The 144,179-nt window shown below is 44.6% G+C and overlaps 3 protein-coding genes and 1 pseudogene across 4 annotated transcripts; 2 read left to right on the forward strand and 2 right to left on the reverse strand.

The window, feature by feature from the left end:
* The first annotated feature begins 20,709 nt into the window (after positions 1–20,709).
* On the forward strand, positions 20,710–23,415 carry CXCR3 (C-X-C motif chemokine receptor 3). Its single transcript, XM_003917864.5, has 2 exons — positions 20,710–20,906; positions 21,871–23,415. Exons 1-2 carry the CDS (start codon positions 20,895–20,897, stop codon positions 22,963–22,965), a joined length of 1,107 nt encoding a protein of 368 aa, XP_003917913.1. The 5' UTR covers positions 20,710–20,894; the 3' UTR covers positions 22,966–23,415.
* Positions 23,416–25,362: 1,947 nt separating this feature from the next.
* On the reverse strand, positions 25,363–45,377 carry GCNA (germ cell nuclear acidic peptidase; the record flags this gene model as incomplete). Its single annotated transcript, XM_031660591.1, has 9 exons — positions 25,363–26,093; positions 26,399–26,603; positions 28,085–28,223; positions 29,788–29,932; positions 33,641–33,716; positions 34,727–35,758; positions 41,588–41,676; positions 44,856–44,889; positions 45,275–45,377. Coding segments are annotated over 9 exons (1,944 nt in total), but the record flags the coding sequence as incomplete, so codon positions are not given.
* Positions 45,378–61,690: 16,313 nt separating this feature from the next.
* On the reverse strand, positions 61,691–103,959 carry OGT (O-linked N-acetylglucosamine (GlcNAc) transferase). 2 transcript variants are annotated; one of them, XM_003917862.4, is made up of 22 exons: positions 103,690–103,959; positions 100,712–100,892; positions 98,998–99,241; positions 92,491–92,559; positions 89,107–89,223; positions 82,692–82,771; positions 81,924–82,119; positions 81,221–81,361; positions 80,530–80,630; positions 80,207–80,360; positions 80,016–80,117; positions 79,640–79,819; positions 77,884–78,042; positions 77,649–77,738; positions 75,470–75,595; positions 74,352–74,522; positions 74,123–74,239; positions 73,868–74,038; positions 72,628–72,780; positions 69,552–69,804; positions 69,189–69,312; positions 61,691–63,989 (listed from the first exon to the last, which is right to left on the reverse strand). In XM_003917862.4, the coding sequence occupies exons 1-22, from the start codon at positions 103,724–103,726 to the stop codon at positions 63,815–63,817; spliced, it is 3,141 nt and encodes a 1,046-aa protein (XP_003917911.1). In that variant the 5' UTR covers positions 103,727–103,959; the 3' UTR covers positions 61,691–63,814. The 2 variants fall into 2 exon arrangements, with proteins under 2 accessions (XP_003917911.1, XP_003917912.1); XM_003917863.5 differs by having other exon boundaries at positions 63,197–63,989; positions 100,712–100,862; positions 103,690–103,947.
* Positions 103,960–106,860: 2,901 nt separating this feature from the next.
* On the forward strand, positions 106,861–107,671 carry LOC108583676 (annotated as a pseudogene).
* Positions 107,672–144,179: the final 36,508 nt, after the last annotated feature.

Genomic DNA, 144,179 nt, shown 5'->3' on the forward strand with positions numbered 1-144,179 from the left:
TGAAAGAACCAGAGGTTGGCCGGGCGAGGTGGCTCATGCCAGTAATCCCAGCACTTTGGGAGCCAAGGCAGGCAGATCACCTGAGGTTGGGAGTTTGAGACCAGCCTGGCCAACATGGCGAAACCCTATTTCTACTAAAAATACAAAAAATTAGTCTGGCATGGTAGTGCATGCTCGAAATCCCAGCTACTCGGAAGGCTGAGGCACGAGAATTGCTTGAACCTGGGAGGCAGAGGTTGCAGTGAGTCAAGATCATACCATTGCACTCCAGTCTGGGCAACAAGCATAAAACTCTGTCTCAAAGAAAAAGAAGAAGAAGAACCAGAGGTTATACTCAAATAAGAGGATTTCCAAGTTTAAAATCTTGAAAACGAAACAATGATTGACTGAAGAAGAAGGCATCCTAAGTGTGATTAAATGTGTGGGAGGCTGAATGAGAGTCAAGATGGAGATGACTGAAATTGAAAGGAATAGTCACAGGGTCTCATTTAATCCTCATCATATATGTAGGCCATAGAGATGAAAAAAACTGAGGTACTGAGAAGTTAAGTAACCAGTCCAAAGTCACGCAGCTGGGAAATGGAGGAGGTGAGCTTTGACCAGATCTGTAACTCTCAGGTCGAGTTGATCGTGTCATGAAAGGAAGATGGTGCTTTGCTCTCACTGAAGATAAGATCTGGGAAGGGGGTAAAAAAAGATGACATGGAGAGGGGAGGACAATGTCCTGCTGACGAAGGCAGGTCAAGGCAGAATTAAGCTTGAAGTTAGTTTAAAGACTGGGAAAGGAATAGGGAGGATTTAATCTGTATGAACAAGTTCCTAACTTAGGAACTTAATTTTTTTCATCTCTTTTTCTGGGCCACATTTAACTAACTTCGTTCTTTGGAGGTTATCAGTGTGCAGCACTTTCACTTCGTCTCGCAGTATCTGCACAACAGTCTCTGAGGGTAGCTATTATTATTTTGCTCATTTTACTGAGGAACAAACAGCCTTAAAGACTGTGATCTGTCCATGATCACACAGGAAGTGACAGATACAGGCATGCAGTCCAGATATCGTGTTCTTTGGTTGATCCATCTGAGTGAAAGCAGGACTTACTGCCTGTGCCACCCCTCTGGTGTTGAAGTCATCTCTAACTCCAGTCCCTTCAGCTTGATGTAACTGAGACCAGAAGGAGGTGATCTGGGAGAATGAGGAGCAGAGCCCCAGGGCCTGAAACCAGGTCCTTGGAGAGAATCATTGAGAATCTTACAAGATGGTGGGAATATAGAGCTACCAGGCATAGCCTGTACCTTCAAAGCATTCTTTAAGTGGAAGAGAAAGAATTTTTTAAAAATTTACAATCCAGAAGGCTGAGGTAGGAGGATCGCAGGAGCCTGGAAGACAGAGGTTGCAATGAGCCAAGATGGTGCCATTGCACTCCAACTTAGGCGACAGAGCAAGACCGTGTCTCAAAAAAAAAAAAATTAAAATCCAATATCCAAATTTCTATTCTATGCTGGTGCACACTGTCCTGTGGGAGCCCAAAAAGAAGCAGTCACTACTGCATTGGATGTTTGAGGCCAACTTCTGAAAGGAAGAGATTCCCAATGGATAAGGCAACTGAGTTAGGACAGAGCACATGGGAACAACATGCACAGAGGCATGGAGAGGAGCCTGTTGACCCATTTGGTGAACAAACTTGACAGTATGCTTAGTAAGTGGGACTCTTGTTAAAGAGCCAGGCCACTGGGGCCTTGTGTGTCAGGCTCAGGGCATCGACCTATATACACAGGGCCATGGGGAAGAGCACTGTTGAGTTTTGAACAGGGAAATGATATGATTAGATTTGTATTCTGAGCAATCTTTCCATATCAAAGCAGACTGGGCACAGAGGAATCAGGTAAGAGGGGCTGTCGCGGTGGGCCAGTTGAGAGATGCCAGCTTGAGCCTCGGGAGGAAGGGCAGAGAGGAGGGAACCTATTTAAGAACATAGGTTTCTGAGCACTTGTGCTGGTAGGGCTGCTGAATCATCGCAGATGCATCTGTTGCCTAAATACTACCCAAATGCTCTCCAAAAATGCTGCACCAATTTACATAGGAAATGTTCTTTAGAGCATCCCAGCTATTTTTCATTCTCTCTCAGTCTTCCCATAATGCTATTGCATATCAACTGCCCTGTGAAGGAGAATCATATTCTCTGATGATAAAGAAAATCAAAAGCTTCATGTTAAACTTGTGATTCCCCGTGTAGCACACATGGCTCGTCCCTGCTTTCTCTTCTACTATGCCCAGGCTCCTCAGTACATTGAAAGGTGTATCTTTCTTTATTGTTAGTCATCCCAGACTATAAATCTAGGTATACAAGAAACATGGCCTCTCTTTATGTTTTTCTATATCAATCTAATTTCAATTCTGCACTCCATCTTGGCAGAGTCTGGGAAATTCACCCTGAGTCATCTTCACAGTTCCTGCTTCCCTGATGTCAAGAAGAGGTCTGGGGACTTTCACAGTATCAGACATCTAGGAGCAGAGGGGTAGAGGGTCTTGTTGTCTGTAAGTTTCTGCTAAGCCATTCATTCTGCCCTGTTCATTGCTGCTTTTGTGGCTGAGGAAATCCACCAGGCAGCTGGGAGGCCTGCAGTTTCTGGTGCATCTCTCTGCACACACCAGGGGACCACTCCTCTTTGGGGAATTACCACCTCCTAATAGTGTTACTAGGAAGCAGGGCCCAGGGACCCACAGCTCTCTCTCTCCTCCCTCTTTTCCTTCTACTCAGGCTGTATACCTCTCCTGAGGCAATAAAGCACATAGGCTTCATTTTGATAAAGTGTGGGGAAAAAGCGGGAAACACAAGGAGGGAAGATACAGGCTTCAGCCTATGGCACCTAAAGGGATAAACTGATTTTCTACTAAAAATACAAAAAAAAAAGTAGCCAGGTGTGGTGGCACGTGCCTGTAGTCCCAGTTACTTGGGAGGCTGAGGCAGGAGAATCGCTTGAAGCCAGGAGGCAGAGGTTGCAGTGAGCCCAAATCGCACCACTGCACTCCAGTTTGGGTGACGGAGCGAGACTCTGTCTCGAGAAAAAAAGAAAAATAAAATAAAATAAAATGTCAACATACAATCTAACGTTAAAATACTTAGGCCAGGCACAGTGGCTCATGCATGTAGTCCCAGCGCTTTGGGAGGCCAAGGTGGGAGGATCGAGACCAGCCTAGTCAACATAGTGAAACCCGGTCTCCACAAAAAGAAAAACCCAAGCTTAAAATACTTATAAGTGGGAGTGTAGCCCAGCATCACGGATTCACAGGAAATCTTCCAGGGGACTTTGCCACTTTTCCTCTTAGAATGACGACCCTTTTCTTCCTAGGCCTGTGTGGTAGGCAGAATAATTCCCCAACTACCAAAGATATCCACATCCACATCCTAACCCAGAACCTGTGTGTGTGTGAGATTACATGTCAAAGAGGAATGAAGGTTGCAGATAAAATTAAGGTTGCCAGTCAGCACACTTGTGACAGGGATATTCTCTTGGATTATCCAGGTAGGCCCAGTGTAATCTCAGTGCCCTATAAGTAGAGGAGGGAGGCAGAATGAACGAACCAGAGAGATGGCCGTGTGAGAAGGACTTGGCCTGATGTTACCAGGTTTTAAGATGGGGAAAGGGATCATGGGCCAAGGCATCCAGAAGTTGGAAAAGGCAAGGAAATAGATTCTTCCCTAGAGCCTCTAGAAGAAACACCAAGCCTGCCAACACGTTGATTTTAGTCCAGTGAGATGCATCTCAGGCTCTTTTTTTTTTTTTTTTTTTTTTTTGAGACAGTTTCGCTCTTGTCACCCAGGCTAGAGTGCAATGGCAGGATCTTGGCTCACTGCAACCTCCGCCTCCTGGGTACAAGCAATTCTCCTGCCTCAGCCTTCCCAGTAACTGGAACTACAGGTGCGTGCCACCACACCTGGTTAATTTTTTATTTGTATTTTTAGTGGAGACGGGGTTTCACCATGTTGGCCAGGCTGGTCTCGAACTCCTGATCTCAGGTGATCCGCCCACCTCAGCCTCCCAAAGTGCTAGCATTACAGGCATGAGCCACCACACCCAGTCCACATCTCAGACATCTGACTTCTAGAACTATAAGATAATAAATTTGTGTTGTTTGAAGCCACTAAATTTGTCATAATTTTTTACAGCAGCAGTAGGAAATGAATACAAGCTACAAAAGGAAATTCATGGTTTTTAATTTCTTCTTATGATTTTCAGTGTAACTGTTTCCATTATGGGGCTTGAAGGTAGCCCTGAGCATGGCTGGTATCCTGTTTTCTCCCACACCTTAGGGTGGTGGAGGATGGGGTTAGGACACATGGTCTGCCTCTGGCCCTGGCCTCGTGGGCTCATAGAAACCCACGTCTCCCCTTTCCCTCTAAGCCATGTAAAAGCCAAGTCTTGACTAGAGATGAGTGTTGACAGCTGCTGAATCTACAAATAGGTCCTCCTTCCAGGCCTGTGGTAAGATTGCGCATCCCAGGGAACCTCTTTAGAATTGGATGTGGACATGTGGCTTGCCTTTGCCAATGAAGCTTTAAGACACAGTGTACAATCTATCTCATTCCCATCCCCCTGCTGCAGTGAGCAGAAGCGAGTGTGCCAAGATGGGGCCACTGTCAGCGCCTGGGTCCCTGGGTGACAACAGTGAGCCAAGCCTTCGCTAACCTGTGCTGTACATTTAATGTGAATAAAAAACAAAGTTCTGTTTGATTAACGCTCTGAGGTTTGGTACTTTTTGTTTTACAGCATAGCCTAGTCTGGCTTGGCCTGACAAATCTGGGTCTTTTTTTTTTTTTTTTTTTTTTTAAGAGCCAGGGTCTCAGTCTGTCACCCAGGCTGGAGTTCAGTGGCATAATCATGGCTCACTACAGCTTCGAATTCCTGGGCTCAAGTGATTCTCCTGCCTCAGCCTCTGGAGTAGCTGAGACTACAAGCGCACACCACCACACCTGGCTGATTTAATTTTTTTTTTTCTTATAGAGACGGGCTCCCACTATGTTGCCCTGGCTGGTCTCGAACTCTTGGGCTCAAGCGATCCTCCCACCTCAGCCTCTCAAGTACCTGGGACTACAGGCGTGTGCCACCACACCAGGCTCTGGGTCTTACCAGATTCTCTGTCTCCTAGTCAGCCTCTTCACTCATGTGGCCACGAGAGGCAGTGCCTGAGCTTTCCTCATTTCAGGCACAAACATGTGCAACACAGACTCTGGCCCCGGCCTCACAATAAAAAGTGAGAAAAAAAAAGAATCTGCCTGATTTCTCTCCCCAGGGAGCTGGGAGGCTGAGGGAGCTAGGCCCTGCATAGGACCCAGTAGAGAAAGGAAGGAGCATTCCTTTTTGGAAGTGCCAACCTCAAAAGGGTGGAAGTAAATCCTTCGTGAGGCCTCATACCAGTTAGCTTGAACCTCACATGTACATTTAATACTTTGACACCAAAAGCACTGGCCCATCCTAAAGGTCAACTTCTCTTGCAGGGAGTCAGAGGAGAGATACTGCAGTCCCTCGCCTCCAGCCTCGGCGGTCATGACAGGGTTGTCCCAATCCCCCAGGGGCAGAAGGGAGTAGATGCCGCTGACCACTGGGCTCAAACCAGGGGCTTCCCTTTTTAAAAAAAACAGAAACAGAAACTAACAAACAACAACAATGAAGAACATCTCTTTCTTCTTCCAGGCAACTCCTGGCAGCTCTTGCTGGTCCCCTACGTCTCCGCCGCCCCTGGCCCTGTAGTCTCCATGTAGGGGCCAAGGCTGTGGAACATCAGTGGCTCCAGGCACCCTTTTTCTCTTGTGCTTTTCACTGCCCCTCATGCTTGCTGAGACTTTCTCCCCAGAACAGCCAGTGCTCTTGGTCTTTCACATTCATTATTATCTCATTGAGAAGGTCAAGAGGGTTAATTATTGATGACAATGTTATGAAACTTGTTACTACTCTTAAAGATAATATTCATTAACAGCTGTTTTGAAATTCTCATTGCCTCAGCACTATTGTCTAGTGGCTTTCCACTCTTGATGTGCATTACAATTACCTAGAGAGCTCTTGAAAACTACCCAGAGCCAGACACTCTTCCCGGCCTAATTAAACGAGAAGCACTGCGTCCTCATTGCTCTCTATCAGGCATAATTACCTCTCCATGTCTTTGTGCGCTGTGGGTCCTAGTCCTTGACACACAAAAAGAATCAGCAGCAGCACTTGGTCGATATCCAGCCCCATCCCTCCCATCCTGAGGAGGTCTGGCAAGTGTAGCATTCTTTGAAATTTCTGAGAAATTGTTTCCTCCTGTACTCTATTCCCATCTCCACCCCATTCTTTCTAAAAGCCCATTTCCTCAAGTCAACATTTCTCAGAATATATTCTGTAGAGAGTGCAGGGGAGCTGGGAAAAACACAGTAGTTAGTGACAGTAGTTAGTGGCTGATAATGGCTCCCAAAGATAAGTCTGGTACTAACCCCTGAAACCTGTGAATGCTGCTTTATTTAGGGAAAAGGGTCTTTACAGATGTAATGAAGTTAAATACTTGGCCATGAGGAGACTATCCTGGATTATCTGGATGGGACTTAAATGGCCTCACAAGTGTATCCTTATAAAGGAGAGACAAAGAGAGAGCAGACACCCGGAAGAGGGAGCGCCCCCATGAAGATGAAGGCAGAACCTGGAGTGATGCTCTCACAAACCCAGGAATGACAGCCAGCAGCTGCCAGATGCTACAAGAGGTGAAGAATAGATTCTCCCCTAGAGCTTCTGAAGGGAACATGGCCCTGCTGGCACCTTGATTTTGGACTTTCAGCCTTCAGAACTTTGAGATAATAAATTTCTGTTATTTTAAGCCACCCAGTTTGGGGTGATTTGTTACGGTAGCCTCAGGAAGCTAATACAGTGACCAAATGAGTTTGGTGACTCTGTCTATAGCAGAATGTCCTGAAAACTTTCCTATGCTAATGGGCATTGTTTTTCAAATACAGGCCCCAGACAAGTGCTCCATAGAACACACCCTGCGATAGGTCACACCTTAGCCAGCCGCCACGAACCAAGCTCTCAGCACCGCAGATTGTATGTGTGCAAGACTTTTATGCATGAGACTATTTATTCATTTTCTAACTCATTCCAATAAAGAATTATTTATTGAATATTTATTTATTTATTTTGAGGCAATCTCACTCTGTTGCCTAGGCTGGGGTGCAGTGGTGCCATCACGGCTCTTTGCAACCTCTGCCTCCCAGGCTCAGGTGATCCTCCCGCTTCAGCTTCCTGAGTAGCTGGGACTATAGGTTCACATCAACACATCTGGCTAATTTTTTGTATTTTTTGTAGAGATGAAGTTTTGTTACCGGAAAGGGGTCCCGATCCAGACCCCAAAAGAGGGTTCTTGGATCTTGTGCAAGAAAGAATTCAAGGTGAGTCCATAGAGTAGAGTGAAAGCACATTAGGAAAATAAAGGAATAAAAGAACGGCTACTCCATAAGCAGAGCAGCCCCAAGGGCTGCTGGTTGCCCATTTTATTTTTATTTATTTTATTTTTTAATTTTAATTTTTTATTTTTTTTGAGACGGAGTCTCCCTCTGTCCCCCAGACTGGAGTGCAGAGGCGCAATCTCGGCTCACTGTGACCTCTGCCTCCTGGGTTCAAGCGATTCTCTTGCCTCAACCTCCCAAGTGGCTGGGATTACAGGTAGCCACCACCATGCCCAGGTAATTTTTGTATTTTTAGTAGAGACAGGGTTTCGCCATGTTGGCCAGGCTGGTCTTGAACTCCTGACCTCAGGTGATCCGCCCTCTTCAGCCTCCCAAAGTGCTGGGATTATAGGTGTGAGCCTCCGAGCCTGGCCCTATTTCTTGATGATATGTTAAACAAGTGGTGTGGATTATTCCTGCCTCTCCATTTTAGACCTTATAGGGGAACTTCCTGACATTGCCATGGCATTTGTAAACTGTCACTGGTGGGAGAGTAACAGTGAGGACAACCAGAGGTCACTCTTGTCGCCATCTTAGTATTGGTGGATTTTAGTCAGCTTCTTTACTGCAACCTGTTGTATCAGCAACGTCTTTATGACCTGTATCTTATGCTGACCTCTTATCCTCTGACTAAGAATGCCTTAACCTCCTGGGAATGCAGCCCAGCAGGTCTTAGCCTTATCTTACCCAGCCCCTGTTCAAGTTGGAGTTGTCTGGTTTAAATACCTCTGACAGTTTCACCATGTCATCTAGGCTGGTCTCAAACTCCTGACCTCAAGTGATCTGCCCGCCTCGGCCTCCCAAAGTGCGGGGATTACAGGCATGAGCGCCTGCACCCAGCCTATTTATTGAATATTTAAATAAATAAAAATGTATTTGTTGAATGAGCACCTACTATGCATCAGAAATGATTCAAGGCCCTGGTGATATAGTGATTTATAAAACCCAAATTATATCTCTTGTGAAAAGTATATTCTAGTGAAATAATCAATCAATAAACAAATAAGCAAATAAGTAGCAGGTCGTGATGAATGCTATAAAGAATATAAAATGGGCCAGGCACAGTGGCTCACACCTATAATCCCAGCACTTTGGGAGGCCGAGATGGGTGGATCACCTGAGGTCAAGAGTTTGAGACCAGCCTGGCCAACATGGTGAAACCTCGTCTCTACTAAAAATACAAAAAAAAAAAAAAAAAATAGCTGGGCGTGGTGGTGTGCACCTGTAGTCCCAGCTACTTGGGAGGCTGAGGCAGGAGAATCGCTTGAACCCAGGAGGCAGAGGTTGCAGCGAGCCGAGATTGCACCACTGCACTCCAGCCTAGGTGACAGAGTGAGACTCTGTCTCAAGGGGAAAAAAAAAAAAAAAATAAATTAAATAATATATATATATATACACACACACACACACACACACACACACATATACACGTATATATAATGGGCCAAAAGGATAGAGAGGGATGCAGGGTGTATTTTACAGTGGGTGATCAGAGAAGGCAAGGCATTTCACCAGGTTATTTACCCAAATTAATCTCATGTAATGCTCTCAACAACCATTTCATTATTATCATATAAAGTAGGTGTCATCTCTACTTTGTACACAAGGAAACTGAGGCTCAGAGAAGTGAAGTGATTTGTCCAAATCACACAGCTATGAATTGGTCGATATGGGATTGGGATTGAGACCTAGGCGGGTCTGACACCAAACAAAGCCCATTTACTACTACCATGCTACACGGTTCCTGTACCCAATTGAACTCCCATTGGAATTCACTAGAGCCTGCCTTGTCCTTTCTACGACAGTTGTTCACTGATTCCCAGTGGAGTTTGGGAAATCATTGACTAATGATTCTGAGGGTAAGAAATCTGGAGGCAGGGGATCAGATGGCAAAGGACACTTCTAGTCAGAGACTTGCCCTGCAGAATCGCTTCAACTTAGTTCTATATTTGGAAGGCAGTCATAGGGTACCGAAACTTCCTGCTTCCTCCCCTGGGTCTCCTCATCTTTCCTTTGTGTCCTGCCCCGTCACCTGGGGCCCTCAGGCAGAGCCACAGAGTCCAGTTAAAGATACTTTTTATGCCTTTGTGGCTCTGAGCTGTATCTCTGAGTCCTGGATGGTGGGTGGGACTCGGGCAGACAGACCAGCCAAGCAGTGGAAGCTTGGAGCAGGTCTACAACAGCATGCGGCCCAGTTCGGCTGGAATATAGAATGCACAAGACAGAGTGGAGAATCGGGCTGGCCTGGAGGCTGGGGCCAGATCATAGAAGGCCTTAATGGCCAGGCCAGGAGAACAGCCTCCATTCTCTGGGCTGGTGTTTGCCAAAGCGTGTCCTGCAGACCATTCGTGTTTGGGGATAGTGATAGCAGTGACAGGAGGTAGTCTTTTGTGAGAAGGTGAAGGTTCCTTCTTAAATAAGTTGAGGTTCAGTGAAAGTGAACAGATTCCTTTTGTGCATGGTTTCTCTGACCTGGCATGACGGCCAGAGGGCAAGCCAATGGGTCACGGTGAGTGCCATCCTCACAGTGAACATGGATGGAGCCCCGCTAGAGGCAGACTGGCCTGGGGATGGCCAGTCAATCCTGTGGATTCGGCTCTTTATCGCCTCCTCTCTCTGCTCTCGGCCACCCTGCTACTTCCACTTCAACTAACACCCTCCTGCCCTCTAACGGGTCTCCCTGAACCTACCTGCCCCCATACCATCTCCCCTCTTCCAGACTCACCTTCCCTGCCGGCACCACAGCCATCCTCTTCGACCATCCCATTAGCCTGTGCCTCTTCAGATGAAAGCGCTTCTCTAGCTATTTTATAAGCTATGGTAATGGCTAAATACTTTCCAGTTATGTGAAAGACCACTACTCACTAGCAAATATGCTAAAAGTTCATCTGAGTCTCAAGGAGGGTTTGTCCTAAGCCATCCTTGAAAAAAAATTGACTTTTTATTTTTATTTATTTACGTATTTATTTTGAGACGGAGTTTTACTCTTGCTGCCCAGGCTGGAGTGCAATGGCACGATCTTGGCTCACTGCAACCTCCACCTCCCGGGTTCAAGCAATTCTCCTGCCTCAGCCTCCTGAGTAGCTGGGATTGCAGGCGCGTGCCACCATGCCTGGCTAATTGTGTATTTTTAGTACAGATGGGGTTTCTCCATGTTGATCAGACTGGTCTCGAACTCCCAACCTCAGGTGATCCACCCGCCTTGCCCTCCCAAAGTTCTGGGATTACAGCCGTGAGCCACCACACCCAGCCTTAACTTTTCAAAAATATCGTTTGCTTTTTTTTTTTTTTTTTTTTTTTTTAGAACTAGACAGAGCTTTACTGCACTGTTAGTTTCCTTGGTAACCACCTCTAGTTTCTGACCCCTAGACCTGCTGTCCTCGGTAACTGCAGAGTGTCTGAGGCACTCCCACACTCCCTGGCTCCAGGAAGACGCCCTGCCGTGGTTCTCACCCCAGCCCCTGCGCTGTCTCAGTGCTCCACTCCAGAGCCCATCACCAGGTCCCGGACTGGGTGTCCTCAGCCCCTTAATTCATATCATGGTCTTTTCAAATCCAGTTGGAGGCAGGAAGGGTATTCACAAAATAAAACGTGTTCCCAGAGACAGAAGGGTGGGCTGGTTAGGAGTGTGGACTTTGAAGCCAGACGGCTTGGTTTGAAAGCCAGGCTTTGTCACTTACTAGCCGTTTGATCTTGGGCAAGTGACTTAGCCTCTTTGAGTCTGTTTTATCATCCTTAAAAGAGAAATAAAAATAGAACCTGTTTCAAAGAGTTTTCACAAGAATACATATATGTAAAAGTGCTTTTTTTTTTTTTTTTTGAGACTGAGTCTCGCTCTATCGCCCAGGCTGGAGTGCAGTGGTGCGATCTCGGCTCACTGCAAGCTCTGCCTCCCAGGTTCACGCCATTCTCCTGCCTCAGCCTCCCGAGTAGCTGGGACTACAGGCATCCACCACCACGCCCAGCTAATTTTTTTTGTATTTTTAATAGAGACAGGGTTTCACAGTGTTAGCCAGGATGGTCTCGATCTCCTGACCTTGTGATCCGCTCCCATTGGCCTCCCAAAGTGCTGGGATTACAGGCGTGAGCCACCACGCCTGGCTGTAAAAGTACTTTAAGCACCACCTGGCACTTGGGGAGCGTTCCTGGTCAATATTATTGTTGTGGCCATCCATCTGTCCACCCATCTTCAGATGTTTTGGCTTAGTCAGCAGTTAGTCTGGGATTTTGTGAGTGAGGAATTCGTGGGTGCCACAAGCGAGAGCATGTTTTTAATTTGGTGTCTCCTCAAGCTTCTTCTTTTTTTTTTTTTTTTTTTTTTTTTTTTGAGACGGAGTCTCGCTCTGTCACCCAGGCTGGAGTGCAGTGGCCGGAATTTAGCTCACTGCAAGCTCCGCCTCCCTGGTTTACGCCATTCTCCTGCCTCAGCCTCCCGAGTAGCTGGGACTACAGGTGCCCGCCACCTCGCCCGGCTAGTTTTTTGCATTTTTTTTAGTAGAGACGGGGTTTCACCAGGTTAGCCAGGATGGTCTCAATCTCCTGACCTCGTGATCCGCCCATCTTGGCCTCCCAAAGTGCTGGGATTACAGGCTTGAGCCACCCGCCCGGCCAATTTTTTGCATTTTTAGTAGAGACGGGGTTTCAACATGTTGGTCAAGCTCATCTCAAACTCCTGACCTCAAATGATCCACCCGCCTCGGCCTCCCAAAGTACTGGGAGCACCCAGGCATGAGCCACTACACCCAGCCCTAGACTGACTCTTAGTCCAGAAGGCAGAGAGGTAAAATAACCTGTCTGAGGTCACACAGCTAGTAAATGGCAGAACCAGGACCAGGAACCCAATCCAGACAGCTTGCTCCAGGGTCCATGTGCTTACCCACTCTGCTGCCCTGCCTTGCGTGGGACTAGCCAGGATCTGGCCAGACTGCCACTGATGCCTATGCCTGTACAGATGGCTGACTGCCTAGTTGGAGAAATATGGGCTCCACTCTAAGAGGAGGCAGGGCCTGGGCTGCGGCACCTCGGCACAGGGCATGCGGACAAAGTCCCCAAGGCCAACACCACACCCTCTTGGGATTGTAGAAAACGAGTTTTGGCTTGTTGAGGAATTTTCCAGAAGGCCCGAGAGTCCAAGCAGGTAAAGTTCGGCCCAGAGTCAGGCCCGCAATTAAGAGGCCTCGTGCAGGTCCTGGGAGGGCAGCTTCAAGCATTATTGGGTGTCTCAGAAGGTATGGACCCCGGGAAGAACGTTACTCGGCAGCTTTGCTCAGTGAAGTGTCTGGGTTGGGCACCATGGTTTCCAGGGTGTGCCTTTCCCTGTTCCTGGAAGCCCAGCAGCAGCCAAGAGCCCCAGGCCATGCCCAGTCCAGACTACCTGCTCCTCAGGAAGGGGCCCTAGCCAGCTGTGCAGGCCCTCTTCAGTCTGGGAAAAAGAACTTCAGGCTCTCAGCTGATGACACCTTCTGAATAACACAACCCAAATCCCTTCTATTCAGCCAGTCTGAGCCAAGGATGGGGTCACCCCCGGAGCCTCTGGCATGGCCTGTATTCCTTGAGGGGCCCTGAGTGGCTTGGAGAAGCGGGCTGCTGATGCCTTGCAGCTGGAGGGCAGGCAGGCTTCCCTCCCTGGTTCAAAAGGCTGCAGGGGAAGTCAGGAGGAACTTGGTTGAGACGTTGGAGGTAGCCAGACAGTGGGAAAAGGGAAGAAGTCCAGGACTCTAGAAGCACAAAGTGAGGCCACAAGCAGGAAAGGTGGGAACCAAGTGAATGAGGGAGTGGTGCTTTCCTGGGACTGGGATGAGGCCAGAGGCCACTGCCAGAAAAGATGTGTTCCCAGGCAGGCTTGACCCCACCTTCTTCTCAAACGGCCTCTAAGCTGATTCAGGGAATAATAGCATCCGATATCAAACCCATCCTGCCTGAGATTCTTTTGGTACTTTTTTTTTTTTTTGAGACGGAGTCTTACTCTGTCACCCGTGCAATGGTGCAATCTTGGCTCACTGCAACTGCCGCCTCCCGGGTTCAAATGGTTCTCCCGCCTCAGCCTCCCAAGTAGCTGGGACTACAGGCGCGTGCCACCATGCCCGGCTAATTTTTGTATTTTTAGTAGAGACGGGCTTTCACTATGTTGGCCAAGCTGGTCTCAAACTCCTGACCTTGTGATCCGCCCGCCTCGGCCTCCCAAAGTGCTGGATTACAGGCGTGAGCCACCGTGCCCGGCCTTTTATTTTGATGTAACATAAAACTTATAGGTTGGTGCAAAAGTAATTGCAGTCTTTGCAATTAAATGTGGTTTTTGCAATACTTTTAATTGCAAAAACTGCAATTACTTTTGCACCAACCTAATACAAACAAGTTGCAAGAATAGTACAAAGATTTCCTTTATGCACTTCCTCCGTATCACCAGTTGTTAGCATGTCACCCCATTTGCTTTATCCTTTGTGCATTCTCTCTTGCTCTGCATATTTGGTTTCCAAGTCACACAAAAGTAAATTGCAGACATCATGACCATTAACTTCTAAATACCTCAATGTGTATTTCCTACAAACAAGGACATTCTCTTACATTATCCAAATTAGCAAAATAACAGGAATATAAGGTTTTTGTCTAATCTCCAGGCCATATTCAAATTTTACCAATTGTCCCAATCTTTTAGCTTAATTTTATTCTTTTATTATTATTATTATTTTGAGACAGGGTCTTGCTCTGTCACCCAGGCTGGAGTGCAGTTGTGTGATCTCGGCTCACTGCAGCCCCAACTTCCCGGGCTCAGGTGATCCTCCCACCTCAGCCTCCCGAGCAGCTGGGACCACAGGTGTGCACCACCATGCCCAGCTAATCTTCGTATTTTTTTTTTGTAGAGACGGGGTTTCACTGTGTTGCCCAGGCTGGTCTCAAACTCCTGTGCTCAAGCCATCTGCTGACCTTGGCATCCCAAAGCATTGGGATTACAGGCATGAGCCACAACGCCCAGCTTATTCTCCTTTTTTTTTTTTTTTTTTTTTTTTTTTTTGAGACAGAGTCTTGCTCTGTTGCCCAGGCTGGAGTGCAGTGGCGTGATCTCAGCTCACTGCAACCTCCGCCTCCCAGGTCAAAGTGATTCTCCTGCCTCAGCCTCCTGAGTAGCTGGGATTACAGGCGCCTGCCACAAGCCTGACTAATTTTTGTATTTTTAGTAGAGACAGGGTTTCACCATATTGACCAGGCTGGTCTTGAACTTCTGACCTTGTGATCTGCCCACCTCAGATTCCCAAAGTTCTGGGATTACAGATGTGAGCCACCGTGCCCGGCCTTATTCTCCTTTTTGATGACTGTGTAATCACACAGCTAATACATGAATGCAGTCTCTGAATAAAACAATACAGACAAGGCCAAAGTAGTTCCTCTTTGAAGGACACTCTCGCTCCCAGCCCCTCTGACCTTACACAGCGTCCCTGTAGAGTGTAATGGGGGAGGGTGAGGAGCCTGTGCCACTAACTAGCTATGTGACTTGAACTTTCTGTGTTTCTGTCATCTGTGAAATGAGGATGATGATGATAGTAACGGTTGCATAGTTACTACATAGTTGTGGGTATTAAATGAATTCATCCCAGTAAAACCCTGAGAACAGCGCCTAGCACATAGGTAATCAATCAATGTCCATCCGGTGAGGTGGCTCACGCCTATAGTCCCAACACTTTGGGAGGCTGAGGCGGGCGGATGGCTTGAGTACAGGAGTTGGAGACCAACCTGGGCAACATAGCGAGGCGACCCCTGTCTCTACAAAAAGTTTAAAAATAATAATAATACGTTGGGCGTGGTGGCACATGCCGACAGTCCCAGCTACTCAGGAGGCTGAGGCAGGAGGATCGCTTGAGCCAAGGGAGTCGAAGCTCCAGTGAACTATGATCGCACTCCTCACTGGGCAACAGAGTGCGACCTTGTCTCTAAAAAACAGAAAACAAAAACAAGCAAAAAAAAAAAAAAAAAGAACTAAAAAAAGCCCCAAAACAAATAAATGTCCTCAGTTCTTATGACCCTGGTTGACCCCATCCTGTGGGGAAACCCAAGGAAATACAAGAAGCAAATTATGTCAACACTCCCCTCTATGGCTCCAGCCCAGCCAAGTGGGTGTCCACTCTCACCAGACAAGATGCCTGATTAGGGCTGTGTGATGACGAAGGTGTGGCTCCTGATGAGTCCTTGAGCAGCAGGATGTTTGGAGGGCTGGCAGCCCTCCTGGCTGACTAGGCTTGGACAGATCACTTCACCTCTCTGAACCTCCATTCTGCAAAATGGGCGCAGTAGCCTCTCCCTCACTGGATGGCTGAACGGTTTAAAGGAGATCGTGTGTATGAAAGTAAAGCCTTGCAGAATGGAAGTCGTTTTATTTAATAGTTCCCAGGGAACTGCCAGAGACAGGATGACAGGAAGGTCATTGTGCTCGGTGGTGGGGCTTGGGTCCTGAGCTGCTTTCCAGCCCCCTCTACCCTGCTGCCCTCACAAGAATGTTCCGTTCTAACCAGTCTGACCGCCCCTGGTGTGAGGAGCTCTTCCTTACTTCCTTGTCTTGGCACCTGGTGTTCCCCCAGCCTGAGAACAGCCTCGTCTCCCTTTGCCACATGACAAACAGCAGCAACATCCTCCAAGACCAAGCTCAAACTTCATCTCCCCTGTGAGGCCTTCTCCAGTCCCCCAAAAAGCAGTGTCCCCACACGTCTGGGAACTCACCCTCATGGGTTGGGGCTGTCTGTCCCACCTCCTGGGCTCCCAAGGCCCCAGCCCATGGCCCCCAGCACTTAAAATGGACTTGCCTCCCAGGAGGGGTTAGATAGAGCTGCAGGACGTGGGCAGAGGAAGAGGCAGGCCCCAGGCCCCAGGTCTCCCTGTGACTTCAGCTATCTTTCAAGGGAAATTCAGGACCAGGAGAAGGAAGCCCAGGGTCCCAGCACTGTCTGGAGCAGATACACGCCCCTGCCCAGGGCTCGGACTCTTCTTAATTTCACGTAAGAGAGTCTCAGCCCCAGCCTGGGCCACACGGGAACCTCAGGCCTGACTGAGCCTGCTCCCCTAACAGCCTGGGGCCCGCGGCCGAGTCCAGGAGCTTTTGGAGTAGTGCTCCAAGAGGCATTCAGAGGAGCTGTGAGAGAGGTTGTGAAGCAGCTGACTCTGACAGAGAGGAGGAGGAAATGGCCCTTTTCCCGGGCTGGCCGGCGTGGCAGACAGCAGTAGGGGCCCTCCTTCCTGTGAGGCACTGGGCCCAGGCCTCAACCTTTGAGCCTCTCATCTCCTCAAACCACAGCCCAGAGGTGTGAAAAAAAGAAAAAAACAGGGGGAGGGGTGGCAGAGAAGAGCCAGGTGCACATTTCACACCTTGACCACAGGTGGGGCCCGAAGCAGCTTCACTCTGACTAACTTCCTCCTCAGGCTTCCCTGTCAGCTGCTCTGGAGGGCGGAGGCAGGAGGCTCACCGGCCAGAACTCTGATTGCAGGCCCTTGGCCAGGCGGCTCTCCCCTAAGCTGGGCCTGGTTCTGTCCTGGTCTGGGAGCTGTTTGGGACCAGAAAGAACCAAATTAGACAGCTGGTCAAGGGTTTGGCTCGGCCCCGTAACGCAGGAACCTTCTAAGGCATCTTAGCTGTACATGACGGCAGAAGCCCACCACAGACTTGCAATTGGGAGGTTGGGAGGGGTCGGTTTGAAAAGTTCCTAGAGCAGGAGGAGACTGCTGCTCACTGGGCACCTACCCTGCCCCAGACACTTTCTACACATATCGTTTGCAGTCCCCAGAGCAACCCTATCAAATGTATACTATCCTTAGACCCATTTTTCAGATGAGGAAACCAAGGTACAGAGATGGAATCATTTGCCTGAGATTACACAGCTGGGCAGCCAGAGGATTCGGCTAGGACTGGCAAACCCACCGTCCCCCTCCACCCCCAGTTAAGGCAGGAGGTGGCCTCTCTGGAAAACCAGCCCTCCGGCCAAGTCCACGCCTGTATGCCCCACAAGTGCCACCCTCTATCCCTGGCTCCCTTGATATGAAAGGCTCCTGGTCGCTCCGGGTTTGTAGCCAACATCTCTCTCACTCAACATTCTCGATTGCACTCCTACTAAGCTCTGGGCCCTGTGCTAGAAGCCTACAGCCCTGGTTATTCCAGATCATCTTTTCAACAACCCTGCTGAGGAAACTGGCTCAACTCAGCTATGTAATTTGTCCAAAGTCACACAGGTTGAACAGGGTGGAGTCAGGGCTGGAACTCAGACAAGTTTAGCATTCTTCCCACAACATCATGGCCTCACCAGGAACAGCTCAGCCCCATAGCCCAGCTTGGGCTATCAGGACACGGCCCTGATATCAGGGTGTCCAAGCTCAGAAAGGAAAGCTCTCTGCCCCTTTCCAAAGCTCTTGCCCTACTTTCTCTCATGTATCCTTGCCAGAAACCTGGGAAGGACATGCGACAAACAAGTGAGGAGACTGGAAGGACACCAGGGAGGACACCAGGGTTACCTTTTTTTCTTTTCTTTGAGACGGAGTCTCACTCTGTCACCCAGGCTGGAGTACAGTAGCACGATCTCAGCTCACTGCAGTCTCTGCCTCCTGAGTTCAAGCAATTCTCCTGCCTCAGCCTCCCGAGTAGCTAGGATTACGGGCATACGCCATCACGCCCAGCTAATTTTTGTATTTTTAGTAGAGACGGAGTTTCTCCACGTTGGTCAGGCTGGTCTCAAACTCCCGACCTCAGGTGATCCACCCGCCTTGGCCTCCCAAAGTGCTGGGATTACAGGCATGAGCCACCATGCCTGGCCTGGATTTTTATCTTTCACATGGACCAGTAACATTTCAACATCTATTTAGAGCAGGGCTGCCCAACCCACAGGCCGTGGACCAGTATACCAGTATACCAGTCTGTGGCCTGTTAGGAACCAGGCTGGACAGCAGGAGGTAAGCTGCAGGGCAAGGGAGCATTACCGCCTGAGCTCTGCCTCCTGTCAGATCAGCAGAGCACAAATCCTGTTGTGAACTGCGCATGGCAGGGATCTAGGTTGTGCACTGCTTATGAGAATCTAATGCCTGATGATCTGAGGTGGAACAGTTTCGTCCCAAAACCATCCCTACTCCAGTTCATGGAAAAATTGTCTTCCATGAAACTGGTCCCTGGTGCCAAAAAGGTTGGGGACTGCTGATTTAGAGGACCCACATTGGGTTGTCAACTTCTGCCATCACAAGATATTTCCAAAACTATCATCTATTTTCCCCATCATTTCACAAAGAAAAGGCCCTTTTGATACCAAAAAAAAGGGGACAAATAACATGATTGCTGAATACAAGACAGGCCTTTAAATGGAACAGATGTGGCTTTCCGTGGTCAATTTTCTCATTTGCAGAAGCCTAGGGAACTCAAACCTCTTCACAGGTCAGCACTGGGAAACTGTGGTCCCAGCTCCCATCCCTTTTCCACCCCCATAGGTAGCTACTGGCCGAGTCCTGCTCATCCTAACTGGCCTGGTTTCTGGAATCCTTCCTGTTTGCTCCACTGGCACTGCTCCTGACCTCTGCCAGGCCCTCAGTTCCCTCTGGCCTGAACCTGCAGGTGACAAGCTGTTTTAGAGCAAGGAGAGTCACATCTGTCCACAGGAGGGGAAGGACCTTGATGCCTTGCAAGTATGCATCATGTGAGTAGGTGTAAATTGAATTCCAGGCCCTAGCCTGGAGGCTTTGGTGGTGCAGTCTGGCTGAAAACTGGCCCCAAGACCATGGGCTAGCATTTGCTTTTCTCTCTCTCTCTCTCTCTCTCTCTCTCTCTCTCTCTCTCTCTCTTCTCTCGTCTTTCTCTCCCTCCACCCCTGCTTTCCAACTGGGGGAGAGATAGAAAGAGGAAACTGCTTGGGAGAAGCAAGTTACAGGTAGCCTTGCCCACTGATAATGAGAAGAGGGCAACAGGGAGGGGAGAAGAGGGTGAAGGGGAGCACTGAGGGCAGGTGGGGAGAGGAACTGGTCACCACTCTCCGCCATAAAGTGACTGATGTGCTGTACCAAGGCTGCCTTACAGCTTTTCCTTAAGGTCAAGAGGTTCCTATGGCCTCCTCCCCAACCCCATCCTTCTTGCCCCAGAAGCAACTGCTTTTATGAACTTGTGGTATCTCCCATCCCTGTTTTAAACGTTGAGAACAAAGAGTGTTACCCAAAACAACATGGTATTGATTTTGCAGTGGTTTTTAGAGTTTATGTAAGTGGCATCAAACTACACATGGCATTCTGTAATTTGCCTCTTCTACCATGTGATCGTTGGCTTTTCTAGATGCATCCATGTTAAAATGTGTAGCTTTATTTCATTTGTTTTTAACTGCATGAACATATCATAGCTTATTCACTTAAAAGAAACTGAAGACAGTGTCATGAGTAGGAAAAGGAGAATCAGACAGCCGTGGGATCAATCCTCACGCCCACCTTTAATTGCTGTGTCTGGGAAAGGCCTGTGCCCTTTCTGAATCATCCATGCAGATAACCCCGCACTTCACAAGTGAGTTGTGTGGTTGGAATAAGGCAGTGTCAGAGAAAGCACCTAAAGCAATGTCTAGCACATAGCAAGTTCATTACTGGTAGTTCCCTTTCCTTTTCCCCATTGATTAGCAGGGAGGGGCGATGGTAAAGAGCTAGATTTAGGGTAATGACTTTTTAAAAAATATTTTAATTCCTTTTTAAGAGACAGGGTCTCACTCTGTCACCAGGCTGGAGTGCAGTGGTACAATTGTAGCTCAAGGCAGCCTTGAACTCCGGGGCTCAAGCAATCCTCCTGTCTCAGGCTCCCAAGTAGTTAGGACTACAGGCACATGCCACCATGCCTGGCTGGCTTCTTTTAGTTTTGGTAGAGATGGAGCCTCGCTATGTTGCCCAGGCTGGTCTCAAACTCTTGGCCTTAAGTGATCCTCTTGCCTCAGCCTCCCCGGTAGCTGGGATTACAGGAATGAGCCACTGCACCTGACTGAAATTTTTAAGAAGGTGGATCTCCTCTACAGACTTATTTCTCTACCCAGTCTTTACAATCATGCAAAGATCAACTCAAGATCAGAACAGATGAGTTCCAATCTATGGAGCACTGACCCTACCAGTGCAGGCAGCAGGGCTGCCCTTCACTTCTCAGTTGCACTGGTTCTTCTTCGGACCTCTCTTCTCAAAGGACCTGCCCCCAGCCAGTCATCCTCTGCCCAGCTTTTCTGGTCCCAAGCTTGTGGCCAGCTCCTCCAGAAAGGCTTCACCCAGCCACGGAAACTCTGCGGCCTAAGGTTTAGGGAGGTCTGGTAGAGGTAACTCCCTGGAAGAGGCTGCTGCTGAGAACTGCCTGAAACTCTCACTTCCTCTGTGACTGCAGGTTTCCAACCACAAGCACCAAAGCAGAGGGGCAGGCAGCACACCACCCAGCAGCCAGAGCACCAGCCCAGCCATGGTCCTTGAGGTAAGTGTTGCTGCCCAGCAAGGCCAGGACAGAGTTCGAAGTGGAGAACCCGGGGCACTAGGGGAATACCACGGCTCGCCCACAGCCCAGGGTCACCACAGGGTTGGGTGAGTAGCTGGAGGCTGCATGGGTTGTGGCAGAAACAGCACTGGGGAATTGGGAACCCAGCTTGGCCACTGACCCTGGGTGCCTCTCCTCTCCTCTCTGGCTTTGGTGTCTCGTCTGCAAAATGGGGGAGGGCAGGGGGCAAGTAGACTCAAAGGCTCCCTTCAGGCGACTTGGAACTTTGACTCTTGCGTGCTGGATTGCATTGGCACTGGGGAGGCCTGCAGGTCCGTAGTGCTGGGGGTGAGGGGGTAAAGAAGATTCCCTCTCAAGCTCAGTGGGAGATCCCCTCATGGGCAACTAAATGGCCGTGCAAGCCTCAGTGTAGGGAGGGGGAAGGACTGGGCAGACTGCATGCATTTGGGGGGCGTGGTGACTTGTAGAGAGGCCACACGGGGAGAAGGGGGCAGGAAGTTGGGGTCCCCGGACAAGGGCCGAGGAGGGAAGAGGAGGGTCAGTGACTGGAAAAGGGGATTGTGGAGAGGCGCTGGGGAGGAAGGTGATTGAACTATGTGTTGGGGGTGGGGCACTGAGGATACAAGGCAAGCTGTGAAGGGAGAGCGGGGAGAGCGAGGACAGTGGGCAGAGAGGGCTCTGGGCACCGGGGGGACGCTCTTCCTCCTGCCCAGGGGTCCCTGGGCCTATGGGATCACCCAGAAGAGTTCAAGAGAAGGGAAGTCACCATCCCAGAGCCCAGGCTGAGCGGATGGAGTTGAGGAGGTATGGCCCTGGAAGACTGGCGGGGACAGTTATAGGAGGAGCTGCTCAGAGTAAATCACAGTCTAAATCAGACTCAGTCACAAAAGAGTTCCTGGCGGGCCTTTACACAGCCCCTTCCTCTGCGTTCCCTCCCTCACAGGTGAGTGACCACCAAGTGCTAAATGACGCCGAGGTTGCTGCCCTCCTGGAGAACTTCAGCTCTTCCTATGACTATGGAGAAAATGAGAGTGACTCGTGCTGTACCTCCCCACCCTGCCCACAGGACTTCAGCCTGAACTTCGACCGGGCCTTCCTGCCAACCCTCTACAGCCTCCTCTTTCTACTGGGGCTGCTGGGCAACGGCGCAGTGGCAGCGGTGCTGCTGAGCCGGCGGGCAGCCCTGAGCAGCACCGACACCTTCCTGCTCCACCTGGCTGTGGCAGACACGCTGCTGGTGCTGACGCTCCCACTCTGGGCAGTGGACGCTGCCGTCCAGTGGGTCTTTGGCTCTGGCCTCTGCAAAGTGGCAGGTGCCCTCTTCAACATCAACTTCTACGCAGGGGCCCTCCTGCTGGCCTGCATCAGCTTTGACCGCTACCTGAACATAGTGCACGCCACCCAGCTCTACCGCAGGGGGCCCCCGGCCCGCGTGACCCTCACCTGCCTGGCTGTCTGGGGGCTCTGCCTGCTCTTCGCCCTCCCAGACTTCATCTTCCTGTCGGCCCACCATGACGAGCGCCTCAAGGCCACCCACTGCCAGTACAACTTCCCACAGGTGGGCCGCACGGCTCTGCGGGTGCTGCAGCTGGTGGCTGGCTTTCTGCTGCCCCTGCTGGTCATGGCCTACTGCTATGCCCACATCCTGGCCGTGCTGCTGGTCTCCAGGGGCCAGCGGCGCCTGCGGGCCATGCGGCTGGTGGTGGTGGTCGTGGTGGCCTTTGCCCTCTGCTGGACCCCCTATCACCTGGTGGTGCTGGTGGACATCCTCATGGACCTGGGCGCTTTAGCCCGGAACTGTGGCCGAGAAAGCAGGGTAGACGTGGCCAAGTCGGTCACCTCAGGCCTGGGCTATATGCACTGCTGCCTCAACCCGCTGCTCTATGCCTTTGTAGGGGTCAAGTTCCGGGAGCGGATGTGGATGCTGCTCTTGCGCCTGGGCTGCCCCAACCAGAGAGGGCTCCAGAGGCAGCCATCGTCTTCCCGCCGGGATTCATCCTGGTCTGAGACCTCAGAGGCCTCCTACTCGGGCTTGTGAGGCCAGAATCTGGGCTCCCCTTTCACCCACACAGTCTGACTTTCCCGCTTTCCAGGCTCCTCCCTCCCTCTGCTGAGCCAGTTCTGGCTCTCCCCACATCCTCGCTCCCGGGACTCACTGGCAGCCCCAGCACCACCAGGTCTCCAGGGAAGCCACCCTCCCAGCTCTGAGGACTGCACCATTGCTGCTCGTTAGCTGCCAAGCCCCATCCTGCCGGCCGAGGTGGCTGCGTGGAGCCCCACTGCCCTTCTCATTTGGAAACTAAAACTTCACCTTCCCCAAGTGCTGGGAGTACAAGGCATAGCATAGAGGGCGCTGCCCCACGAAGCCGCAGCCCAGGCCTCCAGTTCAGCAGTGACTGTGGCCATGGTCCCCAAGACCTCTATATTTGCTTTTATTTTTACGTCGAAAATCCTGCTTAAAACTTTTCAATAAACAAGATCGTCAGGACCAGGGCGTGTTCGTGCATCATTACAGCCAGCCCACCTGGGCTCCAGGGGCACTTCTGCTTCTCCCTGCCTGGCCCTGGGTCTGTGCCAGCCCATCCTGCCTTCATCAATGTCTGTCTGCAGCTTTGTCTCCACCCCCGGGGGCACTCCTGTTCTACTCACAGGGAAACACCCAAGTACATGGGTGCAGAGTGACCAGTTAGGCAGCTGGTTGACATAATTGGGGAAGGGGCCATCAGACATGAACACGAGAGCTCTGCACTCCAGCAGCTCAGGACAGGAGGCAAGATGTGTACGAAACTAGTGAAACCCAGTAGCCTGGGCCATGGGGCAAATAAGTGGCACAGTGAACCCACAGCTCAGGGCACTGAAGGTTGGAGCCATTTGGGAAGGCTTCTTGAAGACTTAAAGGGCAGGTATTTCCAGGCATAAGGGAGGGTAGTAGCAAAGGTGGGAAGGCTGAAAGTAAGACTGAAAGGTTAATTTGGGATCAGGTGATGATATTGGAGACCATTCAGAAGGCCCTACTGGTTTTTCAGGTGAGTGATACAAGCGCTTACTAGGGAAATGGCTGCGGGCTTGAAGAAAAGCAAGGCCAGATGCTTGCCAACAGTCATTAGCACACAGCCACCTGGAGGCGGGCTGTGGGGAGCATTTTTCCAGGGCTATCAATGAGGCTGAAGTGAGGGGAAGAAATAACTGGGGTTTCCCAGAAAGGCAAGTGACAGGGCTACTGAGTTAAAACAGAAGGTGACGGGTGGGTCTACTGCACTGTCAGTGCCCCCTAATTAAGTCACCAATGTGCTAGGATCCAGTTTCACAGGCCAGCTGGGCCCCTGCTGAAACTTCAGATACGGCTGGAGGTGGGAATGGGGAGGAAGAATCTCAAGAGTTAGCTGGGGAAGCTCGTCCCACCATATAAACACACCATCCCGCTTTGTGGCCACTAGACACTCCAAGCTTTTACAAAATGAAGAAAGGCAGGGAAATGACAGAACGCACCCTGCCTAGAAAAAGTATCAGGGTAGTCAAGATGCTTGTGGCCGGCTGAAAATGTGGCCTCCAAGACGTCCACGCGCACCACTGCACTCCAGCCTGGGCGACAATAAATAAATGAATAAATACATACATACATACATAAAAATAAAAGCGAAAGAGGGAGGCAGCAGGGGAGTCAGAGAGGGAACTGTTGCTGCCTCTGGAGGACGGGACCATGAACCCAGGAAATGTGAGCAGCCTCTAAAAGGCAGAAAAGGCTGGGTGAGGTGGCTCGCACCTGTAATCCTAGCACTTTGGGAAGCCAAGGTACGTGGATCACTTGAGGTCAGGAATTTCAGACCAGCCTGGCCAACACAGTGAAACCCTGTCTCTACTAAAACTACAAAAATTAGCTGGGCATGGTGGCAGGTGCCTGTAATCGCAGCTACTCGGGAGGCTGAGGCAGGAGAATCACTTGAACCCAGGAGGCAGTGGTTGCAGTGAGCCAAGACCGTGCCACTGCACTCCAGCCTGGGTGACAGAGTGACTCTGTCTCGAAAAAAAAAAAAAAAAAGGAAAATACAAGGCAACAGATTCTCCCCCAGAGCCTCCAGGAAGGTACACAGCCCTGTCAACACCCTGATTTTAGCCCAGTGGCACCAGTGATGGACTACCTGACCGCCAGAACTGTATATGTGTGTTGTTTTAAGCCACTATGCTTGTGGTAATTTGTCGTGGCAACCGTAGGAAATGAATACAATGTGGATCCCAGTCCATATCCTGAATTGCTCCAAGAAGTAGGGAGGCTGCTAAGTCCTTATGGGCTGTCACAGAAGCCAGAGAGAAACACGGAGTGCAGCGCACTCCTCTAGACAAGTCCTGGAGGGCTTCAGATGTCCGGAGTCTTGGACAAAAGACCGGAGGGTCTGTTCTGCTCTAGGTGCAGGGAGTCAATGAACAGACTTTGCTAACAAGTGAGATGCAGAAAACTTTATTTTTTGATTACATGGCTCAGATAGTTTCAATCAATACCATCAGCAACGAATTTTATGAAACACGTTTGTCTTTCCTGTCTACATAGATGTCACAGTAGCCCTGGTATTTAAGTGTTGCCTCTAAAACTTGTCCTCTTTCCAGCGTTCTCCTCTTTCTCTCAACCTGCCACTCTTGAAAACTCACTTTTCTTTTGCATTTTGTCCTACATGTGAAAAATATGGAACTCAAGTAAGACCCAAGGTAGATCCCAAGGGCTTCAGAAATACCCTGTCAAGGGCACAGAATAGTTAGCAACAGAGTCCCTGGTTAAGGTCAATCATCATTAATAACATGAATCTTAAATTCTAATACTACTTACTTAACAGTACCTAAATTCTAATATTCCTAACTTCACAAAAACAAACTTTTCTAAAACTTCTTACCAGTAGAGGATATAGCTCACATGAATATACTCTCAGATAACTTTAAGAATTCTTCACTGCCTTGTAATTCCTGCCAAGTGTTTTCATCATATCCCCGTGGCTAATCCTAGCCATCTCCTGCTTAATTTTTCTATAATACTTCTGCACATACACAGCAAATGGTCATACGTGGGGCACAATACGGGTCCCATGTTTCTGAGTTAACGGCACCATGACCAGAGACCCCTTGCATTTGCCACAGAAGAAGCGGCTGGTGTCCAGCGATTTGGTGTAGCGGCCAATCCTGGGAAGGAAAGGAACAACACACAACAAAAGAATCAGTCACTGCACCTCAGCATCGGCTCTGAGATGTTGGCCTTGGGCCCAAAGCAATAATTTTCTCTGGGTGGTCAGAGACCCAGGCACCAAGTGGCAGCAGTGGTCAGACCGGCTCAAATTACTGAAGAGAAAGGAGAAAGAGAACATGGAAAGGAGGAGAGAGGTTCTCCTCCTCAATTCAGACAGCCATCTACTTATGAAATCACTCAAGAGCCACTTGGAGGCCCCAGCAAAACGTAACTGGGAAAAGTCTGAGGAGAAGAGTCTTACCTGGTTTTGCACCCAGTACATTCATAATGGACCTTGTAGTTAATCTTATAGTTATGGCAACGGGTGACCTTGGGCAGCTCCGGGTGGATCCTGTTGGATTTCCTGGCATAATACTTCCATGTGTCACCATGAGAATCACGGATACCATCAATCAGCCAGGAGGCAGCATGGCATATTTCATGGATCAAAGTATCCCGGATTCGGTCTTGAAAGAAGAATGAAAAGAAATTGTGAACACTAAAACCAATACTTTTTTTTTTTTTTTCTTTTTTGAGACAGTCTTGCTTTGTCGCCCAGGCTGGCGTGTAATGGCGTGATCTCAGCTCACTGCAACCTCCATCTCCCGGTTTCAAGTAGCTGGGATTACAGGCGTGCACCACCATGCCCGACTGATTTTTTGGTCTTTTTTTTTTTTTAGTAGAGACGGGGTTTCGCCATGTTGGCCAGGCTGGTCCCGAACTCCTGATCCACCCACCTCAGCCTCCCAAAGTGCTGGGATTACAGACGTGTGCCACCACACCCGGCCCCAATCCTCTTCTTATCTGCTACCCAACAACCCCTCGACTTTCAGCCCCACCAGACACAAGGTTATCTTACAGAAGCACATGCAGGTAAGTATGAGTGTTACCTTCCCAGGATTCTCAAAGTGAATAGTGAACCTACTTCAACCCGATATTGTTTACGGCAAAGAGCCTTCGGTGAGCAGGTCTTTTCAGAGCAGCTCCAACATGCTCATTTTTTTGTGAGGCACTTCTAGAAAAATATCCAGACAAGATCTAGTTTCTGCCCTCCAGGAACAGAGGTGGACAGGGTGGGGAGCAATCGCTATGGCCGTGGGATTTGGTTAGAAGCTCCATGGTGAAATTGGGATCTCAGGGGTTCTTACTAATTGATTGAATTTAGAAAGGCCATTCTGGGTATGGCAAAACATGAGTATATGGCACATTTTTAAAAACATTTTGGAGACTGAGTCTTGCTATGTTGCCCAGGCTGGAGTGAAACTGCTATTCACAGGTGTGATCATAGTGTACTACAGCCTCGAACTCCTGGGCTCAAGCGAGCCTCTCACCTCAGCCTTCCAAATAGCTGGGACTACAGGTGTGTGCCACCGCACCCAGCCTGTGGTATGTTTTGAAGGCCAGTGTGAAGACAGCCTGTCTGGGGCGTGGGCTAGTGGTAGAATACTGAGAGACAAGATTGGCCAAGCCAAACAGGAGCACATTACAATGGCCTCAAAAGCCAGGCTCTAGGCCTTGAAAAGCCCTGGTTTCTCAGCAGGAAAGCAATGTAGTTACATATGGGAGACGAAATGGAGCAGGGATGAGGGCCTGTCCTTGGATGGAGGCACAGATAGAGAAGGAATGGTGAGCTACTGTGAAGGAAGATTTGGTGACTGGCTAGACATAGAGGACCTTGAACCTCAGCTCCTGAGAGAATGAAGATGCTATTGCTGGCAAGGGGGAAATGCAGAGAGAAAGGCAGGCCTGGTATAAAGATCGATGGGTTTGATTCACAGGGATGGTGAGACATCCAATAACTATGTCCTCTAAGCAACACACAGCATGCCTGCCCACCCAAGAATGACAGTTCGAGCTGTGACACAGGCTACCAGCTAGGAGTGATTTCATAGGCACAGTATCAGAAGGAAAGAGCATAGTAGTGAATCTCCCACACTCCTGCCATCACCTGCAGAGTCGCAGACTTTCAAGCCAATCTGGATCTCGGCAAAGCGCTGCCTCTTTGGGTGCCATATCTCACCAGTGCTGCATGAGCCAGCAGTTTTCAACATCTTGTTATTCCAGCTTATCCGTAGTTTCTCTGGCAGCTGAGAATGAAAAGCAAATGGAAGGAATCAGAAAGCAGTTTTGTTTTGTTGTTGTTTTTTTGAGATGGAGTTTTAGCTCTTGTTGCCCAGCCTGCAGTGCAATGGCGCAAACTAAGCCCACTGCAACCTCTGCCTCCCAGGTTCAAGTGATTCTCCTGCCTCAGTCTCCCAAGTAGCTGGGATTACAGGCGTGCACCACCACACCCAGCTAATTTTTCGTATTTAGTAGAGACAGGGTTGCACCATGTTGATCAGGCTGGTCTCGAACTCCTGACCTCAGGTGATCCGCCTGCCTTGGTCTCCCAAAGTGCTGGGATTACAGGCGTGAGCCACCACGCTGGGCCCAGAAAGCAGTTTTAAGCAGACCAGAAAATATTAACTCCAGAGTTTTTTACCCTCTAATAAAAAGGAAAAGGAACTTTCTCCCCCAGGTTCTTGGCTCACAGCAAGTTTGAGAAGAAATTTATTCAAAGAGAATACAAATCAAAACATTCTGAGGAGAATAAAAGCCACATTGAAGTCTGGGTAAAGACAATAAACAGGCAATCAGGACACAAGGGAGACTGATAGAACATGTGAGTGCAGGACTTGGGCTCTCTTGTCCTTGGTGCAGCCAAGGAGAGAAGGACAACCCTGCTGAGGTGGGCGAGGCTGAACTGAAAATGCAACTCAGAACACTTCAGGTTCCACCCATCTGATGTGACATCACTGTCATCCGGAAGGGCACCAAAGGCTGGGGAACCTTTAGGAATATGTAAGAACTTCCCTCCATAAAGTGTTGTCACCAGAGATGATAAAGTCTGAAAAATCTAATGACCAATAGGTCTCTCTGCCTCCAGATTTTATCCAATCCAGTCCATACCCACAGGTTACTGTCAGGTTAATTTCTTTCAGCAGGTTAATTTCATTCACTCCCTGATGCACCCCATCCCTGTGCAGTGCTGCCTACTCACGTAAATTTAACCTCCTCCAACCTGATTCCCAAGGCCCTCCAGTATCCAGTCCTACACTATCAAAAAATAAGAGCTTACTATGTCCTAGACCCTGTTCTAGGCACTGTATGTGTATTAACTTATGGAAGGGTAACAATAATCCTATAAGGTAATATGTACCGTGTTGTCCCCATTTTACAGATGAAGAAACTGACGGAAACTGAGGTCAAGTAACTTGTTCAAGGTCACACAGCTCTTTTTCCATTATCCTTCCACAAGAATCCTCTCTTCCTGATTGTGGAGCCTCAACTCTCCCTCTCCCCCATCCTGTTGTTCTCGCCACTTACCATCCTTTAAGAAGCAGAGTCTCACTTCCTCCAGGTAATCTTACTTCCTGGCTGTTGAGGCTCTCAGTGATTTCTCCCTCTGCTGATCTCCTGTGTAATAGCCATCTGTCCTATACATTATAACTCATACACATTCTCTATTGCTTTCACCTGTGCCAGGGCTCATCTCCCAACCTCAACTGCCTCTGCTCAAGGGCGGGAAGTATATATGGTTAGTGCACCTCACAGCACCAAGAGTACTGGTGTATAGTAGGTGCTCAATCAGTGCTCATTCATTGATCCTACCTTTTTATCACAGACGGATCTGTTAAACAGATCATAGATTCTCCGAACCAATTCATCCCTATTTCGCTTTAAATTTTTTCCAGAGTATTTCTTTGATTTTTCAAGGCCATGCAAGAAACATCCAGGGACTTTGCACTTACGAGTCCTGTAAAGATAAATTCAGCTGAGGTTTATGTAGCTAAAGAGAGAGAAGGAATGCACATGTAAGCGTCTTGTCAAGACCTGTCGCTCCCTCTTCCATCCAGCTCCTTAGATGAGGGCATTTCCCAAGCCTTCATTTGCAGCCTTTTCTCTTCACTCTTTGCAACCCTCAGAGGTATAAAGCCCATGGTTTCAACCTCAAAGAGACTTATCCCCACATCTGTATCTGCACTCTGGAGCTCTCCTGAGACCTAGTTCTGAATTTACAACTGCCCAGTGCAAACTTCCAACTGACTAACACGAATGTATCTCCAGCTAAACATGTGTTCAATTATCAAACTTGTGTTACAATTGGCTGAAAAACCTCAAAGACATTTTTAAATTCCTTTTCTCGGCCGGGCGCGGTGGCTCACGCCTGTAATCCCACCACTTTGGGAGGCCGAGGCGGGTGGATCACGAGGTCATGATATCGAGACCATCCTGGCTAACACAGTGAAACCCCGTCTCTACTAAAAATGCAAAAATTGGTCGGGCGTGGTGGCGGGTGCCTGTAGTCGCAGCTACTCAGGAGGCTGAGGCAAGAGAATGGCGTGAACCCAGGAGGCAGAGCTTGCAGTAAGCCGAGATCGCACCACTGCACTCCAGCCTGGGCAACAGAGCGAGACTCCATCTCAAAAAATAAAATAAAATTCCTTTTCTCTCTTTATTGGGCACGGAGACAGACTATCTTCTTCACGCTTTCTCTTCAGCCCCTCCTTTCCATCTCCCTGGTTCCTACTCTAGTTCAAGTTCTTGTCCTACCCTTTATGCCTGGATATGAGAACATTCCAGTGTTCCTTACCTCCAGGCTCTTTCTCTTCTCATCCAATCACACACACTCCTCCAGATTCATTTTCGCAGGCCATGCTCCAATTACTGTCCCCCTCTGGTTTTTCACTGCCTGGCCTGACATTCATGGCCAGGGTCAACCCTGTCCAAAGCTCTATTCCCAGCTACCACTGCCACTCTAGCCAAAGTGGGCAACTTAAATGTTTCCTGGACACAAATCGCAATTTCCCACATTTGTGCCTCGGCACAATCTATTTTCCCACGGCTTACAATGACTACATCTCCACCACTACTGAGAATAACCATCTGCGCAGCACTTTATCATTCGCAAAGAACTTCCTTTTGCATTGTCATATTTAATCCTCACAACCGCCCTTCAAAGAAGCTATTACTATTTTTATGATCTCCACTGTGCTCAGAGGTCAAGTGACTTGCCCAAAGGTCACAGAGACAGTGAATCTCCTGATCCAAATCTCATGGTCTTTTGATTAAACCACTATCACTGCCCCATCTTTCAAGGCCTAATTCAAATGGCACAAAGAATAATGCTGAGCACATAAAGGACTCATACTGTAATAACTACCATTTAAACAGAAGCATTTTTATCTTAGCTGGAACAGTCCACTAAGTCCAGAGATGAGCCCAAAGAGCTGGAAAGATAAAAGGGGAGCAAACGCAGCAAGTTTCTGACTTAACAGAACTCCTAAGACTGAGATTTTGCCAGAACAGTTATTAACCCTTAAGTCACAAACTAAACCCTACGTGAGGAAGTTGGGCTGCAGAGAGGGGAAGTACCAGACAAGACAGAGGTTACGGAAGGGTCTTCATCCCAAGCCTGAAATGGGAGACTGAAATATTTCTGCCTCCAGTTACTTAGGTCTGAAAGCAAACTTACATCAGTATGTAAGGTGGCAGATGCAAACCTGAACCCTCTGCAGACTTTGGCAGAGCCCAGACCCCTGTGTGTTTGTGCTCACAGAACGCCAGCCTTGTGGCTTAGCATACTTTCACCTCAAGGCCTGTGGCTCTTTACTGCAGACTGAGCACCTTCACATCACAGGAACCGACAAGACCCCAAACTGGGAAAATCAGACACTATGACCAGCAAGCAGCCTACACAGGAACAATGCTAAGCATAACAGGAAGCCTCCAGATGACACAGGAAGTGCTAAACAACAGTTAAGAGTCCAAATAGGCTAGCCTCCTTTGGATAATGCAGACTGACAATGACACCAAGGGACAGCTTTTCCCTTCTTTTGTCACGCTCTAGCAAAGCAACCTGGGAGCTCCCCAAGACACATGTCCCTGGAGGCAAAGTAGCTTAAATATGTAGTTAGGAGTCTGGAGCAGAAACCTTCCTGAAAGGGGATCCAGCTAAAAGAGCACTTGGCAAGCTGCTACCGGTTACCTCAGCCAGTGCAGAAACAGACAGCCCTTCTGTTCAGGTCCAGGGTAAGCTGGTGCCCCTATGCCTGACATAATCAGTCTTTTTTTTTTTTTTTTTGAGACGGAGTCTTGCTCTGTCCCCCTGGCTGGAGTGCAGTGGCGCGATCTTGGCTCACTGCAAGCTCCGCCTCCCGGGTTCCTGCCATTCTCCTGCCTCAGCCTCCCAAGTAGCTGGGACTACAGGCACCTGCCACCGCGCCCGGCTAATTTTTTGTATTTTTAGTAGAGACGGGGTTTCACCATGGTCTCGATCTCCTGACCTTGTGATCCGCCCGCCTCGGCCTCCCAAAGTGCTGGGATTACAGGCGTGAGCCACCACGCCTGGCCGACATAATCAGTCTTTTTCCCCTCCCTTAAGATATACTTATTGTCCCCAAATATTCGTTAAAAAATAACATATAGTCCTTCAAATACATTCCTTGTCTTGTAAGACAATTCAGATGTGAGTATACATTACTCTTCAATGAAAGTAAAAACAAAGAAAATTATGCAAATTAGCTGGGCATGGTGGCGGGCGCCTGTAGTCCCAGCTACTCAGGAGGCTGAGGCGGGAGAATGGCGTGAACCCAGGACGCGGAGCTTGCAGTGAGCCGAGATCGCGCCACTGCACTCCAGCCTGGGCGACAGAGCGAGATTCTGTCTCACAAAAAAAAAAAAAGAAAAAAGAAAAAAAAGAAAATTATGCTTACTATATCAAATTTTTAAGGGAAAAACTAAGAAATTCCTGGAATCTAAATAAGAAAACACATTAATTTTTTGCCTTAAGTATTAACATGTCTTTGGCCTACAGGATCAGTTGTTGTTTTCAGTATCAACTATATATAGCTTAATAAAAATAAAGGAATGATAAGCAATCCATTTCATCCTAACATTTAAGCTGAAAAATTCATAAGGATATACATAGTAGTAACAGTAACTGGGTTCAGCCAAAGCACTAGAAAAACCTGGAAGACAATCTTGACCACTCTCCCTCCAACTCCAACAGATCAATGTGTTGCTTCTGCCTTCTCACCATTTCCAGTGCCTTTGCCTTGGTTTAGCATAAACTGGTGGCCACGAAGCTATATCAAGCCTGAAAAAAAGTTTCTTGCTTGGCTACACATAGTTCTTTGATCTGAGTTGAAGGACATGGGCAATCTCAGAGGCCAGAGCTGCTGTGGGTGCAGAAAGGCCCTCTCTACCCAGGTAACTGCAGGCACCTTGGCGGAGAGCCCATGCCCAGCCTCAGAGAGTGGGGAAAGAAGTGGGAAGGGAGCCAGTGGGTGGTATTCTCCCTTGCTTGGGCCCTCCTACTGAAGGACAGAAATCTTGTCCCCCAATTCCATCCCAGCCAGACTCCATCCCCTTATAGACCACCCCCACCCAAGTGCCCAGTGGACTGCCCAGTGTGACAACTGTGCAATAAACTCCTGTTCAACGGAACATGGGTAGTACATACCTAGTTTTGCGTTTTTTAACTTTTGCCGCACCGTGTTTCTTCTTTGAAGGTCCACGCTTCTTACGTCCTTTACCAGCTGAAAAAATAATAGGTTACTTGTACCCCAAAAATTGGTACCATCAAGAGACTAACAGAAAGGTAAACCCAAAAGGAGCCCTCACAGCCAAGCCCAGTGCAACATCTCTAAACAAAACTGTCTGAAGTGGCATACTGCCGCTGTCATCATTCTCAACCATCTCACCCACGTGAATTACAGAGCTGCCAGCAGCATGAGCTGGGCAGGATTCTGTCACAGGCACCAAGGACTATGAAGGTCCAGGAGTGTGCCCTTAGGAAGCTAGGTGGTGTGGGCAACTGAAGCGTGCACAGTCGAAGGGGTGGTACGGTACAGCTCACACACCTGCTCCGATGAGTGGCTCATATCCTAGGCAGCACCTTCACTCAGTGTGCAGGGCAAGGCAGATCTTTCTGCCTGGGCCTAGGACCCATCCTGCCAGCTGCTCTAGCTAAAGGCTTATGTATCAATAGTCAGTGTCATTCATATATCCAAAAAATTTATTGAACCTCTATCACGTGCCAAGCACCAGGCCAAACCCTGAGAGAGAGTAAAAGATGAGGAGGAGTCCTCCCACGAAGAGGCTCACAGTCTACCGGGGCGGGGTAGGGAAGGGGACCGACTCAGGAACATATTCTAACAGTATGACTAGTGCTTTCGTAGAGATGGGCTCTAGAACTTTGGTAACTCAGGAGACAGGAGCCACTCTGACTCACGACTTCATAGAGGAAGTGATCATTGGGCTGGGTCCTAAGAAAAATAAGACATCCTCAGAACAGAAAGTTCAGGGAGACAGCACTCCAGGCTAGTGAACAGCAGATACCAAGATACAGGAGCATGAGAAAGATGTGGGCATTCCTCCCCTGTTCCCAGAACCATCCTTTCACTGGATGGATGCCTCCTTGGGCCACAAAGAAGTTGTTGAAATGGCACAGGGTTGACAGGGAGGACAGGCAGACTGGATAAGACAGGCACATTCGGCAGGCAAGGCACATTCAGTGGGACAGGCGTACTTGGCATGACTGACTTACCACGTGTCACAGATACATTTTTGGTTTTTGCCTTCCTCTTCTTCAGTGGCTCTGCTATATTTTTGGTCTTTGCCTGCCTTTTCCTCAGCGGTTCCACAATAGTTTTGGTTTTTGCCTTCTGTTGTTTTAGTGGCTCCACAATAGTTTTGGTTTTTGACTTCCTTTTCCCTGATTGTTCCACCACAGGTGCAGGCTCTTCCTCAGCTGGCAGCTTTCTCTCTGAAACTTCAAGGTTAGCCTCAGGATCATTTGGTGGTTCGCTGAGATTCTCACCAAGATCCTGCTCACCAGCATCATCAGATGAATCGTGCTGGGAGACAGCAGCCTCACCCAGCTCTTCTTCATTTGAGGCAATCTGGCCTTCATTACACAAATCTTCTGCTGGCACAGGAACTTCCAAATCATTACTATTGTTGTCGGGAACTTCCAAATCATTACTATTGTCGTCGGGAACATCTGAATCATTACTGTTGTCGTCGGGAGTTCCCGAATCATTACTGTTGTCGGGAACTTCCGAATCATTACTGTTGTCGTCGGGAACTTCCGAATCATTACTGTTGTCATCGGGAACATCCGAATCATTACTGTTGTCGTCGGGAGTTCCTGAATCATTACTGTTGTCGTCGGGAGTTCCCGAATCATTACTGTTGTCGTCGGGGGTTCCCGAATCATTACTGTTGTCTTCGGGAGCTTCCGAATCATTACTGTTGTCGTCGGGAACATCCGAATCACTATTGTTGTCATTGAGAACTTCCGAATCACTACTGTAGTCATTGGGAGCTTCTGAATCACTGCTGTTGTCATCGGGAGCTTCCGAATCATTGCTGTTGTTGTCGGGAGCTTCCGAATCATTGCTGTTGTTGTTGGGAGCTTCCGAATTGTTGCTGTTTTTGTTGGGAACTTCCGAATTGTTGCTGTTTTTGTTGGGAACTTCCAAATCATTACTGTTGTTGTCGTCATTGTCATCATCACTAATAACTATTGGAGGTTCCTGGATGGCAGGCTTCACATAACAACACTCTGGACTCTCATCTGAAATTCAAGAGACACAATCATATATGAATATACTCCCTCCACCACCTCCTTTATACACTGAATTTCAGCAGATTATTTCGCACAAATTAAACAAGACAGGAACTGTGGCGTTTTGAACAGCAGTTAAGAATCAATTATTTTAAAGGGGACACCAACAAATGGAAAGATTCCATGTTCATGGATTGGAAGAATCAATATTGTTAAAATGCCCATACTACCTAAAGAAATATACAGATTCAATACAATCCCTATCAAAATACCAATGACATTCCTCACAGAACTAGAAAAAAATTATCCTAAAATTTATATGGAACCATGAAATGCCCAAAATAGCCTAAGTTATCCTGAGCAAAAAGGACAAAAGTGGAGGAATCACATAACCTGACTTCAAATTACACTACAGAGCTATAGTAACCAGATCAGCATGGTACTGGCATAAAAACAGATAACATAGGCCAATGGAATAGAATAGAGAACCCAGAAACAAATCCACACACCTACAGTGAACTCATTTTAGAAAAAGTTGCCAAGAACATACACTGGCAAAAAGGAAGTCTCTTCAATAAATGGTGCTGGGAAACTTGGATATCCATATGCAAAAGAATGAATCTAGACTCCTATCTCTTGCTATACAAAAACCAAATCAAAATGGATTAAAGACATAAATCTAAGACCTCAAACTATGAAACTACTACAAGAAAACATTGGGGAAAATCTCCAGGACATCAGTCTGGGCAAAGATTTCTTGAGCAATACCCCACAAGCACTGGCAACCAAAGCAAAAATGGACAAATGGGATCACATTAAGTTAAAAAGCTTCCGCACAGCAAAGGAAACAATAAACAAAGTGAAGAGACAATCCACAGAATAGGATAAAATATCTGCAAACTACCCATCTGACAAGAGATTAATAACTAAAGTATATACAGAGGTCAAACAACTCTATAGGGGAAAAAAATCTAATAATCCAATGAAAAAATGGGACAAAAGATCTGAACAGACATTTCTCAAAAGAAGACATACAAATGGCAAACAGGCATATGAAAAGGTGTTCAACATCATTGATCATCAGAGAATTGCAAATCAAAAACCTATAATGAATGACCGGGCATGGTGGCCCACACCTGTAACCCCAGCAGTTTGGGAGGCCGAGGCGGATGGATTATCTGAGGTCAGGAGTTTGAGACCAGCCTGGCCAACATGGCGAAACCCAATTTCTACTAAAAATACAAATATTAGCCACGTATGGTGGTGCGTGCCTGTAGTCCCAGCTACTTGGGAAGCTGAGGCAGGAGAATTGCTTGAACCTGGGAGGTGGGGGTTATACTAAGCTGAGATCACACCACTGTACTCCAGCCTGGGTGAGAGTGAGAGTGTCTCAAACAAAACAAAAGACAAAAAAAAAAAACTACAATGAGGTATCATCTCACCCCAGTTAAAATGGCTTTTAGCCAAAAGACTGGTGAGAATGAGAAGAAAAGGGAACCCTTGTACACTGCTCGTAGGAATGTAAATTAGTACAACCACCCTGGAGAAGAGTTTGGTGGGTCCTCAAAAAACTAAAAACAGAGCTACCATACAATTCAGCAAACCCACTGCTGCATACGTACCCAAAAGAAAGAAAATCAGTATATCAAAGAGATATCTGCACTCCTGTGTTTGTTGTAGCACTGTTCACAATAGCCAAGATTTGAAACAACCTACGTGCCCATCAACAGATGAATGGAGGTCGGGCACGGTGGCTAGCGCCTGTAATCCCAGCACATTGGGAGGCCAGGGCACACAGATCACTTGAGGTCAGGAGTTTGAGACCAGCCTGGCCAAAACGGTGAAACCCCATCTCTTCTAAAAATACAAAAATTAGCCAGGTATGGTGGAGGGTGCCTGTAGTCCCAGCTACTCAGGAGGCTGAGGCAGCAGAGTCGCTTGAACTCAGTAGGCAGAGGCTGCAGTGAGCTGAGATTGCGCCCCTGCACTCCAGCCTGGGCAGCAGAGCAAGACTCCGTCGCAAAAAAAAACAAAAACAGATGAATGCATAAAGAAAATGTGGTATATATGCACAATGGAGCAATGGAGTACTGCTCAACCATAAAAAAGAATGAGATCCTGTCACTTGCAACAACATGGATGGAACTGGAGGTCATTATGTAAAGTGAAATAAGCCAGGCACAGAAAGACAAACTTCACGTTTTTTTCGTTGCTGTTGTTATTGTTGTTTGAGACGGAGTCTTGCTCTGCCACCAGGCTGGAATACAGTGGCACAATCTTGGCTCACCGCAATCTCTGCCTCCCGGGTTCCAGCAATTCTCCTGCCTTAGCCTCCCAAGTAACGGGGACTACAGGCGCACACCACCACACCCAGCTAATTTTTGTATTTTTAGTAGAGATGTGGTTTCACCATGTTGGCCAGGCTGGTCTCGATCTTTTGACCTTGTGATCCACCTGCCTCGAACTCCCAAAGTGCTGAGATTACAGGCGTGAGCCACCACACGCATGTTCTCATTTATATGTGGGGTCTAAAAATGAAAACAATTGAACTAATGGAGATAGAGAATAGAAGAATGGTTACCAGAGGCAGGGAAGGAGAGTGGAGGGGTGTGGAAAGGCGGGGATGGTTAATGGGTGCAAAAAAATAGAAAGAATAAGATCTACTATTTAATAGCGCAACAGGATGACTATAAGTCAATAACTTAACTGTGCATTTTAAAATAATTAAAAGAATATAACCGGATTGCTTGTAACACAAAGGATAAATGCTTGAGGAGACAGATACTGCAATCTCTATGATGTGATTATTACACATTGCATGCTTGTATCAAAACATCTCATGTACCCCATAAATATATAAATCTATTAACTACTCACAAAAATAAAAAATTAGTTTTTAAAAAAGAAAGTTATTTTAGATTGTTTTTCCCTCTATTTTTTATTTCACTGAGAGCAGTGACAGATCAAATAGCAACCAAACTCATGTGGCAATTTTCAAATCATAGCCTCTAAGTAGCAAGATGTAGTAGTTGCTCCGGGCTTCCTAAACACAGGTCTACAGACTTGAATATTTTCACTGGTCCACAGCAAAATAAGACAAATTAGAATAATAAAGTGGTATTTTTCCCCCATCAAGTTAAATTTCTATAATTTAAAGGACTGTCCTTTATTTTGTGATTACATCTTGGCTAAACTTTTGGTGTTCTTTACAAAATTACAAAGATAGTAAATGGTAGCTGAAGTTTTTTTTTTTAATTTCCTTCATTAGACAAATTAAAAATTGACAACTCTGTGTTGGTCACCAAAATTTCATTCTTTAAATTAGTTCATAAGTGCAAAGCTCTCAGAACCACTGATATGAGTCAGGAGTACGTCCTGATGTCAGCACTCTCTGAGAGGCCTCAGGAACATTTGGAACATCACAGCCTGCACTGAAATGAAGGCCAGTGTGTCTGACGCCACACACTCTTTGGAGTCTGTTTGGAGCTCCAGTTCTAGCTTTCTATGATTCTGGATGTAAAAAAAAAAAATCTAAAAATCTAAACCATGGCATAGGCAAGATGTGAAAGATATACTTATGGTGCAAAAACTCTTTATCCTAAAACTGCAGATTTGAGACAATATATTTTGAGAATCTTATCTGTTACTTGAATTAATTGTGAAAAAACTTCAAATATGCAGTAAGGGAAGAGAAAAGGAGTGGATGTTCCTATGGTAAAAAGCCCTCCCTCCTTCCTAGAAAACTTAAAAGATTTGCCACCTGCAGTTGAAATGAAAAATTAGAAAAAGTAGGGACACACTGCTTACAACATATTTAAAAATGACTATACAGCGACAAAGGTTGGAGGTATGTTTTAGAGTTCACTGGGCCTTGTTTTCTGTAGAATTGCCTAAATTCATTATAACAGAAAGAAATGCCACATAGAGAACAGTAAAGAAACGTACAAAGCCAGTCCTATAGGAGCATTCTTCATCCCTCCATTGCTGCGATGGATGCCCAGTTACAGTCTACAGGCCAGCAAGGTAAGAGCAGCCCTGGCTAAAAGTTCACTCTTAAAAGAATCTGTCTCTTCTGATTTAAGGAGTCAAGCACCTGGCGGCCTCTAGTTGTGAACTGGTTTCTGGCTCTGTTACTCCTGCCTGCCCTCAAGCTGCCTCCTTGGAGTTCCTTTCACATTTGAATGGCTTGTCATGTCAGACCCTCTACTCTATACCCAGACCGCCGTCCTGCTCAGGCACAGCCATCCAGAGCTAGAGAGAGGAAGCAGGGAAAGAAATCCAAAAGGATAAGTGGTAGAACAATAGGAGACCAGCGTTTCAAACGACCTCTCCCTTCCCTGCTCTGATATCCTGGGTTAGCTAAGAAACTCTGGCCAACAATAGCTCTGGGGTAGCTATCTAAGAAGTAGCTGGTGCTGGTCAGGCCCAGTGGCTCACACCTGTATCCTAGCACTTTGGGAGGCCAAGGCAGGCAGATTGCTTGAGGCCAGGAGTTTAAGACCAGCCTGGCCAACATGGTGAAACCCCATCTCTACTAAAAATAAAAAAATAAAAGAATAAAAAAATTAGCTGGGCATGGTGGCGGGCGCCTGTAATCCCAGCTATTCAGGAGGCTGAGGCAGGAGAATCACTTGAGCTCAGGAGGCAGAGGTTGCAGAGAGCTGAGATCATGCCACTACACTCTAGCCTGGGGGACAGACTGAGACTCTGTCTCCAACAAAAAAAAAAGTAGTAGTTGGCGCTTTATGCATCTCCCATTTTCAGTTGAGTTCAGCTCAGCAAACATTAACTAAGTGCCCCACATATCATGCCCTGTATCTGTACTGAGAGAACAAAGGTCAATGAAATACTGTCCCTAATGCTTAAAAAGTTTCTAGTCTTGCCTGTAATCCCAGCACTTTGGGAGGCGGAGGCTGGTGGATCACAAGGTCAGGAGATCAAGACCATCCTGGCTAACACAGTGAAACCCCGTCTCTACTAAAAAATACAAAAAAATTAGCCAGGCATGGTGGCGGGCGCCTGTAGTCCCAGCTACTTGGGAGGCTGAGGCAGGAGAATGGTGTGAATCTGGGAGGCAGAGCTTGCAGTGAGCCGAGATTGCGCCACTGCACTTGAGCCTGGGTGACACAGCGAGACTGTCACACACACACACACACACACACAAAAAGTTTCTAGTCTTCCTGTGTTTCATCCCCATTGAGCAGGTAAGTTCTGAATTGAGTTAAGCTCCAAGCCACCCAGAAGGTTAAAGGGGCTTCTGAATCCAAACAGGTAAGGATCTGCCATGGGAAACAGGCTCTAAAGAAACACAAGAATCTCTAGAAAATACAGAAGGACTGGCAAACAGCAAGGACCAGCAGCTCAATGGAGAAAGTAAGAATTTTCTCAACACGACACTGCCAGCTGGCCCACAACCACCACCCTTCAAGATGGAAGGAAGAATGAGCCAGGCCTCTTACTCCTTTTCTCTTCCTCATCATTCCCACACATAGAGGGGGGAAGAGGGAGTCACAGAGCAGCCTCCATACTTCCCAGCCTCAATTCTTGACCCACCACCCCAACCCCGCTTCACTGATGTAGCTCTAGGCAGGTAAGAACTCTACTGAGGGGGCCCCCAAGGTCTCAGGCAGCAACAACAGTTGCTGCTGCTGGGAAATTGACCAGAGGGTTATAGGGAACCCAGCCATATCCACATCCAGCACATACGAGGAAAGAAACGGTGGCATTCACTACTGAAGGATTCTGAATAGGAAGTCTGCAGACTCTGATCCTGCAATTACCATGTGTGATGAGGCTTTGGATTTCAGCTACTTATCTAACAAAGTAATATATACTTGCCGTCGCTGTTTATTTCCAATAACTTAGCTTTCTTCTCCTCATAGGTGCAACATTCGCCATCAGAATCAGAGTCAATCACTACCACAGAGCTGAGGGATGAGACAGGAGAAAAACAAGAGAGAAGTATGAACACAACACTCTTCTTTTTCATGGCATTTCTCACCTTTTCTGATCTTGACCACTCGTCAATTTTTTGTTTCCCACAGTAACTCTGTTCCCCTCCTTTGGAACCACTCAATCCTTCCATTCTACCTAATTTTCTATATTTTTCCATCTTCCTACTACATCTTTCCATCTGTCTCACATCCTTCTAAAAAGGAGGAGTCTGTCACATACTGAGAGTGAAATGAGTTCTGTCCTATTTTATGTATTCAGATAGTTTTGGCACAGGGGAAACATTGATCAGGGAACTCTCATCTTTCTTTATCAAGTTTGAGATCCAGTTGTCTGAGAAGGGTAGAGGGCCACAGATGGAGAGAGGCACCTCAAAGTAGGGAGTTTCTGTTCAGTGCTACTCTCTGCAGCCCCACACCAGCACTACCCTCTTGAACTGACGGACTGCTCTGGTAGGTGTCAAACTCAGCAGTGCACCTGCACCACCCAGGGTGCCAGTGGTAAGCACCCCCTGGGGTCCTCATCCTCAGCTGATCCTGGTATTTGGCTCAGAAGTTCCAGCAGGATGAAATTGGCCACCTTCCTGTCTCCAAACAGTGTATAGTAAGTATAATATACTTTCATAATGAAAGAAAATATTTAATACACTGTTATAGGACATGTCTGTACCTGCTACAGACACACATGTTCATCTGCTTCCACCATGTTTACCACTTTGACACTGCCAAGTTGATGTGCCTTTGCTATCCTATTGACCACTCCATCCTTAAAACTCTTTTCTTGATTTCTGGGACGAAGTCGTCTTTTGGTTCTCATCTCACCTTTCCATTCACTCCTCCTCACTCACCTTCCTCGACTCAATCCCAGGACTTATCCCCAGCCCTCTCATGCCAATGCAATCAATTATTAATTATACCAGTCCAATCCATTATATTGAGCCCAACTTCTCTTCTGACTTCTAGTTTCACAGTTCCAACTTCCTACCTGGATATCCTGTGGGCAGAGCTGATATCTAGTCAGTATGCAGAGGTATGGCCTTACCGATTTGTTTATTGATGGTGTCTGTCCTGACCAGCAGGCAACCACCCTGACTAATTCCTGCCTGTGCTCTGTTGGTTGTTAGAAAGTTTTGAATATCAGCCCTGCCTACAGGCTCCTTGATTCTAGCATGCCCAAAACCAAACTCATCACCTTCCTCCCAAATCTACTCTTCCTATAGTATCCCATATATAGACGGCACCTGGGACTGGACCAAGACTTGTGGGCACTCCTTTCAGGCCCCTTAAAACTGATTTTCTTTAAATATTTGTTCACCATCTATCTAGCAGAGGCTGGAAGAAACTATTTTTTCTATTTAAAACTCAGATACATTTTAATTTCAAAAACGACTTCATTATGTATAATATTATATACTGGAATACTTCTTAGGCGCCATGATAGAACATTTAACATATAAATAACAGCAATGGAAATACTCTGCATCTTGACAGTGGTGATGGTTACACTACCGCATATGCTTGTCAAAATCCATCAAACTGTACACCTAAAAAGGGTGAATTTTGCCATATGTAAATCATACCTGAATAAACCAGACTTTAGAAATACAATTAATAAAACTGATCATCAATGATTAATAGTTTTATACAATGCATAATTTGGCTCTAGAATTTCAATTGATTGCAACTGCTGACTTTATTTATTTATTTATTTATTTATTTATTTATTTATTTATTGAGACAGTCTCACTCTCACCCAGGCTGGGGCACAGTGGCGCAATTATGGCTCCCTGCAACCTCCCCCTCCAGGTTCAAGTGATTGTCGTGCCTCAGCCTCCTGAGTAGCTGGAATGAGAGGCACATGCCACCACCACACCCTGCTAATTTTTGTATTTTTAGTAAAGACAGGGTTTCACCATGTTGGCCAGGCTGGTCTCGAACTCCTGATCTCAAGCAATCCGCCCACCTTGGCTTCCCAAAGTGCTGGCATTACAGGCATAAGCCACTGTGCCCGGCCTGCAACTGCAGACTTTACATGACATTTCACACATTGGTGTCAGGAGTTGGTGGCTTATATGTTGTAAAAACACTCAACAGAGATAAATCAGAGATAGCCAGAACAAAAATTTTCCCACTTGACAGCACTATTTGGCTTGATGGGGAGAACAAGAATGACCAGTTCGCATTTGTACAGTAATTCAAGGAGTCAATGTGGAAAACAGTTACGTAGCACCATACTTCATATTTACTCCAGCAATTTTTTTCAGCACCCCCTACAGTTTGGCACCTGGGAAACACCCCTCCATCAAGATCTGGCTAGAGCAGAGGATTCATTAATAGAAACAGTAGCAGATGAGGCTGAAAGAGAGGTTATGGCCAGATCACAGAAGGCATTAAATATTGGGGTCAAGAGCTTGATTTTTCTATTATGAGCTATTTGAATTGGGGATTGATATGATCAAAGCAGTGCCTCAGGAGATCCAGCTGCAAGTGGTACACAGACTGCATCAGAAGTAAGAGATCAAAGTGAGGATGCCACTTAAAAAGAAGAAACAAGCTGGGCACGGTGGCTCACACCTGTAATCCCAGCACTTTGGGAGGCCAAGGCAGGTAGATCGCTTGAGGTCAGGAGTTCAAGACAAGCGTGAACAACATGGTGAAACCCCATCTCTACTAAAAACACAAAAATTAGCTGGGTGTGGTGACGTGTGCCTGTAATCCCAGCTACTTGGGAGGCTGAGGAGAAGAATCACCAGAACTCAGGAGGTGGAGGCTGCGGTGAGCCGAGATTGCACCACTGCACTCGAACCTAGTCGAGCAAGACTCAGTCTCAAAACAAAACAAAACAAAAAATTAACTAATCTAAAAATAAAAAGGAGTAAACACTGATAAGGGCTTAGACTAGTAGAGCCTGGATGTTAAGGCATAGTTCACAGAGATACCTCAAAGAAGAAACTGACCAGTTAGATAATGGATCAGGGATAAGGAATCTAATGTTTTGAACCTGGTTGTGATGTCAAACAGCCATCATGATCCTGCTGAGAACCACAGACTGTCCACAGAGGAAATGTGAAGTTTACTCTTAAATTTCCTCAGTCAGAGCATTGGGTTTTTCCCCCACTTAAAAAAAAAAAAGTTTAATTAATTCTCCTACTCACATGGCCTGTCTCTTCGGAGGTCTTCTGGTCACAGCTAAATCAGAGAAAGAGGGCATTATAAAACATCTGAAGCATGATAAAATCTGGTTGCCTATGTCTTTAACTCCCTAAAACCAAAGTCTATAAATTAGAGCTGCTTAAAATTTACATCTCCCATGAAGGATAGAAAGGAAATAAAAGTAAGGAAACCCAGAGCCAAAAAAAAAAAAAAAAAAAAAAAGAGGAAAGGAAGTAAGTTGGAAAAAAGGCGGAGAACCTCCTCCACTCCTGACGGTAAGGAAATTTCATTTCACCAACCTAAAGAGAGCCCTAGAGGTGATAAACTTAGAACCAACTTAGGCCAGACATCCCAAATCACAGCTGAGTCATTTCTACAAAGACACTTCAAAATATTCCCGCTTCGAGTGGACTCTACTTACAAGACCCAGTGGTGTCACCACTCCTTGACCGGACATTAAGGATGCGACTGCAAAAATACAAGAGGTACTTTATAAAAGGAGGGTTGCCGGCACCGTAAGCAACCAAATATCAAAAATCCCAAATAAGTGAAGAAAACAACCAATCAGAATTCCTGAAATGCAAAAAAAGTTTTAAGGGCTTTAAGCCCTTAGGAAATTAGGATCACAACAGCACAAGTGAACAAAAATTGGAAGCAATGAGCTATTCTGCCTTTACTGCTGAATCAAAGACAGGGGAAGAACCTTAGCTGAGTATCATTAGCTATCAGCGAGAAGCCTATTTTCTGCCAAGTAATTTATTTCTATTTAAAAGTATGAAAGTGACGCCAGGCATGGAGGCTCATGCATATAATCCCACCAACTCGGGAGGCTGAGCGGGGAGGATGGCTTGAGCCCAGGAATTCAAGGTTGCAGTAAGCTATGATGGTGCCACTGCACTGCAGTGGCGACACAGCAAGACCCTGTCTCTAAAAAAAAAAAAAAAAAAAAAAAAAGGCATGAAAGTGAGTCTATCACCCAGGCTGGAGTGCAGTGGCGCAATCTCGGCTCACTGTAAGCTCCGTCTCCCAGGGTCACGCCATTCTCCTGCCTCAGCCTCCCAAGTAGCTGGGAATACAGGCGCCCGCCACCACGCCCGGCTAATTTTTTGTATTTTTAGTACAGAAGGGGTTTCACCGTGTTAGCCAGGATGGTCTCGATCTCCTGACCTCGTGATCCGCCCGCCTTGGCCTCCCAAAGTGCTGGGATTAGAGGCGTGAGCCACCGCACCTAGCCGAAAGTGAGTCTTAAGAAAGGGGCCTTGGTGGAAACGACTTGAGGATGAAGAGATTGCAGTCAAAAATTCAAAGGGCAAAAGGGCAAGGAGGTCCCCTTTCCGGGTGTACTTCTTGGAGACAGCCTACTGTTTGGGATTGCTATCTAGGTAAATGGATAAGTACTGAACTCCGTTTCATGGGGAGCCAGTGAACGGACGGTTTCTAAGCTGCCACTGCTCCCTGCAGTGAGCCACGATGCTGGGGCCTCTTGCTTCTCCGCCTCATCTGCCAGGGACCCCAGCACTCACTCTCCACCGCTCCGTGGCAGGCTCCTTTGCCTCCTGCCATCGCTTACCAGACAGCCATGCGGCACTGCCTGAGGTGAAGCCAAGCAATTCCTGCTCGGAACCCTTCAGCTCACCAGACAGCAACCGGCTGGACATCCACTGTCAGCCAGATCCAAACTCCAGCCCAGAGGAGTCACACCGCAGTGACCCCACTGCCACTCCTCCGATGTGGCGCCTGGCTACATCATAGGTCATCTTGTTACTACTTATTGTGACACACAGTCCACAGAGGATATCAAAATGCTAAAAGAGGGGGATCTAATAGCTATAAGGAAGTCCAGATTCTACATATTAAAAGTTAGACTTCGGCCGGGTGCGGTGTCTCACGCTTGTAATCCCAGCACTTTGGGAGGCCAAGGCAGTTGCATTGCTTGAGGTCAGGAGCTCAAGATCAGCCTGACCAACATGACGAAACCCCATCTCTACTGAAAATACAAAAATTAGCCAGGCCTGTTGGCGTGCGCCTGTAATCCCACCTACTCGGGAGGCTGAGGCAGGAGCATCACTTGTACCCAGGAGGCAGAGATTGCAGTAAGCCGAGAGCAGAGATCCACGCCACTGCACTCCAGCCTGGGCCACAGAGCAAGACTCCATCAAAAAAAAGAAAAAAAGTTAGACTTAGCCACTTCTTTAAGGCTTTTCATTTGGCCTAGAGGCTGATACTGCGCTGCCTGTATACTTTCCCAATCTTTCAAAATACAAATGGCTCAGCTCCTTGATTAAACTCCCTATGCATTTCTCAACCACTGTACATTAGACTTACTTAGTAGTAGACTTCAAGTTTTTTTTTTAATCAGGAAAGAAACCTTTTGCTGAGTGTACGGTTTCCCACGTATAGGTCAGTATGTGATGTTAGTTGTCAGTAAACAGCACTGTATATTATATAAACTAACAGCTGATTCAGACTTCATCCATCTTCTTATATACTTTTGTGTTACAAACACATCTATTTTTTGAGAGGTCAGGCAAAAGGAACAAAGGATCAACATGAGGCAGAAAGTTACATGACAGAGAGCCCCACCCAAATCGCTAATGGCAAAATATCAAATTCCAGGTGAGATAGTAACCAACAGGTGAAGTAGTCCAAGGAAAGCACTAAGGAAGAAATACATGGTCAAAAAGAAGGCAGATTTTGTTTGGTATCTTTTCCAAGTGATAGTCACCACCAGGGGAACAAGTCCCTAAAATGTATTTCAAGGCTCATGTTACTATTATTACAAAATATACGCAGGTAGCTGAATGCAGTGGCTCACGCTTGTAATCAGCACTTTGGGAGGCTAAGGCAGGAGGATTACTTGAGCCCAGGAGTTCAAGACCAGCCTGGGCAACATGGTGAAACCGTCTCCACAAAAAAAAAAATCAAAAAGTGAGGCTGGAGAGTTGCTTCAGCCCAAGAGGTCGGGGCTGCAGTGAGCCATGATAGCACCACTGCAGTCCCACCTGGGTGACGGGAGTGAAACCCTGTCTCAAAAAAAAAGAAAATATACGCAGGCTAGCTGACATGTTAAGAATCAGGGAAAAAGAAAAAAGGAGGCTGGGTGCAGTGGCTCACGCCTGTAATCCCAGCACTTTGGGAGGCTGAGGCGGGCGATCACCTGAGGTCAGGAGTTTGAGACCAGCTGGGCCAAGGTAGTGAAATCTTGTCTCTACTAAAAAATACAAAATTTAGCTGGGTGTGGTAGCACATGCCTGCAGTCCAAGTTCTTGGGAGGCTGAGGCAGGAGAATCACTTGAACCCTGGAGGCAGAGGTTGCAGTGAGCCAAGATTGCACCACTGCACTCTAGCCTGGGCGACAGAGTGAGACTCCGTCTCACAAAAAAAAAAAAAACCAAGGAAATATATGCAGGCCAGGTACGCTGTAGTCCCAGTTATGCATGGGGTAGGAGAAGATTGCATGAGCCCAGGAGTTGGAGGCCTCAGTGCACCATGATCACACCTGTGAAGAGCCACTGCACTCTGGCCTGGGAAATACAGTGAGACTCCCACCACATCTCATTAAAAAAAAGAATATATGCATTGAAGGAACAAGAACCAGAACTGTATCATGAAAGGGCTAAGAAATAACATTGGAAGGCTTTAAAGATACATAAAAAACAAAAACAAAAAAAAAAAAAAACACACCTCAAAAACTGTAGAAGAGCTGGGAGCAGTGGCTCACGCCTATAATCCCAACACTTTGGGAGGTCGAGGCCGGAGGATCACTTGGAAGCAGGAGTTCAAGACTAGCGTGGGCACCATAGCGAGACTCTGTCTTTACAAAAAATATTTTTAAATTAGCTGGATGTGGGATCCTCCCAGCTACTCAGGAGGATCCCTTGAGCCCAGGAGCTCGAGGCTGCAGTGAGCTATGATGGTATCACTGCACTTCCATCTGGCTGACAAAGAAAAAAAAAAAACTTTAAAAAAACAACTTATAAAAGATAAAAAGAAGATCTATTTTATTTTATTTTATTTATTTATGAGGCAGAGTCTCGCTCTGTCACCCAGGCTGCAGTGCAGTGGTGCAATCTCGGCTCACTGCAACCTCCACCTCCTGAATTCAAGTGATTCTCCTGCCTCAGCCTGTGGAGTAGCTGGGATTACATGCGTGTGCCACCACAGCCGGCTCATTTTTGTATTTTTAGTAGAGATGGGGTTTTACCATGTTGGCCAGGCTGGTCTTGAACTCCTGACCTCAGGTGATCTGCCCGCCTTGGCCTCCCAAAGTGCTAGGATTACAGGTGTGAGCCACTGCACCTGGCCAGATCCCTCCTTTAAAAGGCCATAAATCATAAAGATTATGTATGCTTTTATATGACTACAGAAAAATCTCTAGAAGAAACACTGCCAAATTATTCAAAAATATTACCTCAGAAGAATGGGAGGATGCATGCATGTGAAGGCAGACTTTCAATTTTTACTTTATATGCTTCTGTACTGTTCATTTCCACCACAGACCTATATTCCCTTAGTAATTTTTACAACTCAATAAATATGTTATAATATGATGAGGATATCTGTGGTTCATTCATTCACTAATTCGACATTTATCAAGCATCTACTATATACTTGGTACTGGGGCTACGAAAAAGAAAAAAAAGAATGACTTCCAGGGATCTCACAGTCTAGTAGCAAAGACAAAAAAACAAATAGACAATATTCATGAGCCTTATTCTAGAACAACAGAAATCAGAAACTGCATTTTTGGCTGGATGCAGTGGCTCACACTTGTAATCCCAGTGATTTAGGATGCCAAGGTGGGTGGATCCCTTGAACCCAGGAACTCTAGACCAGCCTGGCCAACATGGCGAAACCCCATCTCTACTAAAAAGACAAAAATTTTAATAGCCAGGCGTGGTGGCATACACCTGTAATCCCAGCTACTGGGGAGGCTGAGGAACAAGAATCACTTGAACCCAGGAGGCAGAGGTTGCAGTGAGTTTGCAGTGAGCCGAGATTGTGCTACTGCACTCCAGCCTGGGCGACAGAGCAAGACTGTTTAAAAAAAAAAAAAAAATCCAACAAACTGCATTTTTAACAAGCACCCCCACTTTCAGGAACACCAGTTAAGTGTGACAGCCTTCTTTTCCTTGAAATCAGGAATTGAAAATATCAATAGAATGCTAATTAAGTAACTTTGGCATTGTCAAGAAATTTAAAACATAGCCAATCCACTAGGTGACCCACTTGCTTTTCTGATTATTTTAAATTCAGCCTAACAGGATAATTTTTAAAACACAATATTTCTGCATATCATCAAGGCTATCTTGTAATAGTATTGACAAAACAAAGAATCTTGCTTGGGCTAAAAAAGACTAGTCAGTGGGCATCAGAGAGTACTAATTAGGCTTATCAATGAAAATCAGATCCCCACCTCTTGCATTATGCATTTCGGTACAACTTCTGCCTTTGAAGTGCCAATCCCTCCTTCCCCACCCCCTTCACCGTGTTAATGACCTTGTCTCATAAGACACTAGGATAATAGGAGTTCAAGACCAGCCTGGCCAACATGGTGAAACCCCATCTCTACTAAAAATACAAAAATTAGCCAGGTGTGGTGGCAGGCGCCTGTAATCCCAGCTACTTGGGAGGCTGAGGCAGGAGAATCGCTTGAACCCAGGAGGCGGAGGTTGCAGTGAGCCAAGATCACTAGGCGACAAGAGCGAAACTCCGTCTCAGGAAAAAAAAAAAAAAATACAGCCCTACCCATCTCAGTCAATGGCACCACCATCTACCCAGTAATGCCAATGACTTAGGAGTCATCCTTGATTTCTTTCTTTCCCTTACCTCCCATATCCAATCCATTTGCAAGACCTGTTGGCTCCACTTCTCTAATATATTTCATCTAATCTAAGATATTATTATATATACCTCCTCCATGAAAGAAAAAAAACACTACCAAACTACAATCTGCCATCAAATGTATGATACATGCCAATTTCAGAAATGCAAAAATGTGAAAAGACATCTCCGAATTTATGAACTACAATATATTACATATTCATCCAAATCTCTCCAACTCCACTAGTAGTACCCTACTCTAAGCCACCATCACTTCTAGACTTTTATAATACCAAGTTCTTGGGCCTCAGTTAAAAAAAAACAACATTTATTTCATAGGGCTATTGTGGAAAGTAAACAAGATCCTGTCTACCCTCCTCTGTACTTCTGTACTCCTATGGCATCGTGTACTTCTGCCCCATCGCAGCGTTTATCACACTTTACTACCTGTTTACATGTTTCTAACCCCCACCCCAGACACTAAGCTATGCAAGGACTTGGGAGTGTATTTGTTTCACATTGCTCCATACAAAGTCAGGATTCAGTAAGTATTTTTTTAAATGAATGAATGTATGAATGAATCTCAAAGAGTGATTCCAAAGACCCCTTCTATTATTTTCCATCCCCTAAAAAAACCTCAAGTTGTGAAAGAATTCCGCCTACTAGATCTCACTAAGTAATAATTTTCTGTGTGTAAAAATGTAATTACACATATATGCCCATCTATGTGAAGGTTCGAGGTAAAGAGTCAGCCCAAAATAAAAAACAAAAAAGCTAACAATCTTATCTTCATTAACGAAAATACAATGCCCACATCAAGGGAAGTAGCAGTCCCAATTTGGAGCCAAGATGGGTTAGAGACTGGCAGCTTGGTGTCTGGCCTCAAGGGCTATCTCCAACCGGAAGCCCAAGATCTGCTTTTTGGACCTGTAGCTTCAGAAACTCAGATTTATCAACTCATCAAATGCTAAAGGCATGACTCCTGTCAACCAAATTCACAAGGGGCTAATAAAACACATAACCCATTTACCTCTCAGGACAACTGAGACTAACAATCCACCCTGGGTACTCCCTATTTGAAGGCAAGTGACTGAGGGTCATGGAGCTGCAATTTGACCTTTTGCTTTTTTTCTTTTTTTTGAGACAGGGTTTTGCTCCTGTCGCCCAGGCTGAAGTGCAACGGCGCGATCTCAACTCACTGCAACCTCCACCTGCCGGGCTCAAGCAATTCTCCCGCCTTAGCCCCCCAAGTAGCTTACAGGTGTATGCTACTGTGCCTGGCTAATTTTTTTTTTTTTTTTTTTTGGAGAGACAGGGTTTCACCATGTTGGCCAGGCTGGTCTCAAACTCCTGGACTCAAGCCATCCGCCCACCTTAGCCTCCCAAAGTGCCAGGATTACAGGTATGAGCCACTGGGCTTGGCCACCTTTTGCATTTTTGATCACACACATAATTTTTTTTTTTTAGATGGAGTCTCGCTCTGTCGCCCAGGCTGGAGTGCAGTGGTACGATCTCGGCTCACTGTAAGCTCTGCCTCCCAGGTTCACGACATTCTCCCGCCTCAGCTTCCCGAGTAGCTGGGACTACAGGCACCTGCCACCACACCCGGCTAAATTTGTTTTTGTATTTTTAGTAGAGATGGGGTTTCACCATGTTAGCCAGGATGGTCTCGATCTCCTGACCTCATGATCCACCCGCCTCAGCCTCCCAAAGTGCTGGGATTACAGGCTTGAGACACTACGCTCGGCTATTAATTTAATTTTTAAATTAAATGCTACGAGGCTGGGTACAGCAGTCACGCCTATAATCCCTGCACTTTGGGAGGCTAAAGCAGGCAAATCGCTTGAGTGCAGGAGTTCTAGACTAGCCTGGGCAACTTGGCGGCGAAACCACATCTCTACAATAAAATACAAAAATTAGCTGGGCATGGTGGTGCATCTGTAGTCCCAGCTACTCTGAAGGCTGAGGTGGGAGGATCACTTGAGACCAGAAGGCAGAGGTTGCAGTGAGTCATGATCATGCCACTGCACTTCAGCCTGGGTGACAGAGTAATACCGTCTCAAACAACAAAAAAATTAAATACTATGAAAAGCACCTTTGGGCATTTAATTGGCTTCATAAACTGGATTTTCCTATGCTTGGTTGCCAAAAATCAAATTACTCAATCAAAAGTATGTCCAGCTACGCACAGTGGCTCACACCTGTCATCCCAGCACTTTGGGAGGCCAAGGCAGGTGGATCACTTGAGGCCAGGAGTTCGAGACCAGCCTGGCCAACATGGTGAAACCCCATCTCTACCAAAAATACAAAAAAAAAAAAAAAAAAAGAGCCAGGCATAGTGGCACATGCCTATAATCCCAGCATTTTGGGAGGCCAAGGCGGAGGGATCACTTGAGGCCAGTAGTTCAAGACCAGCCTGGCCAACACGGTGAAATCTCATCTCTACTAAAAATACAAAAAAAAAATTAGGCAGGCGTGGTGGCATGCGCCTGTAATCCCAGCTACTCAGGAGGCTGAGGCACGAAAATTGCTTGAACCCAGGAGGCAGAGGCTGCAGTGAGCTGAGATCGCATGACTGCACTCCAGCCTTGACAACAGAGCAAGACTCTGTCTCAAAAAAAAAAAAAAAAATCTAAAAGTATGTCCAATTTTATAGCTCTTGGTACATCTGCTTAATCATTTCTAAAGGGTTGTCAGTTTGTGATGTCAGCAGCATTACTATAAGATTAAATATTTTAAATTTGCTAATAAATGATTTTTAAATTAGCATTCCTTTTTATTGTTAAGACGTATATTTTCCAATGTTGGCTTCATTCTTTTGCTAATCCCCTCCACCCCTCCCCGCTTTTTTAAACAAAAAATAGAGATGAGGTCTTGCTATGTTGCCCAGGCTGGTTTCAAACTTGTAAGCTCCAGCATTCCTCCTGCCTCAGCCTCCCAAAATGCCAGGATTACAGGCGTGAGCCACCCCACCCCCTACCCCCATTTTTAATAACTATGGCAAAATAATGTTTACCAGGTCGTTTTTTTTCTAACTAATAAAGAACTCTGAAAACAGCAGTGAGTGACACTCTGTCTTTTTCTTCCCAGAGACAATGTATATTATTTATCCTTTTAGAAAGTTAAGTGTAAGCACACATCATAACAAGTACACACACCATTTTCTCTTTTTTTTTTTTTACAAATAATATTATGCTATATGCATTGTACTGCAACTTGCATTTTTCACTTTATATTTCTTCATAGTCTTTTCATTATCAGTACACATAGCTCTCACCACATTTTTGCAATGAACCATAATTTATTCAACTAGACCCTTAGGATATTTCAGCTCTTTTCAAATTTGTGCTATTACAAACAGTGCTGCAATGAATGTTCTTGTACATATTTCTCTATGTCCTGGTAATTAAATCATATATCCTTCTTTTTTTTTTTTTTTTTTGAGACAGAGTCTCACTCTGTCGCCCAGGCTGGAGTGCAGTGGCCGGATCTCAGCTCACTGCAAGCTCCGCCTCCCGGGTTTACGCCATTCTCCTGCCTCAGCCTCCCGAGTAGCTGGGACTACAGGTGCCCACCACCTCGCCCAGCTAGTTTTTTTTGTATTTTTTTAGTAGAGACGGGGTTTCACTGTGTTAGCCAGAATGGTCTCGATCTCCTGACCTCGTGATCCGCCCGTCTCGGCCTCCCAAAGTGCTGGGATTACAGGCTTGAGCCACCGCGCCCGGCCCATATATCCTTCTTTCACAAAAGTGAACAAAGACCAAAATAACCTGTAAATGTCTATATATGATTACATGAACATGGAGAAAAGTATAGAAGGCTAGCTACAAAAATATTTAGCATGGGTTACAGGGAGAAAGGCCATGGGAGAAGAGGGGGGGAAAAGTCAAGAAAAAATAGGACTGAATTACAATTACTGAATTACATGTATGATATAATCACATTTATGCACTCATGTATATGGGAGTACAAGTATCAAGAAATTAAATAAAATTATTTTAAAAGAAAAAGTCTCAGTAGTGGAACTGCTATTTCAAAGGACATGGGCATTTAAAATGTGATACTGCCAGACAGCCCTCCAGAAACGTTATACCAAATATATATTCCCACAAAGAGTGCAGGAGATTTTCTGTTTTCTACTAGGCTGTACTGGGTATCATCAAACTTTTATGGAATTTATAAAAAATGGCATCTTTTTTTTTTTTTTTTTTGAGGCCGGGTCTGGCTCTGTCGCCGGGCTGGAGTGCAGTGGCGGATCTCAGCTACTGCAAGCTCCGCCTCGGGTTCCGCCATTCTCCTGCCTCAGCCTCCCGGTAGCTGGGACTACGAAGCGCCCGCCACCTGGCCCGGCTAGTTTTTGTATTTTTAGTAAAGATGGGGTTTCACGGTGTTCGCCAGGATGGTCTCGATCTCCTGACCTCGTGATCCGCCCATCTCGGCCTCCCAAAGTGCTGGGATTACAGGCTTGACCCACCGCGCCCGGCCAGCATCTTATTTTAAAAGTTATCATTTCTTTACTTTTCCAAGTGGGAGAAAAAAATAAATAATAAGATGTATCATTCCTTTAATGAGAAGCAATATAATTAAAAGTTATCACTTATTTAATGAGAAGCAATATAATTAAAAGCTGATTTTTTTTTTTTTTTTTTTTGTGGAGAGAGGGTCTCACTTGGGTTGCGGAGGCTGGAGTGCAGTGGCGCAATCTCGGCTCACTGTTGCCTCGACTTCCCGGGCTCAGGTGATTCTCCCACCTGAGCCTCCTGAGTAGCTGGGACTACAGGTACGGCCGCCATGCCCAGCTAATTTTTTTATTTTTTGTAGAGGCGGAGTTTCACCATCTTGCCCAGGCTGGTCTCAGGACTCAAGTGATCTGCCCGCCTCTGCCTCCCAAAGTGTGCCCGGCCAAAGCTGAAAATTTTAATGTCTGAGGTCCGTTTCTATTTTTTTTTTCCTAGACAGCTACCTTCTAATATTCTTTGTCATGTTCCATGCGTTTGTTCACCTTTTTCTAAATTACTGATTTATAGAAAGCTTTTTGTTAAGGAAAATAGCCCTTTATATATGTAATACAAATATTTTTTCCAGTTTATTTACCATATATTTTGTTTGATATCAAACTTAGACCTTTCTACTCCAAAACTATTGGAAACAAAATCCATCTATTGTTTTCTAACATTTTAATGGTTTCATTTTTTATTTTAAAATATTTGATCCATTTGTAATTTATTTTGGCATAAGGAATAATAAAGCAAAAACCCAAGTCTCATTTTTTTCCAGATGGTTAGCCAGTTATCCTCAAATGGTTTGTTGACTAATCCATATTTTTCCCCATTAATTTGAAATGTCGTTTTTCTTGTTTAGTAAATTTTCTTATGTACTTAGGTCTATTTCCAGACTTTCTGTTGGTTTGTACCTTCCCCCATATCATACCCTTAAATGCGGATCTGTGAGGGAAGAAAACAGGGTAGTGTTCCAAAAGAGAAAAAACTTAGAGACAGGCAGCTATCTTAAAAATAGCTCCTGATCACATCACTGCACTCCAACCTGGGCAACAGAGCAGACCCTGTCTCTCACACACACACAAAAATACCTCATGTTGGAAGCTCTCTGAACCTTTATTGGTTCAGGGTGCATCTCCATAAAAAAATTTAAAACAAAAACACCCTGTGTTATCATGGAGAAGAAAAATACTTGTGTACCTCTAGAGGGCAGCACTATCGATACTGGCGTGGAACAACAGGTTTTAATTGCATCAGAATGAAGAACTTTCTAGAAACCACATATATTCAAAGATGCACTGTTACCTCAAGTGTCATCATTTCCTGGCCACTAACAGAGAAATTATATAGCGGATTCATAAATTTCATAGGAGGCTGGACTCCTAGTTTGTAAAATCCTTCTTTACCATTCTCATTTTATGACAAACCAAGTTATACGCTCCACAGATACTAAAGGAAATAAATATACTTATCGAGAAAGCTGTTCTGCCAATACAGTTAAGACTAAACTAAAAGAAAACATAACTTTCCAAATCTCACCAATCCTCGTCCTCCTCTGGGTCTTGCAAACGGGGCAGCTCTTCTTTGTACCCATCCATGTCTGTAGTGAAGACAAAGATACACTTTCTTAAGAAAGCCAGAACTCGGCCGGACACAGTGGCTCACGTCTGTAATCCCAGCACTTTGGGAGGCCGAGGCGGGCAGATCACGAGGTCAGGAGATCGAGACCATCCTGGCTAAGACGGTGAAACCCTATCTCTACTAAAAATACAAAAAATTTAGCCGGGTGTGGTGGTGGGCGCCTGTAGTCCTAGCTACTCAAGAGGCCTCATGAGGCAGGAGAATGGCGTGAACCCGGGAGGCAGAGCTTGCAGTGAGCCAAGATTGTGCCACTGCACTCCAGCCTGGGCAACAGAGCTAGACTCCATCTCAAAAAAAAAAAAAAGCCAGAACTCAAAACCAGAGACATCTCACATTCTGCATTTATCTTTGGGTATCTTCCCCACCTTAAAGCCGAAACTTTGCTCTGCAAAATGAAAAGTATTTAAATTTGTTTTATTGCAAACTTTTCCCACTCAGGCCTCTACCACCCCAATCCCTTCCCACCCTCCACGCGCCCCCACTTCCCACTCCCTCCACTTCCACCTCAACTTGCCAGTCTGCCATGTACCAGGGCTCGACCACCCCCACATCCCACTGGCCCTCCACCTCCCTACACCTTCAGTCCCTTACTCCCACTCCAAGGAAGTCTCCCACCTACCGGTTGTCAACCTTTTCCCCCACCTCTACTCCCCACTGTCAATCTTACCCAGAATAGGCTACCACCGCCCCCTCATCATCTTCCTCCTTCTGCCCAACCTCCAATGCCCCCTTACCCCCCGCCACTCTGGCTTCTCACTGGTCTTACATGAATCCGGCCACCCGCTTCCCGCTCCCTATTCCTGCCTCCAGCCTCCAGTCAATCTTCCACCAAACAGGCCTTGCCCCTCCCCAACTCCTTCCTCCTATCAGGTCTGGACCCTACCCCCACCATGTTCTCGCCTCAGTCTTCCACCAATCAGGCCTCAATCCAACCACCCTTCCCCCACACTCGCACCTCCAGCCACGTTCAACTGCTTCCAACCGGTTTTCCAAGCAGGCTTCCACTCCCCCCACACCTCTATCCAACTTCTGCCCTACCCCACTCCTGTCTCCCACCACCACTCAGTCCTCAGCCAATGAGACTTCGACCCCCCACACACACACATCCCCTACCCACAACCACTGGCTCCCACCTCCCCCCATGGCCAACACTGCCCCCTCCACCTTCCCCCAATGCTGCAACGGGCACCCCTATTTCTCCCCATGGTCACTGGCACCCCCACCTGCTCCTACGCCGCCACTGGTGCCCCCACCTCCCCCAACGCCTCCACGGGCGTCCCCGCTTCTCCCCATGCTGCCACTGGCACCCCCACCTCCAATGCCGCCACCGGCGTCCCCACTTCTCCCCACGCCCACCAGCACCACCACGTGCTCCTAGGCCACTTCCGCCACCACCAAGTGATTCTATGCCGCCACCAGAACCCCCACTTCCCCCAATGTCGCCATTGGCACCCCCACCTTCAATGCGGCCACCGGCACTTCCACTTCTCCCCACGCCGCCAGTGCTACTATATGCTCCTATGCCACCATCGACGCCACCAACTATTCCTAGGCCACCACCAGCGCCCCCACCTCCCCCAACGCTGCCACTGGCACCCCTACTTCTCCCCACCCGCCACTAGGAACACCACCTGTTCCTACACCACCACTGGCGCTCCCACCTCCCCCAATACCGCAACCAGCGCCCCTACTTCTCCCCACGCCGCCACCGGTGCCACGTATTCCTACGCAGCCACTGGCGCCACCACATGCTCCTACACGGCCACCAGCACTCCCACTTCCCCAAAGGCTGCCAGTGGTGCCCCCACTTCTCCCACACCGCCACTGGCGCCACCACTTGCTCCTACACCACCAGCACCCCCACTTCCCCCAACGCCGCCACTGGTGCCCCCACTTCTCCCCACCCACCACTGGCACCAATATCTCCTTCTGTGCCACCACTGTCACCCCCACCTTCAACGCCGCCACCAGCCCCACTTCCCGCAACGCCGCCACTGGCGCCACCACTGGCGTCCCCATCTCCCACTGGTGCCACTGGCAGCCCACTTCTCCCAACACAGCCACTGGCGCAACCATATGGTCCTACACCACCACCAGCGCCCCTCACCTCCCCCAACGCCACTACTGGCGCCTCCACTTCTCCCCACGCTGCCACTTCCTCTACTCCCACCTCAGGCCTATATGGGCAACCAGAGTCCAAGGTATACAGTGGTCCTGATTTCAATTAAGTCACTCAATTAGGATTAACCTCTGGACCACTTCAGCACCCATTTGAGTCCGACCAGCCGGTCACCTACCTGGTGTTGCAGCCTCTGGCGTGGTCGGCAGCAGCTCACCTCCAACGGCCTGTGGAGTATGTGCAAAGATCCCGAGCAACTGCGATGAACAACGCCAGGCGCAGGCCCTTTTATAGTGCCCAGACCTAGGGGGCGGTAGGAACTCACGTGTGCCCGCCCGCGCTCCCCTGTACCCACCTATCACAGTGTGGTCACGAGGCAAATTTGAACTTCGCGCCTGTGAACTTGGCGCCTAGCTGTAATGCTTCCGGAATCTGGTCTATTGCTTTCCACTCCCACGGATGTTGCTTATTTGTCCCAAAAGCGCCATTTCAATACTAGAGCGTGGGCACCCGAGGCCAATTCTGTGATTAAAAGTCCCTAACAACTTTCTGATAAAGAGAAACCATGTGAAATCCTTCCTAACAAACTTTTATCCTGCGGTTACTTGGATAAGCGAGCCTTGTTCCCTACTTGAATTGTCCAGACCTCTAAGTCCGTTATTGCGAACACTGGGGGAGGGTGCGGGGGGAGGGGCGGGGGCGCGGGAACTGGGGCGAGGGCGCGGGAACTGGGGCGAGGGCGCGGGAGCAGGGGCGTGGGCGGGAACGCGGGGTGGGCGGGGGAGCGGGGGGCAGGGGTTGCAGGGAAGGCCACCTAGACCCCTAGATAAGAGCAAGGCAACAACTCAACAGCGCCTGGCAACGGCGAACTATGATGTTTACTTCCAGAACCCTCCAAACACTAGAGATAAAAAAAAAGGTTGGTTACTTGAGGCTTTTTGTCACTCACTCCCTACACACCAAGAGAAACAAACGGGGGAAGCAGCGCTTTCTAGAGTGTGCCAGTTTCTCCAGCGAGCATCCATATATTTCATAATGTATGCCTTTGGGTAACAGAACACAAATAAAACGGCCCTGCGTTTGATATTATTTTGTGCTAAGCATCGTTCCAAGTGTCTCACGATTTAATTCATACACACTTTTTAAAGTAGGCAATTGTTAGCACTCTCATTTTAGAGATCACACAGCTAGAAAGTGGCAGAGCTGACCGGGCACAGTGGCTCACGCCTGTAACCCCAGCACTTTGGGAGGCTGAGGTGGGTTGATCACGAGGTCAGGAGTTCGAGACCAGCCTGGCCAACATGGTAAAACCCCGTCTCTACTAAAGATAAAAAAAATTAGCCGGGCGTGGTGGCATGTGCCTATAATCCCAGCTACTCAGGAGGCTGTGGCAGGAGAATCACTTGAACCTGGGAGGTGGAGGTTGCAGTGAGTCGAGATCATGCCATTGCACTCCAGTCTGGGGACAGGGCGAGACTCAAGGAAAAAAAAAAAAAAAATGGCAGAGCTGAGCTTCAAACTCCAACTCTAGTTCCAAAACCTGCTCTTAAGCACCAGATTGCCTACCTAAATACAGATACTTTCTCAGTTGATTAAAAAATTGGATAAAGGGGGCTGATTACTCTCTCTCTCTCTACAATGAAGTTGCAAATTAACTTCTACAAGCCTCTTTTATAAGAATGGGGATTACATGACTGTGCCTCAGGTTTGGGCAAAGAACCAAAATGTTAGCTATAATTGAGAGGCATATGCTTCAAGTAAAAGAGTGGGTCAGGTTTGGAATCAAATCTTAAAATGGGCAGTTCAGAAATTACACACATTTACTCAAGGTGTGCAAGCAACTCCTTTAGACTGAAGGCAGGAGGAGCGGAAATAAACTGGAAATAATGTAGATTTTTCAACAGAAGCGGATAGGAGTAAAAACTTTTGAGTAGGCTTTCTTCCCATAATAATCTTTTAGGAAACAAACACCAATCCACATCAGGGCTTTAAGAAGTTGGGAAGTAAATTATGCAAAATTTTACTGAAAAAAAAATCTTCCCTCTCATTTTTATATCTCTGAGAAAACTGGCAAACAGCGTGTTCTGACCCCTCATGAATTGGTATCTTCCTCCCTGATGCTCGTGGCAGAGTTCGACCACTATACAGAGCAGGAAGGAAAATAATTTTGCCCCCAAAAGCCAAGAAGAGAATGGTCCACACGAAGACCAAGACTACGAGGGTAAATGAAAGCAGAGAGGTCATAAGCAAAAGAGGAGCAAGCATGAATGGGTGTGTTGGGGATCACAGGCTGTCGTCCAGGCTGGAGTGCAATGGCACGATCTCAGTTCATTGCAACCTCCACTTCCTGGGTTCAAGCGATTCTCCTGTCTCAGCCTCACATGTAGCTGGGATTACAAGCATGTGTGCCACCACTCCCGGCTAGTTTTCTGTATTTTTAGTAGAGACGGAGTTTCACCATGTTAGCCAGGCTAACTCCTGACCTCAAGTGATCCACCTGCCTCGGCCTCCCAAAGTGCTGGGGTTACAGGCGTGAGCCACCACATCCAGCCACTTTGCCTTCTTAATGGATCATAAACTAACCCCCCACCCTCCACCAGACCTGGCTGAGAAAACAATTCCTAATATCATAGCTACAGCAGGGAAATATGATCCTTTGCTGCTGTTTGAGGCTGTTCAAATACAGGTTTCATCACTGGATGACCCTATTCATCAAGCCACTCAATATAACAGGACACAAAATACAACAGCCATATTAAGGGGAAATCATTCATTTATTGTTTAAGGATCGCAAGACAACATCTTAATTTCTGTAGCACGATTTAAATGTTTTACTTCTTTGATAAAGCAGAGTACAATAGAAAAAAAAAAAAAACAATTAGTTTCCAGTAATATCTATATCTCTAATCAGAATTAAGTCTTCCACAGACATGTTACCTGGAAATAAAAGCCTGTTACAATAAGCAAAGCTTCAACCAGAGCGGCTACTTTTCGTGCCAGGAAAAAGTTCATCCCTGTAGGAGGAATGATGTGCTATGTAAAATGGCTGTAAGGTCACAGCCTTGAGGGCATTGGAAGTATATTACCCTATTCCACATTAAGTAGTTCGGTGAATTTCAAACGTCAGTTTATCTGCAACCATGCTGGCAACCTTTAACTGATATTTCAATCATCCAGTAAAAAATAAATTAAGAAATCCCTTCACGGATATTCCGTGATTTACATTGTTAAAAGGTACACTGTTCATTAACATGTAATTCTGGTTCAGAATTACCTTTGAGACTCCTTGCTCAAAATTTGGTTAACAGTAAGCATCTTTCAGAAATTCAAGTTCTTATTAATCAGTAATTTGTCAGCTAGGATACATTCAGGCATCAGCTGCAACTACAGAATAGGTGCACAGCCTCAGCGCTTTGGAAAGACATAATCTAGAACACTACTGGCAGACAAAAAATTACCTGCGACTGGATAGCGTAAGTGCAGTACAGCGAGACAAAACATATATTCATATGTTGGCTTGTTTAAGCCTCAAACCCTCGACTCTGTTGAGATCCCATAATTTTATTCCTATGACTTTAATAACTCAAGTTCCAGGAGGACTATAAGTCTAATTTGTACTCCAAACCAAATAGCAGTGCAGTTTGCTACTATTGAGGCTGAATCTGTACAGACTTCAAGACCAAGTCCAGAAGACAGTTATTATCTAAAATATAATTACTTGAATACACAGATGGTCCTTCAGAGATTTTACCTATAACCTGTTTCTTGATGAAGGTTATTTAATGCACTGGAGATAACTGTGACTTACTGATCAAATACTTGAATACTTATACTTACCTGGGATTTCATTTCTGCTGAAAGAAATAGGAAGAACAGGACTCACTTTAAGAAAAAAAAAAAAAAACTTTAGAAAGGAAGGTAAAAATCTTACACACACTATCACTTTTGGAAGCAGCATAGAAGGGGCAGTCAAGGGTAAAACACTGGTGAAACAGGTCAAAATTAGGCAAAAAAAAAAAAAAAAAAAAAACTATATTATTATCAATGACAGTACCACAACTGTGCCCTTGATAATTAGTCATCACTCCTAAAAATTTTCATTTGGCACCAGATGGTGTGTTTAAGAGAAACACCCTAGGATGTTTTGAATCAGACTTGATTTTGTTAGTTGAGTTACAGGAGAATTTTAAGGGTGGGGGTATGGGGGTCAGGGAAGAGAAGGAAATGGGAAATGGACCAGAAAAAATCTTGAGTCATCATCTAAATCAACAAAGCACTGATAGCTCCAAACATTAGGTCAGACACTAAAACGACTGATATAGGCTCAAGTGGTTTATAAAACCTATAAAAAGACTACACCAGCAAAGTCCCTGTCGATCTGTCAGAGTTCAGAAACTAAAACAGGGAGTAACATTTTAGCTTAAAACCTTATCTCAAGAGAATCATATACACTTCACATGAATAAAAATACCTGAAACCAAACATTTTTAAAAGCTCCAGTACCCAAAATATAAAGAAAAAAGTTAATCCAGAAGACTGAATCAATCCATGGAATCACAAAGCGGCCGGACAATCTATATCTCCCCTCCACACTAACCATCCCATGGAAGACCAAGGGAGATCAGACCTTCCAGACCTATGCACCATCTGGTCGCTGCAAAATTCTACGGAGATTCCTTGTGGAACAGCAGTTTCCCATCTCTTGTGTCTCTCCCTACCATGCAGGAAGCAAGTCTGGCTGTGCTATTCTATTACCATTATATATCACCCATCTGCAACAAGGTACTGTACAGACAAGTAAGAAGTATGTTATCTAGTTCCCTTTCCCCCAGAAGGTTGAGGCTCAGGTATAGGGGTAATTCTCCTGTGCAGTCTTTATTTATGCTGACTCAGTGACTTCAACAGGCTTAATCATGTGGTCAGGTTTGTTGCCAGCTGCATAATGCTCCCACATCTGTAGATAGAGCCGCTCTAGTTCCATTGTGTATTGTTTGGTGTTGAACAGAGGGCTAGATATTCTTTGTTTCCAGACTTTGCCACGAATTTTCTTCAGGCTGAGTAATAAAAAACGAGAAACCAGTTTACAAATCAGGGCAGAAAACTCAGAAACACACCCTATAAATACCTAGTTCCCTTTGTGGCAAAAAATCCATGACCAAACTTTACGCTGTCTCATTTCCTGATTGGCTTCCTGTTAAAAAGGGAAGGGTCACAGCTTACATAATGCTGTCACTGAAATGAGCTCAACTCCATGTACTCTGAAAAAACTTAGTTCTTTCCTAAACAAGTACATCCAAGGGATACCACGCATTTCCCATTTTGTTTTATTTCTACCTTTAAAATAACAAGAATTGACAATGGCACATGACTATTCCTATGTACTGTTAGAACATAAACTGCTTAGCTTTTTGGTAAGCAATTTAGCAATGTATGTATTAACCTTAAATGTTCATAACCCTCTGGCCTAACAATAACACTTTTAAATCTATTAAAAAGAAATAATCAGATGCAAAAACATACAGGACCATGCAAAGATATTCATTGAAGCATCATTTACAAAAGTTAAAGCATAAATATAAGATGAAGTATTCAATTTATGGTCATTTTAATGAAATAGGAAACCACTCAAGGGGAAGACAAATACAGCAAGTCTACTGTCATAATTTTCCACTTGTACCTGAACTGAGTTGTTCAGATTTTTAAAAATTGCTAATATCACCAAGAGTATGGTTCTGTTCAGAAATAAAAAAGTAACTGATTCTTCAGGAAACACGGGGGAAAAGATTTCTACTTCCCTTTTGAATATATTATTTTTCATGAGATTATTCTTAGAGGAAGAGCTAAATACTTTAGAACCAGAAGCCAGAACATATTCATGCATTTTTAAAAGCAATAATTTTTATTTATTTTCTTCTAATTTTTGAAATAGAGTCTCACTCTGTTGCCCAGGCTGGAGTGCAATGGCACGATGACAGCTCACTGCAGCCTCAACCTCCTTGGCTCAAGCAATCCTCCTGCCTCAGCCTCCCGAGAAGCTGAGACTACAGGCACGCACCACCACACTCAGCTATTTTTGTATTTTTTGTAGAGATGGGGTCTCGCCATGTTGTCCAGGCTGGTCTCGAACTCCTGGGCTGGTCTCGAACGCCTGGGCTCAACCAATCCTCCTCCCTCAGCTTCTCAAAGCACTGGGATTATAGACATGAGCCACCATGCTCAACTTTGTTTTAATGTTTGTTGTGACAGAAGTAGTAAAATGGTTGTGCATATCTGTTGGTCTCAATACAACCATGTCCATATTAATGCTACCCTCCAAAGAGAAAGACCTGTGCACTCGTTTTTTTTTAAATTCTATGTCAATAGGAAAATAAACTGGAGTACATACACACAGTGAAATACCACTCAGCAACATAAACTTGCTGAAAGAAGCCTTCAGAGTGCATATTGACATAGTTCCATTTGGATAAAATTCTAGAAAAGCAAAACTAATTTATGGAAGGGAAAAAAACACTCCAGAACAGTGGTTGTCTCTGGGGGTTGGTGAAAAAGACTGACTGAAAAGGAGCATGAAGAATCTCTCTGGAGTGATAATGTTCTTTGTCTTCATAGGAGTTTGGGTTACAAAGGTATTTCTCGGTTGGGCACGGTGGCTCACACCTGTAATCCCAGCACTTTGGGAGGCCGAGGCGGGCGGATCACAAGGTCAGGAGATCAAGACTATCCTGGCTAACACGGTGAAACCCTGTCTCTACTAAAAACATGAAAACTTAGCCAGGTGTGGTGGCACATGCCTATAATCCCAGCTTCTCAAGAGGCTGAGGCAGGAGAATTGCTTGAACCCAGGAGGCAGAGGTTGCAGTGAGCAGAGATTGTGCCACTGCACTCCAACTTGGGTGACACAGTGAGACTCCGTCTAAAAAAAAAAAAAGGTATTTCTCAAAACTCACTGAATATTTGTGTATTTCACTGTATATGAATTCTGCCTCAAAAGAAAAAAATGGCCAGGCGCAGTGGCTCACGCCTGTAATCCCAACACTTTGGGAGGCTGAAGCAGGTGGATCACTTGAGGTCAGGAGTTTGAGACCAGCCTGGGCAACCTGTCGAAACCCTGCCTCTACTAAAATTACAAAAATTAGCTAGGTGTGGTGGCTCATGCCTGTAGTTCCAGCTACTCAGGAGGTTGAGGGGAAGATTGCTCGAGCCCGGGAGGCGGAGGTTGCAGTGAGCGGAGATCATATCACTGTACTCCAGTCTGGGCAACAGAGGGAGACCCTGTCTCAAAAAAATATATGTATACTTAACTCCAGTTAATGATAGCCATTCTTAAGTATTTAAGGAGAAGTGTACTGATGTCTGCAATTTATTTCAAAATGTGTCAAATAAGATGGATTGGCAGATGAATAAAAGGAATAAATGGATGAATAGATATGTAATAAAGCAAGAACAGTAAAATGCTAATGGCAGATTCTAAACAGTAGGTATAGATGTGTTTATTATAAAATTAAAAATTTTCACAACAAAAATGTTGGGGAAAAGTATTGTATGAACCAAACTAAGTTCCAAAGAGTCTAATAAAAATTTTAAAATGCACTACAGGCTGGGTGCAGTGTCTCACGCACCTCTAATCCCACCACTTTGGGAGGCCAAGGCGGGTGGACTGCTTAAGCCCAGGAGTTACCAGCCTGGGCAACATTGGTGAGACCCTGTCTCCACAAAATATTAAAAAATAAAAAATAAAAAAAGCCAGGCATGGTGGCATGTGCCTGTAGTCCCAGCTACTAGGAAGGCTAAGGTGGGAGGATCACTCGATCCCAGGAGGCAGAGGTTGCAGTGAGTCGTGATCATGCCACCGCACTCCAGCCTGGGTAACAGAGTGAGACCCTGTCTGAAAATAAAACACACTACATTTTTTACTATAGTTATCTCTGGGCTAATGGACATGAATCTTATTTTTTTATAATGCCTAGGCTCAAATTTCTCACTTTTCTTAGACATATGTGATGTTCTACGGAGGAAATTCTGAAAATAGTAAGTAGCTAACATCTGCTGAATGTTTACCAGATACCAAGAACTATTCTAAGTACTTTACATGGAATGTTTTTTTTAATCCTCACATCATCTCTGCAAAGTAGGTACTAAGATTATGCTCCATTTTGCAGAAGAAACCAAGGCACAACACAGAGATTTACTTGCCCAAAGTCACAAAGCTCGTAAGTAGAGAGCTTGGGTTCACTCAGGTAGTCTGACTCAAAAAGTGTATTTCTTTAATTTCTATGTAATATGCTGCTTCTCAGAAATACACAAAGAAAAAAACATCACCCATTATACCGAAAGAAAAACCTCATTTAAGAAATACCCGCCGGGCACGATGGCTTATGCCTGTAATCTCAGCGCTCTGGGAGGCCGAGGTGGGTGGATCACGAGGTCAGGAGTTCGAGATCAGCCTGGCCAACACAGTGAAACCCAGCCTCTACTAAAAATACAGAAAATTAGCCAGGTGTGGTAGTGGGCATCTGTAATCCCAGCTACTCGGGAGGCTGAGGCAGGAGAATCGCTTGAACCCAGGAGGCAGAGGTTGCAGTTAGCCGAGATCACGCCACTGCACTCCAGCCTGGGCAACAGAGCGAGACTCTGTCCAGGAAAAAAAGAAAAGAAAACAGAAATACCCAGCCTGGCCAACATACTGAGCCTTCACCTCTATAAAAAAAATTTTAAAATGAGCCAGGCATGGGGCATGGTGGCATGTACCTATAGTCCCTGCTACTCAGGTGGCTGAGGTGGGACGTCTTGAGCCCGGGACATCCTGAGCCCAGGACGTCGAGGCTGCAGTTAGCCAAGATCACACCACTGCATTCCAGCCCTAGGCAACAGAGTAAAATCCTATCTCAAAAAAAATAAAATAATGAAAGAAATACTAGTTTATTGTATGAATAAATCCTCACTCATCTAAGCATCACCACTGTAATTCCTACTCATTTTCAGGCATTTAAGTTATGCTGTTTTTATTTCTTACACTGACTGCAGTGAAGACGTGACAGTATTAGGGTCAAAGATCTAACTTTTTTTTTTTTTTTTTTTTTTTTTGAAATGGAGTCTCGCTCTGTCACCCAGGCTGGAGTGCAGTGGCGTGATCTCAGCTCACTGCAAGCTCCGCCTCCTGGGTTCACGCCATTCTCCTGCCTCAGCCTCCCGAGTAGTTGGGACTACAGGCGCCCGCCACCACGCCCGGCTAATTTTTTGTATTTTTTAGTAGAGATGGGGTTTCACCATGTTAGCCAGGATGGTCTCGATCTCCTGACCTCGTAATTCGCCCACCTCAGCCTCCCCAAAGTGATGGGATTACAGGTGTGAGCCACCGTGCCAGGCCCAAAGATCTAACTTTTAAGGCTCTAAAAACTCTGAGGAAGGGCTGTACCAATTTATTCACCAATGCATGAAAAGGCTAGTCCTCAATGCTCCCTCATTGATACAAAAAAAATTTCTATTGTATAGGCAAATAATGGATATACCCTTAGGATTTTTTTGTGTGTGTGGTTTTTTTGAGATAAGAGTCTTGCTCTGTCACCCAGGCTGGAGTGCAATGGTGTGATCTCGGCTCACTGCAACCTCTGCCTCCCGGGTTTAAGAGATTCTCCTGCCTCAGCCTCCTGAGTAGCTGGGACTAGAGGAACACGCCACCACACCCAACTAATTTTTGTGTTTTTAGCAGAGACGGGGTTTCACCATGTTGGCCAGGCTGGTCTCAAACTCCTGATCTCAAGTGATCCGCCCGCCTCGGCCTCCCAAAGTGCTGGAATTATAGGCATGAGCCACCACACCTAGTCTCAGTATAATTTTAATTGGCATTTCTACTACAGAGCCTGAAACACTTTCCTGTTAACCTTTTGTATTTCCACTTCAGCAAGGTGTCTTGTCATTTCCATTTTTACTTTCCTACTGGGGGATTTAAAATTTAAATGTTCTGCAGTCTTTACATAGCCAGGCAATTAATACTTTGATATCTGAGACTAAAGTTTTTTCCCCCTCATTTGCCTTTTAATTTTCTTGAATATTTTTTATTCAGTCATTTACTTTTCACATGGTAAAACCTATTGATTACTTCATTTCTAAGAGTTTAGAAAGTACTTCTCCCATCCAGAGGGCATACAACTAGTTTACCTATTTTATATTACACTTATTTTATGGCTTCATTTTATAACAGCTATATTCTCTCTACTTTACCAAATAATTTGTTCAAGGAAAAGTTTACTTACTATTCTAGATCAGTTCCCAGCTTCACAGCTATGTCTTCATATTCTTGTCTGTTTTTAGCAATAAGCTCAAGACAGCCTAAGCAAGTGAGCTGGGAAGCTGCAACTCGAGAAGCAAGAGTCTCTCCTGAAATACAAAAGATAACAACTGCACATCTGAGAACGTAAAACAGCATAGAGTTAACGTTATTTATGTTAAGCCTCCACACAATGCAGATGAAGAGAATTAAGTGAGAACAAGTCTCACTTTCTATCACCTTGCCTTTAATGTTGCTCCTAGTATATATAACTTCACTTGGAAGTTTCTCCCCTAAAGGAGATTTTCAAAAGAACAAGGAAGACTCCAGTAATTTATCAGCAACTTACCTGGCATAGTCACCATGGGGGTCCCTGCCCAGAGGACATCCATCCCTGTGGTGTGCCCATTACAGAGTGGAGTGTCCAAGCAGACATCAGCCAGCTGGCCTCTCCTGACATGTTCCTCTTTAGGAGCAACAGGTGAAAAAATGATACGGTTCTGGGGCAGGCCCATGTTTTGTGCATACTGTTGAATATTAGGCTCTCCTACTGCTGGAAAACGCAACAGCCAGAGTACACTATTGGGAACACGCTTCAGAATCTAAAATAGGGAAAATAAGAATAATTATTAATAGCAGATTTGCCTTTTTCAACAAAGACTCCCAGAGATCTCTAATAATTCTACCACACTCTATTCTTTCCATCCAGATAGAAGCCTGCTGTGAACTTAAGTCTTTCCTTCACAGAGATGAATTAGATCAATTGAATTATCCCTCTTCTGCTTAGCTGTCCTCAGAGTGAGTTCAAAGAAAGAGAGGAGACCGATGTTGGAAGACAAAACAAATTACTAATTGGCAAAATCTGAGGCAGCTACCTCCTGTGGGAATTGATAGAGGCAGTGAGTTTTGTTGAGAGAGAGGAATTTTGCATTCCAAATTTCAAATCCCCCACTATGATACAACCAAGAAAGTTACCTCACACTTGCCTAACTTTATTTGCCTAATATAAATTGGTCTTTTCTGTAAAGGGCCAGATGGCAAATATTTTTGGCTCTGTGGCTACACTGACTGTCATAGCTGCTCAGCTCTTCTGTTGTAGCTTGAAAGCAGCCACAGACAATGTGTAAACAAGTAGGCATGGCTATGTGTCCATAAAATTTTATTTACAAAAACAAGCAGTGGGCTGGATTTGACCCACAGGTCATAGTTTGCCAACTCCTGATTTAGATTTATATCTACTCTATGTACATTTTTAAGTTCAAAATCCCTTTCTCTGAAAGCTATGAGAACAGATGAACTTCCAAATTCAGAATATTTCAGATTTCAAAAAAAGTAGTACTGTGTGTGTGTGTGTGTGTGTGTGTGTGTGTATTACATAAAACCCTCAGCAGCAACTTCATATAAACAAACATATTAGTGCCTCTGCATTGAGATGGAGGAATAGTCATATTAAATGGAATAAAAAAAAGACTACAAATATCTTGACATAGTTTGACTGTGTCCCCACCCAAATCTCTCTTCTTGAACTGTAGTTCCCATAAGCCCCATGTGTCATGGGAGGGACCCAGTGGTAGGTAATTGAATCATGGGGGCAGTTATTCCCAATGCTGCTGTTCGCATGATAGAGAGTGTGTGCTCACAAGAGCTGATGGCTTTATAAGGGGCTTCTCCCCCTTTTGCTCAGCACTTCTTCCTGCCATCATGTGAAGAAGGACATGTTTGCTCCCTTTTCCACCATGACTGTTAAGTTTCCTGAGGCCTCCATAGCCACGGGAACTGTGAGTCAATTTAAACCCCTTTCCTTTATAAATTACCCAATCTCGGGCAGTCCTTCATAGCAGCATGAGAACGGACTAATACATACCCTAATGGGTTAGTTCAGTTAGTTTTGCTGCCAAACAAATTTGCCACACACTTATGAAAAAGTTTTTGATTTTCAGAGTTTTTGTGAACATCAGGAAGTAAGGATTAAGGACAGTAGACCTGTACTCATCTGCTTCCTCTTCTCTTCTATCCTCCCCTCTCCTCTGAACATAAAACAAAACAGGTATCAGGGGAAAAAAATTAACCAAGGAATTATCTCCAGACTACCTAAAGGCAAAACATGCCATTTTATTTCAGTTATATGGATTAAGAGCCAGTTACAGCTATGCGGTATCCCACTTATGCAAACCTATCTGATGAACTGAGAGATTTATGTATAGATCGACTCCTTCTTGGTTGTAACTCTACCATACTACAAGAATGTTAAAAATGGGTGGATGTACATGACAGCATATGCTATCAGTTTAGACCAGGGGTTGGCGAATTACACAGCCTGTGAGCCAAATCTGACATACTGACAGTTCGCATAAATAAAATTTTATTGGAACACAGCCACACTCATCATTTACAAAATGCCTATGGTTATTTTCGTGCCACAACGGCAAAGCTGAGCAGATGTGAAACAGCATGACCACAAAACTGAAAATATTTACCATCTGGCCCTTTAGAAAAAGTTTGCTGACCCTTTAGACAGAAGAATGCTTTGAATATGTAAATTTAAAAGGTTCACAATGTCCTATTTAGACACTGGAAGGAGAAACCAAAAATGCCTGAAAAACTACATCTCTTGAAGATTATAAATGAGCACAAGGCCAGGCGCGGTGGCTCACACATGTAATCCTAGCACTTTGGGAGGCCAAGGTGGGCAGACCTCTTGAGGCCAGGAGTTCGAGTCCAGCCTGGCCAACATGGTGAAACCCCGTCTCTACTAAAAATACAAAAAAAAATTACCCAGACATGGTGGCACATGCCTGTAATCCCAGCTACTTGCAAGGCTGAGGCACAAGAATCACTTGAACCTGGGATGCAAAGGTTGCCATGAGGCAAGATCACACCACTGCACTCCAGCCTGAACAACAGAGCGAGATTCTGTTTTTTAAAAAAAGAGCATAACCCAGTTGAGTCACATGTAAATAAATAAAATACATTTTTAAAAAAGTATTTTAAAAAAAATTTTTTTTTGAGACAGAGTTTTGCTCTTGTTGCCCAGGCTGGAGTGCAACAGCATGATTTCGGCTCACTGCAACCTCTGCCTCCCGGGTTCAAGTGATTCTCCTGTCTCAGCCTCCCGAGTAGCTGGGATTACAGGTGCCCACCACCACGTCCAGCTAATTTGTTGGTATTTTTAATAGAGACGGGGTTTCACAATGTTGGTCAAGCTGGTCTCAAGCTCCTGACCTCAGGTAATCCACCTGCACCGGCCTCCCAAAGTGCTGGGATTACAGGCATGAGCCACCGCGATCAGCCAAAAAAACATTTTTTAAAGAAATGAGCAGAACAGCTCCTAAATGGGAGTGGAAGGACAATCTTCAGCAAGAAGCTCTAGATACAAAATCTTTATTCGTCTCTAAGATGGTAACAATAAGTCTATGCATACTCACATTTGCCCACATCTGCAAAGTAGAAGGGTCAATTTTATACAGCTGATTAAAGTTACAGTATACAATGGCATCTTCTGGTAACCCATACTGAGAACGGGTGGTTACAATAATGGTACGGGGAACCTCCTCTCCAGTTGCAGCCTTATTGTTGATCTAAAACAAGGAAAAGATGATGGTTATATTTAAAGGCAAAAGGAGTCCAATATTTCAATCCATAAGATCCAAAATGGTCTAACCATTAAAAGTCACCAAACCATGAGAAAATATTCACGATATAAGTTTAAGAAGAGGCAAACCGTTGCAGCATTATCTTAATTTGGGGGAGACTGCACTATGAAACTTCTTGCTCTAACCAAAAAAGATCTCAAAATCCTATTAACAATCCAACAGCTTTTGATCACTCTTTTCTTCATGAATGAAATGTCCTTTTCTAAATCACATCCACTCCTCAAGGTTAAATTACTCCTCCAAATGGTCTCTTCTCCCAAGAGTGTCTCTCTTCACACTGATCATCACTGTTTCTGAGTTTCTACACACATAATTAGTTTTATCTTGCAATTCTCATATTTGAGTACTGCCTTACATTGTTATATAACTATTACAGGTGTGCAAGGACATCTATGACCTCTAGAGGTCAGAGATCTTTGCCTTACGCTCTCTTGATAGAGCTACTTATTTAGGCATGCAATGTATTATTTATTGAGTACATACTACATTACTGTGATTAAGACATCAGTAATTCAATTCAGTAGAGGATACAAACACAGGGAATTATCATCTGTTGTGCTGTATGTAATGATATATTCCAAACATTACAGAGGTATAAAAGACAGGTACCAATGAAGTAGGGATGGAGACGTTAGCGGTAAGTACGGAAATGGATTCCTGGAAGAGCTGTCTGAACTGAACGTCTGAGTAGGATTTAGCTAGGGAAAGGATGGGTTTACAGAAGCAAGAAACTGTATGGTATGTACAGACAGTTCATCATATAAGACAGTAAAGCCACAGGCAGGGAATAACAAGATATTAACACAGAAGTTTCTCAGTAAGTAATAATCTGCTGGCTGAATCCAGGAGACTTTTAAAATCAGACACACCTACATAAGATGCACATTTCCACTAACTCATTTCCTCATCTATAAAATGGTAATAATGATACTTGCCTCCTAGAGTTATGATGAGGTTTAAGGGAAATAAATGCATACTTGGTGGGACATATAATGGTATATTATCTTCTCACCTGAGTAGTTGCCAGTCCATTGCTAATACTGAATCCATTAATTGTTATTTGAATCTGTCCTCTGTTAATCATTTCAATAACTGCTTCTGCAATAGTATTCATAGGAATAACAGGCATATTAAGAGCTGTGTTACTGCTGTCTGCATTGTCTCCTCCATCAGGACACTTCATCTAAAACAAAAAAATGCATGATTACGAAAAAGATCGTGAATGCAGTTAACTGTATTTCAATGACAATATTGACTAGGTTCTGACCTTGACGATTTTCACATCTGGTAGACTATCAAGAAATGCTTTGAGGTCAATGCCATTCAGAACTATCCGATTGTCATAAATGTGTCCATTGGACTTAAAATCGATGACTGCTTTTTTCTAATGGAAAAAATAGTTTCAGACATGTCTTTTAGGACTTACATAGACAATAGCAAGGAAATAAAAAGCTACAGTTCTTTGAAATTCCCCCATAGCACTGTTTCATACCTACCTTCAGGTGAGGGAACATATTAGCATGATCACCAATAAAAAAAGTATGGGGCATATAAGCCAATTTCTCAGAATACTGCTCAGCAACTTCGGCTGGTGAAGTTTCCTGATCAGTGATAATATAATCCATGAAAAGTGCACCACTCGTCCCAGGGTATCCCAGCCACATTGCCTTAAAAAATCAGATCAAAAACTGATTAAGAACTTTCATCAGGATACTTATCTCTAAATTCATCAAGTCATATACATTAAATATGTACAACTTTTTGTATGTCAACTGTACCTCAATAAAATGGTTTTTTAAAAAGGAACCTAAAGGTGCCAAAATTAAATAAGTAAATGAACAAGGAGGTCTAACTCTTTTTTAGAGACAGGATCTCACTCTGTTCCCTAGGCTGGAGTACAGTGGTGCAATCGTAGATCACTACAGCCTCGAACTCCTGGGCTCAAGCAATCCTTCTGCCTCAGCCTCCAGAGTAGCCAGGATTACTGGCCTTGCTACAGGCACAGCAAGGCTGACTTCTTTAGTCGAAAGCAATGAAGTAGTTCTTTAAGAGAGACTCTCACTCTGTCGCCGGGGCTGGAGTGCAGTGGCACAGTGATAGTTCACTGCAGCCTCAAACTCCTAGGCTTGAGCAATCCTTCCACGTTAGCCTCCCGAATAGCTGAGCTCACAGGGGCATACCACCACTTCGGCTAATTTTTAAATTTTTTGTAGAGATAGGGTGTTTTGCTTTGTTGCCGAGGCAGGTCTCAAACTCCTGGTTTCAAGTGATCCTCCTGCCTCAGCATCCCAAAGTGCTGGGATTACAGGCGTGAGCCACTGTACCCCCAGCCTGCATTTTAGACTAACTTTCAAAATGCTAAAATGTTCTTCAAATTTGCAAGACAGAGTAACTGTTCATAGCCAACCATGAACTGCATGTCTCTATATACATGTACCTATAAGCATTGTGCTCTACACTCTTTTTGTCCTGCGCATCTCAACAACTTAAAAAAATTAAAAAGTATGTCTGCCCTACAGTTTCAAATATCAGTTAACCAGAGGGAGGAAAAGCAGCACATTACTGTTTTCTTAGCCAAATACATGTTATAAGTGATGACTGTTAATTTGTTTACCTGAATAGGAGCTGGCCTGAGAGCAAAGAGCTCATTTCGAGCGCCCTTGGTATAGCCATTCATATTTACAAGGATATGAATTCCATCCTGATGGATGCGATCAGCTGCTTTTCCATTGCATGGAATCTACAGAATAGAAAATAAGAACTCACTATGTATAATCTCAGATCAATTCCATTAGTTTTAATGGCATTTAACATAATTCAGATTCCCAGATGGAAAAGTGGTAAGAACACAAATTAACTATATTAATTCGGGCACAAATATGGTTAACTGCCATTAAAATGGGCCCAAAGCATTAGAGAAACAGAACACAGAGGAAGGAGAGTTCACTTCTGGATTGAATGTATGAGTAACAACATTTCATAGAGAAATTGGTATTTGAAATTTGTAATCTTTTTTTTTTTTGGTAGGGACAGGGTCTCACTATGTTGCCCATGATGGCCTCAAGCAATCCTCCCACCTCATTGTCCCAAAGGATTATACACATGAGCCACTGCACCCAGCCTAGAACTGGTATTTGAAATAGGTCTTCAAAGACGAATAGAAGTTTGAAGGAGTTTAACAGAATACAATCTCAGTAGAGAACAGTATGAATGAAGAACTAGAGTAAAGTGTGAGGGAGTTTAGAAAATGGTGAGTAGGCCGGGCATGGTGGCTCACACCTGTAATCCCAGACCTTTGGGAGGCCGAGGCGGGTGGATCATCTGAGGTCAGGAGTTCAAGACCAGCCTGGCCAATGTGGTGAGACCCCCGTCTCTACTAAAAATACAAAAATTAGCTGGGTGTGGTGGCAGGCGCCTGTAATCTCAGCTACTCGGGAGGCTGAGGCAAAAGAGAATCAAAAGAGAATCGTTTGAACCTGGGAGGTGGAGGTTGCAGTGAGCCGAGATCGTGCCACTGCATTCCAGCCTGTCTCCATCTCAAAAAAAAAAAAAAAAAGGTAATTCACTTCTATTTGACATAAGGTATACATGATGTAGAATGGTGGGTGAAAGTATTGACAAAGTTGTGGCAAACAGAGAAAGGTTACAAAAGCTATGCTGAAGAGTTTAGACTGTAGTCAATCAGCAGTGACTCCCTAAAGGTCTCAGAGATAGAAAGAGGGATGCTTCTTGGTCACAAAGAGTCTAACTGTGTATCAAAAATGGCCAGACAAACTTTTGAAGCAACAGCTATATTGCAAAATTTGTTGGTACGTACTATTTATTAAATGAGAAGTCTCAAAATCTTTCTGGTAGGACTTCAGTGATTCATATGTATATACATGTATTTTTACATATATGCATACATACCATACCTGCATGCGTATGTACATACATACATGTGTGTACACAAACACTATGTAGAGTATATTATCTCTATCAGTCAAAGTGGCTAATAGAGTCTACAAAGAAAAAACTGTAGCCTACATACTCAGCAAATTAATTCCCCCACAGGTTTCAATCTTAATTTATCATAAAACTTATGCTCCTAGAGGATACAACAATAGAACAAATACAGATATAAAGATAACCAAAGGCAAAGGCCCATGGAAACTGATGAACCATAGTTCATCTATTTTCTTTTTCTTTTTTGAGACAGAGTCTTGCTCTGTCACCAGGCTGGAGTGCAGTGGTGCAATCTCAGCTTACCGCAACCTCCGCCTCCTGGGTTCAAGCGATTCCCCTGCCTCAGCCTCCCAAGTAGCTGGGATTACAGGCATGCACCATCACACCCAGCTAATTTTTTGTGTTTTAGTAGAGACGGAGTTTCACCACGTTGGTCAAGATGGTCTCATCTCCTGACCTCGTGATCCGCCCACCTCGGCCTCCCAAAGTGCTGGGATTACAGGCGTGAGCAACCACACCTGGCCCTATTTTCTTTAAAAGACCTATTTATTCTTCTCCCAAGTCACCATTTTGTTAATATTTATTAAGTATCTTCTGTCACAAGTGCCGGCTCAATCTCCACAAAAGTTGTATGTCCAAGCACAAGCATAACACATTTCTGTTTCATTTGCAACCTCGGAAAAAGGCATGCTGATTTAACATAAATGACCAAGGAAATAAGATCAACACAATTGCCTATATGTGGTACTACAGCATTTAATACCTATCATCAAAAAATAAACTACATGCTAATAGTTTTATTTAAACTTGCTCAAAATAAAAAGTTAAAGTATGAGAGTTTTATCTACCTGAGAAAGATCAATGAAATGATTGGCTTCTGCCATCACCTTCACTCGGAAGTTTGTGCCATCATCTGGACTCAGGGCATAACAGAACACCTGAAAGGCAGTACATGGCATATTTAATAGCATTGGCTCAAATCTTTCCAAAAGACACTGGGTTTCCATGCCTCATGACAAACCAACATTGTGGGTTTTTTTCTTTTTTAAACAAATAGTGATTCTAGAGAAACACTAGTCTTACCTCAAATTTATCAGGATTGTGCATGCCTGGAATAGACTGCATGAGGTGAGAAGTAGGATGATTCCCAAAGTCGGAACTCACATATCCTACACGCAGCCGACCATCACTGAGCTTCAAGTCTTTTGGATGTTCATATGGTGGTTTATGAAGTACATTAATCTATCAACAGAATCCAATGCTTGTTAGTAAAATCTACACATATATTTTCATCTAGGAAAACTGACGAAAAACACACCAAACCAAACCTCACACCTGTTGAAAAACGTCTGCCCAGAGCATTTAGTTGACATTGCCAGAGACATGCAACCTCAGCACTTCATGTAATATGCTTCATACTTTGACGTGCTCCTGAAATCTATAAAGCACAAGCAAATCCCAGCACTCTGGGAAGCCAAGGAGACAGATCACTTGAGGTCAGGAGTTTGAGACCAGCCTGGCCAACACAGTGAAATCCTGTCTCTACTGAAAAAAAAAAAAAAAAAAAAAAAAAAAAAAAAACAACCACAAAAATTAGCTGGGCGTGGTGACACGTGCTTGTAGTCCCAGCTACCTGGGAGGCTGAAGTGGGAGAATCGCCTGAACCCAGGAGGTGGAGGTTGCAGTGAGCCGCACTCCAGCCAGGGCAACAGAGCAAGACCCTGTCTCAAAAAAAAAAGTGTGAGCAAATCTAAAACTTGTAGGTATGAAGCAGTATGGACAGAGCATGATAAACCCTCCAGCATTTTAGAAAATTCTATGGGGAAACATTTTCTAAAAACAAAATTATGGCCGGGGGCAGTGACTCATGCCTATAATCCCAGCACTTTGGGAGGCTGAGGCAGGCGGATCACCTGGGGTCAGGAGTTCGAGACCAGCCTAGCATGGCAAAGCGCCATCTCTACTAAAAATACAAAAATTAGCTGGACATGGTGGCACACACCTGTAATCCTAGCTACTCGGGAGGCTGAGGCACAAGAATTGCTTTAACCTGGGAGACAGAGGTTGCAGTGAGCTGAGATGGCACCACCGCACTGCAGTCTGGGTGAAAGAGACTCTGTCTCAAAATTAAAAAAAAAAAAAAAAGCACACCTAGCACTCCAATCTATCATCCAACCCTTGATCCAATCCTTGATCAAGTAGTGCTGTAATTCTCAAAGGTGAATACAAAATACCAAGCACTCCATTAAACATGATGGCTTGCCAGGCACGGTGGCTCACACCCATAATCCCAGCACTTTGGCAGGGCAAGGTGGGCAGATCGCTTGAGCCCAGAGGTTCGAGACCAGCTTGGGCAATATAGCAAAACCCCATCTCTACAAAAAATACAAAATTAGGTGTGGTGGCATGCGCCTGTAGTCCCAGCTACTCGGGAGGCTGAGGTGGGAGGATCACCTAAGCTCAGGGAGGTCGAGGCTGCAGTGAGCCATAATCACACCGCTGCACTCCAGCCTGGGCAACAGAGCGAGACCCTGTCTCAAAAACAAGAAAAAAAAAAAAAAGATAAAAGAAAAAAAATTATGGCTTTCAAGTTAAAGGACAGTACCATCAGTCTATTGTTAGTGTTTAAGTGAAGGAGTTAAGGATTCCATCTTAGGAAGTACAGGGGGTTATACTCAGGACACAATGGAAGGGGTTCTGAAGTGGCTCACAAGTTTTATTTCTCAATTTGGGTGGTGTTCACTTTATAATCATTCATTAATCCACAGATTTGATTTGCACAGTTTTCTGTATTTGTGTTTTAGTTTACAACAAAAAGATTAAAAGAAAAGAATCACACCTTATCTAAGCACAGGTTGCCATGCCTCTCAGCAATAGCCTTCCTGAAGCCATGAGAAAGAGGATATAGCATACTATGATGAGGATGCACAGAAGGCAACCTATTCTTCTCTAACTGGTCAGCCACAATACTGACCAACTTCTTCATTCGTTCATCATAGTCTGTCCAATCACAGACAATCTAGAGAAAGCAAAAAGAAGTTATTATCCAGAAAGCCCTATCCCAGGATTTAATATTTGGTATGTCTTTGGCCTAAAGTAATGTCAGATAGCCTATTAAAAATACTATTTCCAGTCAGGCTTGGATTCTTATGGTACATAACAATTAAAAAGCTATTACAACACTGAGAGCCAATTACTGGCCTGTTATTCTTTACCTGCAGGCAATGAGCCAAGTTACAATAAGCATCAGGAAAATCAGGCTTAAGTTTCAGAGCCGTGCGATAAGAAGCTATAGCCTCTGGAATATTCCCTGAATCCTGGAAAATAAATAAAGCAGGATGGTAAAAAGTTTCCAAAACTTAAATTTTAGGTGTTAAATTGCACATATTATAATAAACAGTAGTACCTTATGAATGGAAGCCAGATTGCTATGCGCATCTGCAAATGCAGGATTAATTTGGATGGCACGCGTATAACACTGCAAGGCTCCCTGAACATCCTGCATCTCCTTTAGAGTGTTTCCCATATTAGAGTAGGCATCAGCAAAGGTAGGACTGATTCTAAAAGAGAAGCCCAAGGTTTTATTTCTCCAATACAAAAATCTTTAACCCACTGTAATGCTAACTTATTGTTGTTATTTAAAGCCATTTTAGCATCTGCAATGTGCCAAATGTCAAACATTTTTAAATTAAGAATAATTTTAAAAATAAGGCTGTTAGTGTCTCTTACCGAATAGCCTCCTTATAATGCATCAGAGCTTCCTGCAGTTTTCCCTGCTGCTGCAGTACACTTGCTAAATTTGAATGGGCAGCAGCAAACTCTGGGAAGACCTATAAAGAGTCAAGATCATAACTGAGGTTAAAAAATTTGCTGAAGCAGCAGTAATAACTCACCACAACCTTAAGAACTTTGCGCAAGTACGTTTACATCCCTAAACTTGTCTCTACCTTTTCCAAGTCTATTCATTCTCAAATTCTACCTCTTCCTCTATTTTATACCTCTTCTTGTTTCAAACATAATGAGGTACACCTCTTCTGCTCTTAGTTTATCCTGACCACCTGACTCCAACACCACTGAGATCTCTCTCTGCTAAACTCCTACCGTATCTACTAACCTAGTGGTTACAGCCATCAGGCACTAAGATTATATACTTATCAGTAACTTCTCTTGAACTGTGGGTTAATGTTTAATTTTTTTGTACAGATCTTATCCACAGAATAATGAACTCTGAATGCAGGGATTTTCTGGAATGTCACATAGGGCCTCACATCATACCTTAGGTACTCAATTACTATTTCAATGAATAATCCTCTTGTAAATGATTCAACCACTATTTTTACAAAAGAGGTGGATGATGGTAAACTTAACTGCTTTCCCTCTACTATCACGCTAAATACCCAGCTACGCCACCCTCACATACTTCTAATGCTTTACGATACAAGCGAACTGCCTCTTCAATGTTTCCCTGTTCTCGTTTGATATTGGCTAGGTTATTCAGAGAGTCTGCATGGGTGGGACACAGACGGAGAGCTGTATTATAACAATCTTCTGCTTCGGCAACCTAGAAAACAAAACAAAGTCTTCAAAAACTGTAGAGAATCATAAAGCCTCCACTGATACTATTCTAATAATTGCTTAATTAAGCCTAATGGCTGGTAATGCTACAGAAAATTGATATTTTTTGGTATTCTTACCCTCAACCAAAACTCTAAAGTAAACCAATATACCATCTCAGTACTTGTACAAAAGACTTTCATTTTTTGCTGTTTTTCGGTTTTTGTGATTTTCTGAGACAGAGTCTTCTGTTGCCCAGGCTGGAGTGCTGTGGCACAATCACGGCTCACTGCAGCTTCAACCTCCCAGGACTCAATCGATCCTCCCACCTCGGCCTCCCAAGAAGCTGGGACTACAGGTGCACGCCACCATGCCCAGTTAATTTTTGTATTTCTTGTAGAGACAGGGTTTCGTCATGTTGCCTAGGCTGGTCTCGAAACCCTAGGCTCAAGCAATCCTCCCATCTCAGCCTCCCAAAGTGCTGGCATTACAAGTGTGAGCCGCCACACCTGGCCAGAAAAGACTCTTAATCCTACCAGATAACAAATAGAATGAGTAAAAATCCTTACACTGCCCTTCTCTTTGAGAGCATTGGCTAAGTTGCAGTAAGCATCAGGGAAATGTGGTTGTAGTTCGATAGCCCGCCTGTAGGTGTCTATTGCCAGATCTATCAGGCCTTGCTCATAGTATACACAAGCCAGGTTGCCATGCACCACTGCATGATTCGGACTCAAACTTAGGGCACGAAGGTAAGCTGCCACAGCTCTGTAAATGAACACACACACACACACACACACACAAAATGTAACTCATTCTTAATAGATGGCTTGTTACAACTCATTCAAGCTGTACTATATCAAAATATATCAAGTCTTTGTAATTACATAATTCATGCTGTATTATATTTTAACCTCAAACCAAAATCATACCTTTATAAAATGTGTCTTTACAGTGAGAAATTTTGTACTCCCACATAAAAAATAGGCTGTCCTTTCACAACAACAACAAAAAGTTAAAAGTCAGGATTTACTGTGCTTTCTAAATCAGGTCAAAGGAATAATTTAGTCTAAGAAAAAACCACTTCAACCATTTTACAATTAAAAAATTTCAACTGAACTCCCAATGAGAAGGATAATGGCTTTGAGGAAAGCCAACAACAAAAACTCAGGCAATGAACACCTATAAATAAAAGGCAACACAGCAGACATGGGCAGGGAACAACGTACTAGAAAAGGCAAATGTGTTTCAATTGACTATTGTTATCATTTCGGTCCAAATTATCAAGTGTCAATACAACAAAGATTCAAGAAAATTTATTAAACAGAACATTCTCTCACCTGTCAAAAATGCGTGCCTCTTTCAAGACATTTCCTAAATTGATATAAGCATCCAGAAAGTTTGGGTCAAGGGTGACAGCCTAAAAATTTCAGGACAGTTAGTTACTCACAGCAAGTTAGGATTTCACCAGATCAACTTCCCAATTACAGTGTTTTTACTCCAAGGTCCTTGCAGAGTTTCAATTACATTTCATTTTAATAAACCAATGATTTATTTAGTGCCTTCTCATTACTTTTACAAACCTCAATATTATCAAAGTAACTTCTCATGCCTCATGTTCTCAGGAGCAAAATGGGTCCTGAACAGAAAAATTTAAAATGGGCCTGCTCCAATTTCATTAAACTGAATACTTCTAATGATTGGCCCTATTTTATTCACAATTACACCAGTTTAACTCTTCTGAAAAAATAGTGGCAAAAGAGGCAGCAAACTCTTACTGAAAAGGAAAATACATACCTCAGTTGTATGCATAGAACTACATGCTCAGCAAGACCTTATTAAGACATGCAATTAGCGCTGTATATACAGTAAGATACAATACTTCAAGGAAATACTAACTAACCATTAAACGGTGTCATTCAAATAGCTGTCATGTTGTCTAGAGCAGTGATTCTCAACCCTGGCAGTATATTAAGAATTTACCTCCTAGAAAAGGTACCTAGGCTCTATCACAGGCCAGTTAAATCAGACCCTCTGAAGATAGAGTCAGGATATCCAGATCTTTTATAAGCTCCTCATGCGTAACCAAGGAAGAGAACCACTGATCAAGAAAGATACTCCTACAGGATGGTAAATGTAAACTTTAATCAAAACATCAGCCGGGTGCAGTGGCTCACACCTGTAATCCCAACACTTTGGGAGGCCAAGGCAGGCGGACCACTTGAGCTCAGGAGTTCAAGACCAGCCTGGCCAACATGGTGAAACTCCACCTCTACTAAAAACACAAAAATTACCCAGGCGTGGTGATGTGCAACTGTAGTCCCAGCTACTCGGGAGACTGAGGCATGAGAATGGCTTGAACCCGAGAAGCAGAGGTTACAGTGGGCCAAGATCATGCCACTGCACTACAGCCTGGGCAACAGAGCAAGACTGTATCTCCAAAAAAAAAAAAAAAAAAACACCAAAAAGGTATTTGACTAAGACACTGAGTATGTTTATTAAAGATTGATAAAGAACACTTCATCTGCTGGGCGCGCTGGCTCATGCCTGTAATCCCAGCACTTTGGGAGGCCAAGGCGGGCAGATCACTTGAGGCCCGGGGTTCAAGACCAGCCTGGCCAACATGGCGAAATCGCGTCTCTACTAAAAAAAAAAAAAAAAAAAAAAAAATTAGCCAGGCATGGTGGCTAACACCTGTAATCCCAGCTACTCGGGAGGCTGAGGCAGGAGAACTGCTTGAACCTGGGAGGCGGAAGCTGCAGTGAGCCGAGATCGTGCCACTGCACTCTAGCCTGGGCAACAGAGTGAGACTCTGTCTCAAAAAAAATAAAGAACACTTCATCTTCACTTAGATGACAACTCTGTAGTAAATAGTGTGATGCATTTAATTTAGATTGTCTATAGTGATAGATGTCCACTCCAAAAACTTTTAAACTTTATAATAGAAACGTCTAAACACATACAAAAATAGAGGAACACCCAAGTCTCCATTATCCATTTTCGACAATTCATATATCATGTTTGATCTTATTTAATCTATACTCCAACTTACTCCCCCTCTTCGCAGATCATTTTGAAGCAAAACCCAGACATATTCCATTCGAAAATATTTCAGTATGTATCTCAGGGACAACACAAGAAGCTTTTTCCTCCCAACCTAACCACAATACCATTATCATACTTAACAAACAAACAAAAAAAGACAGCAATTCCTTCATATTAAATATCGGCTGGGCGTAGTGGCTCATGCCTGTAATCCCAGCACTTTGGGAGGCCGAGGCAGGCCAACTGCCTTAGCTCAGGAGTTTAAGACCTGGGCAACATGGCAAAACCCCGTCTCTACTAAAAATACAAAAAGTTAGCTGGGCGTGATGGCGCATGCCTGTAGTCCCACCTACTCTGGAAGCTGAGGCAAGTGAATCCCTTGAGCCCGGGAGGTGAATGTTGCAGTGAGCCAAGATCACACCGCTGCACTCCAGCCTGGGCGACAGAGTAAGACCCTGTCTCAAAAAAAAATAATAATAATAATTCCATTTTCTTTTAATCCTTTAAAAGTTTATTTATTTATTTATTTATTTTTGGAGGTGGAGTGTCACTCACTCTGTCGCCCAGGCTGGAGTGCAGTGGCACAATCCTGGCTCACTGCAACCTCCTCCTCCCAAGTTCAGGCAATTCTCCTGCCTCAGCCTCCTGGGTAGCTGGGATTATAGGCACCCAGCTTTTTTTTTTCTTTTGTATTTTTAGTAGAGATGGGGTTTCACCATCTTGGCCAGGCTGGTCTCAAACTCCTGATCTCAAGTGATCCACCTGCCTCAGCCTCTCAAAGTGCTGGGATTACAGGGGTGAGCCACCACACCCAGCCTAAAGTTTAATTTAAATCTCCATTTTTATTACTACAATTTGTTGAAGTAAGGTCAGCTTCCCAAAGTTTGAATTTTGCTGACTGCATCCCTATGGCGTCCTTTAACATGTTTCCTGTCCCATATGTCTCCTATAAATTGGTAGGTAGAACAAGAAGCTTAATTAGGTTTGTGTTCTTTTCTCTTTTTGCAAGACTACTTCACCAGTGAAATTGTTTATCACAAGGTACTTAATATCTGATTATATCTCGTTTTTGTCACTGAGAAATGCTTTATTTATTTATTTATTTATTTTATTTATTTATTTTGAGATGGAGTCTTGCTCTGTCACCCAGGTTGGAGGGCAATGGCGCAATCTTGGCTCACTGCAACCTCCGCCTCCCAGGTTCAAGCGATTCGCCTGCCTCCGCCTCTCGGGTAGCTGGGATTACAGGCTCCTGTCACCATGCCCAGCTAATTTTTGTATTTTTAGTAGAGACCGGGTTTCACCATGTTGGCCAGTCTGGTCTCAAACTCCTGACCTCAGGTGATCCGCCCACCATAGCCTCCCAAAGTGCTGGGATTACAGGCATGAGCCACCACGTCCGGCCTAAATGCTTTAACTATTAATGATGATACTCTATCATTCCTTCTTCACTTATTAGCTAGAATGCTTTTATAAAGAGAAGCTTCCCCCATCAACTATTAGGTTACTCTATGGTCCAGTTCATACAGGAAAGGGAAGACAAATGCTTTATACTTTTAATTTTTAAATTTAAAGTTGACATGTAATTGTGTATATTTATGGCATACAATGTGATGGTTTGATCCATGTATACATTTTAGAAATATTCAACCAAGCTAATTAACATATCCATCACCTATTTTCTGTGGTTGAGGACATTAAAAACCTATTCTTTTTGCAATTTTGAAATATACATGATTAACAACTGTGGTCATCATGTAGTACTATAGATCACTAAAACTTATTCCTCCAGTCTAACTGAAACTTTGTGCACTTTGACCAATATCTCCCTTTTCCCCATCCCTCCTCCACCCCCCAAGCCTCACCACCTTTCTACTGTTTCTATGAAATCACCTTTTTCAGATTCCACAAATACGTGATATAATACAGTATCTAACTTTCTGTGCCTGGTTTATTTCACTTAGTATAAAGCACAGGTAACAAAAGCAAAAATACGCAATGAGATTGCATCAAACTAAAAAGCTTCTGCACGGTAAAGGAAACAATTACACAGCGTGAATAGGCAACCCCTGGGTTAGGAGATTTGCAAACTATACATCTGATAAAGGGATAAGGAACTCAACTCAGTAGCAAATACACCCATTAAACTACAGGCAAAGGATCTAAACAGACATTTCTCAAAAGAAGAGGTACAGGCCAGGCACAGTGGCTCATGTCTGTAATCCCATCACTTTGGGAGGTCAGGAGTTTGAGGTTGCAATGAGCTATTATGACGCCACTGCACTCCAGCCTGGGCAACAGAGCAGGATCTCATCTCAAAAAAAAAAAAAAAAAGTCAAGTAAGATACATAAAAACTATGCTTAACATCACTAATCATCAAGGAAATGCAAAATAAAACCATGAGTTAGCATCTCACACTTGTTAGTATAGCTATCATCAAAAGGATGAATAATAACAAGTATTAGTGAGGATGTAAAGAAAGGGAAGCCTTGTAACTGATGGGGGAAGTATAAACTGGTAAAGCCTTTTTGGGAAGTAGTATAGAGGTTCCTCAAACACTTTATTCTTCTCTTTTTAACCAGTTTTCCAATTAATTGCTCCTTAATATATATGTCTTCCAAAGGTGACCAATGAATGCTTTAGCATAATTATGAGCTCATAGATTTAAACATATTTGGTAAGCTGTAGTATATTTCAGTTATTATTCTTATTGATGCTCAAGTCTCCATCTTTATCTTTAGCCAGTGGGAGCCTCCTCAAGTTGCTTCCTGAGTCCTTTTGACACAAAGTAGTATGTCAAAGCTTCCTTGCTTTTTGGTATGACCAGACATTCCAAAACATTTTTTAAACTTCCTGCCCCAGACTTGGAATCTGCCTTTTCACCAAGAAGCCCTGCTTCTTTAAAGCCCACTTATAAAAATCATTTTTAATTACTAAAGTACATTTTTTTTGAGACAGGGTCTCACTCCATCGCCCAGGCTGGAGTGCAGTGGCATGATCACAGCTCACTGCAGACTCAAACTCCCAAGCTCAGGTGATCCTCCCATCTCAGCCTCCCCAGTAGCTGTGACTACACGCGTGCGCCACCATGCGTGGCTACTTTTTGTATTTTCTGTAGAGATAGGGTCTTACTACGTTGCCCAGGCTGGTCTCAAACTACTAGGCTCAAGTAGTCCTCCTACCTCAGCCTCCCAAAGTGCTGGTTACAGGTGTGAGCCACTGTACACAGCCTAAAGTACATTTTCAACACAAAACTGGAAACTGCCATACCATGTACTATCCAGGAAACACTGCAATAAAGATGTTCCTCAACTTAGGATGGGGTTATGTCCCAATACACCCATCATAAGTTGAAAATACCTTAAGTCGAAATGCATTTAAAACACTTACTGAACATCCTAGCTTAGCCTAATTTTTTTTTTTTTTTTTTTTTTTTTTTGAGACAGGGTCTCATTTTGTCACCCAGGCTGGAGTGCAGTGGTGCAATCTTGGCTCACTGCAACCTCCAGCTCCCAGGCCCAAGCAATCTTCCCACCTCAGCCCTGCAAATGGCTGGGACTACAGGAGCACACCACCACACCCAGCTAAAATTTTTGTAGAGACAGGGTCTCGTCATGTTGTCCAGGCTGATCTTCAACTCCTAAGTTCAAGCAATCTGCCCTCGGCTTCCCAAAGCACTGGGATCACAGGTATGAGCTACCGTACCTGGCCCACCTAGCCTCATTTTAAACATGCTCAGAACACATTAGTCTACAGTTGGGCAAAATTATCTAATACAAAGCCCTTTTTTAAAACTTTAATATGAGTTTTATTTTAATTCCAACATTTATTTTAGGTTCGGGGTACACATGCAGGTTTGTTACATGGGTAAATTGTGTCACAGCAATTTGGTATACAAATGATTTTGTCCATCAGGTAGTGAACATAGTACCCGGTGAGTAGTTTTTGTACCCTCACACTCCTCCCACCCTCCATCCTCAAGTAAGCCCCGCTGTCTATTGTTCCCCTTTCTGTCCATGTGTACCCAATGCTTAGCTCCCACTTGTGAGTACGTGCAGTATTTGGTTTTCTGTTCCTGCGTTAATTCACTTAGGATAATAACCTCCAGCTGCGTCCATGCTGCTGCAAAGGACATGATTTCATTTGTGATGGCTACATGGCATTCCATGGCATATACGTACCACATTTTCTTTAGCCCACCATTGACGGGCATCTAGGCTGATTCCATGTCTTTGCTATTGTGAAGTGATGAACATACGCATGCATGTGTCTTTATGGTACCTTTTTATTTTTTAATCTTAGAGACAGGGTCTCACTCTGTCACTCAGGCTAAGTACAGTGGCATGGTCATAGCTCACTACAGCCTCAAACTCCTGGGCTCAAGTGATCCTCCTGCCTCAGCCTCCTTCCTATTTTATAATAGTGTGTTGGGCATCTCATGTAATTTACTGAATCTTGTACTGAAAGGGAAAACCAGAATGGCTACATGGGTACTCAAAGTACAATTTCTATTGTGTATCTCTTTTGCACCACTGTCAAGTTGAAAAAATATTTAAGTCAAGTCATTGTTCTCTGTAAGTCACATACTGCCTATACTGCCAGAGAAACAAAGATATAATGTGACTGGTTAACACCTATTATTTAGTTCTAGTAAAAACACTACACACGTAAGCACTTCAAAAATACCAATTATTAATTTAATGACTAACCTTTTCAAAGTGATGAATTGCAAGCCAAATTTCCCCTTGTGCATTGAAAACACAGCCAAGATTACTCCAAGCTACTGCAAAGTTCGGTTGCGTCTCAATTGCTTTCAAATAACATGCCTTAGGAGGGGTTAATGAAAGAAGATGGGAGGGAAAGGAGGTAAAGGGAAAGGGGAAAATTTGTAAAGGGAAAAAAAAAAGATTGGGGGGAGGGGGGAAGAAGGTGATATCATTATTCCTTCTCTGACCAGCCAAAAGTGACCCTGCAGCATAGGCTCGCTTGCGCCAAAACTAATGCGCTGCCACAGCTGGCTGCTCCTGCGCCTGCGCCACCAGAACCCAAGTGCAAACCACCATGTTCAGTTCTGCCAACCATAGACCAACCCTTACACTGGGACTTAACTAGGAAGTCAGGTGCTATAAGGCTCTATGCTGGAGTTCCCTTACCCAAACAACTACTGGCCCTTGTCATGTTTTCAAGTGCTATCTAGAGGGCACAACTTGAGGCCGAGTTTTCCTACCCCCACTGTTTCCCAAAGTGTGTTCTATGAGGTGTTAAGAGGTATGGCTGAAAAAAAGGGAGTTCATGATCAAATAAATTAGGAAAACGGCTTTCTTTACTGGACTTCCCTAAGCCTTTAATAGTATAACAGGGTTCCCTGAACTTAGTTGACCATGGAACTCTTCTTTCATTGGGCATTTTATTAGAATACTATGAAACACATTTTGGGAAACGCTGCTCTTCAACAACGTTCCTCACTAACATCAAAACTATGCTACTGAAGAGAAAAATGTCTTTCTGCCAAGTTGGATACCATAAAGCCAGGCTTTAAGTTACATTCTCACAATGCCCCTGTCTCCCAAGGAGGACTGAAGCTGAAACCTCACATGACAGGATTGCACCTAGGTTGAGGTCCCTGTAATGCGAGCGCAAACATCGCTTGCGCAACCTAACAGCATCGCACTGCGCAATCGCTGCGAACTGCTGCGCTACATAGAACACCCCCAGACGCAGCAAACGGCCAACCAGATCCATTAATCTACTAGACAGGCCCATAGAGAATATTCGTTTAATGAGATTAGTTGGACTCGAGGTACGTTAAAACCCAATTTTATCCAAAAAGGCTACAGAATAGGACTGAGGGAGCCAGTCAATCAGATTACTCATCTAGTCAACCGTTCACAGGGGTTCATTCGCACGCAATGCGCATTAACGCTGCGCAGCCTGTGCGCTACTGCAGGGTCACAGCGCATCATCAGAAGAGCAGAATGCTGCAATCCAAACAAAGAAGAAAAAAGGAAAAAAAATGAACAACAAGAAGAGTTAGAAGCTTTTACTAAGTAAATTATCTCTAATAATTTTTAACATCAATTAACTTTTACTTATCTTTGACAGAATTGTGGCTATAGTATAAAACATTCTCTTACATAACTTGCTTGTAAATAAAATTATTTTAAGCTGTTTCTGAAGCCACAAGACAGAAGATTCAGGCATGGAGGCAAATTGTTTTGCTGTGGCAGTTACAAACCCGTTACCATATTTCTCATCATGTGACTTTTCGGTGCGTTCCTTGCTGGAAGAGGAGGAGGAGGTTGTGTGTCTGCCCTAGATCCAGGCCTCGAGCTCCCTTCAGCGAGGCACCTTACGCATGGAATAGGAGGTTTCACCCACCTGAAACCTTCTAAATACAATATCAATGGTGAAAAACCAAAAACAAGAGAGAAAATAAAAACAAGATCATTAGTAAAAGTTCAACAAAGCAATTGAAATTCTTTGGATGTCTATTACATATGGGAATGAGGACAGTCTCAAGTCTGTAACATGGGAAACATGCAGAAGGGAGAGGGTTAATCAGGGCTATTGCATACAGCAGGGATTTTTGCTGGAAGAAAGGCTCTTCATTTTCTACAAAGACAACTTAATTTTGCTTCCATCTACTAGGAATATGCTGGCTTGAATTTTCAAATGCACTGATTACAAAAGAAATACATTGCATTTCACTCAAGAGTATTTTCTTGTTTACTAAGTTCTCACAAAAAAACAGAATAACATTTTTCAAACTAGGTGTCTCCAGAGCTCTGAAATAAAGAAGTCAGCAACCTAAGGCAGGCGCAATGTCTCAGCCTAAACCGATCTCTAAAGCTGCAGTGAAGTGCAATTCATGTTAGCTGTCCGCTTGGTGGGGTGACAATTAATAGGAGCTTATCAAATATTTGTTCTATAAATTACCAATTAGATTTATCGGCTAAGATTGAAATCAATTACAATTCATTAGCTGGCAACCTACATAAGGTTAATCCAAAATGTCAGCAGAATTTATGAGCTGTGCACTTAAAACTGTGCCTTTTAACATCAGATGGTGCTGAAAAGCCTTCTCCCTCCCTGGATGAAGCAGTCAAACAGACAGCTACGCTGCGCATACACTCCACGCATTAGCATGCGCGTGGGGCTCAGAGCAACAGGTGGGAGTTTCAGAAGCATTCTGGTTTCTCCCCACTCCTCACCCCTGCAGCGCGGTTGCGTAAGGTGGCTTGTAACAAGACAACTGCATTATAAATTTAATTTTAAATTATACCAAAAGCTTTAATTAACCCAACCTGGTGTTCAAATTCATTATTTGGAAACACAGAATGCTAAAAGCCACCTTTCCACTTTGGCAAGTTTTCTTTCGATCAGTCCATTTCCCAAACAAACCAGCTTTGTCCTTCTGACCTTTTTTTAAGGGGTTGGGGTGGGGAGGAATAAAAAGAAGGAAATGAGGAAGAAAAGAAGGTAGACAACTAGGATTGGAAAAGAGGAAAAAGGAACTTGGGAAGGGAGCGGGGACAAGAAGGGACAGGATGTTCCAATTATTAATTTGCAATCATTTTAACAGCCTTTCTTCCACTGTAAAGGGTGAGGAAGATGAAGGGAGGAAGGTTAAATAAGAATTTTAAATGCCAGTATTACAGGGTAACATTTGGATGAAATTCTTCTCCACTTACAAGCCACAAAGGACTTAGAAGAGCAGCATTTTCAATGGCACCTGCATCATATAGGAGTCTTGAGCCAAATCACAGGCGCTCTGCTTGTCACCAGCAGGCAAGCCTCAGATTTGAAGGAATGTTATTTATTCCCACATAAGATCATGACGGAGCCCAGTGTTATAAAGATGGTCTAGCTCAGCAGAAAGGCTCCAAAATGTTCAGGTTCTTGCTTTACCCCCAGATTTAGAACAGATATGCCAAAGCCTGGCCTTGCTCTATTCTGAGGCGATTCATGCCGTCAGTTTTCCTCAGTTTCAAAGGACTGTTTTGTGAAGATAGCTCAATGAAGAGTTGAAGACTTGGCAAAAAGTACAAGTTTTCATAACACTGATGTTTAAATGTGTTCTATCAAACACCTACCTTGGCTTCTTCCAAGCGACCCAGGGCTTTGAGCAGGTTCCCCAGGTCACTGCGAACACAGTACAAATCCTAGAAACCCAGAGACACTGTCATTAATTATACTCTGCTTTGTCAATTAAAAATATCTTGAAATCACTTTTAAGCATCTAGCTCCCTGCCATTTTATTCTATCAACTAAAGATACTGCCTGACAAACTTCAGTGCAGGACCACAACCCCTCATCCACAATTCCAAATCCCAGAAAGTTCCAAAATCTCATTTGAGGGTTAAACCTGACTTGAGGTGACATGAAACTATTTATAGAATTTAGTTATTTCACTTAGTATGAATACTCCTATCTTTTGCTGCAGAAATATAAATGTGTTTTACTAAAAGGTGCTGCTCCAGACCTTTCTGGGTGTTTTATATATGGTATTATCTTTCTAACATCCTAAAAATTCTGAATGTTGAAATGCATTTGGCCCCATTAGCTTCACATAAAAGACTATGGGACCTTACTAGAACTTCTTTCTCTCCTCCCCAAATGTCAGTCACGTTAAAAAATACATATATATCAGGCTGGGCGCGGTAGCTCATGCCTGTAATCCCAGCACTTTGGGAGGGCAAGGTGGGAGAATCACCTGAGGTCAGGAGTTCAAGACCAACCTGGCCAACATGGTGAAACCCCATCTCTACTAAAAATATAAAATTAGCCGGGTATGGCGGCGTGTGCCTGTAATCCCAGCTATTTGGGAGGCTTAAGCAGGAGAATCGGTTGAACCCAGGAGGCAGAGACTGCAGTTAGCTGAGATCGCGCCACTGCACTCCAGCTTGGGCGACAGAGACTCTTGTCTCAAAAAAAAAAGAAAAGGAATATATATATACACACACATCTCAAATATTTGTCCAACTATGTTATTCAAGGTTATGATGAATCACTCCTGTGTCAAGGACCAAAAATTTTCCAGAGTGGAAAAAAACATATTTAGCAAATGACTACCTATGAGCAAACCTCCCCTTAGGCTGTCAGGCATATTTAGAAACCCTGACTTCATTTCACTATCGGGCAGAAGAATTATCCAACCAAAGCCTCAATCCTGGCACCTGCCACTAGATTACTCATTAGTATTAAGTGCCATTAGAGTTGAGTGGGTGAATAATGAAAAGCAGTTGACTCTGCTTTTTATTAGCAGCTCAATTGTGCTGCTAGTCATCTGACTCACCAGTCCGTTCATCTGGATGAGACACTCATCACGACAGTGAGCTTAAATTTTTATTTGCCCTATTTTGCCATTGTCAGTCACATCTACCAGTCGACAGGCAGAAACAATGACAATAGGAAGTATGCTTATTATTCCAAACTGTTCCATGGGTGAAAGAGACTTAAGTCCTAGAAAATGAAATTCTGTCAACTGTGCCGAAAAATCATCATATATATGATTTGCTCTGGAACTATATTATGGTTTCCAAAATCAGTTCATTAATTCTACTGATAAACAGCTTTTGTGGTTGTATAGTATCATCCATCAGGTGAACCAAAAAGTCTGCCAACAAAGTACAGGCTGCCACACAATCTTACAGTCAGCCATACTGGGTCAGTTCCATGATCTTCCTGACTCAGGACTGTCCCTCAAGCAATGACTGATGTTCTAGAGAGTTAGGTTGTCTCCCATCACTTCGAGCACAAAAGGCTAATACTAATCCTCAAAACATCAAAGGTACCATTAATCTTATTTGACTTCTCCTCTAATTAGTCTGAGCACTTTTTAACACTATACTCTCAGAAGTAATGAATTATATAATCTTGCTATCTACTTTGTATAGTTATGTTTTTTTCTAAACTTAAAGAGTTACCCCTGTTTTGGCAGACCATGACTGTATAATCCAATCCATTCATACAAGCTCCTTCTACTACTTGATAATTGTGGTTATATATGTTTGGACTTTTACCAATTCCTATGCCTTTTCTAAGCCATAATAATCAGAAGTCTTGCAATAATTCTCCAACAATGACTGTAATGGCCATACATAGTAGCCAACCAATGCATAATTTTATTACCCTCTAGTTTCTATGAACTCTTGGATGGATGCCACTTAAGTCCTAACAGTGTATCTGTCTATCTATATTTTGTTGTTATCATATAGATCCATTACAGTATACTAAATCAAGTTAACACAATGCTCATAGTTAAAAATAGATTATCTTCAAGATTACTATAAGATAATCAATAAGACAGTTTTAGAAAAAGCTAAAACGTCATATTAATTGTAACGGTGAAATCCAATTCTCCTGTCTGGGGATCCAAATCTATGTGCATGAACAGCTAATTTCTAGAAAACGCAAGGGCACCACCATTCTCCCAAAAGTTCAAAACCTAAGATATCACTTCTGCTTCATCTATCAAATCAAAACGTTTTTGACAGTTATATTTCTCAAAACTAGCCCATTCTATCCATCCCACGTTAATACATTTCATGCAAACTGTTATTCAATTCAATAACATGCCTGGAACTGTAGGGAAAAGATATAGAATCCTTATCATCAAGAGGCACTTAAAATCTATGTGAAAAGACAAGGCACACACTAAATGCCCACTCAGTAGTAAAGAATTTTAAGAGAACTAGATGATGAGCTCATAAGAGAAGTTTAAGCTGGGCCTTGAAGGATGAGAAGGGTTTTAATAGACAAAGGAGGAGGCACTGTAAACAAGGGAAAATCGTGAGAATAAAAGGAGATGGAAATGAGTAAAATTTTCCTATAGAACTATTCCTCCTAAGATTGCATCAGTTTCCTGCCTTTCCCCCTAGAGCCTCCCACCCCCACCAGCCACAACATCTAGACACATACATACATATGAAGTAAAATCAGGTCGATAAAAACCTACAGTAATTCTCAATTGCCTCTCAAATTAAATTCAAACTCCTCAGCCTCTCTATTCTTTCTAAATCTTCCAATTGACTCTCCTCTACTACATTCACTTCTTGTTACTACTTGACTACCACTTCAGCCAAGGAAGTCTACTTGCTATTTACCTTCCTACAGAATGCTTAGGTTATAAGCACCCACTCGAGGAAATCTTCTGATTAATACTCTCCAACAATTATCATCCGAGGAGCTTACACCATTTTTTCCTTTATGGGTTAGGTCCTGTCTTATATTATAACCCGCAACTTCAACCACAACACATCTCCCCAATTCCTAACAAAGCATTGCATACACAATAAGCACTCACGTATTTAAATACGACATTTGCACAGCAACCTTAACAAAAAGCAGAACAAAAAGAATCGAAATGTATGGTTTTCTACAGTGCAGCTGTATAAGTGAGGCTCAGCAGTAATAAATAACACGACAGGAACACACATGATGGCCAGGATGCCAGCAGCTCTCCGTTCTGTGCATCCACAATCAAAGCACAAGCAACAATTCAACAACCTATAGATTCAGAAACAGACCTGTTTAAAACAACTCAGGGTTATAGCCGTTACACAAAGGACAATTTTATACATAATTTGTAAAAGGAATCGCCAGGTATAGGCAACTCTAGTTGAGTCATCATGTAAAAGAACATGTGCTGCCACTGCAAGATGCTATCTGCAATAAGACCTTCAAATACAACAGACTGGCCAGGCACAGTGGATCACGCCTGTAATCCCAACACTTTGGGAGGCTGAAGCTGGCAGATCACCTGAGGTCAGGAGTTCAAGACAGGCCTGGCCACCATGGTGAAACCCTGTCTCTACTAAAAATACAAAAAATTAGCCAGGCGTGGTGGTGGGCCCCTGTGATCCCAGCTACTTCGGAGGCTGAGGCAGAAGAATCGTTTGAACCCAGGAGGCAGAGGTTGCAGTGAGCCGAGATCGCACCACTGCACTCCAGCCTGGGTGACAAGGGCAAAACTCCGTCTCCAAAAAAAAAAAAAAAAAAACAACACAGACTAAAATCTTACCAAAATTATGAAAACACCCAACATTATAGAAGATAATTCAGAATGAAAAAAATGATAGCTGTGTCAAAGATAATTTCTCTAATCAAGTCACAGAGAACAACTTCTAAATTGATGTATCTATTGACTTAAAAAGATAAACACTGTTGAAAACAGTTACCAAGGTTACCAAAGATACTACCTTAACATTCTACTCTTTCACTGCTGCAAAACCAAAATAACCTGAGTTTCTTTAACCATTTTTCATAGAATGCCAACTACATCTATGATTCAGGCCCACAATGTACTAATGATGCATTTAAGCACTGTCAACAAGAACATAAGGAACAGACGCAAGATTCTACCACTACTGAATTGACAACAGGCATTTGACAGTAAGTTTAAATCTAGTTAAGACTTTAGATATCCTGAAATAAATTAAAATATGATCACTATGGCACATTTAGTTGAAATCAAGGGAATTTGCACAATCCCATTTTCATTCTTATTGGTAAAAACAGTAATAAATAAGTAAGGCAGCACCTTCCACTAGAAGAAACATAGAACCAGATGAGAACACATGGCCATTCAATGCATTCGAGAGGTAATCCCATGATTTATCTTAGTACTATCTCACTTCCTTGGTAGGGTACAACAATAAGCTTCCTGCTAACAGCAGGTTAGGTATTAAATAGCATGGTTCAATCTCTCACTTTAGTTTTCCTTCTCAACATGCTCCTACTGCTTGGTACACTATCAGTAGCAATGACTGCTCTGCTACACACATAGGCAACTGGAAATCCGAGCCAAGGGCATCAGAGTTAAAGATGGCAAGAATCACAGCTGTGTAAGAGAGTACACTATCAACAAGAGTAGAATCAACCTGATTAATAAAGGGAAAGAACTTACTGTGACAACTGGGTACAGAGGTGAGCCCTGATCCCTGGGAAAAATGGGGTCCAAGGCCCAGTGGCAGCACATACTGGTCTCCCTAAAACTTTATGTGGGTAACTAGCTAGATTAGTATTGCAATAAAACTTACAAAAAGTCACTCAAATGTACATATATATACAGTGAGTGTCTCTGAAAAGACAGATGAGAAATTAGTTTCATTTGCTACCTCCAAGAGTGCTAACTGGAGGTATTCACTGTATCCATTCAAAAACCAATAAATTTAGAAGCTGGGTGTGGTGGCACACACCTGTACTCCCAGCTACTCTGGAGGTGGAGGCAGAAGGATTGCTTGAGCCCAGGAGTATGAGTACAGCCTGGGCAACATAGTAAGACTCCATCTCTTAAAAAAATTTTTTTAAAGCAATGGATTTTTTTTAAAAGGACATGTTTAAACTCTCAAAATTAACTACAAAAATTGTTAATAAATGTCATCATGAAAAGTGACTTCGGATCTTTGAGCAAACTACTAAATTTAGTTTTAGTTTCCTAACCAATAAAATGGAGATTAAGGGACAGCAGGATATATCGATGGTTTTTTGATTGTGCTAAGGGCTGCTTTGATGGGTAGGTGCCCTCTGGGCACATTATCCCACTTTTATTTCTTTTCACTTCAACATTTGCTTTGAGGATATTCAGACTCAGGTTTTAGTATCTATTAATACTTCATTACTAGCTTTGTGATCCCAAGAAAGCCACATAACCCTGAGTCCATGGTTTGTTTTTTAATTGATAAAATCAGAAATAATATCATCTATTTTGAAGAATTATTGTGAGGATTAACTAAGACCAATGATTTGAAGCTGTCAGTAGAGTGACCACACAGACTTTCAGTAAATGGTAGCTAAAATAAACTTAGCCATTTCCAGGTAGGTTACAAAACTGAATGTTGACAATGTAACTTGGGAACTTTTTCTAGATTTCTGTAACCCCACTATCACCTACCTCTTAAGTTTACATCTACTTTCTCTAACTACATCATAAGTTCTGAGGGAGAGTCTTATGTTTTTGTATCTTTCAGAGATCCTAAACACAGTATGAATTTAAGGTCTGCCAGTTGAGCCTCACTTGTTCCCAGAATACATCTGCAACTTAGACAAAAAAAATTTTTTAACTAATCAAAAGCCCAGTGTAAGTAGTATCATCTAAATTCTATCACTTCTAATTACACTGAAAGAAAAGAGAATAGGATATTGAGGAAGAAATTTTGTAGCCTAGTTTTCACATCATTCCATATAGTGGCATCTTGTTTTAAACTATTTTATATTACAAATTTTACAGATTAAGACCCATTATCCACAATTCCTTGAAAATCAATTAACTTGCAAACACTTACCAGAATTTATCCAAAGTTAATCACAGCAGAAAAAAAGTCATGCGCCCTGTACTTTATAGGTGTTATTTTAAAATTGATGTAATTTCTTGCAATAAGAATTTTTATGCTTTTTAATATAACTTGCTAAATAAAATAAATATTTTAACATAACACAGACCAGACCAGCTAAAAGCAATTTCACCATTTTAAGTACATAAGCATTTCTAAACTTTTGACTTTATTCCATGTGAAAACCAACTTTAGTGTCTGAAATATCACACTATGTTTCTTTCTGGGTTTCTAGGAAGGGAAAATAACCACCAAAATTTTACTCACAGGATTGTACTGAAGAGCAGAGACGTAAGCTTGTACTGCCCCTTCCATGTCACCCGCTGCTACCAAGGCGGCTGCCAGGTTAATATAACCATCGATGAAATCAGGTTTGAGACGCAATGCATGTCGATAATGCTCAATTGCCTCCTGCAACTGCCCTCTTTCCTTGTACACATTCCCCAAATTCGAATAAGCTTCTGCCAGAAGGGGGTTCTGTTTAATTGCCAGAGTGCTAAAGTGAGCAGATCTGGAAAAGGTGAAAAGTGTTAATGCATGGGTATTCACATTACAGAAAAGAAGGTATGGCCCATATGCAACTCAAACAGTTTGAAACCTGCGCTATTGCTCTTTATAAATACCTTATCTTTTAACTAGTGCATAGCCAGAAAATTTTGGAAAATCAAAGATTTTCAAAAGTGGAGGTATTCTAGATTTCAAAATGAAAAGCTTTTTCTTACTAAACAAAATTACTGGCTGGGTGCAGTGGCTCACGCCTGTAATCTCAGCACTTTGGGAGGATCACCTGAGGTCAGGAGTTCGAGACCAGCCTGGCCAACATGGTGAAACCCTGTCTCTACTAAAAATACAAAAAATTAGCCAGGCATGATGGCGGGCGCCTGTAATCTCAGCTACTCGGGAGGCTGAGGCAGGAGAATCGCTTGAGCCTGGGAGGCAGAGGTTGCAGTGAGTTGAGATTGCTCCACTGTACTCCGGCCTGGGTGACAAGAGTGAAACTCCATCTCAAAAAAAAAAAAAAAAATTTTTTTTTTAAATTCTAACTAGGGTCTTGTTACAAAACTACCACATTGGCTGGGCGTGGTGGCTCACGTCTGTAATTCCAGCACTTTGGGAGGCCAATGCTAGCAGATCACCTGAGGTCGGGAGTTCAAGACCAGGCTGACCAACATGGAGAAACCCCGTCTCTACTAAAAATACAAAAATGAGCTGGGCGTGGTGTTGCATGCCCGTAATCCTAGCTACTCGGGAGGCTGAGACAGGAGAATCTCTTGAACCTGGGAGGCAGAGGTTGCGGTGAGCCGAGATGGCGCCACTACACTCCAGCCTGGGCAACAAGAGCGAAACTCCATCACAAAAAAAAAAAAAACACACACACACATTGGAAATCACGATCATTAAGATGAAAAATGAAAAGCTCTGTGCACGAGTCTCGTTTTCCATTTGTTAAGATTTAATGATGCACATCTTTAAGTGTCTAAATATGCCAGAATGACAATTATTAAAAGGACAAGAACACAAATTCTTCCCTTTTGATTAATTCAACTGATTAACTAAAAGCAACACACCATAACAACTTAACGAAACTTCAGGTATGCATCTCCTGCCACAGCATACATAACCACCATTTCTGAGCATTTCAGTCCCTCAAACTGACAGGTCTCATGAAAGGGAGACTGGATGCTCAGATATACATTGATAATAATTTATTACCTGAACAGAGTCTAGAAAGCAGCAGACCCAGGTAGAAAAATCTAGAAAAGGTCCCTAGTCATACTGATAATATAACCACCACCACAAAAGGAAGGAGAAAAACTGGCAGCTGGGCATGTCACAAGTGGGCAAGAGAGAGCAGATGTGCGTTGGCGGCTCAGTTGAAACCCGGTACTGGAAAAATTTCAAGTTCAAATATTTAAGTATCATTTTTCAAGCTCAGCACCCAGAGGCAGCAATCACGAGCAGGTACCCCCACATCTCCTACCTGTCCAGCCTTCGACACTGGAAGTGTATAGATGAAAGTAATAAAAGCACACCAGTATTGTCTGGCTCTTGTCTCCAGAGCTGCATGCAGTGTCTTTCAGCTGCCTCAAAATCTCCTGCCTGATATTCTCGATGTGCCAACTCAGCTAACCCTTGGAAGGAAAGCATACGTTTCGTTGGTTCTGGAGAATCATCAAAACATTTGAGGGAAGGAGGGGGGAAAACAAAAAGTTAGAAATGTAAACAAAAAAATGTAAAAATATGGTATATTTAACTTAAAAATGGAAATGCTTGAAACTATGTAAAGCACTAGAGTGTTCTGCACGTTATTTATAGCTCCAAGTTAACATCAAGTGCAGAATTGACATTTTTAGAATTCACCCATTAATACTTTCCCAAACTAGAAAGGAATATTTACTTCCATATGAGATTACATTTTATGACCAAAAATACTTTGTACTTTTAAATTATAAATCATAGGTAGCATCTAAGGATTCACCGAACATCATTCCTTATACCTTAGTTTACATACAGAAACAAAATATTAAACGTGTGATTTGCAAGGTCACAAAGACTTAATAATACCAGAATAACATATTGGAAAACTTAATATTTTGTACCATATTTCAGGTTGGATTTGTGGAAGTGGAGTACTGGTAACAATCTACCAGTCTTAACCTCAGTGAGGACAACAGATGTGTTAACTCTTTAAATTCTATCAATGTGTTTGTATATTTCACAATTTAATTCTTTAAAAGGACAAGTAGAAACGAGCCTAAGGGAAAAACCAAAAAGTCAAAGTGCTATTTTTAAAACAGCTGATAAACAAGATGTTTGTCATTTGTCAACAGCCAAAATAGTTAAAGGGGTCATCAAACATTTTAAATAAAGACCCAAGATTTTACTGCTCCTCTACCATCCCAAACTCACAAGGAGACTAAATTGGCTAAATCCCACCCACGTTGGTTTAGCACTAACATTTTCCAAAGAGCTCTGGTATTGACTAAAGGATTAAGACAGTGCAAACAAGCCTATATAAACCAGGCAGTTATCTGCAACTGCAATGGTCAAAACGTTGGGGAGGAGGGGGGATGGACGCTAAAATATAAGATATTTGATAAAGCGCAACATAACGAATAAATAAAAGCACTTTGCTGCAACTGACTTAATCCAGATACATCAAGATCTTTAAAGGATATAGCTAAAGCCCAAAGAGGGGAAAAAAACTGCTTGTCACAACTGTAAATACTTAAACTGGGAATTCGACCGTAGCACTTCACTAGCTGGTTGTAATGGGAAACCATGGACAAATTTTTTAATTCTACCAAGGTTAAGGTGACGAGTTCAAACTTGAGCCCAGCTCCCCAATCATTAGAGCTGATGAGTGTTCTCTGGATACTGAGGAAAGCAAAGTAAATTTCCTGACAGAATGCACAGCTGACCACCAACACAAAGAGCACTGAGACTGGCATCCACATCTGGGAGAGGTTATCTCTCTAATAGAAACTAAAATTACATTTTAGCTAAGTTTCTAGAACTTCCTAGCTCCTTGTTTTCACACATTACTTTGTCACTTTTCAATGCCGCTTATCTATTTTAACACTTGAAACGACAGCTTCCTCAAATAAAATAACACATTAAAAAGGGCAAGCTAGTACAGAATCTCAAACCTTTGAAAATCACGGTGGAGAAGTGGGGAGAGGGGCACGGACTAATTATTAATCCCACTCCCTACGATTACGGATAAGATGCTATGGACGATTCACCTACTACTTACAGCACAACTTCCAGAAACAGGAACTAAAACCCTCCACACATCTTAACTGAGAAACAATCAAAAAAATAACCTCGCGGGAAACCTCAGAAGCGCAGCCCAATTCCCCACCCCCTTCCGCCCAAATCGACTCAATATGGAAAGGCAGCTGAAGGACACTCCTATAATTTGGTTGTTTTCGTAGTTTTAGTACCAAATGCTCGCGACTGAATTGTCTAAAAGGGCAACCGCCTTGTACTTGTGCAGCTACACTCCAGTTGCTTTACAAACTCTTCAAGCAGAGATGGAAACTTAAAAAAATATTACACCCTGTGAATAAAGAGATGCTGGGCTAAAGAATGGGGATGGCAGACCCAGAGGCGGCGGCGGAGGAATACATCGAGAAAGTAACACAAAGCGAGAATTGGGCGGGCAGGGTGGTCAACGCCAAAGCAGCAGCGTCGGGGTGGTTTCTCCCCCAAGGATAGGAAGTGAACAGCAGGGCTGGCAACCTCGCGAAGGGAAGGGTGTGGTTCCCCGAGGACAGGGTGGGAAATCCAGGCTGAGGGCAGCGGTGGAATTGAGCGATGGCAAAGGAAACCCCTGGAAATTTCCAATCTAAACCGGGACCGCTCAACCGAAAGAACACCAGAAAGGCACTGCCTAGCGGGGTGCTGCTCAACGTCCCCACTTCTCGAGGTGACTTGTGGCACCATCGACGAGCTTTTGCTCGTCCTCGGGTGATGCAAAGTGAGGATATGATTACATCTGAACGGCACCCCCGCCCTAGATTGGAAGAGAAGGACCAAATCTGGCTAAGGGGAAAAGGCTGGAGGGGGAGACGGAGGGAAAAAAGGAGAGGTGAAGAGCTGGAATTAGGGGAGAAAACCGCTGCAAAGGAGTGAAAGGGCAGGGATTCCAATGCAGTCCATTCCACGACATTCTAAGCGCGCACGTGTGATAGAAGCGCCCAGAGAGAGTGGAAAGCTACAACATTTACGAAATAAAAACAAAGCAAGAAAGGGAGCAAAAAGCAAGCAAGGCAGGAGGAGGAAATGTTCGGGAAGCGGACGACAGCGGAAAACCCGATCTACCACGAGAAGCTCAGCAATGTCACTGATGTAATGGGGATGGTTCGAGGTAAGGGAGGGAAGGAGTGATACAAGGTAGAGGACGGCGCGAGACCCCAAGGGGGCATCTGCCAAGGTAGAACGGGACACCGGTACCTGTGCTGTCGGCCACGTTGCCCACGGAAGACGCCATCTGGAGCTTCTCGAGGGAGAGCAAAAAAAAGGTAATTGGTCCTGCTGCCGCCACTACCGGCAAGAACGTATTTGGAGGTAGTAGTACAAGGGCAGCAGCCGTAGCAATGCTCTGGAGGGCTTCAGCGGCGGCAGCAGTTACAGGCTTCGAACCCTGGGAACTCTAGTTGGCCATCTACCTAGTACGGTCTTGAAATGGCGGCGACGGCTCCTCGGCCGAAACAACACGGGCCGGAACTACTTTCTGTTACAATCAAGTGCCCGCGCGGAGGTAGCCGCGGTAACCAGCGCCGCCAACAAAATGACTTCAAGCTGCAAAGTCGAGATTCCATGTAGCCCTCCGCGCAGCGCCCATTGCGACAAACACCACGGTGGAGACGGCGCATGCGAGCAGCCCTGTCAACCCGACTCGCGGTTAGGGCACTCTCCCGGGCGGAAGCGGCTAAGTTTCTTAAGAGTGTAGCGGAAGGGTAAAAACAAACAAACACACACACGGGGAGAATACATTTTTGCCACGGCGATAAAGAAGAGTCTGTTTGTTACTTAGCAGGTGGTGTCGTTTTAAACATAAACGCCAAAGGCGTCTAAAAAAGTTTGTCAACTTTATTCGTACAAAAACGGATGGTTACGACTCTCACGGATCAATTCCGATCCAGTCAATTCAGAAGATTGCCTCGCAAAGACAGCTGCTCCAAACGAGGAGCGAGAGGGTTCCGATTGAAGCCGTCTTCATTGTGACTCGGCCATCGATTTCGGCACTTCGATGAAAAAGACTGAAACTTTCACAGGGCCAGTTGAATGGAGACACCTCCAATGTTGACCGTATAGCCCGAAATTTCAAAATCGTTTTGGTATTCAGAAGACTCCTGCCCACAGTGATAGGGCAAATGCTTAATAACGCAGGGACATGCCGGGGGTTTGCACTCCGAAGGCAGCCATAAAAATGTTAAAGGTGATTCATGTTCGTCAAAATTCATGACTCTCCTCCGAGTTGTGACTTCATTTCAACCAACTAGCTCTGCGGATCGTCACAATCGGCGATTCCACTGAGCTCAAAGCCGATCAACAATGATAAATGAATTCACTTGCCATCTGCCTAAAACCACACGTCTAGATTTAGTCATGAATTGCCTCCACTTCCTTGAACAAATGGGTTCTTACTGTTCAGACATTTTGTCACATTGGCATTTATACCTCACGTCTTGTTCTAGAAACGATTTAAGGTAACTTGCCACATCAGCAAGAAATTATTACAAGCCACTGGAGGCTACAAGTTGGATCTCTGAGAGCCTTTTTATTTCAAAAAGTCATTGATCTAAGAAAGCAGGTCAATGAATTTCTTCAAAAAGTTTTTGCTAGGGGGGAGGGATAGCATTAGGAGATATACCTAATGTAAATGACAAGTTAATGGGTGCAGCACACCAACATGGCACATGTATACATATGTAACAAACCTGCACGTTGTGCACATGTACCCTAGAACTTAAAGTATAATAAAAAAGAAAAAAGTTTTTGCTACCTAGCCCCTTCACTACATTTTTTTGATAAACTAAATCCTCAAATTCTGCTTAAATTTCTTCAAAACAGTCAACAAACAATTAATTATGGAAATAAGCACAGAGAAAATTCATAATGCTAATTTCTTCCATCCCATAATCAAGAGTCACATCATGCAGTGAAAAAGACAAAGATCACTACACAAACTCCCTCGAAAATTGGGCACCAACCTCTTGTAATTTGATTTAACTGGTAAAACCTCCCCCGCTCACACACACACCTACTACAAGTTCCCAATCTGTGATGAATAAACTCAGCTTTTCAACTTTTAGGAAGAGACTTCGCCGATTCCACTGGCAGATGTTTAGGCCTTGCTGATGAGCAGGTGCTAATTAACTAAAACTCTTTTTGTTGTTAAATGCAGGTCATGCTCGTACTTCTTCAGTCAATAAGTAACATTACTAGAGTCTCTATGTGCAAGGCACTGTGGGCGGCACAAAAATGAACAAAACAAATCCTCGCCCTCAAGGAACCTGAAGCCTACTTAGGTATACACAAAAAGCTACTAGAGAGCAATACAGAAGACTATTTAGATGATAAAATATATTACTCTCTATGAATATCTAGGGAGGAAACAGGTAAGGTTGGAGGGGGTGACGAAGAAGGCTTGATCTGGACATTGAAGGAAGTGCTTTTGTGTGCTTGTTGTTCACATTGATTTCTGGGTTTTTTTGTGTGGGCAATTTTAAATTTAGAACCAATTATAATTAAATCAGTTGAGTCTTCAACCCCAATCCCAAACTTTGCCACCCCATAACACCACTGATGTTGCATACTTTTCTGCTGCTGTGTAACAAAGTATCACAAATACAGCTGCTCAAAACAACACAACATTTCACAGCAGTAGCACCAGCGTTGGAGGAGACCCGGGCTCGTGGCTGGTGGCTACTGCTGTGCTGCTGCTGCTGAAAAAAAAATGGCTCCAAAGGTTAAATGAAGCTGAAGAAATACATAGATGTGAGAGGTGAAGCCCCCTGGACTTCCTGGGTCGGGTGGGGGCTTAAAGAACTTTTCTGCCTTACGCACGAGAGGAGTGTAAAATGCACCAATCAGCACTCTGTAGCTAGGATTGTAAAAAGCACCCTCAGCCGGCTCTGTGGCTAGCTAGAGGTTTGTAAAATGCACCGATCAGTGCTCTGTAAAAACACACCAATCAGCGCTCTGTGGCTAGCTAGAGTTTTGTAAAATGGACCACTCAGCACTCTGTAAAATGGACCAATCAGCAGGACATGGGCAGGGACAAATAAGGGACTAAAAGCTGGCCACATCCCCACCCCACCCCCTCACTCCCGCAGGGCAGCAGCAGCAACCCCCTCAGGTCCCCTTCCACGCTGTGGAAGCTGTGTTCTTTCACTCTTTACAATGAATCCTGCTGCGGCTCACTCTTTGGGTCCATGCCACCTTTAAGAGCTGTAACACTCACTGCAAAGGTCCGTGGCTTCATTCTTGAAGTAAGAGAGACCAGGAACCGACCGGAAGGAACCAACTCCAGAACCAACTCCAGACGAAGATGCAGCCACACAGACTCTCCAGGGGTGTGGAGCTAATATTCCAGAGAGAAATTACTCCCCTGGATGAAGTAACCAGTCACAAAGACTAATTAAAATCGATCTTAACACCTTCCAGAAATCTTGTAACCTGAATAAAAGTAAAGAAGAAACTGATTTCATGGTAGTACAACTATCACTAGCTAGTGAATGTGGAAAAGATGATTTCTTATTTGGTAGCTGCACTGGTAAAGATATGGCCACCTGTGATATCAACAGTGAAAGATGAAAAAGGAAAAAAGGAAAAAACAGTGAAAGCCTAATGAGTACATTGAAAAGGCAGCTTTCTGCAAAACAAAAGCAGAACAGCAAGGGGAGCACACCCTATGGGAGTTCTGCCAGATGAGGATACTTTTTCTCTCAGCACCAACAGTCTTTAAAGATGTGAGAGCTTAAAGACCAATAAGGTCCACTTCCCTCCACAATCTTCACTATAGTCCTCTCCTTGGCTTACAAACTAAGAAAACATGTATCAAAACAGAAATGAGACGATGAGACTCAAAGCCTTGGTTCTTTCTTCCAATCCAAGTCTGGCACGGATTTTCACTATCTTCAGCCTGAAACTTCATACAAAGAACAAAGTAAAGAGTTCAGAATTTCAGAGTGGAGACTTGCATCTTCACCTCGATGAACATGTGCCTGTACTTATTGGACTTATGCCTCAAGACTACATTCAGTATTCTGTGCCTTTAGATGAGAGGCTCTATCCTTTGCAAGGGTGTCATGCTGTTGTCTGGACAGTTCTCCCATGGAAGTGAGAGGTGAAGCCAGCTGGACTTCTGGGTTGGGTGGGGACTTGGAGAAGTTTTCTATCTTACAAGAGGATTGTAAAATGCACCAATCAGCACTCTGTGTCTAGCTAAAAGATTCTAAAAGCACCAATCAGCACTCTGTAAAAACGCACTGGCCAGGTGTGGTGGCTCATGCCTGTAATACCAGCACTTTGGGAGGCTGAGGCAGGTGGATCACAAGGTCAGGAGATCAAGACCATCCTGGCTAACACGGTCAAACCCCATCTCTACTAAAAATACAAAAAATTAGCTGGGCGTGGTGGTGGGTGCCTGTAGTCCCAGCTACTCAGGAGGCTGAGGCAGGGAGAAATGGCATGAACCCCAGGAGGCAGAGGTTGCAGTGAGTCAAGATCGCACCACTGCACTCCAGCCTGGGTGATGAGCAAGACTCCGTCTCAAAAAAAAAAAAAAAAAAAAAAAAAAGCACCAATCAGCGCTCTGTGTCTAGCTAAAGGATTGTAAATGCACCAATCAGCACTTGTAAAATGCGTAACCAATCAGCTTCTGTGTCGCTTAAAGGATTGTAAATGCACCAGCACCCTGTAAAAACACACCAATCAGTGTTCTGTAAAATGGACCAATCAGCAGGACATGGGCGGGGACAAACAAAGGAATAAATGCTGGCCACCCCCAGCCAGCAGCAGCAACCTGCTTGGGTCCCCTTTCACGCTGTGGAAGCTTTGTTCTTTTGCTCTATCACAATAAATCTTACTGCTGCTCACTCTTTGGCTCCATGCCACCTTTAAGAGCTATAACACCGGCCGGGCGCGGTGGCTCAAGCCTGTAATCCCAGCACTTTGGGAGGCCGAGACGGGCGGATCACGAGGTCAGGAGATCGAGACCACCCTGGCTAGCACGGTGAAACCCCGTCTCTATTAAGAAATACAAAAAACTAGTCGGGCGAGGTGGCGGGCGCCTGTAGTCCCAGCTACTCGGGAGGCTGAGGCCGGAGAATGGCGTGAACCCGGGAGGCGGAGCTTGCAGTGAGCTGAGATCCGGCCACTGCACTCCAGCCTGGGCGACAGAGCGAGACTCCGTCTCAAAAAAAAAAAATAATAAAAAATAAAAAAAATAAAAAATAAAAAAAGAGCTATAACACCACGAAGGGCTACGGCTTCATTCTTGAAGTCAGCGAGACTAAGAACCCACTGTAAGGAACCAACTCCGAACACAGAAGTTTCTGGGAATTCTATCCCCAAAGCTGAGAATCGGGTAGACCAGGACCTGGTCGTTGCCCTGGAGATCTTTGCGGATCCATCGCCGAATGGCTTGTTAATTGGCACCTGTAGGAGTTACAATGCAGAGCCCAAGAACAAGTCATGAAGACATTCCTGAAGACACTTTCATCATTACTACCTCAAATACAGAACAATCAAATCTAAAGGAACTTCTGTGGACTCACAGGTGCAGTTGTCCATGTGTCTGAAAGTATCCACTGTCATTTGAATTCTGATCCGACTCTCCTCCTGGGATGGCAAGGGTTGATGATTCTGTCCAAAGTAGTGACACTATGGTTGTGATAAGCCTTACAGAGGAGCTGAAAAAACTTGCAAAATAAGGATGGTGCTGGGGGCAATCACACGCTGACAGGCAGAAGAGAAGTGAGCAAATGTGCTAGATGGTTTTTTTCTTGTCCCAGATAGCCCTAATGACCGTCATTTTTCAAGCTCAAGCTTTTGCTCCCATAGTAAACACTTCACACTAGAATTGAACACTCAAATGGCAGGTTTTGCTTTTATGAACAACCAGATGTAAAAGGACAATTAGTTGATCTAATTGAACATTCAACCAGGGACTCTGGAAAATAGAGTTTTTTCTTATTCAAGGTCTCGGTTGCCTGGATCTGCAATTTACCCCCTAAGACTGATCAATCCAATATTACAATTCATACAGGTTTGTTCTTTGCAGCATCCATGTCATTTGTTTTATGTCAGCATACCAGAATAGACTTATTTCAAAAACTGTCTTTGCCAAACGAAATGAAGGCTTATTGACAGGGGAAACATTGCTAAAAGATTATGAAAACCCTGCATCTTTCACTTTGGAATCAAGAAAAAGAGACTGAAATACAGTTTTACAAACTTTCGTTGCTATCAATTTTGATGCCATAACTGTTTCAGTTTTATGTGTAAAAGAGTAATCAATTTGTTGAGAGGTGGGAAAGTGTTGGCAAGGTGTCTTGAGTTTATTTTGGTCCTTTAAAAAGTAAAGTCTTGAGTTTTTAGAACTGTGAATTATCTTTATCAATTTCCAAATAATTACAATAGGAATTCTCAGATTCTCCTTAATCTGCCACAACTCCTCCTCCACTGCTACCGCCACTCCTTTGCTGCTATCCACTATTATTTTTATGTATTGAAAGCACATTTCATATTTATTCAATCTCAAGTAAAGTTGAATGAAATTTTTATTTCCTTTTTTTTTTTTTTGAGACGGACTTTGGCTCTTGTTGCCCAGGCTGGAGTGCAGTGGCATGATCTCACCTCACTGCAACCTCCACCTCCTGGGTTCAAACAATTCTCCTGCCTCAGGGTCCTGAGTAGCTGGGATTACAGGCATGTGCCACCACGCCCAGCTAATTTTTGTATTTTTAGTAGGGATGGGGTTTCACTATGTTGGCCAAGCTGGTTTCGAACTCCTAACCTCAGGTGATCTGCCTGCCTCAGCCTCCCAAAGTGCTGGGATTACAGGTGTGAGCCACCTCGCCTGGCCTGAATGAAATTTTTTGAATGAAAATTGTTGTCTTTATTTTTGAGACATGGTCTCACCCCGTCACCCAGGCTAGAGTGCAGTAACACGATCACAGGGCATGATGGTGTTTGGTAGGAGGATCACAGTGGGAGGATCCTGGGCTCAAGTGATCCTCCCACCATGAGCCAACACACCCAGCTAATTTTTTTTTTTTTTTTTTGTAGAGACCGAATTTCACTATGTTGCCCAGGCTAGTCTTGAACTCCTGGCCTTACATGATCCTCCTGCCCTGGCCTCTCAAAGTGCTGGGGATTACAGGCATGGTGGGTCATGCCTGGCCTAAAAATTGTTGTCTCTTCAAATGGCCCATTTTCAAAAGCTAGTGTTGGAGAGACATACCTGTGATAAAACACAGAATTTACGTATACCTTGTAAATTAGATTAAGTATTTTTAATCTTACACTTTAGAAAGATTTAGAATTATGCTTTGATATAATCTTAGACAAGAGAACACAGATCCACAACATATCTTTTAGAACATCATTTTCCAAATATTTTAAGGTTGCGCTAATTTTTTGGTTGTGAAAAGTTGAATTTTTCTGTTGCCTTCATTTTCATCTGTGGTTTGTCCTCTTTTTAAATGGTCTTGCACATAAAAATCTTAAAGAAATTTATCCCACCAATATAGACATTGTTGCTTTTTCTGTTATTAAACTCTGCTATACATTGTCATAACATATAAAGACAACTAGAACTATTATTTTTTAAAGTATTAGATGATCTTAGATTCCTATGATAGTATTTTTTGTATTATCTGTATTTTCCTTTGGTAAATGTTTTATCTTGATCTTGTTAGATTAGTAAACATTATCTTGGTTAGAACTTGATTATACAATTGGTTCTCGTAAGAGATCGTATTATCTTGCAACATTAAAATTTTTATAAAGTTTGAATTGATTTGAATAAAACATTGTTTAAAAAAGAAAAAGAAAGCATTGTTTTGAAGTTGGATTTATATTTTTCTTGAATGTAGTCACTATTAAATATGCTACATTTGACCCCTGCCCTCCCCACTTCGCACAAAAAAAGACTCTGCCAGATTTATGGGAGTCTTATTGCATACCATATATACCGCCATTTAAAAAATAGTTCTTTTGAGGGGGAGCACGGTGCCTCACACCTGTAATCCTAGCATTTTGGGTGGCCAAAGTGGGAGGATCACTTGAGCCTAGGAGTTTGACACCAGCCTGGACAACATGGTGAAACCCCATCTCTACAAAAAAAAAAATACAAAAATTAGCTGGGTGTGGTGACGCCTGCCTGTGGGCCCAGCTACTCAGGAGGCTGAGGTGAGAGAATCACCTGAGCCCAGGGAGGTGGAGGTTGCAGTGAGCCAAGATCACACCACTGCATTCCAGCCTGGGCAACCAAGCAAGACCCTGTCTCAAAAAAAAAGAAAGTTTTTTGTTTATTTTTATTTTACCTAAGTCTCAAGTAATTTGGAACCATTAATCTTTTTATTCTCTGAATCAGTAGTCATTGGAGGTGGTTATCCCCAATAGTTTTCAGTTATTGTGAAATGCAGTGTGTGTATTCATTGCACAATGCTGTAATGTAGTGTTTTTGTATTGCCTTGTCCAGAAGATGTTTCCAGTTACACAGCTTTAAAGGAAAATGCTTCCATCTCACATACAACATGTAATTCAAGGTGTTTCTTCCTTTGTCTTTTACAGTTTTCCTATCTCTACCCTCATTTAAACACAGAGATAGGGCAGGGAGTGGTGGCTCACGCCTGTAATCCCAGCACTTTGAGAGGCCGAGGCAGGCGGGTCACCTGAGGTCAGGGGTTCAAGATGGTCCTGGCCAACATGGTGAAGCCCCCTTTTTATTAAAAATATAAAAATTAGCCAGACGTAGTGGCTGGTGCTGGTAATCCCAGCTACTCTGGAGGCTGAGGCAGGAGAATTGCTTGAACCTGGGAGATGGAGGTTGCAGTGAGCCAAGATCACACCACTGTACTCCAGCCTGGGCAACGAGAGTGAAACTCTGTCTCAATAACTAAACAAACAAACACAGAGGTAAAGGTCTTAAGTCAAACTTAAGGGCTTTGTCATTCAAACATATCTGTATCCCCACTTTTTTAAATTTTCCTTTTTTTTTTTTGAGACGCAGTCTCACTGTCGCCCAGGCTAGAGTGCAGTGGTGTGATCTCAGCTCACTGCAAACTCTGCCTCCTGGGTTCAAGTGATTCACCTGCCTCAGCCTCCGGAGTAGCTGGGATTACAGGCGACCGCCACTGTGCCCGGCTAATTTTTGTATTTTTAGTAGAGATGCGGTTTCACCATGTTGGCCAGGCTGGTCTCAAATTCCTGACCTCGTGATCCACCCGCCTCAGCGTCCCAAAGTGCTGGGATTACAGGTGTGAGCCACCACACCTGGCCTTTTTTTTTTTTTTTTTAGAGACAGGATCTTGCTCTGCCACCCTCCCACCTCAACCTCCCAAGTAGCTGGGACTACATGTGTGCACCACCACACCCAGCTTTTCCTTTGTTTTTTGAGATCAGACTGAGATATTATCAGAAAAGACACAAAGCCATAATGATCATGGTATTATGCTATTTTGACTTAAACGGAAAAAGGTAATTAATTTTGGAGAAACGTTGGCTGTACCTTGTTAATGAAGACTCATTTTCTGATATATTTTCACCTAATATGATACAATATGGAATGTGTTGTAATATGTGTTCACTATAAACTATTTGGATTAAGAACTGTTACAGACCGGGTGAGGTGGCTCACATCTGTAATCCCAGCACTTTGGGAGGCCAAGATGGGCAGATTACCTGAGCTCAAGAGTTCAAGACCAAACTGGGCAACATGGCAAAACCCCGTCTCTACAAAAAAAATTAAAAATACAAAAATCAGCCGGGTGTGGTGGCATGCTCTGGTAGTCCCAGCTACTCAAGAGGCTGAGGTGGGAGGATCACTTGAGCCTGGGAGGTCGAGGCTACACTGAGCCGTATTTGTGCCACCGCACTCTGGCCTGGGTGACGGAGCAAGAATCTCTAAAAACAAACAAACAAAAAGAACTATTACAGTTGTGAACTTGCTATCAAATTAGTGCAGACATTTAAACTACTTTTTTGGCAAAACTGTTTATATGTAAACAATTTAAAATATATCTAGGGTGAGTTGAAAGTTCCCATGCATCTATATTAGGATGGCAGGTATTGTCAGAGAGCCACTGTATGTTAATAATAAATGTTGAAATGGCTTCTCCATGTTTCAAGAAGCACTTACATGTACTACTTGTGAAATCATTGTGCACACAGATCTTTGAATTGCCCTGAATCCCATTGTATCATGTGAACATAGCTTGTCCCCTGAGTTTTCCTCATGACAGTATATAACATCTAGCTGTTTAGTGTCAAGATTATTCAAACTTTCATCTAAATGTTTTTAAAGTTATATTTCATTTGTTTTGGAGAGCAAATGTAAACACTGTTCTCTTTCATAAATATTTGATGTGCTTTTGTATAGCCATAATGTATTTAAAGAAATATGCCCTGTCATAATACAATTTGAAATTGTTAAGTTCTGATAGCATATTGATGAAAATAAAAGTGTTTGCCAAGAAATTAACTAAATTTACAAACAGAAAGAAAGGAGTATTGCAATAATTTCTGATTTTGTATGGCAAAATAGTCATTTGACATAGGTAGCACAACATTATGTGAAAGATTAACTTTATATGATACTAAAACAGTCTGGTTGAAAAATGGAAGGTAAAAGGAGAAATAAAACTTCATCCTGTAGTTTGGTCCAAATACATTTTGATCATAGCTTTGGATGGTAACTGAGATTGTGTCTGGAATTGGTGGGTTCTCGCTCTCACTGACTTCAAGAATGAAGCCACGGACCCTCGCGGTGAGTGTTAACAGTTCTTAAAGATGGTGTGTCCAGAGTTTGTTCCTTCAGACATTCAGAGGCGTCTGGAGCTTCTTCCTTCTGGTGGGTTTGTGGTCTCGCTATCAGGAGTGAAGCTGCAGACCTCTGTGGTGAGTGTTACAGCTCTTAAAGGCAGCGCATCTGGAGTTGTTCAGTCTTCCCTGTGGGTTCGTGGTCTCCCTGGCTTCAGGAGTGAAGCTGCAGACCTTCACAGTGAGTGTTACAGCTCATAAAGACAGCGTTGACCCAAAGAGTCAGCAGCAGCAAGATTTATTGCAAAGAGCAAAAGAACAGACCCTCCACACTGTGAAATGGGACCGGGTTGCCGTTGGCTTGCTGCAGCCTGCTTTTATTCCCTTATCTGGCCCCACCCACATCCTGCTGATTGGTCCATTTTACAGAGAGCTGATTGGACCATTTTGACAGGGTGCTGACTGGTGCATTTACAATCCCTGAGCTGGACGGGCGCCGTGGCTCAAGCCTGTAATCCCAGCACTTGGGAGGCCGAGGCGGTGATCACTTCAGGTCAGAGATCGAGACCATCCTGGCTAACATGGCGAAACCCTCGCCTCTCTACTAAAAAATACAAAAACTAGGCCAGGCGTGGGTGGCGGGCTTCTGTAGTCCTAGCTACCGGAGGCTGAGGCTGGGAGAATGCATGGAACCCAGGAGGGAGCCAGGAGCCGCAGATCACGCCACTGCACTCCAGCCTGGGCTATACAGCTGGTGACTCCATCTCCAAAAAAAAAAATCCCTGAGCTAGACACAGAGTGCTGATTGGTGCATTTACAATCCTCTAGCTAGACAGAGAAGTTCTCCAAGTCCCCACTAGGTTAGCTAGATACAGAGTACCAATTGGTGTATTTACAAACCTTGAGCTAGACACAGGGTGCTGATTGCTGTATTTACAATCCCTTAGCTAGACATGAAAGTTCTCCAAGTCCCCACTATACTCAGGAGCCCAACAGGCTTGGATCCTGCAGCAGGGCTGCAGGCGGAGCTGCCTGCCAGCCCCGCGCCCCGTGCACCCGCACTCCTCAGCCCCCGGGCGGTTGATGGGACTGAGCGCCGCGGAGCGGGGGGCGGTGCTCGGAGCAGGGGGCGGTGCTCCCGCGCTAGCCGCGCGGGAGCCCACCGCGGGGCTTCGGGCATGGCGGGCTGCAGGTCCTGAGCCCCGTCCCTCGGGGAGGCAGCTGAGGCCCGGCGAGAACTCGAGCACAGCGCCAGCGGGCCGGCACTGCTGGGGGACCGGACGCACCCACCGCAGCTTCTGGCCCGGGTGCTAAGCCCCTCACTGCCCTGGGCCGGCGGCGCCGGACGGCCGCTCGGAGTGCCGGGCCCAACGAGCCTGCGCCCGCGCCCGCGCCCGCCGGAACTCACAATGGACTGTGAGCGCCGCGCGCAACGCTGGTTCCCGCCCGCGCCTCTCCCTCCACACCTCCCCGCAAGCAGAGGGAGCCGGCTCCGGCCTCGGCCAGCCCAGAGAGGGGCTCCCACAGTGCAGTGGCGGGCTGAAGGGCTCCTCAAGCGCCGCCAGAGTGGACGCCAAGGCCGAGGAGGCACTGAGAGTGAGGGCTGCTAGCACATTGTCACGTCTCAAGATGACATATGGGCACAACCTCTACCTGATTTTCTTTTTTTTTTTTCTTTTTTTTTTTTTTTTTTTTTTTTGAGAGGGAGTCTTACTCTGTCTCCAGGCTGGAGTGCAGTGGTGTGATCTCGGCTGGCTGGAACCTCCGCCTCCGGGGCTCAAGCGATTCTCCTGCCTCAGCCTCCTGAGTAATTGGGACTACAGGCGCACACCACCATGCCCGGCTAATTGTTGTATTTTTTGTAGAGACAGGTTTTCACTATGTTGCCCAGGTTGGTCTTGAATGCCTGAGCTCAGGTGATCTGCTTGCCTCGGCCTCCCAAAGTGCTGGGATTACAGGCGTGAGCCACCACATCCAGTCTTATACCTGATTTTTAAATACATGCTTTTAAAAGTCTAAGCTCAAAGGAAAAAAGGAAAGAAAGAAAAAAGAAAAGAAGGAAAACAGGCAGGAAAGCTCTATCCATTTGCCATGATAAATAGATCAGAGGTTATTTTAAATCAAAAGTTTTATCACAAAATATGATGAAGACCAGAATTATTGTCAAGTCTTACTAGGACACTGTTAGGCATTTCTACAGATAAGAACACTATTGAAAGAACACTAAAGTTCTCATTCCCTTTTTCTCAGGAAAAAAAAGAAAAGAGAAAAGAGAAAAAAAGCTTTTATTTCTACTTGGTGCAATATTCTGAAATTTTAGAAGGTCAAAATATTTATCACAGGAAATGAGGATAGAACTAAAATAGTTTTCAAGAAGACCAGCTGCACAGGGCAACTATCTTGCTCTTGAAGAAAATCAAGTGTCATCTAGGAAGTAAATTATAAAGTATACATTATAGTTTCTGAGTCAGTATTATCAAAACAGGATAAAAGTTACTAAAATCTTTTTTTTTTTTTTTGAGACTGAGTCTAACTCTGTTGCCCAGGCTGGAGTGCAGTGGCACAATCTCAGCTCACTACAGCCTCTGCCTCCCAGGTTCAGGCGATTCTCCTGCCTCCTCAGCCTCCTGAGAAGCTGGAATGACAGGCGCCCACCACCAAGCCCGGGTAATTTTTATAGTTTTAGTAGAGACGGGAGTTTCACCATGTTGGCCAGGCTGGTCTTGAACTCCTGACCTAGTGATCAGCCCACCTCGGTCTCCCAAAGTGCTGGGATTACAGGCATGAGCCACCGTGCCCAGCCAGTTACTAAAATCTTAAATGAGTTATGAGCAATCTCTCTGTTAGTGCTACATCTCAATATTTTTTTTATTTTTTATTTTTTATTTTTGAGACGGAGTCTTGCTCTGTCGCCAGGCTGGAGTGCAGTGGTGCGATCTGGGCTCACTGCAAGCTGCGCCTCCCGGGTCCATGCCATTCTCCTGTCTCAGCATCCCTAGTAGCTGGGACTACAGGTGTCTGCCACACGCCCGACTAATTTTTTTGTATTTCTAGTAGAGACGGGGTTTCACTGTGTTAGCCAGGATGGTCTGGATCTCCTGACCTCATGATCTGCCCGCCTCGGCCTCCCAAAGTGTTGAAATTACAGGCATGAGCCACCGTGCCCAGCCAATATTTTCTTTAAAATGCCTTCAGTTACAAAAAATTAGCCGGCGTGGTGGCAGGCGCCTGTAGTCCCAGCTACTCCGGAGGCTGAGGCAGGAGAATGGCCTGAACCCAGTAGGCGGAGCTTGCAGTGAGCCGAGATCACACCACTGCACTCCAGCCCGGGGGACAGAGCAAGACTCCGTCTCAAAAAATAAATAAATAAATAGATAGATAAATAAATAAATAAATAAATAAATAAATAAAATGCCTTTGGGCTGGGCGCAGTGTCTGACGCCTGTAATCCCAACGCTTTGGGAGGCCAACGTGGGCAGATCACTTAAGGTCAGGAGTGCAAGACCAGCCTGACCAACATGGAGAAACCCCATCTCTACTAAAAATACAATGACAACAAAAATTAGCCAGGCATGGTGGTGGGCACCTGTAATCCCAGCTACTCTGGAGGCTGAGGCAGGAAAATCTCTTGAGCCCGGGAGGTAGAGGTTGTAGTGAGCCTAGATTGAGCCACTGCACTGTGGCCTGGGTGACAGAGCTAGACTCTGGCTCAAAAACAAACAATAAATAAATAAATAAATAAAACAAGGAACAATTGCCAGTTCCATAAATAAATTTCTAAAATAAAGTATTGGTACATTAGCAATCACAAATTTAGTTTTTTATAATACTTTTTAACCTTTTTATAAACATCCTTTTTATTAATCAATTATAACATGGCAAAATATGTAGTTGCTGTTTCTGAAGACAGAATGTTCCAAACACTACATTTAGAAGTAATGAAAAATTATTATTATTATTATTTGTTTTCAAGACAGAGTCTCGCTCTGTTGCCCGGGCTGGAAATGCAGTGGCACAATCTCGGCTCACTGCAAAACTCCACCTCCCAGGTTCCGCCATTATCCTGAAACCAGCCTCGGCCTTGGAACCACAGAGTCTGCGCCCTGCCCGCCTATTCGTGTTTAGTAGAGGCGGGGTTTCACCCCGTGCTAGCCAGGATGGTCTTGATCTGCAAACCTAAGTGATCTGCCCTCGGCTCCCAAAGTGCTGGGATTACAGGCGTGAGCCACTTTAGACCTGGCTACTTATTATAAAATTCTATAAGAATTTTCATTGCTCTATTTGGAGTCGCGGTGGCTCAACGCCTGTAATCCCAGCACTTTGGGGAGGCTGAGTGGGCAGATCGAGGGTCAGGGAGATCAAGACCATCTATGCTGCAATGAAACCCTAAAAAATAAAAATTATCTAGGCATGTTGGCCTTGCGCCCTGTAGCCCGGCTGCCGGGGAGGCTGAGGCAGGAGGGAATTGTTTGAACCCGGGAGGCAGAGGTTGCAGTGGGGCGGAGACTATGCCACTGCATCTCAGCCTGGGAACCAAGGCGAGATTCTAATGTCTGAAAAAAAAAAAATTGTAATAAGTATACATTGAATTAAAGAAATTTTATAGTCATATTTGGAGTGTTACTTAAAATTAGCATTTGCAATCAGACTTCTATAGTGCTTCCACCTTTTTCTGTATTGTTTCAAATCAGGTGTGTACCATTTGTATTTAGAATCCCACAGAATTATCCCAATTCTATTGATTTCAATGGATTTTGGTTTGTAAACAAAGTGATTTCTTGGCCTGGCACGGTGGCTCACGCCTGTAATCCCAACACTTTGGGAGGCTGAGGTGGGCAGATTGCCTGAGCTCAGGAGTTGGAAACCACCCTGGGCAACATGGTGAAACCCCGTCTCTACTAAAATACAAAAAAATTAGTTGGGCATGGTGGCACTCGCCTGTGAAATCCCAGCTACTTGGGAGCTTCAAGGGCAGGGGAGAATCACTTGAGCCGGAAGGCAGAGGGTTGCAGTAGGCAAGTTCATGCCCACTGACACTCCTAGCCTGGGCAATAGAGCAAGACTCCATCTCAAAAACAAAGAAAGTGATTTCTTGTACACTTCTGGAAATTAATTGTATAAGAATTTCTTACCTGTTCGTAGATATGTTGTGTATATATATATATATACATTTTTAAAATAGAGATGGGAGTTTCACCGTGTTGCCCAGGTTGGTCTGGAACTCTGGGCTCAAGCAATCTGCCTGCCTCAGCTTCCCAAAGTACTGGGACTACTGTGCCCATTCTTAATTTTTTTTTAAATTTTTATTTAAGGGTACAGTAGTGTGCACTTGTAGTACCAGGTACTTGGGAGCCTCAGGCAGGAGGATTGCTTGAGCCCAGGAGTTTGGAGCTGTAATGTGATATGATCACACCTGTGAACAGCCACTGCACTCCGGCCTGGGCAATGTAGCAATACTTTATCTCTAAATAAAAATTCATTCAAAAAACAATAACCCCCCCCCCCCCCCCGCCCACACACACACACACATTTATTTTCTTACACTTTCCATGGATCAAGAATCCAGGCACAGGTTAACTGGGTCCTCTGCTCAGGGTCAAGGTGTTGGCCACACTTCAGACTCAGCTGAGGCTCAAGGTCCTCTTCCAAATTCATGTAGTTGTGGCAGAATTTAGTTCCTTGGTACTGAAGTTCCCACATTCTTGCTGGCAGTTGGGGTGGTGGGTGCTCTCAACTGTTAGAAGCCACACACACTCCTTGTCTTGTTTTGTTTTTTAATTTTTAATTTTAATTTTTATGGGTACTATAGTAGGCATATATATTATGGGGTACATGAAATATTTTGATACAGGCATACAATGCATAATAATCACATCAGGGTGAATGGGGTATTTGTCACCTCAAGCATTTATCCTTTGTGTTACAAACAATCCAACTATATTCTTTTAGTTATTTTTAAATGTACAATAAATTATTGACTGTAGTCACCCTATTGTGATATAAAATACTAGAACTTATTCATTCTATCCAACTATATTTTTCTATCCATTAACCATCCCACCTTTCCTCCTCCTCCACTACACTTCCCAGACTCCAGTAACCACCTTCTACTCCCCACATTCTTGTGATGTGGCCTCCTCCATCTTCAAAGTCAGCAATGGAGAATCTCCCTTGTGTCAAATTCCTGTCATGCTTTGAATCTCACAAGAAATAGCCCAGTTCTCTCCCGCCCTTTTAAAATTGTGGTTAAAAAACACACAACAGCCTGTAATCCCAGCACTTTGGGAGGCCGAGGCGGGCAGATTGCTTGAGCCCAGGAGTTTGAGACCAGCCTGGTCAACATGGTGAAACCACATCTCTGCTAAAAATAAAAATAAAAATAAATTAAATTTTAAAAAATGAGCTGGGAGTGGTGGCAGGAGCCTGTAGTCTCAGCTATTGGGGAGGCCGAGGCAAGAGAATCACTTGAGCCCAGGAGGTGGAGGTTGCAGTGAGCTGAGATTGCGCCACTGCACTCCAGCCTGGGCAACAGAGCAAGACTGAATCTCAAAACAACAAGAACAACAGCAACCAAAAACCCCACAATGTAAAATTTACCACCTTAACTTTTTTTTTTTTTTTTTTAAGACGGGATCTCACTCTGTCACTCAGGCTAGAATGCAGTGGCGTGATCACAGCTCACTGTAGCCTTGAATTCCTGGGCTCAAGTGATCCTCCTACCTCAACCTCCCGAAGTGTTGGCATTACAGGCATGAGCCACTGCACCTGGCCCATCTTAACCCTTTTTAAGTGTACAGTTCAGTAGTGTTAAGTAGATTCACATTGTTGTGCAATGGATCTCCAGAACTTTTCTATCTTACAAAACTGAATCTCTATCCATTCAAAAACAGCTCAGGCTGGGCACGGTGGCTAATGCCTCTAATCCCAGCACTTTCGGAGGCTGAGGCTGGCAGATTGCTTGAGCCCAGGAGTTTGAGACCAGCCTGGGCAACATGGAGAAATCCCAACTCTCAAAAAAAAAAAAAAGCAAAACATTAGCTGGGCGTTGTGGCACGAACCTATAGTTCCAGCTACTCGAGAGGCTAAGGTGGGAGGATCACCTGAGCCTGGGAAGTCGAGGCTGCAGTGAGCTGAGATTGCACCACTGCACTTCCACCTGGATGACGGAGTGAGACTCTGTCTCGAAAAAAATAATAATAATTAATAAAAATAAATTTTAAAAAAACTCCCTCCCTCCCCCAACCCCTGGTGACAACCCTTCTACTTTCTGTTTCTATGGATTTCACTACTTTAGATATGTCCTATAGGTGGAATTAAACAGTATTTGTCTTTCTGTGACTGCAGAGCCCAGTCCTTTTTAAGAGTTCACTTGATTAGGTCAGGCTCACCCAAGATAATCTTTATTTCTTAAAATCAGCTGACTTAATTACATCTGCACAATCCCTTCACAGCAGTTTCTAGATTCGTGTTTGACTAAGTAACAGGGAGAAAGTATGTATACACCGGGATGAGGGAATATTGGGGGTCGTCTTAGAATTTTGCCTACTACAAATGGCAATTAGTAACCCTGAAAAAGGAAGGAGAGTGCTAAGTGGGGGTTGGGGGAGAGGGTCTGTCGGTTTCATATACTGAGTGTAACTTTCATATATAGTATTAGCCCTTTCAGTTTGTCACATACAAACCTCTAGGCAACAGAGCACTGAAAAAGAAATAACCTGATTCTATAATGTTCAAGGTATGAAATTCTTACCTCAGATTAACTGAAGAATTTGGTAGAGGGAAACAAAAGCAAGTAAAGAAAAGTAAATTAGTGAGACCAAAAAGCCTTGGATAATTTCATCTCCTGCCCTATGGAGTGGGCATAGTGGAGATAAGGACCCCATCCTCAAAGGTCTGAAGGCTGCCTCTGGGGTGAAGAATTGGGACATTAAAGAGCATAAACTGAACGGAAAAACCTACCAGGCCTCACATTGCATGCTGAAAATAGGTGAAAGGGTGTAGAGCTGCAAGAACACATGTGGGATATCAAAATAGCTCTGGAATTCATCCTCCAACTCCACTGCCAGTGCCACGCCCCTCATCCTGGCTTGGGCAATTGCAACAGCTCCGTAACTGGTCTCTGGGGCTCTATTCCTACCTGACTCTAATTTTCCATAGTTGACCTTAGAAAATCTAAAATAGAAACCAGAATTAAGTCAATACTCAGCTTAAAACCCCTCAGTGGTTCTGCATCATTTGGTTTAGTGCACGAGGCCCTCCATATGTCAGCTCTGCCTACTAATCCAGTCTCATCCGCTGCCACATTCCTGTACTCACACTTGGCGTCACTCATACTGGTTTTAGTTCCCTAAAAAGATCAGGCTGTTTCACACTTCCAACCGTGTCTTTTCCCAGTCTCCTCCCTCTCGCTAGAATGGCCATCCCCTCCATCCCAGTCTGCCTAGCAAATTCTTACATATTCTTCACTCTCCTCTTTTTAAGTAAAGATACTGGCATGTGGCCCATCATCTCCCTCCCGACTCTAATTCCTGACCCTTTTACGAGGGGATCTCATTGTCTATGAAGACGACACAATCAGCAACTTCTCATTTCCTTGACTCTCTCAATTACCTTCTCTGTTCCACTTCAGCCACACATAAAGCACCACATCTTGAACTGTATTGTTGTCTGGAACTGCTCACCTCTAACATCTATAATCCCAGGATTTCATTTGAACCACAGCACCCTCTCCTTTCTGCTCCCTCAGGCCCCCACGCACATGTGAGGTTTTTTTTGTTTTGTTTTGTTTTTTTCTGGTTTAGTTTTTTAACCTCATATGGACTCCTCTAGTCCTTTGAGCCCTCTTTTTTCTCCCAGTCTGACAGTCCCTCCTGGCCTCTTTTCCTTCCCCTCTCAATAGATTTTTTTATTTTATTTATTTATTTATTTGTTTGTTTGCTTTTTTAGACAGGGATCTCACTCTGTCACCCAGGATAGAGTGCAAAGGCATGATCCTAGCTTACTGCAACCTTGAACTCCTGGGCTCAAGCGATCCTCCTGCTTCCACTTCCTGGGTAGCTTGAACTACAGGTATGCCCAGAATTCGTTCCTTCTGGTGGGTTCGTGGTCTCGCTGACTTCAAGAATGAAGCCGTGGACCTTCACGGTGAGTGTTACAGCTCTTAAAGGTGATGCAGACCCAAAGAGTGAGCAGCAGCGAGATTAATTGTGAAGAGCAAAAGATCAAAGCTTCCACAGCATGGAAGGGGACCTGAGCGGGTTGCTGTTGCTGGCTGGAGTGGCCAGCTTTTATTCCCTTATTTGTCCCCACCCATATCCTGCTGACTGGTCCATTTTACAGAGTGCTGATTGGTCCATTTTACAGAGTGCTGATTGGTGCATTTACAATCCTTTAGCTAGGCACAGAGTGCTGATTGGTGCATTTTTACAGAGTGCTGATTGGTGCATTTACAATCCTTCAGCTAGACAGAAGAGTTCTCCAAGTCCCCACTCGACCCAGAAAGTCCAGCTGGCTTCACCTCTCACAGGCACCACCACACCTGGCTAATTTTTTTAAATAAATGTTTTTATAGATGGGGGTCTCACTATGTTGCCCAGGCTGGTCTCGAACTCCTGGCTTCAAGTGATCCTCTCTCTCTGGCCTCCCAAAGTGCTGGAATTATAGGCATGAGCCACCATGCCTGGCTTCAACCTTTCTTAACCCCATGCTTGACTCTCTGAACTACTCCCTCACCAGTGCCCTCAATTCCCTTTCATCCCTGTCTACCACACCAGCCCCACAAACCTCTAACCTTGGGTCGGTACAGCTAACCACTCTTCTTCCCTTCTTCATCTGGATGTTTCTACCCTACAAAACAATACAAATCAGTGCCACTAGAAATACATGGTCTTCAGCCTCAGTGGAACGACTACAAGCAACACTACATTTACATCCATCCCTATCTCCATTCCATCTTCCTGTTCCAGGTCCACCCATCCCCCTGTGTCCCAAATGCCATCTTTTTCCATCTCTTTCAGCAGCCTGCTCCATGAGTTATCCATTCTCTTATTTCAACCTGTGGTGTCTGTTCCTCAGCCTTAAACACGTTAGGACCTTACCCATTAAGAAAAAAATTACAAAACTCTCCCTTAATCCTGAATCTTAATCAGGTGCCAATTCCTTTCCTTCTCAGCTTTAAGCTTCTCCAAATAGCAATAGTCTGATTTGCAGTCTCTACTTCCTGAAATCCATTCATACCCCTACCTACTGTACTAGAAAATGGTTCCACTGAAATTGCTTTTAGCAAAGTGACCTCCAAACTGCCAAAGTCAATAGGTACTTTTCACTCTTAATGTTGCTGGACCTCTCCAGCATTTGAACACTGCCAATCATTCCATCCTCATTGAAAGTTCCTATTCATTGACTTCTATCACCTTGAATTAATTCAGTTTCCTAGTTATTCTGTATGTGCCATGTAGTTTCTTTGTTTGTTTGTTTGTTTGTTTTGAGATGGAGTCGTGCTCTGTCGTCCAGGCTGGAGTGCAATGGCACAATCTCGGCTCACTGTAACCTCCACCTCCCAGGTTCAAGCAATTCTCCTGGCTCATCTTCCTAAGTAGCTGGGACTACGGTCATGAGCCACCATGCCTGGCAAATTTTTGTATTTTTAGTACAGACAAGGTTTTGCCATGTTGGTCAGGTTAGTCTCGAACTCCTGACCTCAAGTTATCCACCTGCCTCGGCCTCCGAAAGTGCTGGTGGGATTACAGGCATGAGCCACCGTGCCCGGCCTATTCCGTGTGTACTTCTGACCATTCCTATTTGGTCTCCTTTTTGATCTCCTCTTCCTCTTTCCACCACTTAAATGTTAGTGTCCCCCAGTGTTTTGTCAAGAATGGTGAAGTGTCTGAGATACTCATACAATGAAGTACTTTGTATGTGTGAATACTAAAGAAACCTGAAGCATCTGGATCAGAAGAGTTGTTTTTTGTTTGTTTGAGACGGAGTCTTGCACTGTGGCCCAGGCTGGAGTGCAGTGGTGTGATCTTGGCTCACTGCAAGCTCCGCCTCCCAGGTTCACACCATTCTCCTACCTCAGCCTCCTGAGTAGCTGGGACTACAGGCGCCCGCCACCACGGCCGGCTAATTTTTTGTATTTTTTAATAGAGACAGGGTTTCACCATGTTAGCTGGATGGTCTCTATCTTCTGACCTCCGCCCGCCTCAGCCTCCCAAAGTGCTGGGATTATAGACGTGAGCACCTGGCCCTCCCAATTTTTTTTTCTTTTCTTTTTTTTTTTTTTGAGACAAGGTCCCATTCTGTCACCCAGGCTGGAGTGTGGTGGCACATCTCAGCTCACTGCAGCCTCTGCCTCCCAGGATCAAGTGTTTCTCCCACCTCAGCCTCCTGAGTAGCTGAGACTACAGGCATGTGCCACCATACCTGGCTATTTTTTTGTATTTTTAGTAGAGACAGCATCTCACCATGTTGCCCAGGCTGGTCTTGAACTCCTGAGCTCAAGCAATCCGCCCACCTCAACCTCCCAAAGTGCTGGGATTACAAGCATGAGCCACTGCACCCAGCCAAAAGTTCTTTATTAATACTCACGAACAGAGCAACAGCCAAAGTCACATTGTCACGTAGGTTCCCTACACCTAGACCCACAGGTGACACCATGAGAACTGTTGGAAACTTCCTGGGTGAGTTACAAGTTTCACCCCATAGAGGAATGAAGAACAGTGGATTTTCTCCATTTATACAGGGGAGAGAGACAGCTGTCTTGCTCCCTTCTAAAAAACCTTTCACTCCTTGAAGATGGGATTGAAATGATTCTAGTTCTTACCTTAACCTTTTATAATGTAAACACATCTTTCCAAGGGCCAGATTTCTGTCTCCAGATTTTACAGCCTAGTGATGTCTCCAAGGTCTGGGCTTCATCCCTTTTGAAGCGTAAATACCTAGGAAAATAGCGATCCAGTGGTCCTGGCCCCTAGGGACCTAGCCCTGACTGTAAGCATTTGGATCTCTTGGGGAGAAGTTTTTTTCTTTTTAGAACAGGGCAATTAGCTAGACAAATGGCTACTACAGAAATCATCCTCATGGTATGTGAAAAGTGAAATGTGTCTAGGGGAAGCAAAAACAAACATTCTCTATATTGTATAAATTCCTGTAGCCTAGTCGGCTAGAGCTTTTTTTTTCCCCCACCCCAAGACAGAGTTTCGCTCTTGTTGCCCAGGCTGGAGTGCAATGGTGCAATCTCGGCTCACCACAACCTCTGCCTCCCAGGTTCAAGCGACTCTCCTGCCTCAGCCTCCCAAGTAGCTGGGATTACAGGCATGCGCCACCATGCCCAGCTAATTTTGTATTTTTAGTAGAGACGGGGTTTCTAATTTTGTATTTTTAGTAGAGACGGGGTTTCTCCATGTTGGTAAGGCTGGTCTCGAACTCCCAACCTCAGGTGATCCGCCTGCCTCAGCCTCCCAAGTAGCTGGGATTACAGGCATGCACCCACCACGCCCAGTTAATTTTGTATTTTTGGTAGAGACGAGGTTTCTCCATGTTGGTCAGGCTGGTCTCGAACTCCCAACCTCAGGTGATCCGCCCTCCTCAACTTCCCAAAGTGCTGGGATTACAGGCGTGAGCCATCACGCCTGCCAGCTAGGGCCTTTTATAGGGGCACCAAGAATCCAGGCAAGCTTTCTTTCCCACACCCAGGATTCTGTTTTCTTTCTTCTTCTCATCTCAATCTACATGCTCTCCCTGGACCATCCTACCCATTTTTATTGTTTTAACTGCTACCTGAATGCTAAGGACTTTAAATATCTCACCACCTGCTAGACATCTATATCTGAATGTTCTACAGACACCTGAAATACCACATGTTAAAAATGGAACTTCTCACTCCTGCCCCCAAACTCTTCTATTCTCTACATTGGTTCATAGCGGCACCATCTGCGTCACACTGTGGCTGCCCTCAGAATTTGAAAAGCTTTTCTATATATGGAAGAATGTCCATGTTATGAGCCCCAGCTCCGCAGTGTAAGTCAGAGATATTTGCCAGTCTTCCTTATGACCTTGTGAGGAAACCTGCTCTATGTGGATATGTGGAGTTTGGAGCTTCTCTTCCTTTTTTTTTTTTTTTTTTTTTTTTCCACTAGGGAATTTCTAGTGTTTTCAAGGTTGATTTCTCACAGCAGTGGGGGCACCTATATCATCCAGCCACTTCTGCAGTGGTTTCAGGCATTGTTCCTGAAAGCTGAGCCTCTAAGCTGATTCTCCAGCTCTCCCAACAATTGTGGGAGCTCCCCAATATCCTTTTTTTCTTTTTAAGAGATAGGATCTTGCTCTGTCAGCCAGGCTGGAGTACAGTGGCGTGATCATGGCTTACTGTGGCCTCAACTTTCTGGGCTGAAGTGATCCTCCTGACTCAGCCTCCTGAGTAGCTGGGACTACAGGTGTGTGCCACCACACTGAGTTAATTTTTTAAATTATCATTATTATTATTATTATTATTATTATTATTATCATCATGAGACAGAGTCTCACTCTGTCACGCGGGCTGGAGTGCAGTGGTGCAATCTTGGCTCACTGCAACCTCTGCCTGCCAGGTTCAAGAGATTCTCCTGCCTCATTCAGCCACCTCCTGAGTAGCTGGGATTACAGGTATGCACCACCACACCCAGCTAATTTTTGTATTTTTAGTGGAGACAGGGTTTCACTGTGTTGGCCAGGCTGGTCTCAAACTCCTGGCCTCAAGTTGTCTACACGCCTCAGCCTCCCCAAGTGCTGGGATTAAGGCATGAGCCACCACACCCAGCCTATTATTTTTGTTTTTTTTAGAAACGGGGTCTCACTAAGTTGCCCAGGCTGATTTCGAACTCTTGGGCTCAAATGATCCTCCAGTCTTGGTCTCCCAAAGTGCTGAGATTACAGGTGTGAGCCACCATGCCCAGCTCCTAATATCCTTCAAAAATAATCATCATAATAATAATACTCTTTATGCTGAGTCAGCCTTTGTTGCTCTCAACTAACATCTCTGACAAATCCACACTCCATCACACAGAACAGGAACCTGGAGTTATCTTTAACGCTGTCTCACCACCAATATCCAATCAATGCTCAAATCCTGTTAATTTTACCATCTAAGCATTTCTTGATTCTGACCTTTCCTTTTTATCACAATTACCACTTCCCTGCCTGGCTAAGACCCTGATCATTTTTCATCTGGATTATTGCAACAGTCTTCTTATTAGTCTCCCTGCCTCCAGTTTTGTTCCTCTTCTAATCTTAGACGTCACACTGTTAAAAGAAGGATTTATCTAAAACATAAGCCTGTTGTTCACTTGTTTGAAACCCATGACTTACCACTTCCTAGTTTGATTTTTTTCTTTTACAAGATGGAACCACTTGGCCAGGCACAGTGGCTCATGCCTGTAATCCCAGCACTTTGGGAGGCCAAGGCAGTCAGATCACTTGAGTCCAGGAGTTCAAGACCAGCCTGGGTAACATGGCGAGACCCCACCTCTACAAAAAAAAAAATTTAGTTGGCTGTGGCGACTATGTGCCGACTATGTGGCACGCCCCCATAGTCCCAGCTACTCAGGAGGCTGAGGCAGGAGGATTGCTTGAGCCCAGGAGGAGTAAGTTGGAGTTAGCCAAGATCATGCCACGCACTCCAGCCTCAGCAACAGAGTGAAATCCCCATCTCAAAAAAAAAAGAAAAGAAAATTCAAGATAAGATGGAACCACTTGTAATTACTTCCTATGCATATGTACGCACACGCGCGCGCACACACACACACACACACACACTCTCTCACTCTGTCTCTCCATATGTATCTTCTATCTCCTAGCTCTATACCTTTATTTGTGTTCTGCCTAAAATGACCTTCCTTCCCCTCTTCACTTGGCCACTTTCTTTTTTTCTTTTCTTCTTTTTTTTTTTTTTTTTTCCAGAGACAGGGTGTTGCTCTGTCACACAGCCTGGAGTGCAGTAGTGTGATCATGGCTCATTGCAGCCTCGACCTCCTGGGCTCAAGCGATCCTCCCGTCTCAATTTCCTGAGTAGCTGGGACTACAGGCACATGCCACCATGCCATGCTGATTTTATTATCATTATTGTTATTATTTGTAGAGACAGGGGCTTGCTATATTGTCGAGGCTGGTCTTGAACTCCTGGGCTCAAGCGATCCTCCCACCTCAGCCTCCCAAAGTGCTGGGATTACAGGCATGAGCCACCGCACCTTGGCCACTTGACCAATTGGCCACTTTCTAATAATTCTTTTAAAGCACCCCCAGGCTGTGATGGGTGCTGCTCCTCCTTACTTCCATAATACCTTGTATATACATCTACCATTGCATGTACCACAAGGTACTATAATTGCCTATTTATGTGTTTGTCTCTCCCAACTATATAGTGAGCTCTCGGAGGGGGCAGATAAGATCTGAATTCATATATATATATATATATATATATATATATGGAGAGAGAGAGAGAGAGAATATTAATATATGCATAGATATAGGTATCTATATCTACTATATCTATTTATGCGTTATTTTATTTAAATTTTTTGAGACAGAGTCTCACTCTGTCACCCAGGCTGGAGTGCAGTGGCGCCATCTCGACTCACTGCAATCTCTGCCCCCGAATTCACGTGATTCTCATGCCTCAGGTGTGAGCCACCACACCTGGCCTATATCTATTTATATCACCTCAATGCCTACCTCACTGACTAGCATTTAGTGTGCACACAATAAATGTTTGCTAAGCGATTCACAAATTGATTAACAACTCAATTCAAACATCACTTCTGGCCAGGTACAGTGTCTCACACCTGTAATCCCAGCACTTTGGGAGGCTGAGGTGGGAGGATCACTTAAGCCCAGTAGTTCAAGACGAGCCTGGACAGCACAGGGAGAACCTCTCTCCTCCAACTCTACAAAAAATTCAAAAATTAGCTGGGCTTGGTGGCACACACCTGTAGTCTCAGCTTCCTCTATGCATTTGATGCATTCCTCTTTTTAAAAAGTTGATGTGGCCAAGCATGGTGGCTCACACCCATAATTCCAGCAATTTGTGATCCTAAGGTGAGAGGATTACTTGAGGCCAGGAGTTCGAGACCAGCTTGGGCAACATAATGAGACCTCATCTCTACAAAATATAAAAATTTAGCTGGGCATGGTGGTGTACACCTGTAGTCCCAGCCACTTGGGAGGCTGAGGTGGAAGGGTCTCTTGAGACCAGAAAGCTGAGGCTACAGTGAGCCCTGATCATGTCACTGCCCTCCAGTTTGGGTGACAGAGTTAGACCTGTCTCAAAAAAAATTGATGTAAAATTCACATAAAACATAAGATTAACCATTTGAAAGTGTACAGTTCAGTGACATTTAGTATATTCATGAAGTTGTATAATAATCATCTCTATCTAGTTTCACAACAGCTTCATCACCCCATATGTAAACCCTATACCCATCAAGAAGTCATTCCCCATTCCTCCCTCCCCCAAGGCTCTAGAAACCACTAATCTGCGTTCTGTGTACGGATTTATCTATTCTGGATATTTAATGCAAATGGAATCATACAATGTGTGACCTTTGTGTCTGTCTTTTTTCTACATAGCACATTTTTGAAGTTCATCTATGTTGTAGCATGTATCAGTATATGGTGGAATACTATTCAGTTCTTTTTTTTTTTTTTGAGACGGAGTCTCGCTCTGTCGCCCAAGCTGGAGTGCAGTGGCGCGATCCTGGCTCACTGCAAGCTCCGCCTCCTGGGTTCACGCCATTCTCCTGCCTCAGCCTCCCGAGTAGCTGGAACTACAGGCGCCCGCCACTGCGCCCGGCTCATTTTTTGTATTTTTAGTAGAGACGGGGTTTCACCATGGTCTCGATCTCCTGACCTTGTGATCCGCCTGCCTCGGCCTCCCAAAGTGCTGGGATTACAGGCGTGAGCCACCGCGCCCGGCCAATACTATTCAGTTCTATGGGATATGCCATTCATCCATTGATGGACATTTTGCTTTTTTCCATCTTTTAGCCATTGTGAATAGTGCTGCTGTGAACATCTGTGTACGAATTTTGGTTTGAATACTTGTTTTCAATTCTTTTGGGTAGAAACATAAGAGTAGAATTGCTGGAATATATAGTAATTTTTTTTTTTTTTTTTGAGATGGAGTCTTGCTCTGTCACCCAGGCTGGAGTGTAGTGGCGTGATCTCGGCTCACTGCAAGCTCCGCCTCCCGGGTTCACGCCATTCTCCCGCCTCAGCCTCCCAAGTAGATGGGACTACAGGTGCCCGCCACCACGCCCTGCTAATTTTATATATATATGTGTGTGTGTGTGTGTGTGTGTGTGTGTATACATATATACATATATATATATATATATAGTTTTAGTAGAGACGAGGTTTCACCGTGTTAGCCAGGATGATGTCTATCTCGTGACCTCATGATCCACCCACCACGGCCTCCCAAAGTGCTGGGATTACAGGCGTGAGCCACCGCGCCACCCCAATTTTTTTTTTTTTTTTAGATGAGGTCTCACTCTGTCGCCCAGGCTAGAGTGCAGTGACGCTATCATTGTAGCCTCAAACTCCTGAGCTCAAGTAACCCTCTCACCTCAGCCTCCCAAGTAGTTGGGGCTAAAGGCATGCACCATCATGCCCAGCTGATTATTTATTTATTTATTTATTTATTTTTATTTTTATTTATTTTTTTGAGACAGAGTTTCACTCTTGTTGTCCAAGCTGGAGTACAATGGCATGGTCTCAGCTCACTGCAACCTCCACTTCCCGGGTTCAAGGGATTCTCCTGCCTCAGCCTCCGGAGTAGCTGGGATTACAGGCACGCGCCACCATGCCTGGCTCATTTTTTAAAAATTATTATTATTATTGAGGCAGAGTCTCGCTCTGTCACCCAGGCTAGAGTGCAGTGGTGTGATCTCAGCTCACCGCAACCTCTGCCTCCTGGGTTCAAGCGATTCTCCTGCCTTAGCCTCCCAAGTAGCTGGGATTACAAGCATACGCCACCACACCTGGCTAATATTGTATTTTTAGTAGAGATGGAGTTTCTCCATGTTGGTCAGGCTGGTCTGGAACTCCTGACCTCAGGTCATCCGCCTGCCTCGGACCCCCAAAGTGCTGAGATTATAGGCGTGAGCCACCTCGCTTAGCCAGATTTCTTTGGTTTTTACCTACTGTCCTTTTTCTATTCCAGGATCCCATCCGGGACACCACATAACATTTAGTTGTCATTTCTCCTCAGCTGTGACACCTTTTCAGACTTTTCTTGTTGTTGATGACCTTGATATTTCTGAGGAGCACTGGCCAGGAATTTTGAAGAATATCCCTCAATTGAGATTTTTCTGATGTTTTCCTCATGATTAAACTGGGGTATGCATTTGGGAGAGGAAGACCACAGAGGTAGGGTACCGTTTTCATCACGTCATAGGATACATACTATCAACATGACTTTCCACTGTTGATGTTGATCATCATCTGGCTGAGGTAGTGTTTGTGAGGTTTCTCCACTGCAAAGTTACTCTTCTCACCCCTTTCCACACTGTACTCTTTCGAAGGAAGTCATTGTTTGCAGCCCATGCTTAAGGAATAGAGAGTAATGCTCCTCCTCCCTGAGGGCAGAATATCTACCTAAATTACTTGGAATCTTTCTGCATTAAAGATTTGTCTATTCTCCCCCATTTATTTATCTATTTATTTAATCACTTATTTGTATCAGTATGGACTCATATTTTATATACATACATATTTTTTCTTTCTTTTTTTTTTTTTTTTGGGATGGGGTCTCGCTCTGTTGCCCAGGCTGGTGTGCAGTGGCATGATCACAGCTCACTGCAACCTCTGCCTCCCGGGATCAAGCAATCCTCCCATCTCAGCCTCCCAAGTAGTTGGATCACAGGCACAAGCCACCATGCCCAGCTAATTTTTTGTATTTCTGGTAGAGATGGGGTTTCATCATGTTGCCCAGGCTGGTCTCAAACTCCTGAGCTCAAGCGATCCACCTGTCTCGGCCTCCCAGAATGCTGGGATTATAGGCATGAGCCACCGTGTCCAGCCTCATAGATATTTTAGACTTTTCCCACCTTCATTTTTATGTTCAATCATTTTTACTTTCTTTTCTTTTCTTTTTTTTTCTTTTTTTTTTTTTTTTTTTTTTTTGAGACAGGGTCTCATTCTGTCACCCAGGCTGCAGTGCAGTGGCTCAATCACAGCTCATTGCAACCTTGATTTCCTGGGCTGAAGCCTCCCACCTCAGCCTCCGAAATATTAATAGTTGAGACTACAGGCATGAGCCAATGTGCCTGGCCTACTCTCTTTTTTATGCAATTAACAGCATTTTGACATCAGCCAACCAACTAAGCAACAATAGGGTGGTTCCATTTGACTACCATGGCACATGGCTCCTGACACTGGGAAACTCTTTCTGGGCCCTGAAGAACGTTTTATTTTCTATCAGAAGCAATGGTAGTTCTCTGTAATTATTCACTGAAATTGGTTTTCCCCTTGAGGGGCAGATAAAAGGGTCTGAGGAGTCCCTCCCTATGCTTGTCTTATCAATGAAATGAGTTCCCAGACTGGATGGAGGAAATACCTTGAAGGATGTATCAGTCAGGGTTCAATCAGAGAAACAGAACCAGTAGAAGATATATATGAAGAGATTCATTGCAAGAAATGGGCTGACACTGTTGTAGGGAGTGAAATCTGTAGGGTGAAATCCGAGTCTGAAATCCGTAGGGTGGGCCATCAAGAAGAGCAGGCTGGAACTCTCAGGCACATGCTAAAGCTACTGTTCACAGGGAGAATGCTGTTCACAGGGCCTTCAGCTCTGGTCTTAAGGCCTTTCAACAGATTGAATCAGACTCACCCAGATTATCAAGGATAATCTCCCTTACTTAAAGTCAAATGGCTGTGGACTTTAATCACGTCTACAAAATAGCTGTACAGCAACACCTAGATTCATTTGATTGAATAACTGGGAACTGTAGCCTAGTGGAGTTGAAATTAAGGAGAGGAGGAGAAGAAAAAGAAAAGGAAAAAAAGTGTCCTTTTAGTGGGTGAAATTATATGAAGTCTGCTGGTAGTGGAGGAGGAGGAGGAGGGAGAACGAAACAGAGGAAAAGAAGGAAGATGCCAGGAAGTCAGCAGAGGGCTTCCATAACCAGGATTATGATGACAAGTAAAAGGTTGTGGGAAAAAAAAAAGTTGAATCAGCCACATTACACCACATATACAAAGCATTCTCCGTGCATGAAGGATTTATACAAATCCACTAGATAAGACGTTTTATCACATACTCCAGAAAAGAGGGAGGATTCTGCAAGTGGAAACAGTTGCCCTTGATAGCAACAGCAGAGACTCTGAGGAAGGGGATGGCTCACAGCCGCAGTGTTCAAGAGATCACTGGATAGAGCTTCCTCATGGCCAATCAAAATTGTTAGTGCCATATTCATTGATCTAGAAATTCTGCTTCAAGGAATGTATTCTATACGTATTCATTCTACATATAGTCTATGAATTTATTCTATATATTCTATAAGTAAATATATATAAATATAGATACACACACACACACTCTCTCACTCTGTCACCTCAGCTAGAGTGTAGTGGCGGGATCTTGGCTCACTGCAACCACCGCCTCCCGGGTTCAAGCGATTCTCCTGCCTCAGCCTCCCAGGTAGCTGGAACTACAGGCATGTGCCACCATGCCCGGCTAATTTTTGTACTTCTTGTAGAGACAGTGTTTTGCCATGTTGGCCAGACTGGTCTCGAACTCCTGGCCTCAGGAGATCTGCCTGCCTCAGCCTCCCAAAGTGCTGGGATTGCAAGCATAAGCCACCACACCAGGCCTATAAGTATATATTTTAAATGACACATGTACAAAAATATTCACTGAAACAGTCTGCAAGAGCAAAAAATTAAACGTAACATAAAAGTCCACCAGTATGACATTGATTCAATATGCAGTGGTACAACTAGCAGTGTCATACTGAGAGGTGAAGCCAGTTGGACTTCCTGGGTCAAGTGGGGTCTTGGAGAGCTTTTCTGTCTAGCTAAAGGATTGTAAACGCACCAATCAGCACTCTGTGTCTAAAGGACTGTAGATGCACCAATCAGCACTCTGTAAAACACACAAATTAGCACTCTGTGTCTAGCTAAAGGATTGTAAATGCACCAATCAGTGCTCTGTGTCTAGCTAAAGGATTGTAAATGCACCAATCAGCACTCTGTAAAAATGCACCAATCAGCACTCTGTGTCTAGCTAAAGGATTGTAAATGGATCAATCAGCACTCTGTAAAATGGACCAATCAGCAGGATGTGGGTGGGGACCAATAAGGAAATAAAACCTGGCCACCCCAGCCAGCAGCTGCAACCTGCTCGGGTCCCCTTCCACACTGTGGAAGCTTCGTTCTTTTGCTCTTCACAATAAATCTTGCTGCTGCTCACTCTTTGGGTCCGTGCCACCTTTAAGAGCTGTAACACTCACCGTGGAGGTCCATGGGTTCATTCTTGAAGTCAGTGAGACCAACTACTCACTGGAAGGAACCAACTCCAGACACATCCTGGCAACCCAGATGGGACTATCGCCAAGCAGTGGGTACCATTGGACCCCTTTCGCTTGCTAGTCTGTCCTATTTTTCCTTAGCATTCAGGGGCTAAATACCAGGCACCTGTTGGCCAGTTAAAAGCAACTAGCGCAGCCGCCAGAATAAAGACACGGGTGTCAGGCTTTCTGGGAAAGCGCTGTCTAACAACCCCCAACTCTTAGGAGTTGGGAGTGTTGGTTTAACTAGAACCAGTTTCCACTTTTCCTATACTTCTGGACTGAGCTGAGGGTCAACAGAGAGGAAAGCCATTCAGCTCTGGGGTCCCGACAAAAAGTTGGTTGACCCTGTAGCCATGAGCAGAACTCTCAAAGTCATGTCACCCAAACAAGACTCGCCCATCTATCCTATCTATCCTGATTCTTGCCTCCTGGGTCTCAACCCCTATCAGACAAACTTCCTCCCACCTCTCTTCTCCGAGACTTGTCCCACTTTTAAAAACCACTCCCTGTCTCCGGTGCTTTTCTAGTTTCTCCTAGAAGAATGATTTCTAGTATAAACTTCAGGACTCTGTTCCCTTCTTTAGGTACCTGGGCTCAGCAATCAGAAAGACATATTTTCTGCCCAAAGCCCTGTCTGTGGTGGGGGGGGCACTATCTGGAATTTTAGGATCCCTCCTCAGACTAGCAGGCCTAACAAAAGTTATTCCTGAAGCTAGGATATGGGGAGCCTCAGAAATGATATCCTTCCTATTCATATGATGAGAAGCGAGGACAGAAGGCGTCACTCTTCCAACCCTGGAGATCCCTTCCCTCCCTCAGGATATGGCCCTCCACTTCATTTTTGGGGGCATAACATCTTTTTTTTTTTTTTTTTTTGAGAGAAGTCTCGTTCTTGTCCCCCAGGCTTGAGTGCAATGGCTTGATCTCGGCTCACTACAACCTCCACCTCCCGGGTTCAAATGGTTCTCCTGCCTCTGCCTCCCAAGTAGCTGGGACTAAGGCGCCTGCCACCATGCCTGGCTAATTTTTGTATTTTGTAGTAGAGACAGTGTTTCACCATGTTGGCCAGGCTGATTTCGAACTCCTGACCTCAGGTGATCCGCCCACCTCGGCCTCCCAAAGTGCTGGGATTACAGGCGTGAGCCACCACACCCGGGCTTTTTGGGCATAATATCTTTATAGGACAGGGGTAAGGTCCCAATACTAGCAGGAGAACACTTAGGACTCTAACAGGTTTCTGAGAATGTGTCGGTAAGGGCCACTAAATCTGACCTTCCTTGGTCCTCTTTGTGGTCTAAGAGGAAAACTAGGGTTTCTGCTGCTGCGTCGGTGAGCACAACTGTTCCTATCAGCAGGGTCCAGGGACCGTTGTGGGTTCTTGGGCCAGTGGGGGGAACAAACAAACCAAAACCATGGGCGGTTTTTTCTTTCAGATGGGAAACACTCAGGCATCAACAGGCTCACCCTTGAAATGCATCCTAAGCCATTGAGACCAATTTGACCCACAAACCCTGAAAAAGAAGCGGCTTATTTTTTTTCTGCACTATGGCCTGGCCCCAATATTCTCTCTCTGATGGGAAAAAATGGCCACCTGAGGGAAGTATAAATTACAATACTGTCCTCCTGCTTGACCTTTTCTGTAAGAGGGAAGGCAAATGGAGTGAAATACCTTATGTCCAAGCTTTCTTTTCATTGAAGGAGAATTCACAACTATGCAAAGCTTGCAATTTAAATCCCACAGGAGGACCTCTCAGCTTACCCCCATATCCTAGCCTCCCTACAGCTCCCCTTCCTATTAATGATAATCCTCCTCTAATCTCCCCCACCCAGAAGGAAAGAAGTAAAGAAATCTCCAAGAGACCACAAAAACCCCTGGGCTATCGGTTATGATCTCTTCAAGCTGTAGGGTGAGGGGAATTTGGCCCAACCTGGGTACATGTCCCCTTCTCCCTCTCTGATTTAAAGCAGACCAAGGCAGACCTGGGGGCGTTTTCAGATGATCCTGAAAGGTATATAGATGTCCTACAGGGTCTAGGGCAAACCTTCCATTTCACTTGGAGAGATGTCATGCTATTGTTAGATCAAACCCTGGCCTTTAATGAAAAGAATGTGGCTTTAGCTGCAGCCCGAGAGTTTGGAGATACCTGGTATCTTAGTCAAGTGGATGATAGAATGACAGCCAAAGAAAGGGACAAATTCCCTACTGGTCAGCAAGCCGTCCCCAGTATGGATCCCCAATGGGACCTAGACTCACATCATGGGGACTGGAGTCATAAACATCTGCTGACCTGTGTTCTAGAAGGACTAAGGAGAATTAGGAAAAAGCCCATAAATTATTCAGTGATGTCCACCATAACTCAGGGAAAGGAAGAAAATCCTTCTGCCTTCCTCAAGTGGCTATGGGAGGCCTTAAGAAAATATACTCCCCTGTCACCTGACTTCCTCGAGGGTCAATTGATCCTAAAAGATAAGTTTATTACCCAATCAGCTGCAGATATCAGGAGAAAGCTCCAAAAGCGAGCCCTGGGCCCTGAACAAAATCTGGAGGCATTATTAAACCTGGCAACTTCGGTCTTCTATAATAGGGACCAAGAGGAGCAGGCCAAAAAGGAAAAGCGAGATCAGAGAAAGGCTGCAGCCTTAGTCATGGCCCTCAGACAAACAAACCTTGGTAGTTCAGAAAGGACAGAAAATGGAGCAGGCCAATCACCCGGTAGGGTTTGTTATCAGTGTGGTGTACAAGGACACTTTAAAAAAGATTGTCCAACAAGAAACAAGCTGCCCCCTCGCCCATGTCCACTATGCCGAGCCAATCACTGGAAGGTGCAAAGTTTCTCTGGGTCAGAAGCCCCCAACCAGATGATCCAACAAAAGGACTGAGGGTGCCCAGGGCAAGCGCCAGCTCATGTCATCACCCTCACTGAACCCCGGGTATGTTTAACCATTGAGGGCCAGGAAATTGACTTCCTCCTGGACACTGGTGCGGCTTTCTCAGTGTTAATCTCCTGTCCCAGAGAGCTGTCCTTGAGGTCCGTTACCATCCGAGGAATCCTGGGACAGCCTTTAACCAGGTATTTCTCCCACCTCCTCAGTTGTAATTGGGAGACTTTGCTTTTGTCACACGCCTTTCTCATTATGCCTGAAAGTCCCACACCCTTATTAGGGAGGGACATATTAGCCAAAGCTGGAGCTATCATCTACGTGAATATGGGGAACAAGTTAACCATTTGTTGTCCCCTGCTTGAGGAGGGAATCAATCCTGAAGTCTGGGTATCAGAAGGACAATTCGGAAGGGCAAAAAATGCCCCCCCAGTCCAAATCAGGCTAAAAGACCCCACCACTTTTCCTTATCAAAGGCAATATCTCTTAAGGCCTGAAGCTCACAAAGGATTACAGGATATTGTTAGACATTTAAAAGCTCAAGACTTAGTAAGAAAATGCAGCAGTCCCTGCAACACCCCAATTCTAGGAGTACAAAAACCAAACGGTCAGTGGAGACTAGCACAAGATCTTAGACTCATCATTGAGGCAGTAATTCCTCTATATCCAGTTGTACCCAACTCCTATACCCTGCTCTCTCAAATACCAGAGGAAGCAGAATGGTTCACAGTTCTGGACCTCAAGGATGCCTTCTTCTGTATTCCCCTGCACTCTGACTCCCAGTTTCTCTTTGCCTTTGAGGATCCCACAAGACCACACATCCCAACTTACATGGACGGTCTTGCCCCAAGCATTTAGGGATAGCCCTCATCTGTTTGGTCAGGCACTGGGGCAAGATCCAGGCCACTTCTCAAGTCCAGGCACTCTGGTCCTTCAGTATGTGGATGATTCACTTTTGGCTACCAGTTTGGAAGCGTCATGCCAGCAGGCTACTCTGGATCTCTTGAACTTTCTAGCTAATCAAGAGTACAAGGTGTATAAATCAAAGGCCCAGCTCTGCCTACAAGTCAAATATCTAGGCCTAATCTTAGCCAGAGGAACCAGGGCCCTCAGCAAGGAATGAATACAGCCTATACTGGCTTATCCTCGCTCTAAGACATTAAAACAGTTGTGGGTTCCTTGGAATCACTGGCTTTTGTCGACTATGGATCCCTGGATACAACGAGATAGCCAGGCCCCTCTATACTCTAATCAAGGAGACCCAGAAGGCAAATACTCATCTAGTAGAATGGGAACCAGAGGCAGAAACGGCCTTCAAAACCTTAAAGCAGGCCCTAGTACAAGTTCCAGCCTTAAGCCTTCCCACAGGACAAAACTTCTCTTTATACATCACAGAGAGAGCAGGAATAGCTCTTGGAGTCCTTACTCAGACTCATGGGACAACCCCACAACCAGTGGCATACCTAAGTAAGGAAATTGATGCAGCAGCAAAAGGCCAGCCTCACTGTTTATGGGTCGTAGCGGCAGTGGCCGTCTTAGTGTCAGAGGCTATCAAAATAATACAAGGAAAGTATCTCACTATCTGGATTACTCATGATGTAAATGGCATACTAGGTGCCAAAGGAAGTTTATGGCTATCAGACAACCACCTGCTCAGATACCAGGTGCTACTTCTTTAGGGACCGGTGCTTCAAATAAGCACACGTGTGGCCCTCAACCCTGCCACTTTTCTCTCAGAGGATGGAGAACCAATTGAGCATGACTGTTAACAAATTATAGTCCAGACTTACGCCACCGAGAGGATCTCTTAGAAGTCCCTTAGCTAATCCTGACCTTAACCTATATACCAATGGAAGTTCATTTGTGGAGAATGCCATATGAAAGGCAGGTTATGCCATAGTTAGTGATGTAACAGTACTTGAAAGTAAGCCTCTTCCCCCAGGGACCAGCACCCAGTTAGCAGAACTAGTGGCACTTACCCAAGACTTAGAACTGGGAAAGGGAAAAAGAATAAATGTGTATACTGATAGCAAGTATGCTTATCTAATCCTACATGCCCATGCTGCAATATGGAAAGAAAGGGAATGCCTAACCTGTGGGGGAACCCCCATTAAATACCACAATGAAATCATGGAGTTATTGCACGCAGTGCAAACACCCAAGGAGGTGGCAGTCTTACACTGCCGAAGCGAAAGTCAAAGGGGGCAGGAGGGAGAGACAGAAAGAGAGAGACAGAGAAAGAAAGAGAGACAGAAAGTCAGAGAGAAAGAGAACGAGAAAGAGAGAGAGGAAGAGACAGAGAGACAGTAAGTCAGAGAGAGAGGAAGAGAGAGAGACAGAAAGTCAAAGAGATAAGGAAAGAGAGAGAGGAAGAGACAGACAAAGGAGGAGTCAAAGAGAGAGACAGGCAGAGGAAGAGACAGACAAAGAGGCAGTCAAAGAGCAAGAGGGGAAGAGACAGAGACAAAGAAGGAGTCAAAGAGCGAAACAGAAAGTCAAAGAGAGAGAGAAGTAGTAAAGAAAAAACAGTGTGCCCTATTCCTTTAAAAGCCAGGGTAAATTTAAAACCTATAAATGATAATTGAAGGTCTTCTCCATGACCCTGTAACACTCCAATACCACCTTGTTGTCAGTGGTCAGTGTAAACAAGAGTGTAGCCCGAAAGCACTGAGGCCACTGACGACCCATAGCCTTCCTGTCAAAAATCCTTAACCCAGCAGGTTTCCTAACAGGGAATCTTAATTAATTACTACACAAAGATCCAACCAGATATAGGAGGAATTCCCTTCAGGACAGGACAATAGATGGTTCCTTCTGGGGGATTAAGGGAAAAAGACACAATGGCTATTCAGTAAGTGATAAGGAAACTCTTGTAGAAGCAGAATTAGGAAAATTACCCAATAATTGGTCTGCTCAAACATGTGAGCTGTTTGCACTCAGCCAAACCTTAAAGTACTTACAGAATCAGGAAGGAGCCTTCTATACCAATTCTAAGTGAATATGAACTGAATGAGATTTTACTAATAGCAAAGAAAAATTAAAATCCCAAACTTACAAGGTTTCCAACAAAAGTGAAGTTTGCTAAAAGTTAACAGTGTAACATGTATTATCCTAACTTCTAATCTTATGGAAATCAGACCCTATCAGTGCCCCTCAAAGCTCAAGTCCGTCAGCACTGAGCCATACAACTAATACCCCTACTTATAGGGTTAGAAATGGCCACTGCTACAGGAACCAGAATAGCAGGTTTATCTATTTCATTATCCTACTACCACACACTCCCAAAGGATTTCTTAGACAGTTTACAAGAAATAACAGAATCTATCCTTACTCTACAATCCCAAATAGACTCTTTGGCAGCAGCAACTCTCCAAAACCACCGAGGCCTAGACCTCCTCACTGCTGAGAAAGGAGGACTCTGAACCTTCTTAGCGGAAGAGTATTGTTTTTACACCAACCAGTCAGGGATAGTACGAGATGCTGCCTGGCGTTTACAGGAAAAGGCTTCTGAAATCAAACAACGCCTCTCAAACTCTTATACCAACCTCTGGAGTTGGGCAAGATGGCTTCTCCCCTTTCTAGGTCCCGTGACAGCCATCTTGCTATTACTCTCCTTCCGGCCCTGTATTTTTAACCTCCTTGTCAAATTTGTTTCCTCTAGGATCGAGGCCATCAAGCTACAGATGGTCTTACAAATGGAATTCCAAATGAGCTCAACTAATAATTTCTACTGAGGACCCCTGGACCAACCTACTGGCCCTTTGACTGGCCTAAAGAGTTCCCCTTTGGAGGATACTACAACTGCAGGGCTGCTTCTTCACCCCTATCCAGCAGGAAGTAGCTAGAGTGGTCATTGCCCAATTCCCAACAGCAGTTGGGGTGTCCTGTTTGGAGTGGGGATTGAGAGGTGAAGCCAGACTTCCTGGGTCGAGTGGGGACTTGGAGAACTTTTCTGTCTAGCTAGAGGATTGTAAATGCACCAATCAGTGCTCCATGTCTAGCTAAAGGATTGTAAATGCACCAATCAGCACTCTGTAAAATGGACCAATCAACACTCAGTAAAATGGGCCAATCAGCGCTCTGTAAAATAGACCAATCAGCAGGACGTGGGCAGGGACAAATAGGGGAATAAAAGCTGGCCACCCCAACCGGCAGCAGTAATCCACTTGGGTCCCCTTCCATGCAGTGGAAGCTTTGTTCTTTCATACTTCACAATAAATCTTGCTGCTGCTCACTGTTTGGGTCTGTGCCACCTTTAAGAGCTGTAACACTCACTATGAAAGTCCACAGCTTCATTCTTGAAGTCAGTGAGACCAAGAACCCACCGGAAGGAACCAACTCTGGACACAATACTATGCAGTCACAAAAACCATGAGCAGCTCTATATAGACTCACTTGGAAAGATATACTTCCAGGATATACCCTTTCGGGGGTGTCCAATCTTTTGGCTTCCCTGGGCCACATTGGAAGAAGAATTGTCTTGGGCCACACATAAAATACACTAACACTAACAGTAACTGATAAGCTAGCCATATTTTTTTAAATTGCCAAAAAATCTATTTATTTATTTAGAGATGGAGTCTCATTCTGTTGCCCAGGCTGGAGTGCAGTGGCACAATTTCGGCTCACTGCAACCTCTGCCTCCCAGGTTCAAGCGATTCTTCTGCCTCAGCCTCCCTAGTAGCTAGGACTACAGGTGCGTGCCACCACGCCCAGCTAATTTTTTGTATTTTAGTAGAGATGGGGTTTCTCCATGTTTGCCAGGCTGGTCTTGATCTCCTGATCTCAGGTGATCTGCCTGCCTCGGCCTCCCAAAGTGCTGGGATTACAGGCATGAGCCACTGCATGCAGCCCAAAAATCTCATAATATTTTAAGAAAGTTTACAAATTTGTGTTGAGATGCATTCAAAGCAGTCCTGCGCCACCTGAGGCCCACGGTCTGCGGATTGGACAAGCTTGCCTCAAGTGGAAGAAGCAAGGTGCAAAACGGTGGGCATATAATGCTAAAATTTGTTTGTTTTGAGACGGGGTCTTGCTTTGTCATCCAGGCTGGAGTGCAGTGGCACAATTGTAGCTCACTGAGGCCTCAAATTCCTGGGCTCTCAAATAGCTGGGACCACAGGGGAGAACCACCAAGCCTAACTAATATTTAAAATTTTTTGTAGATATGGGGGTGGAGGTGGGGGTCTCCCTGTGTTGCCCAGGCTGATCTCCAGCTCCTTGTTTCCAGAGATCCTCCCACCTCTGCCTCCTAAAGTGTTGGGATTACAGGCATGAGCCACTGCACCCGGTGGAGGTGCTGTTTTTCTAAACTATGAATCTGGAGTATGTCACAGAATTTACCAAACTTTCTGACCTCTATCTGCTCCTACTGCCTTACACAGGGTTGAATAGCACTTCCACAGGTAACCCACAAAGCGCTTCTACAGAACAATGCCTGGGCAAAAGCTGAAAACCTTGCGAACATAAGGGGGCATTTCCACTTCTTCCAACTGAAAGCAGAGATTCTGGAAAAGTAGGAAAGAT

This window comes from Papio anubis, chromosome X (genome assembly GCF_008728515.1).
Source record: "Papio anubis isolate 15944 chromosome X, Panubis1.0, whole genome shotgun sequence".
In the NCBI taxonomy this organism is placed as follows: Eukaryota; Metazoa; Chordata; class Mammalia; order Primates; family Cercopithecidae; genus Papio; species Papio anubis.

Bases quoted from the DNA above. Each gene is read 5' to 3' on its own strand.
- OGT (XM_003917862.4), bottom strand. From the start codon at position 103,726: ATGGCGTCTTCCGTGGGCAACGTGGCCGACAGCACAG. The intron at 82,772-89,106 runs GTTAGTCATTAA...TGAAATTTTTAG, and splicing joins CAATTCATCACTTTGAAAAG to GCTGTCACCCTTGACCCAAA. The intron at 80,118-80,206 runs GTACTACTGTTT...TTTATTTTCCAG, and splicing joins ATCTGGCTTCCATTCATAAG to GATTCAGGGAATATTCCAGA.